Here is a 144,179-nt window from a genome sequence, read left to right on the forward strand (position 1 = left end):
AAAGGTTTGAAACAAGAATAATGGGTGGAATTTTAGTGACCAGGAAAAAGGACAAGGATTTATGGCTCAGCTGGTTTTTCTTGGTGATCCAATGGAGGTCTTCTCATCTTTCAGCAGGAGACTGGCAAGACTGACATGATTTCAACATGGACAGGAGACAGGCACCCAGGAGTAATGGGGAAGAGCAAAGAAATATTAGAAATCCTGCCCTTGAAGAATCCGATGTATGCAAACCCAGATTTTTACAAAAATAAAAAATGGAAGAGTGTATCTTCAAAAAGTATTTTATTTTGCCTCATTTTAAATTCATGATACTTTTATTTGTAATCCTTGTGGGGCTCTTTTTCTATTTTAAAAGTAACACATGACTGATAAAAAATGAAAATACAAAACTCTATAATATTTATGGTAAAAAAAAAAGAGAGAGAGAGAGACATAAAGCTCTTTATCTAGTATGACCCTCATGCCCCTAACTCTGATGTCCTGGTGCATATTATTTGATGAGTGTCTTTGAACATCAAACTTCCCTAGGAAAACTAAAAAAGATTCCACTTACAAATTTTTGAACTCAGAGAACTTTTCCAACTATGGTGTGTGTGTGGGGTGGAAGGGTGCCAGCTGACCCTGTTTGCCTTGGACTTTCAGGACTAAACCCAGGAAAGTTCTAGGCAAAGTGAGACAGTTGGTCACCTAGTTTCACTTATCTTCTAAGTGAGTCTGTAGAACTGAAGTGTAATCCCTGGAAGCTGGGACTTACTGCTTTGTTCCAGTTCTGTGAGATATTATTGTTTTCCTGTTTCCTTCAGGGTGAAACAAGAACACGGGCCCTTTCTCTTTCAGTGAGTCCAGTGGAGGTGCAGGGTTTTGGAGCATGGGAGGATGGATGGAAGGCCCCTTGTCAGCCACGTGACACCTCTCTACTTGACCCCATTGAATGAAGAACACATCAAGGCCATAAAGCCCACATCTGGGAGGCCCTGCTTCCTGCCAGTTTGAACATGGGCACCATCTTCAGGAAATCCTCAGTTCCCACCAGCTCAGTCTCACAATGTCATGTGAACTTCAGGTGAAGCCACCATCCTCTTGGACATAAGCACACTGAAGCCATAGAAGTTACAGGCCATCTCTCCCAATATAATTGAAAAGGCGTTTGCCCTGTCTTTAGCTTAGTGAGCAGAATCTGTGTCCCTAAGGCTGTTACGTGGTTGGACAGACACAACTGAAAAATAGTGGGGATAAAAGAAGAATGTCTAAAGAGGGAAGCACAGCACAGAGAAATCCTTGCACCTGCTTCTATGGCAGTTTTTGCTGAGAATCAAATAATAGCAAGGCAACTCCTCACATACTAGCTGAACACACAGATACTCTGGGGATAAAGCTGGTCTGAGAATTAGGAGTGGGGTTCGAAATAAGAGACGGTGCTAGGTATACAGACGTTTATTCTTAAGTCATCCTCACATTACTACAACAAAGAGGCTTTCAATATTCTCCTTTTGTGGCACAGTGCAGTGGTTAAGGACACAGAGTTTGGATACCACCTCCCCTTCACTATTTAGTAGCTGTGTGACCATGGGCAAGTTCTGCATTGCTCTAAACTTCGGTTGTTTCTCTTTAGAGATAATATCAAATGTATAGGATTGTGGTGACAATTAAACATTATGTAAAACACATAGAATCCTGGCCTATTGCTCAGGGCTAATGTTAGCAATCCTAGTTGTAGATGAGATGATGCAGCTCTTAAAGTTTAAGTAATGTGTTAAAGACATTATCAAGATTTAAATTCAAGTCTGTTGAGTTCAAAGCACTAGTTATGTTTAAACTCAGTGTTGTTGCAAGGAGCAGGAACTTTGCTGATTGAAAACTGATCAGGTAGGAGGATTCTGGAATGGTTTGGTTACCATTTCAAAATAATAATTAAAAATTATTGTATATTAGTATTTGATAAGTATCTAAGGGCAGATACTATTCCAAGTATTTTCCTATAATAACTCTCATTGTGTGAATATTTTATTAATATTTCTATCTTACAAATGAGGAAACTGAGGCACAGGCCTATACAATCTTGGCAGAAGTCAGAGCTTATGTTGACAAGATCACTTCCAACCTGAACAGTCTTGGGGAGGGAGCTTTGGCAATGCTCCAGCACACACCCCATGCATGGTTCTACATTCAGGTCCCCGGGCTAAGCTCCCCGAAGAGCCAGGTGCCAGCTGGAGTTGGGGGCTCCTGGACTGTGATTGGCTGCCACCATTTGTGGTTAGCCCTCCACGGTGGGGGAGGCTGGAAAGGACAACAGAGGCTGATAAACAATGCAGCAGTCTGCTCTGAGGGACCAGAGAGCAAGGAGGGAGAGGAGAACATACTTAACCTTCTCTTTGGTATCAAGTAATACCAACCAAATTACAGACAAACCAACACTTTGGCCAGGCAGCCTGCTGAGCAAGGTAACACTTGTATTTTCATGCCTTGAGCCACAATATTTATTATATGTTTATGTTTCTAATCAGAAGTACTTGGGATTTTTTTCCTTGCAGGAGATGAAGCGAAGGAGCGAGGGAAGTTGACATCAATTTAGTTTTTCTTTCTAATGTATGAAAATAAGAAAAGAATAAGAAGCCAAGTTCAGGAAGACACTGTAGATTCATAAAGAAGATGCAAAATGCCTAAATTACTGTACATGAATGTTGTAGGTAGAGGAAAGGTAAGGAGGGCTTCTTGAGTGAATGAGCTACAAATTCGCAGACAAAAAGGGATGACTCTTGGAAAGAAACACTGTGTTGGTCCAGGCAAGAAAAATTATCAGGAGCAAACAAATTCTGGCAAGGAGGAAATATGTGGTTTTCCAGGTTTTGCCAAGTATTTCCAGGTATTTCCTGAACCAGAGTGGACTAAGTTGGAGACCAGTATTTCTCAAAGTGGATCACTCATGACAGAATCACTGGAATGCTTGTTAAAAAAACATACATTTGGACTCCATCCCAGAAAAACTGAATCAGACTTTCTGGGACCTGATGATCTGCATTATTTAAAAAACAAAAAACAAAAAACACAAGCTCCCTAGTTATGCAGATGAATAATCATTTTGAGAATCACCACTGTAGAGACCCTCAGCAGGGGTCACGTTCTTTAACTGGGATGCCTGACTAGGAGTTGTGTCAGTGCACTTGTGTTTTTAAAGTAGTTCAAGCAAGAAGTTGCCTAGAGGAAGGGCAAGAGGTTGTTTTGTGGATGTCTGAGATTCATAAAAAGGCTTTTTGATGATGGTGTTAGGCAAATAGTAGACCTAAATGGATGCATAAATGAGTAGGACAGGTATGATAATGGAGGATCACACTTGGGCACACAGGCACTTGTGTATAGATCAAATTGAGGGTGTTAAGATGGGAGGTTGAGAGCTAAGTACTAGGATGTAGGTGTGTAGGGTGAGGGGCTGGGCTGGGAGCGAGGGTGGCGCCGTTGTTCACAGGTGCTCAGCCTCTTGAAGTAACTAATGATGTACTCACCACAAACTATAGCTTCTGCCCTGCCCACCCCCTGCCCACTAGTTTGTGAAAATGAATCCATGCCCTGTGGAAAGAGGGACCCCTGTAGCTGTGATGGCAGGCGAAGGCAATGCTGAGATGGTAGTGCCCCTTGGGAACAGGGCTGTGCACACAACAGCACTCTGCCTTTTAGGTTCTGAGGCTGGTCTGCTGCTGAGGTCTTTTGTTAGAAGAAAGGAGATCAAGCATTTGCAGGATTCCTAAGTGTCAAAAAGTGACTACAGATGAACTGTTTCATAATACTCTCCTCATGTGTCTGAAGGACCATATTTGAATCCCCTTTCTGCATGTGACCAGAAAAGAAAGATAGGCTAAGGATGACAGTCTTAAAGTTTTCTGGTGGAAATTTAGGAAGAAAATGGGAAAAGTGACTGTGGATATATATAAAGCTGATCTCTAAAACATTTTTCCTTAAAGTGAATTGACCACAAAATTTAAAAAACAATGTATATCTGTTGGGAAAAATTCAAATGATATAAAAATGAGTAAAGAGAACATTAAAGAGACCTTCTTAACAAGGCCAACTCTATTTTCTAGAGAGTCAACATTGTTAAGATTTTAGCTGATATCTTTCCAGAATTTCTGCACTTTCACGTATACACAAATATGAACAAATATGCATAAATGGGGTCCTACTATTGTTCTGCTACTGTTCTGATATCTGCTTTGTCATATGGGTATCTTTCTGTATCATTGATACATACAAAAATTGCATATCAATGCATATAGAAATTTTAAATTTCTCTGTTGTTTTCCATTGTGTATCTGGAACATAGTTTATATAATACTCTGTTGGTGGTGATTATCACTGTAGGAATAAACTGTGGGACTGCTTCTATAAAATAACCTCCTAAAGGTAGATTTATTACACCGATGATAATATATATTTAAACTTTTTAAAGACATTGCTACATTGTCTACTAGCAATATTATACCAATTTACACTCCTCCCAAGAATGTATGAAAATATTTTCATTTCCTTATGCCTTCATTAAAGATAAATAATACCAATATTTTTAATCTTTGCTAATCAGATAGATAAAAAATATTAGATCTAGTTATCAAAAGTTTTGTCTTCTTCTAAAAGTAGTACATGTTTACTTAAGAAAAAGTAAAAATCATAGGTAAGGATAAAAAATATAAAATATCTATAGCTTCCACAAATACTATTGCATCTTGGTGTGTATTCCCTTAAGAACAAGAAGAATAGCACATTCTCCTACCTCCTTCTTTCTCCTAGTTTGGATAAACTTAGTTGAATTGAAAAACAATCTAATAAATAAATTTGGTTTGGATGTCAATGGCTAATAACTGGTTGGTCATGGTACTATTTTCATGGTTCTAGTTAAATAAATATAAGCTAAGGAAATTACACATTGATTTTGATAGGACATTCCAGGTCAACAGGCAGGGGAGATAGTTCTAAGGATCCTTTCCACATGCTTTGGGGTTGACTTACTTATTGTAGTTCAGTATTTTACTTGATTAGCTCCAGAGTTTGTCTTGCAGTTTTTAAAAAAATAACAACTCAAGATACTATCTTAGAATTCTAGCGATGGGAAAGATTAAAGGAGTGAAAAAGAGTTCAAGCCAAAGGCGCAGAGGAGATAGGGAAAGCCCTCACACCTGACACAGGGCAGAATTTAGGAGCATAATTGAGCCATAAGCAACCGTGAGGTGTTTGTTGGACTGCAGCTGAAAACATTTTGAGGTTAATGAGATCTTTGAAATGGTTTGGAATTGTTTAGTTTTCGCACAGTTTTGCATACAGAACAACTTAACAGGATTTCCTTTTTAATCAAGTCTTAGACATTGTCTTTCAGTTTTCATTGAAAAACATTGATCTCTGAAGCATAATGCAATGAAGTTAGAACAAACTTCAGTAATTTAAAGGGATGACTTATAAAGAAACTTTGTTAACAGTAGTCAGGATTAGTCCTTGTGTCCTCTCCCCAACCTTCGGCCAAAGTGTGTTTATCTGGGGATTAGTCTTCATGACCACATGACTATGAAAAAATACCATCAATTTGGTTAGTTAATTAATTGAGTTATGGGAAGTGTTGCTTGATATAACTGGTGTGTCAAGAGTGGTAACCCAGGCAAAGTTGGAAGATATAGACAATAGGTTGAAAAAACAGTTGCTGTTTCTCCAGTTATGTGTGCCAAAGAATTTTGATAATATTGGACTAATTGGGCCTAGAGAGGACTCAAATGGCATTTCATACTTTTTTCTATAGGACTATTGATGTCCACACCACAACCTAGGTTGATAGGAATTCCTGGCATATGTAATGGCTAATATTTTTTACCAGAAGAAAAATATTACTCCTACCTTTTCTTATTACAAACTATAGAGCTAATGACCATTGCCCAGTAATGATGTTCAGGATGCCTGTGTGTTTTTTCAGAAATACTTGAAGTTTTCATCTTAAAAGTCCTTCAGAAACTTAATATGCATACACTATGGTTTGCTGCAGGTTTAGAAAGTTCTGTGCTTTTCATTTCTGTTTTTGAAACAGACTTACAATTTACAGCAGTGCTCATTAATTAAAATTGTAAGCATAATTACCATCCATGATACTTATTATTAGTTTGCATTCATAAAGCTCAAAATTCACTTCATCCTTTCAAGTGGTGAGTAATTAGTTTCTTTGGGCTTGTAGCTTTATCATCCTTTTATGACCTGTTTGGAAGAAATAAACAACCAACTTCCCAGGAGACTGCTTTAAAAAGCTGGAAATATATTGTCCAGCTTTTGCAATGAGGCTAATACAATGCAGAAAATATGACTTTTCTTTGGTTTTAGCAGCCAATTTTTCCTTGCATTTACTCAGCAGATAACCATTGAGCATCTGATGTGTATGAGGAAACTTGTGGAGAAGAGATGAATCACTCAAAGATTCTGCCCTCAAAGACCTTAAGGTTTTGGTGGAAAGGAATTAAGATTGCACATATATATGTAAAACAAACCATGTGGCGCATGTACTCAGATACACGGTGTAAAAGACCATAAGCACTGTCAGAACAGGGGATGACTCTGTTTTCTGCTGTGTGACTAGCACCTAATGCAGTGTATATTAAAAAAAGAGATTTAATAAATAACTTTTTGAGTGAATTAGTGGATGAATAATTGAATGTATTAATTGGTATTCCTTTCAAGTTGCATCAGTGGGATTTTGAATTTTTTCATTATCTAATTTGTTTTCATTTTTCTCAGGTACTTCAGTCAGCATGGCTGTTTCTTGGCCACACACCCTGGGACTAAGTTCTGCCCCAGATGAAATCCAGCACCCACATATTAAATTTTCAGAATGGAAATTTAAGCTATTCAGGGTAAGATCCTTTGAAAAGGCACCCAAAGAAGCTCAAATGGAAAAGAAAGATTCCTCGGAGGGGAAACCCTCTCTAGAGCAATCTCCAGCTGTGCTGGACAAGGCTGGTGGTCAGAAGCCAACCCTAACTCAACCAGCACTAAAGGTCCACCCTCAGTTTTCAAAGAAATTCCATGAGGATGGAAAAGCGAGAGACAAAGCAATCCACCAGGCTAACCTTCGACATCTCTGCCGCATCTGTGGGAATTCTTTTACTACCGATGGGCACAATAGGAGATATCCAGTCCATGGGCCTGTGGATAGTAAAACTCAAGTCCTTTTACGAAAGAAGGAAAAGAGAGTCCCTTCCTGGCCAGACCTCATTGCCAAGGTTTTCCAGATCGATGTGAAGGCAGATGTTGACTGGATCCACCCCACTGAGTTCTGCCATTCCTGCTGGAACATCATGCACAGGAAGCTTAGCAGTGCCCCACATGAGGTTTACTTCCCAAGGAACGCAGCCATGGAGTGGCACCCCCACACTCCATCCTGTAACGTCTGCCACACCACCCTTCGGGGACTCAAGAGGAAGGGTCATCAGCCAAATGTGCAGCTCAGCAAGAAACTCAAAACTGTGGCTGACCAAGAAAGACGAGCTCATCAGTGCAAGAAGAGAGCTCGGAAAAGGATCAGCAGCAAGGGAGTGATGAAGAAGATCTCCAACTGCAGTAATATACATCTTAGCACCAAGCTTCTTGCAGTGGATTTCCCAAAACACTTTGTGAAATCTATATCCTGCCAGATTTGTGAACACATTCTGGCTGATCCTGTGGAGACTAGCTGTAAGCATGTATTTTGCAGGATCTGCATTCTCAGATGCCTCAAAGTCATGGGTAGCTATTGTCCCTCTTGCCGCTATCCTTGCTTCCCTACTGACCTGGAGAGTCCAGTGAAGTCCTTTCTGAGCATCTTGAATTCCCTGATGGTAAAATGTCCAGCTAAAGAGTGCAATGAGGAGGTCAGCTTGGAAAAATATAATCACCATGTCTCACAGCACAAGGAATCAAAAGAGACTTTTGTGCATATTAATAGAGGGGGCCGGCCCCGCCAGCATCTCCTGTCACTGACCCGGAGGGCTCAGAAGCACCGCCTGAGGGAGCTCAAGCTGCAAGTCAAGACTTTTGCTGACAGAGAAGAAGGTGGAGATGTGAAGTCTGTGTGCCTGACCTTGTTCCTGCTGGTGCTGCGGGCGAGGAATGAGCACAGACAAGCCGATGAGCTGGAGGCCATCATGCAGGGCCGGGGCTCTGGCCTGCAGCCAGCTGTGTGCTTGGCCATCCGTGTCAACACCTTCCTCAGCTGCAGTCAGTACCATAAGATGTACAGGACTGTGAAAGCCATCACCGGGAGGCAGATTTTTCAGCCTTTGCACGCCTTACGGAATGCCGAGAAAGTCCTTCTGCCAGGCTACCACCCCTTTGAGTGGCAGCCAGCTCTGAAGAATGTGTCTTCCAGCACTGACGTCGGCATTATTGATGGACTGTCTGGACTGTCCTCCTCTGTGGACGATTACCCAGTGGACACCATAGCCAAGCGGTTCCGCTACGATTCAGCTTTGGTGTCTGCTTTGATGGACATGGAAGAAGACATCCTGGAAGGCATGAAAGCCCAAGATCTTGATGACTACCTGAATGGCCCCTTCACTGTGGTGGTGAAGGAGTCTTGTGATGGAATGGGAGATGTGAGTGAGAAGCACGGGAGTGGACCAGTAGTTCCGGAAAAGGCAGTTCGGTTTTCATTCACAGTCATGCAAATTACCATAGCACGTGGCTCACAGAATGTGAAGGTGTTCGAAGAAGCCAAACCTAACTCTGAACTGTGTTGCAAGCCCCTGTGCCTCATGCTGGCAGATGAATCTGACCACGAGACCCTGACGGCCATCCTGAGCCCTCTCATTGCCGAGAGGGAGGCCATGAAGAGCAGTGAATTAATGCTGGAGATGGGAGGCATCCTCCGGACTTTCAAGTTCATCTTCAGGGGCACCGGATATGATGAGAAACTGGTCCGGGAAGTGGAAGGCCTGGAGGCTTCTGGCTCAGTCTACATCTGTACTCTATGCGACGCCACCCGCCTGGAAGCCTCTCAAAATCTTGTTTTCCACTCCATCACCAGAAGCCACGCGGAGAACCTGGAGCGTTATGAGGTCTGGCGTTCCAACCCGTACCATGAGTCTGCCGAAGCACTGCGGGATAGGGTGAAAGGGGTCTCTGCCAAACCCTTCATTGAGACAGTCCCTTCCATCGACGCTCTCCACTGTGACATCGGCAATGCTGCTGAGTTCTACAAGATTTTCCAGCTAGAAATAGGGGAGGTGTATAAGAATCCCAATGCCTCCAAGGAGGAAAGGAAAAGATGGCAGGCTACCTTGGACAAGCATCTCCGGAAGAAGATGAACCTGAAACCAATCATGAGGATGAATGGCAACTTTGCCAGGAAGCTCATGACCAAAGAGACGGTTGAAGCAGTCTGTGAACTAATTCCCGCTGAGGAGAGGCACGAAGCCCTGAGGGAGCTGATGGACCTTTACCTGAAGATGAAACCCGTATGGAGATCATCATGCCCTGCTAAAGAGTGCCCAGAATTCCTCTGCCAGTATAGTTTCAATTCACAGCGCTTTGCTGAGCTCCTTTCTACTAAGTTCAAGTACAGATATGAGGGCAAAATCACCAATTATTTTCACAAAACCTTGGCACACGTCCCAGAACTTATTGAGAGGGATGGCTCTATTGGGGCATGGGCAAGTGAGGGAAATGAGTCTGGCAACAAACTGTTCAGGCGCTTCCGGAAAATGAATGCCAGGCAGTCCAAGTGCTATGAAATGGAAGATGTCTTGAAACATCACTGGCTATATACCTCCAAATACCTGCAGAAGTTTATGAATGCTCATGATGCATTAAAAAACTCTGGGCTTAACGTAAACTCACAGGCAAGCTTAGGGGATCCATTAGACCTAGAGGACTCTCTGGAAACTCAAGATGCAATGGAATTTTGAATAGGGCAGCAGCTTATGGGGTGGTTTTGCAAACGAGTTTTCCTTTGGGTTGCATTGAGACCTTCTCATAGCATCCTCCCCCTGTCTGTGGGGTTTCACCACCCAAGCGGTGGTAGTCTGGAGAAGTCACAGATGCTGAATCCATGTCAGGGATGGATAACTGGTGAGCTGATTGCTTGAGCTGTTTAGGGAGTTCAGAAAAGCAACAGGAGAAATCAGTTATTTGAAAGCTCAATAGCTCAGAACAGGAGTTACTGCAGGGGACCATAGATGAACAAAGATATGTGTGTGTGACTGAGTGATGTGGAAATCAAAGCTAAGGTTGTCAAAGAAGAACAGCCTGTAAAGCCAGGAAAGGAATTTGTCTTGTGGTTTCTATACCTGCCACATACACATCAATTTATTGTAGTTTGAATTGAGATATAAGTGTTTTCTATAGCATTTTTGTAGAATTGTTTATTTTATAAATTTCACATATTTTGACTTATTTTACAAGATTCTAAAAGACTTTTCAGATTTCTCTAATAAAGTATCTTGTGATTGTAAGGCATGATGGACTTCATAAAGCACCCTCAATGTGTTTTCTCATTGGTACATTTATGCAGAAATACTGTATGTCCAGAAAACTTTCAGAAAATCATCCTTTTCTGGGTTTATCTGATATTTCTATTGTAACCTTAAGAATTTAGGAGGTCATTTGCTACCAAGGATTTTTCAGTAATGAAATTAGAATAATAAAACTGTTAGCCTCAGTTAGTTTATAATCTTCAGATAACACATGTTTACTTAGCTATTAATAACCAAGTATGATTTTTATTTCTACTTTTAATTTCAATTAGTTTTGAGTCTCCAAGTGCTTTTCTATTCAATCTCAAAGTCACAGAGGCTTTTAAACTCTCAGTCGGCTTACTGTGTAAAAACAGATTTAATGTCTTGCTGAAAATTTCTGCCAGATTTTCTCCATTTGAAATCTGGGTCAAATTTTACCAAAGCTAGATTTCCTGAAGTCTTTCCTCTGCAATTTATTATTCTTTCTCTTATGATCAGTTTACTGTCAGTGTATTCAGATTTTTGTAGCAGGATATCTTTGTATTTATTCCACCAGTTAAGCTTAGATGGAGCCTGCTCATAGTACCATGGAAAAGTTAACATTTGTACCATGGGTTTTTTTTCCCACTTTTGAAATATTTTCACATTGATGCTGTTTTACTTTTTCTCACAACAGCTCTGTGGGATAGTCACTCTTGTTATCCTCCTTTGATGGAGGGTTAAATGATTTATTCAGATTTATAGGGTAATAAACACTTATCTGGAATTTGAACTCAGGCCTTTTGTCTCCAAATTCCATGTTCTTTCTATAACATATATTAAGAAGGTTTTTATTTTTTTATAAAGCAGTATCATAATTTTTTAGGATCCACAGCTAATCACTGCAGGTTATAATCTTGGGATTATGTTTCTTGGGGGCAGGTGTGGCTGGGTTGTTAAGTCATTGGTGTGCTTTGGTCCTTTTGATGTAGAAGAAAGAAGTGCTAAGGCTCCAAAGAGCCCCCCAAACTTCTGGTGATTCTAGTTATTTGGAAACTATTGTCTATATCCTTAGGAATTTGGAAATTGCCAATTGCTGGCAATTTAGAGTAGGCATAGGATTTTGTATGTTAGTGAATCATAATGATATGTTAGTGTTAATTAGTTTTTTTCTTCCTTTGATTTTTATTGGCCATAATTGCCGCTCTTTATACACAGTATATCAAAAAGCTTTGTAATTTAGTTGTCAACAAAGTATCAGTGACATTATCCTAAGAGGTATGCATTTGGTGTTTTTGTAGGGATTGAATCCAGTATTTTTCATTAAAAAATACAGCAGTTTTCCTTGCTTTTTTATATATAGAATATATATAAATTACAAAGGCAATTTAGTTGTCAAGAACATATGCATATTTTGATTTTATTTTTTCTTGGAAACCTAAGTTTTGCATTTTGTAAACAAATGGGCTTCTAAGTTACCCCTTCCCTTCATCCCATTTAATCCTTTTAGCATGTCTGCACTAATACACAGCTAAATTCCTGTAATCATCCTATTCCCTGAAGCATGCTGTTGCTGATTTGTAGATTTTTTCCCCCCATTTCCACACTGTTATTCAATTGATGGCACTGTAAATATTTTCCAATATTGAATTTCCCTTTTCTAGCATTGTAGGGACTATTTTGAATGCATGTGACTAACAGCATGATTTATAGCACAACCTTCCTAATAATCCCTTAATCAGGTCACATTTTAATATACCCCAGGAAAATCTGGCTGCAGGAATTTCAGTATGTAGAAATGCTGCCTATGGTTGTTTTTGCCCTCTTTGTGAAGACCACAATAATCTAGACCCTGGTTTTATACTCAAGTTTTATTTTTGACAATGCCCATTGCAAATGCAGTCACATACTCCAGGGAAATTCACCACACTGAATGGAACATTTTTTTTGAGAGAGACTGGAACTTCAGAAGCACAATGCATTTTTCTCCAGTGAAACATGATTCTACAAGTTTTCCTGCAACGCACAGAGGTGCACTGCAGGGACCAGTGATAATGGCTCAGGAAAGATGATGAATGGTCGATGTGAGGTCAAAAGGCACTTTGGGATTAATAAACATGTACCAAGAAGCAAGATCAGGAGGAAAAGATGTCTTTTCCTTCCAGGTGAACTGGAATTTAGTTTTGCCTCAATTTGTTTTCACAAAATATAGATGAAGATAAAGATTTTTTTAGTTTAACATGTGGGTTTCACATTACATCAAACAGAATTCAAATTCCACACAGCTAGGAGGCAGGATTTTATATAAGCACCAGTGGTGGTTAGGAGAAATGAATCATCATTTGGATGCAGGTGATTTTTGATTGCAGATATGTACATGTCTTCACTTATTATATAAGAGATGGTCTATTCTTCCAATGTTAAGATATTTCAAATAAGAGTGGGCATTTTGTCCATATTTTATTTCTTCCCTTAAACTAAGGTAATTTACATAAATATACCTCAGATATTATTTTTGGTGATATTTTTCTTTTTATGAAATTGCTCTTCACTTAATTTTCTTAACAAATAATCATAAAGTTTGTCGAATGGCTTCCAAGAGCCTTCTTTTTCCTGTTTTAGAGAAAGTTCAGGTCCTAGGATGCAATGATTGATTTGATGGAGGGGACCTGTATTTCCACATCAAATGTTTTCAAATTAAACAAATTTTGTGTTTTGATATTTTCACATTTCTACTCTTTATTAATATTATAGTTTTATTAACAGTTTTATGTTTAAATTTTTGAAATAAAAGTTTAATATTTAGAAATAATGGTATTGTGACTATTGTGACTTTTATTCAGATAACATGAGTGCAACATTTAGAAAATGAAGTAACACATTTTTTCTTGAGGGAAATACAAAATAAATGTGATGATCTTTAGGATAAAGAGCAACAGAATAGTGGTAATGAGTATAATTTATCCTAAAATAGGATAAGACAATTTGGTTCTGGGTGCTTGAGATAAATATTCTTTTTGAAACTCTTAAGATTTAAAAATCAGTGGTTTTTAATTCTTTTGAGAGTTGAACAAAATTTGGGCCTGTTTCCCAGAAAATTCACATATTCATATACTGAAGACTTTGGTAGAGTAAGCCTGTGTCCTAGAACCTTTTTATTCTGGCAGCATGCCCCATCCTCCAAGAATTCATCATTAAGCAAGTAACAGGTTGGTGCTCCAGGAGGAGGGGGTTCCCCACTCCGGAAAAGTTCAGTTTGAATTAATAAAACCCAGATAAAGGCAAAAGCAAGCTAGGGGTGTTAAAAAGGGTTCTTACCACGTTTATTTTCACAGCAGTCACCCAGCTATGTACAAGCAGCAAAGACAGCTCAGTCTCTCCTGGCTCCAGGGCTGCTTCCTCCTGCTGCTTCCCAGCTCAGGGCTCAGTCCTCTTCCTTCCTAGCTCTCTGGGCTCTGTGGCTTCCCTCCTGCTGCTTCCTCTCTCTCCACCCCCACCACTAAGCTCTCTGCTCCTCCACTTGCACTGTTTTCTCCTCCAGATTTTGTTTGAATTCCTGCTAGCCTTGCCTTGTTTTATTTTTTTCTGGCCTTCCTGAGGTATATTGACAAATAAAATTGTATATACTTAAAGTGTTTAACATGATGATTCTGTTGGGGAGAAAGAAATTTCCTCTCCCTGTTGAGGTTCTTCTGGCTGGTCTAAGAATCATATTGACAGGAGACAGATTAACAGGAAGAAAAAAAACCAAGTTTAATTGTGTGGGGAATCCACAGACATGGTTCCAAAGACAGTCAGTGAGAAGAAGGTATATGTATTATCCTGAACCAAGGAGAAAGGGGTAGGACTCTTGAGCCTTCAAAGGAAAAAGGAAGCAAATCATAAGAATATGAAAAGAGTTAATGTTTGGTAAACAAAATCCTTGATGGGCTACATGGAAGCAATGGGGCACAGAGAAATTTTAACAGACTTTGTCACATTCCTTCCTGTTTATCATACCCAGTTCACATTACAATACAGCTCTCTATGGTGATAACTCTCCTCCTGGAGCAGTTCCTCTATGTAATTCTTTTTATGTTGTTGGAGGGATGGGGAAAGGTTGGCCAAAGTGTCTTCCTGAGTCTTTTGGGCTTTGATGGTTTTTCAACTCAAAATAATCAAGTCATAATGGCACATCTTGGGGCAGACTACTCTTGGTCCCTTCAAATCGATATATGCACATATCGCAAAATATTTGCCACAATCTGTTAATTGACATACTGATGGCTTCACATAGTTATGTTTCTTTCTTTTTTTTTTGGTGTGGTGTGAATGCTCCATGCTTAAGAGATCTACTCTTAGAAAATTTCAAAATACAGTGTTATTAACTGCATTTCACCATCCTCTACATCAGATCCTCAGAGCCTTCTTATCTTATAACTGAAAGTTTATACCCTTTGACTGAGAATTTGATTATTACCTCTGCATTTTAGAATGAAGCAGCTCCTTATCCTTTAAGGCCCAGCTAAGTTTTATATTATTCTGATACCTTTTCTAACTATTTCAGCCTATATTTTAAACAAACATTTATGGGATACCTTCTGTGAGCAGGTAACGTGTGCTTTGCACTGGAGATAAAGTGGTGAACAATACAGTTTCCGCTTACAGAGCTAGGTGGAGGGAGGTATTAAGATAAGAATGCACACTGTAGTTTTGGTAAGACATGAAAGTACTAGGTGCAGTTAGATTGCCATAGGATAATTGGATTTAAACTGGGGAATCGTGACTGGGAAGAAGGAACCTTTAAGCAGAGATGGGTAGAATGAATGGGCTGGGGGAGGCAGAGGGGTGATAGACCTGGAGCTGACTTAGCCTGTGGAAAACTCGAAATGGAAGAGCACGTGGTGGTGTTTAGAAACAGAAGAAAGGATCCTTTGGAAGGAACAGGCTGAGTGAAGGTGAAGAAGGGACAGCATGAATCTGGAGAATCTGTCAGAAGTCTCTATCTTGCTAGACTGGTAGATTGGGTAAACTTGGGGTCTGGGGTTAGGGCTGACAGTTCCAAGCTTCTAATCTAAATTTAGTCTTTCTGGTGACCAGCCCCACCCTGAAGCTACCTAGGAGCCATTCAAAGTTGCCTCTTTAGAACAAAAGACACTCCTGCTGTTATGGATGGATTGTCATTTGCCTTGGTCCTGGTCCTCGCAGCAACAAAGAACTGAAAAGGCAGAGACACAATAGCAAAGCAGAGTGAAAGTTTTCTTTAAAAACACTACAAGGGAGGAGGGGGCCCAGTCAAAGTAGAAAAAGGCACTGAACCTTTAGTGGAGAATCTGTTTATTGTGGCCTACCAGACAATTGTGATTGACAGGGTGAGATTATTTGATTGACAGCTCTAGTTATACACCCATTCCTCTTGGTACACCTGTCTTTTCTCAAAATGCACACAGAAAAGCCCATGGGGTTGGGGGATGCAAAACCAGTTTTATTTTAATGAGATTATGAGGAGGTGTGGTTTGGGCAGTTCTTAGTTCTGTTTGATTACACCCACGTTGGGACCTGGTTGGGACTGGTTTGGCCTGGTCCCGATAGGCAATAAATTATTTCCCTGCAAAGCTTTTGCTGTCTTCATGTGAGAACCCCTACCTGGGCAGAGTTTGGGTGTTTTTTTTTTTTTACCTTAGCCTTATCATTCCCTTCCCCAGTTGCTCACATCTATCTTTCCACCTAACACTATAACCCTTGACACTCAGGAAATTCCCAAGAAATTTAGGAGCTCTATGCCAGCAATCAGAGACAAATACCAAAGATCTTTCTATGCTTGCACATTCATACATTTTCATGGCTCAAAACTAATGATTTAGTAACTTTTTACATATACATACAAATCCTCCTTTTTTGCATTATCACTGTTGCAGGTCTAAGTTTGTTCTTGGTTCTTGTCCCTGCCAAAACAAAGAATTGAAAGGCAGAGTGAAAGTTTTATTTGAATACACTGCAAGGGAGGAGTGGGCCACAGTCAAGGTAGACAAAGGCCTCGTCGATCCACTAGGCAGTAGACCTTTATATTACATTCTTAGATTGACAAGGTGAGGCCATTAGATTGACACATCCATTTATATAGCCATCCCCCTCAATGCACATGTTCTTCCCTAGAATGCACACAGAAAAATCCATGGTGGGGGACAAAACTGTAATTTTATTTTAATGAGATTATGATGAAGTGTGGTTTGGGCAGTTCTTAGGTTTGTTCAATTGTGCCCACACTAGGACCTGGCTGCGACCAGTTTGACCTGGTCCTAACAGGTAAAGAAGTTACTTCCTTGCAAAGCCTTTGTTGTCTTCCTGTGGGACCCCCTACCTGGGCAGGGTTTGGGTGGTTTTTTCCTTGAATCTTATCTTCCCATTCCCTGGCTGCTCATGTCTATCTTTCTACCTAACAAACCTGTACATTTTGCATGACACTTCAGTCTTTTCTACATTTTATAGTTATCTTTGGACACAACATCTCTTTAGCAAAAGGTCAATATAACAAAGGAAACAAGGATATTTTAGCTCAATTTATTAATTTTACCAATATATCCCAGGTTAGAAAGAGTGAACTGTTATTTCAGGGATAGTTTGCACAACACAATTTCAAACTTGTCACCAATTGCTTAGAGTGTATTATTTTATTTTCTATAACTCTCCTGTCTTGTCCCCTTTTCCCATTCTGCAGTGAGATAAGTTTCTTCAAGATGGGGCACATATCTTGTTTCTTTTTCAGGTCCCATTTACTGTGGATCTTGGATTTTTCGATAAATGATTTCTGACGGATATCCAAAAGAGGCCTACTAAAAGAGGAAGTAAGCAATCGATTAAAAGGATCTTTATCCTTAAGATATACATATTAATTAGCCTTTAAAAAGGAGTGCTACTGATAACTTTTCCTTTCTATTCTCATTACAACTTAAATCAATATACACTTACTAGTTGATATCTGGAGACAGAATGAAGTGTTAGCTCTCTTAGAAATAAATGTGCTATGTTATTAGATATTTCCTGACAGAATAAGGTTTGAGAAGATGTGAAATCATAAATGGTAAGTCAAAAAGCAATATTCTATGATAGTATGGAATTTGGTGGCATATATATAATAATTTGAAATTCTTGTTACTGTGGATTAAAATGGCTGCCTATTCCATCTAAGTTAACCAAGATATCTATTCTGATCTGTGCAAACTCTGTCTGCTTAAATAGTCTAAGCACAAGGTAATACAGGCAGTGTGACAATGAGTATACAGAGCATGTAGTTTTGTTTCTAGTTTAATCGGACTATGTTAGTACCCTTTGTTATTATTTCAAGGTAGATGAGGCAATTTTATCTGGATGTTTGAATACGAACTATTGTAGATATTGGCTTGATACTCACCATATTCATTTTCCTTTTCTGGACACACAGCTAAATTATATTTCCCAGCTCCTTTGCATCTAGGTGAGGACCATATGACTCATTTTTGCCAATGGAATATCAGAGGAAATGATGTATCTGATTGAAGGGTGAACCATTTACAAGTGTGTGTGCCTTCTTGTGCACTTTCTTTTCCTTTTATCTAAACTCCTAAAGATGCATGATAAAAATAAAAATGGTGGAGTTGTGGAATAGAAAAAGCTTGATTCTCTGCAATGCATCTTGTAGGAGAATCACTCAGGTGACTAACCTAATAAAGAAACACCTGCATTGGATTCTGTGTGAGTGAGAAATACACTTTAATTTTGGTAAGTTATTGGTATTTGTCATTTTTTGTTACAGCAGCCAATGTGAATTATCCTGACTAATACTTATTTCATTATTCTCATCTATGTAGTCATAGAGGTTTGTTGGTTCTATAGATCTTAAAAAAGTAAAAGATTCAGTTATTTTACTAGCAAAATGGGTTTATTTGTGAATAGGAGAGGAATTGCAATTTGAGACATGCAAGTTATGATGAAACACAGATGAGTCTGGAGAACAAACAAGAGGAACTGCTCTGTTATAGGGGAAAGGCGGGAGTTGGAAGGGCTTTTATAAACAAAAGTCCATTGGAGTACACTGGGAATTTAAAGTATAGTGACTTTTCATTGACTGAGTTGTGACAGTCTCTCATTAGCTGGGCTGTTTCCAGGCAAAGAGAAAATCCTTCTGCAGGACAATAAAGTAGGCTTCTTCCTGCTGCGTTTGCAAAGGGCTGCAAAGAGTGGTACAGCATGAGATCTCCCACTTCTGGCCTCCTGAGTCCACTTAAAATTAAGTTTCCTTTATTCATTTTCAGTTCTACTTATTCTCCTACCTCTTGCTTATTCAGTTAATTTATTATCTGTCTTTCTCTCTACCTCTGTCTTTCTCTCTCTCTGATATGCATGTATTGTTATGCTAGACAAAGAATATGTCACTTTAGCTGCTCATGCTGGAATACAGACGCTACTTGCCAAAGATTTTAATTCAATCAGTTTAAGAACACTTTAAATGCCTAAAAAATGCCATCTATTATGCTAAGTTCTAGGTATATAGAAATTACAAAGTCATTGTTTGTCTTCCAGTCCATAGCTGGTTGGACACATCAGACACTTAGCTTACTTATCCGCCAGTATTTCACTGACTTGGGTGTAAAAGTAGAAATCATTAGAAGGTGCTAAACACCACTGAGGAGGGAGGATTGACAATGTGACAGTAGTTTAAGATAGTACTCATTATTTTTTTTAGAAACAAATTTAGTTAAAATGCTATTCTATAATTCTGAACATATCTGAAAATGACATTGTTCTCTTAAATAACATTCTCTAGAAGCAATCTGCTTAAAGATCTCACTAATTTGGAACAACAAAAATTATTTTTCTTGTATTTAAATTATGGCAGTTAACAAAAATGACTTTAGTATGTGGCTGGTTTTTAATTCTATTAACACTGTATTATCAGATATGTATTTTACGTTTTGATTCCTCCACAAAGAACTAATGGATTAAATGATAATTTAATTTTTTTCTTAATTCTAATATTTATTTTTTCAGTTTTACTGAGATGTAATTGACATACAACATTGTTTAAGTTTAAGGTATACAATGTGATGATTTGATATACATATATATTGGGACATGTTACCACAATAAGGCTAGTTAACATATTCATCACTTCACATAGTTACTTTTTGTGTGTGGTGAGAACATTTAAAATCTACTTTATTAGCAACTTTCAAGTTTTAAATGTAGAAAAAAAATTCTTATTTTTTTACTGTTTTACTGTCAACAACAACAAAAGTCCCTGTATGAAGGTATTGGCCTACCTGCAAATCAGATAGCAGTAGAATTCTTTCCAAAATATGTTTGCAAATTTTTGTTTGTTTTGCAGTAAATTAATTTTTGGGGACATTAGCAATAGTCTGAAATGATGTGGAACCAGGGCTGGTAGATAAAGTAGGTTATCAAACTTTGGAATAACTTTTACGGTGATTTGTGATAAGATAGTATTGACTTGTTTTCCTCCTAGGTTTTCCTTTTTTTCTGACTTTGGGCTTCAAACATCTATGCCTCATGGGGAAATGGAAGAACTGCAATTATTAGCATTAGGCTTTGATGATTATCTGATCAGTAAAAGCAAGTCTATCATGCCCTCATTCATTCATTCATTCATTCATTCATTCAATAAGTGTTTATTGGTGCTTACTGACCAGAAACTGTTTCTGTGACTAGATAAAGATTTCTCAGGGTAGAGTAAGAGAAAAAGCTGCCATAAAAGACTGAATTCCAGAGAAAAGATGTCCTGTATTTTATAACTTATGTTGAGCTGTGAAGGTGGGAAGAACAACAGAATCCAACTCCCCCAGATAAGTTTTGGGAAGTCAGGAGCAGGAGGATGTACTTCTTAACTTCCTGATAGAGCCAGAAAAAGCCAGTGACATACAGAAGTGAAATTGTGATGAGGTAAATTTACAGAGACAGCTGGGAAGAGGTTGTGCAACTCAGTGAGGTGCAAGAGCAGCAGGATGTGCCCAAGAGTGGTACAGAAATAGACAAGCCCTGGATGATTTTGCAGAGAGAACAGTGACTATGCTGGGAGAGGAAGGGGCAGAATGATCTCTTACTCATGATTTGAGCACACTAGGGACCTGAAAGCAGCTGAGAGAGAGCTGGACCTAATGGCGTCTTGTGGTTAAGGCTGAGGTGCAACTGAGGAGTCATCTTCAAAGCTGATAACCTCAGGCCAGAAGGGAGGGTGGATGTTGTGGCAGAAGCTAGAGAGGAGGGATGATGACCCTAAGGATGAGATGCTTTACCCCTAAGTCATTCCCATTCCTGACAACTCAGCAGTATATTTCTCCCTGGAACTTGGATAAAAAATTGGGTGAAGAGGGAAAACCCTAGATTTATTAAATTTCCAACACATAGGAAAAGGTATGCATAATATAATTTGAGTTATAGAGAAATACAGACAGCTTAATTTTTTGTACTACTGAGAATATAAATGGAGATTTATAAGCACTACAGCTATCAAGGAGGTGATGGAGTCCAGAGAAGCCTTCCTGGCAGGGCAGGTGTCTGAACTGGGATGTGAAAAGTAGATAGGAATGGGCCAGATGGATGAGGGTATTAGCAGGAGTTATAAAGTCCAAGAGGGGAGTTACGCCCTGCCGAAGGAATAGGTTGCTCAAAACCCTGAGTACTGAAACAACTAGGGTGCTCACTAGAAATGTTATCAGTTCAGCGTTTTTGGAGATTGACCACAAAATATGAAGGAAGTAGTGAAACAAAGAGGTAAACAGGAAGGCACAGGTCGAATAATATGAATAAAGTTGTATGTGATTTTATTTTACTAATGAAAAACTGGGGGCCCTAGCCCCTCCTTATCTCTCCAGACGCAGGCCACTCCACACTCCTCTTGTTTACTATGTTTTACCCAGACTGATCTTTTCCTCAAGTGTCACAAGCTTCATCTTGCCCTAGGGCTTTTAGATGAACTATCTTTTTTCATTATGCTTTCCCTTCTCCTACCACATTAAACTCCTATTTACTTGTAGATGTGCATTGTCCTTTAAAATGGTCACCTTGGAAAGCCATATACTTATTTATTGGTATTATTCTTGCATAAACAATTTTGAGACTTACCTTTAAAACCTATTTATGAGCCATTTCAGAAAACCCATTTTGTTAGCTTGTCTAAGACTTCCTTTTGGACCTCTTTAGGTAATATAATCCTGAGAGTTATACCTCCTAGGCTTTGGATGACATTTGTCTGTTTCCAAACACCAATTCCATTGCTAATGGAGGAAGAGGGACAACTGTTAAATATCTTCAAAGCAATGAACCATGGGCTCTGAAGATTACTGAAAGATGGATCCTAGAAATGTCTTAGGCAAAAACAGTTTATCATTGAGATAAGTGAGTACTCTTCTAATGTGGTTCATTTGAGTGTTTGTGTATGCTCATTATCTTAAACTCACATCTGAGGAACTCATTGGTGAGATGACTTAAAAAGGCCTATTTTTACTCAAATATGTGGTAAACAAAACCAAAGTACTTGTTCTTGAAACACCCCCTATCCCTTACTTCATATCCCCAAAGTAGCTCTAGTGGTGAGATTTGAGTTTAACTATAGAACCCATTGTTGAGTTCAGAATTAAATCACTTAGATCATCATTTCTTGATCTCACTGGCTACAGAATAAATACAGTGATATATTTAGCCAATTACTGTAGATAAATCAAGACAAGGGTCTCTATCTATCTCTTGAGGAAATAACTCCTTTGAACTCTGTGAAAGACATTTTAGTTCTAACTTATGCTGCTTTCCATTAACATATATAAAAGAAATCACAGTAGAGTGATCCTAAGAAAATTAAATGGTATAATTTTGCTCTTAATTGGGTAATTGTGGAGGTTAATAATTGGAGTAAATCAATATAAATTCAAGACATTTTAATATATTGGTTTTATATAGGAGAGAGAAACATAAAAAAAATCAAAACAGATTATTCAAAAGCAACAGCAAATTGTTTAAAAGGAATATTCATCAAATAACATTACTGAAACAAAGTGAACATGATTTAATTGATTCAAGTCAATTTTAGTATTTGATACATAGAAGTGTTAGCAGAAGACCTTGTGTCCCAAGGTTTCATCTCCTGTATGGCTCATGTTTCCCATAAATTTGGCAGTTGTACTTTACATTCTGTGGACTCTCAGTGAAGACTAATGAATAAGAGGCTATGGCTTAAGCCCTTAGGATAAGGTGAAATGCTTTTCCAGAAAAATACTCCAGGAGGGAGTTTCTAAGGTCATCTTATCAACTCAGGTCTCAAAGCCCCAAAATTAACAGTCCTTTTAACTTTCATTCTAGCAAGTATCTAATTGAGTTAGCAAGCTCAATGAATTTTCACTGGCAGCAAACTCCACATATTAACTAGACACATTGCCAAATTAATTTTTCCCCATTTAAAATATTCTACTCATTAACTTTAGGAAATTTTTTAGACTTTTATTATTTGGGGAAATAAAATATTATTCTTCTCCATAAGGTTTATTTGGTGTACTTTTTTAGTGTACTCTCATTTACCTCTCTCTTCTGGAATGCTAAGAAACAGTGGACTTCAGTTTTCATTAAATCTGAATTTAATGAAATCTGAAGTCCACTGTTAGTTTTAGAATTAGTCAAATAATTAGTTCAAGTGACTGGCCTTGGTTCATCACCTGTGCACCATATTATAGGGGGACCCTTTGATGAAAATGCATAAAAATAATTTGATCAAATGTAACAAACTTCTTGTAGATTCCTTTTCTCTTCCTTCATGTCAGTGGAGAGTATCTGTCTGCCTATCATCTATCTCTTCCTATCTATCTCCTATAGCTTGCACAAGTTTTAAGGACTTTTTTCTCTTCAAGGGCATAATCCAGGCACCAGTTTAGAGATGTATAAGGAGCAATAGTGTGGGATACAGGTGATCTTGGTTTTAATGTCTGGTCAACCACCAAGTCTTCACATTACACAAAATAATTCATTAATTACTTTGGATGTTAGTTTCTTTGCTGGTTTAATTTCACCTCAATTACCCTGTAGCTCATTTGCTATGAAAAATAATATAAGGGATATAAGCATATCTTGATTATTATTACTGACAGCTTCTGTATTTAAGATTCTTTGAGTAAAAAAATTCAGATCAGAATTCTCATTTAAGATATCTTTCAGTAAACTATTTTCAAGTATTTAGCACTGCATTATAAGCATGTTTTCCTGACACTTAATGCATATAATAAAAAATGATAAATGAAAATAAGAATATAATTTTATCATTGATCTGTTTCTTTAAGTTTAAAAATTTGACACATTAAGTGTCTGAACAGCTTTTGTGAAACTAGTCAAACAACCTTCTAAGAAAGGATTTTTTGGCAGGAGTAAAAATTTTCCCAGAGCCTTTCTTGTGGAGGGATTTCAATGGGGGTTTTTTCAAGGGTAGGACTCTTTTGGGGGTTTGCAGTGCTCTTGCTATCTCCACATGCTCATTGCAGTAATACTTGTTGCTTCCTTCTGACAGATGGATGAGTGTACGTTCTGCCAGATCCATGCACTGGGCATGGACCCAGTGCCCATCTCCATGAGAGCAATAGATCATGGCAGGTTTGTTGAGTTCAGTTGAATAAAATGGTACCCAAGTGTTGATATCCACATCACAAGTATGGCAGCATGTAATCCAGTAGCCTGTTTCAGACTCATCTTCCTCATCATCTTCATTATAGGTGTCAAATTCATCATCACCGTTGAAACTATATGCTTCTGCACTGAAACAAAATTCTTCTGAGTCTTCAAAGGGAGTAGAGTCCCCTGGGTCTTCTGTTGGTGTCTGACTAGTTGTGAGTGCTTTCTGATCTTCATTTACATCATCTTCAGCACATTTCAGTATATAGAAATAGAATGCTTCTGAAGCAGCCTGTTTATTGTCTCCTGGTATGCCAAGGAAAACAGTTCCATTTCCCATGTTGTTCCCAAACCATATCTTGCTGTGCTTAATATCAGGGGTCCAATCTGGGGTCTCCATCTGACGAATTTCTAGCTTGCTGTCGTCAAAAGAGACAATATTACAGACCATTCTTTTTTGATTTTCAAGTTGATAGCCACCAACAATAACAAATTCATCCTTGTTTGTTTGAGTCAAGATTGCACTGGAGACAGAGATTCCTCCTGGCAAAACTGTGCAATTCACAGCTGGGCTACCCAGGAGGAGATCAACCCTTATTCTGTATAGGTTGGCAGGGCGGATGTTATTGGCAAGTGAATGTCCTCCTAAAATATAAATGGTATCATTTCTGGCAATGGAGACATGAAAAGATAGCCCATCCTGAAGTTCTGGAAGAATGTATGACACAGAGCACCCAAATTCAAAATCTACCAAGAAAACATGGGGCAGGCAGTCAGCTACGCTATTCCATTTTTCTGTGGTTCTTTGGGCAGAAGGCATGTATGACCGTCCTCCAAAGAGAACACCCATGCTTTTCCCTCGACTATATACCACATCAATGGTATGACCATATCTGGCTTCAGGAACATCTCCTACCAAGTCTTTCTCTATGCAGCGAAAAGTAACTTTTTTGTTGTTCTTGCAAACAACAGACATGACATAAATCTTATCTGAAAGTTCATTGTTTGGTGTTTTCCCTCCATGGATGATGTACTGATGTTTTTCCGACTCTAAGCTGCCTTTGAATGTGCACGTGGCTGGGTAGCGAAGAGGAGGAAGATAGCAGGAATCCTTAGAGAAAACTGTAGGCTTCAGTTTGAGATGGTTATGCTGTATATCAAAATGGAAAACTCCAGTGGGGCAGGACCTCTTGGGCCAGCCTTTTTGGCCAAAGAAGAAAATTTGCCCATCAAAATTCATGAGTGAGAAGCCTGGTTGAATTAAGGCTATGTTGTTACTGACTGTTACCATCTGTAGCGACATATTTTCAAGATCGTTTACAGCTCTTTTATCTGAAAAATTTCAAAAAACCAGAATTGCTTTATTGTATTTCTTTTTATAAATCACTGTGTTTAGATCTTCTCACATATAAAAAGCATGTTTAAATAAAAAGTAGTGGAAATGAGCAAAGAGCAACAGAACCTTCTTAATACGATCCAGCAGCTGGGACATGTTATAAACATGGCCTAGTCTCCCTTAGATTTCCGGGAATTGTAGTCCTCTTTCCTGAGGAGTCCCCCACTTATCAGCAGGGAGAACTACATTTCCCAGGAATCTGTTCTCTATGGGATGTGTGACTAGTTTGTCTGTTCCAGGACTGGAGACTTCTAGTTCGTCTCTCGGAATAAGACTCCAAAAGTGCGAAGTGACTAGATGGGAGACCAGGCGGAAAGCTAGGAAATGGGAGGTGAGAGTGGCATCCGGGGGCCGGGAAGGCGTCGGCTCGGAAAGGGGCGCCCGGCAGCCCTTCGTCCCCGTACGTCTCCCCGGGACTATTAAACGGGTGACCAGTAGGAAGCACACCTGCTTCTGGTTTGAGTAGGGTTGCGTGTAAACCGAAGCCTAAAGGCACAACCCTGTCTAGATGTCGTTGCAGACCTCGGCTTCACGCTCTGGGGGAGTCGACCCAGAATTTCACCCCTGAGCATCCTAAGGTTGCTTGGGCGGGGGGGTGAGGGGGGCCCCGAGATTACAAAATCTGTGACTATTTTACAGAACCGAAAGTCACTCTCCGAATACCTGGAGTGCAGGGGAGAAATTACCTGATAGATTTTTTTACCCACTGCTGTATTTAGTAATGGAAACACACTAATGAGACTTTAGCGAGTACGTCAAAGGGCCTTTGTTTTCTCAACGGCTCTTGCAGTCTTCAGGGCCCTTTTAGAGAAGCAAAGAATATTCCTAAAACACCTCTGTCCCCGCTTCCTCCCCCTTCCTCCTTCTTCTCCCCCTCTCCCTCTAGGAAAATAGATTTGGTGGTTATTATTTCATATCTCTTTGCACCGCAAGAAATTTGAAGTAACTCTGTAGTAAGCAGGCATTAAGCAGAGAGGTGCCGGAATTATTAAGGATTTAATATTTGTAGTGTAATATTGTTTAAAAAAATGTATTTACTAGGTGAAGTAAGCTTGATAAATTTTTATTTTATTATTATCACCTACCTTACGGAGATGTCAACAGCCTTAATAAGAAATACACTTTGCAGAGTGAAGTTCTAGGCACCACGTGCTAAAGGAAACAATAGCACAGATTCCTTGACTTTTAAGAGTGAATTGTAATATGCTTTAAAAACAGTATAAAACAGTTTAGGAGTATATCCAGCTAGGAGTAGACTCTGAAGGATGACTAGTTATATTTAAATCCTGGCTTTGTTACTTATTAACTACAGGAACCCAGGCAAGTAATTTAACCTCCCTCTGTCTGTATCCTCATCTATAAAATGAGGTAATAATTTTGCCTACCTCATATGTTAAGGTATAATTAGTAAATTAATACATATAAGCACTTAGAAAAGGGCCTTGCACACTGTCATAGTTATGATTATGCTTGAACTTATAAAAAGTAAGGTTGTTAGTGCACAATTACCAGCCAGTCATGTCAGATGATATTTATAATGTTGGAAATGGTTAGAAGGGCTTTAGGACCTGAAATATATCTGGTCAGTGGGTATAGACGGATAACTTTCTAGACTAATGAGAATTGGATAAGCATATACAATGAAGGAGCTGGTGGCGAGTTCAATTTAAATAACAGGAAATACTTCATTATTCTTGCACTTTCTCTAACCACTTATTAAATATGCAGACTCTGAAGTTGGATCATCTGGGTCCATCCTGGGCTCTAAAACTTAGGAGCTGTGTAACTATCTCGGGCAAGTTACATTCTCTGTTCTTTCTTATCTGTAAAATAGGGATAATATTAGTACCTATTCATTGGGTTGTCTTGAAGAATAAATGGGATAACACTTGTAAATCACAGAGCATAGTGTAAGTATTCAACAAATGTTAGTTGATACTATATTTTTATTTCCTCTGAAAAATTCCTTGGACTACTTAGAATGTATGGTTTGTTTAATGAGATGTTGGTGGGGATTTTTACTTTGAAACACTTCTGTAGTTAAATTGTTAAATATTCTCCTCTACTTATTTTTAGTTTACTTGGGAAATTCTCAAGGTGTGGTATTTTAGTAGGCATTCTGTGGGTTGCTAAACCAAGTGAGGAAATGGTGAGTGAGAGAGATTTTTACAAAAGTTATGAAAGCAATTCTCTGTTTCTCAGACCACGTTGAGTGGTAGGTCCAGCAACTGGCCCTGCTTGTGAAATAACATGGGCAACTGTTCCTTATTCATGGCCTACCCAAGAATACAAAAGAGAAGGCATCTGTGCAGCTACGGTAATGCTCTCCATAGGAACTAAAAGAAAATATTGTTGGCCCTCAATTCAGTAAATGAAAACCATAAGTGATTGCACTCAGCATGATGTGTGACGACTGTTGGCGTTGCCCACGTTTGGGTGGAGGGAGTGCTGAAGCTAATGCCTGCTAGTTTTAAACCTATGAAGAATGTTATTGGGATATTAAGCAAGTCATACAGGGGTAATTCCAGATCCCAGGGGGTGAACATACACCATGAACATATGCTTTTAAACAGCAAGCTTTTAAAAAAATGTTTTCACTATAGCCTGTAGGCTTCATTTGAAGGTTGTCATAGGGATTTTGGTTTCTCTTAAGTGAAAATATGATTATTGCAGATTAAATGGAGACATTTTCTTGGGTAAAACATGAAAAATTCTACCCATTTTTTGTAGCTTAGTTTTGGTCCCTTATGATTACTGCTGTGCTTCCTTTGATGCCCTGCTATTGGTGCACCTCAAAATGTAAGGGCCCTAAAAACAGTGTTAAAGTTAGTTATTGTTAAGATTAGTTACCTCCTCTTATACCACAGGCCAAGTATTTGTGTATTTAATTTTTAGATTACCCATTTTAAACCATGACTGATTGAGTTACATATTTAAAGAATAAACAAGAGCATTGAAAGAGTTTTACATTTTTTTTGCCATATTTATTTAGTTTTTGAAATTTTGCTTTATTAACTTAATTGTGTTTTCACTGGAGGAGCTATTGTATATTTTCCTTAGTCTTAATATGACTCTATTAGTCACATCTTGGTTTTTAAGAGTTTTTAAAAGGTTATACTAGAACTAAAATAGTCTACTTTCTTTAAATAGGCTAGATAAAACTGGTAGATTTTGCAAAAGACACTGTTCTTCAACTGAAGGAAGTTTCAAAGTCAACACATTAAAGCTTCTTTTTAAAAGACAGAAATATAGGACCAATAAATTTATACAATCTTCCCAACCCCATGCTAACATTCCTCAGCAGGGAGATTTTCATTTATTTGCTGTAAAGCTAGGGCATAGTTGAAAATCAAAAGAGGACTAATGGTATGAGGTCTGGGTTTGTAGTTTCCTATGTCTGAACTGACTCTTTTTTCCTTCCAAAGAAAGGTACTGTACTCTGAAGCATTAAATCTTAATGATCAGTGTTACCCATGTTTTCTTGATTGCTCCAAAATAGCAGGTACCTTCATGTCACTGCAGTCATTTAGTGCATGAATTAACTCTCTCTACACAGTTAATCAGTTTTGAGGAATAGATTGTTTGATTTTTTTTGCTGGCAGTAAAGCCAGGGTTTGATCTTTTTCCTGACCCTTATGCCAGAGAAGCACTTATACACTAAGATTAATACATGGGCTCTGAAGCCACAGGAATTAAGTCCTTGCAGCAACCTGAGACCAAAAGCCCCATATTTTCCAAATTGTCCATCATCCCTTCCCCTTCTGGATAACCAATCCACCTGTAACTAACACACTGCTGAATGGGGACATCATCTTTCACTTAAAATTGGTAAATGTAGGCACCCATCTTTTAGCTTTGGTAGAAATGAAGGTATTGGACCTACCTGAAGGCCAGAGGGGCTGCTCACCCCTCTCTGAATCTTTGCCGCTAAACCAGGTATTAAGTGTCAGCACTTGGGAAGATTCACTGACTGCCCACTCTGACTGGCAAGTAGAACTGACGATGAAGAGTGTGTGCGTGCCTACAGATGTTCCTGTGAGCTCTGATCTAACGGGAGTAACTGACTGTGACCTTTTTTTTCTTCAGATGGTTGAGGAAGATATATACCACAGTGTACCATTAAGATTTAACCATTTCCTTACTGGCAGACAGTGGAAACATGGAAACACAATCCACTATTTGTAAAGACAACATCTGGTTGAAACCTAGTTTATATTTTTATTAAAAACATTTTAGAAGAACACAGATGAAATGAACATAATGACTGTGATTTAAATGAATACCACTATGAACCAAATGGTAAGTTATTTTTCTTAAAACAGAGAACACTAACACCAATGTCAGTTTAAAACAAAATTTTTTTACTACGGTATGATTGATATACACTCTTATGAAGGTTTCACATGAAAAAACAATGTGGTTATGACATTTACCCATATTATCAAGTCCCCACCCATACCCCAATGCAGTCACTGTCCATCAGTGCAGCAAACCAATATCATTTTGACATTGAATTGCTCTTCAACAGTCTCATTTTCTTTAATACAAGGTTCAGAAGGAGTTCTAATTTATTGGAGGCCTACTGCCAACTTTATGTCAGGGAGCTGCTGTGTAATACTATACAGTGGAATGATTAAGAAAGCGGACCTTAGAGTCAAGCTGACATGATTTTCTCCGCCTACTCTGCCATTGTCCAGGTGGAGTCATCTTAATGCTAAGCCTCTGTTTCCCCATCTCTGAAATGGGGGTCTAGAAATATTTATCTCAAAAGATTGTTGTAAAAGATTAAATGAGGTAATGTTTTTAAGTGCTCACCAAGGAAGATATTTTCTAGTGGTCTTTTTTTTTTTAAGCATTGCTTTACAATTTTTATATTTTTCCAAAGGTTTCTAGTGGTCTTAATAATGAAAACTACGTTGGTAGCCTCTCCCATTCCCACCCCAAAATTTCACAGAAGACAAAAAAACGAAGTTGGCAAGAGTTGACTAAATTTTTTAAATAGACTATTTTTCAGAGAAGTTTTAGGTTCACAACAAAATTGAGTGGAAGGTACAGAGTGGAAGGCTATCCACTCATGCATATCCTCCCCCAATCAACATCCCCACTAGAGGTATAATAATTAGAAATGTACCTAAATTGACACATCATTATCACCCAATGATAATATTGCTCTTGGTGTTATATATTCTATTACTTTGGACAAATGTATTATGACATGTATCTGCAATTGTAGTACCTTCCAGAATAGTTTCATTGCTTTAAAAATACTCCGTTCCACTAATTCAACCCTTCCTCTCCACTAACTCCTGTCAACCAATGATTTTTTTTACTGTTTCCATAGTTTTGCCTTTTCCAGAATGTCACACAGTTGGAATCACACAGGATGTGGCCTTTTCAGATTGGCTTCTCTCACTTAGTTTCACCGCGGCTTATTTATCGTTCTCCTCCAAAAGGGCATGTTGGGTGCTTCCAGGTTTGGGCATTTACAAATAGAGCTGCTATAAACATCCATGTGCAGATATTTGTGTGGACATGTTTTCAACTCCTTTGGGTATATACCAAGGAGTATGACTGGTGGATCATATGTAAGAGTATTTTTCATTTTGTAAGAAACCACCAAAGTCTTCCAAAGTGGCTGTACAATTTTACATACCCACTAGTGATGAATAGAGTTCGAATAGAGTTCCTATGGCTCCACATTCTTGCCAGCACCGGTGTTGTCATTGTTCTGGATTTTGGCTATTCTAATAGGTGTGTAGTGGTTTCTCATTTTAGTTTGCATTTCCCTGATGACATAGGATGTGGAGCATCTTTTCCATCTGTGTATCTTTTTTGGTGAGGTTTCCTGTTAAGGCCTTTAGCCCATTTTTTAAATTGGGTTGTTATTTTTGAATTTATGTTTTTTAGATAACAGTCCTTTATCAGATACATCTCTTGCAAATGTTTTCTCTAAGTCTGTGACTCTTCTTTTTATTTTCTTGTCAGGGCCTTTCACAGAGCAGAAGATTTTAATTTTAATGAAGTCCATCTTATCAATTATTTTTTTCATGGGTCATGCCTTTTGTTGTATCTAAAAGGTGTTGCCATACCCATGGTTACCTAGGTTTTCTTCTGTTATCTTATAGGAGCTTTATGATTTTGCATTTTACCTTTAGGTCCATTTTGAGTTAATTCTTGTGAAGGGAGTAATGTCTGTGTCTAGATTGACTTTCTGCATGTGGTTTCAGAATTGCTGGTGGAAACCATTGTGCTCTATTGTATTACTTTTGTTCTTTGTTAAACTTCAGTTAACTATATTTATGTGGGTCCATTTCTGCTGTCTCTATTCTGTTCTATTGATCAATTTGTTATTTCACCAATACTACACTGTCTTGATTATAGTAGCTCAGTTAATTTTAAACCAATTCATTAAAAACAGGTACATCAAGAAACAAATATATAAAAATACATATATACCATCTATTAAGCTCATCACCTAACCACTGAGGTTTTTATTTCTTTGTGCTCTATTCTAATGTTTATCCAAACATATATACATATTTTTACCTAATTATAAGAATGTGTTTAAACTTTATCTTTTTAATACAACATTTCATACACACTAAGAAATTTGTATTTTATTTCCACCTTTACAATTTTTAATAGATTTCATTAAGTAATTGTAACATAATTTATCTGACCATCTGCTATTGTTGGTCTTTTAACCAGTTTTCATGTGGCGTAGATGATAGAATGCAGTGATCAGAGGTAAACAGTTACACATTGAAGTCTCAGTTCTGTCACTTAATAACTGAATGACCGTTTTGAGCTTCAGTTTCCTTATCTCTAAAACAGGGATGATACCTGCCTTATTGTGAGGATTAATGAATATAAAGTGTCTGGTTTAAAGAGTCTACTCAATAAATCTTGCCCAGTGATGATGATGCTTATAGGTGTATTAGTATAAGTGACTGTTTTTGTTTTTTGCAAAATGTTAGGATGTATTTTCAGAGTCGACGTTTTAAGAACTGATGAGTAGTTCAGTTGTTTGACTGTTTCTCATCATTTGAAATGCTGGCCAATCCTTTAAAAAAGCAGCATCATCCCTTCTAGTTATTTCCATGATGATATTTTTTCTTTGACTGCAAGAAAGTATTGGGTTATTTTGCTAACCTGTTTTTGGTGTTTTATGATGAGCATGGTATGTGAAATTCCAGCATCAATGACAGCTTCATGAAGTTGACATATTAGATATCTCCACAGTAAGTACAAAATAAGAAACACAAATAGAAACCATGGGTAAGTTTAGGCAAGTATTTTAGCCTTTGCATTTTACCAGCACCAAAACCAGGAATTTTGTTGTTGAATGGGTTGTCTTCTGAATAAACTGGAAATTAGCAACACATTTAAAAATGGTTTTTAAAACTCTGAGTCTTTGTCATACCATTAGGAAAGCATTTGACTTGCAGTGATCTTGGTCAAGATCCATTGACTGACATGCTCAGTATAGAAACTAAATGTTAAGTAGTAAAAGATATTTATTGAGCAACTGCTGTCTACAGAATCATGTGGGAAATTAGAAAAACAATCACGGCCCCAAGTCTTGCCCTTAAGGTATGTATATTATTGTAGAATGAAGGAACTTTGCAGGTAAACATGCTTCACATTCTTCCCACACTCACCCTTAAAAATTCTTAAAAGTTCACCAAGAAATCACAATTAGGCCACTTAGCCATTCTTAGACTTTGAGGCAGAATCAAATTAAAACTCCTAGTGAAATATATTGATTTTTCCTAGCTTAAATCCAAAAACAGACGACTATTAAAGAATACAAGTCAGTGTGATTACAGAATAAAATATTTGTTATTCCACAGGGGAGATAAAAGTAACAGGATATACTGACATAGTAATTGAACAAAAGGAAGCTTAACTGGAGAAAAGTAGTCCAGTCCCTTTATTTTTCCATTCGAACTACTTAAGGCCAGACAAGTTGTGTAAGTTGATCAGGGTAACACAGCTACAGGGATGTGTGTACGTGGTGGGCAGAGGGGAGCAGCAGAGAAACACTCTTCTGCGAACTCATGACTGTGTTTTTCAAGAAGTATAGTCCAACTCTCTAGCATTTCCATTCCCATGTTGTAAGTGGAAAAACAACTCAGTTATGCTGCTGCTCAGTGAGTTAATTAGTGTTTGAAATAAGGCCAGTGGCAACTTTTCATAGTGTTCAGATAGGCATAGACAATTTTGCTTTATAAAAAAATGGCTGATTTTTAAGGAAATACTTTAAATAGTATAGGAAAGGGAAAGGTTTGGCTTGTTGAATGAATCTTACAATATGAACCACAACTCAAACTGGCAAAAAGGAGAAAAGAGGAAGGAAGGGGAAATGTATAGAAGGAAACAATCTACAGTTAGTTATGATGGATTGTCAAGAGAAGAACATGACAAGTGGCTTGTCATTTTTATTTAAAGCAATTAATTAAATATGGCCACCTGGCCGGGATGGTTGGTATTTTCCGGTGTTCCATGTCCTCTGATTTAAGTTAGACTCTTTGCTGTAAAATAAAATAGAAAAAAGGTTTAGAGGTTGTTTTTGCATGTTGTACTAGAAAAAAATTCATTTAAAAACTTTATTTTTAAATAAGGGAATTTGTATTTATTAATTTCTATTTTTAGTATAGAAACAGTGTTGGTAAAAAGAAATTGTTTTTTTTTTTTTTTGTGTGTGTGTGTGTACCTTGAAGCAAAATTACAAATAAAATGCTGAGAGTAATTGGAAGCTAGGGAGCCACTGTATCACCTCTTAAGGCCCATTTATTATTCCACAGTCATATGAATTTTGAATAAAATGTAGTTGGGAAATACATCTTTAAAATCTTAGTTTTTAAAAGGGAATGTCAAAAGAAAAGGTGAATTTTATTTGTAAGATCTGGCATTTTGAAACACTTAAGACATGAATTCCTGTAAACGGAGTTGATTTACTTGGGTTGTTCTACACCTGCTCCTAAGTAGCTGTGCCGGTTTTGTTTTGAAGTAGGCTTTCTAGTGTTGTGAAAGTGCTGTGCACTGTGTGAGTTGCTGACAGGCTCAGGAAGCTGGATAGAAGGGGGATAACTTTAATTAAGAGTGAATGCCTTTGTTACAGTTTTATGCAATACAGATAAAATAAGTCTTAATGGGATATTGCATCCCTTGTAGAGGAGGGATTACCATTGAGCTAATAAATCTTTTGTGATTGAAATGTTATTGGATGATTATAGAGCTATAAAGTTGACTCAGGAACTCTACTGCCTTTTGGATACACAGCCTATCAGGGGCCTTGAAAAATGTCCACTGAAACACTTATTGTATCATCCTTTGATCACATTTCTGAGGATAAATCAGTTTTGAATGTGGTTGAAATATGTGTAATTTTTTTTTTCTTGGTAAATATACTAGTTAGTGTACTTGTAGCAGTTTTATTAGAGGGTGAAGGTAGGGTACTTTTGATTACCCACAATTCTAAATTTTTCAAAACAAAGTAAAAATGGTAGGAATAGGTAATCTTCTAATTTCAAAAACAGTGGATTTTATGAAATTTGTCTTATGGGTATATCCTTCAGATTCTATGTCCACAGATAATCTGCTTTTTAAAAAAGCGATAGAGAGTGAACAGGGAGAGGAAGTTCAAATGCATAACTGTTTGCATTCTTCTTTAAAGGAATTAATAACTGTGTAATTGAAAACAGTCTAATACTCACTTGACCTGCCTCACTGAGTCAATGCAGATATTTCTGGATTGACTTAAACAGCTTGGAGGAAGAGTATATTTTGGAGAATAAAATTAATTTTGTACAGTCTGCTGATGAGCAGCAAGGCTTAATGAATGATAGCCTCAAGAAATCTCATTACAGTAGCTTGGATGGCTAAGCAGGAAAAGGAAGCAAATTTTTCAAGAGGAAAGTTTCTGCTTAAACATGTAATTTTATAGATTAGTATTATTCCCAACCCCCACAGCTTCCAGCAGAGGGAAAATAGTCAACAAGCCTCAGTTCCAGTATTCTTGGTAAACTGCAAAGAAATGTACAGGGAGATTCCATGAATCCTTGGTCCAGCATTTTGCAATGTTAACATCTGTGTAAATGTAGTATAATATAAAAAATTGTGAAAGTGATATTAGTAGAATCCACAGAGCATATTTGGACTGCATCAGTTATATACACCGTAATTTGTATGGGTGTGTAGTTCAACTATATCACATGTGTAGCCTTGCATAACCATCACCGCCATCAAGATACTCAACTATATCACCACTACAAGACTCATGTTACCCTGTTTTTATCCACATCCATTCCTCCCTCATCCCTAACCCCAGCAATCATTAATCTGTTTTCCATCTCTGTAGCTATGTTGTTTCATGAATATTTTATACAATCATTCAGTACATATGTAGCCTTTTTAGATTGGCTTTTTTTCATTTAGCGTAATTTCTCTGAGATTCATCAAAATTATTTTTGAATCAAGAGTTCATTCCTTTATGCTGCTGAGTAATATTCCATGCTGTGGATTTACCACAGTTTGTTCAACCATTCATTCATTAAAGGATATTTGGGTAGTTTCCTGTTTTTGGCTATTATGGATAAAGCTGCTATGAACATCTGTGTATAAGTTCTTGCATGGGATTGTTTTTCTGGAATAAATACCCCAGGAGTATAATTGCTAGTTCATTTTGTATATCATTTTAGTTTTGAAAGTAAACACCAAACTATTTTCCAGTGTTGCTGAGTCATTTTGTATGGCTACCAGTAATGTATGAGTTATTCAGTTTTTCTGCATCCTTTCCAGCATTTGGTATTACCACAATTTTCCTTTTAGCCCTTCTGATAAATATGTAGTGGTATCTCATTTTGGCTTTAATTTGTATTTTTCTAATGACTAATGATATTGAATATCTTTTCATGAGATTTATTTGCCATTTATATATCTTCTTTGCTGAAATGTATGTGTATGTTTTATGTCCTTTTTAAATTGGATTTTTCTTTAGTGTTAAGTTTTGGGAGTTCTTTATGTATTATATATGCTAGTAGTCCTTTGTTGGATATGTGATTTATAAATATTTTCTTTATATCTTAATTTTCAACACCTGTAATATTTCTTTTCATATTTTTAATAGGATCTTTCATAGAGTAAGTTTTTAATTTTGTTGAGGTTTAATTGATCAATATTTCCTTGTATGGACCATTCTTTTTGGTGTCAAGTGTAAGAACTCTCTCCCTATTCCTATGTCTTAAAGACTGTCTATTATTTTCCCTGCTTCCTTTATAAAATCCACTATTTTACCTGGCTATGTATTTATTCTTATTCTTGTTACATACTTCATTTTAAAATACTTTCACTCCATTCCATATTGCTCTAACTTAACAATAATCATGAATTGGGTCATTGGAGTTATCCCTGTTACAAATATGGAGTCCTGAATACATAGATTATAATCCTCTTTAGGAAAGGAACTAGATCTGTTTCTGTTAAGACAACCTTTGTGATATATATGTTCATGGTAAGCAGGTACTGAGCCCACATTTTTTTTCTAGATGTAGTTTTTAGTATGAGTATCTTCTTTTTTTCTTTGCCTTACTGTGAGATTTTGTCAAGGAAATAAATATAGCTAAGACATGCCTACTATAAAGACCTCTGCAGGGATGACAATGCAACTCTTTCTTCTAAAGCTTTGTAGTTAACAGTAATCCCCAAACCTTTGCTACCTTCTTCTAAATGCTTCCTTTAATATTCACTGCAGAGGTAAATACCTAGGGGAACTTACATAGAAGTCTGGATGCTTATTCCATCAACTTTTTTGGTGATAATAAAGAATTCCATGCCTTGGGAATTCCATCCCAAAAGCTTGTTGGGGGAAGCTTATAACTTGAGGTACAGTATATTCTTTGATGCTAGAGTTGTATGTTTTTATTTCATCCTGATGAAAAACAGTAAGGAACTTTAGGTCCTTTCCTATTTAGTAAGATTTATTTTGTGTTTATGCTTTCCTCTTTATTCCTTTTATCTTTTCCTTTGTTTTATTGTTTGTATCAGTAAGTGTCTGAAACAATGGCATCTCTATCTATCTATCTATCTATCTATCTATCTATCTATCTATCTATCTATCTATATCTATCTATATCTATACTTATATCTATATCTATATCTCTATATCTATATCTGTATCTCTATATATCTATATCTATATATCTATATCTATATTTCTGTTTTGTCTACAGATGTTTTCTATGTTAGTGGGATACAGAATGTAGTTGGAGACATAGATATAACCATCCAGGGAGAGATCGAAGCTTTTTGCTTAATTTCCTGCTGACTTTATATATGGCTTGAAATTCATAATCATGAGCATGTCATTATTGTTTATGAACATGAGAGTCACACAGTACTGCTCATCAGTAGTCATTTTGACAAAAGCCACACCTAAGATTTCTTCCCCAGATTTATTAATTTATTATCTCTGATTGGACTAGATGACCTTCAGGTTTCTCTCAACTCTGAAAATCTTTGGCAATTTCTGCCACTGGATTTTTTTCTCTCTTCTTCATACAACCAAAAGACATAAAAAGTATTGGAGGAAGCAAAATAGAGGTAATTCAGTCAAGGAAGAAGAAATCCATTCATCTTGGGTCTCTTTTATCAGATAAGTAAATCTGTACAGTTAGAATGTGATTTGGTCTTTTTGAGATTTGTCCATTTTCCAAAATAAGAAAGGAGACCCATCCTATGAAGTACCAAGGTTGATGGTTTCATTGGTTTCATTCCCTTAGGCAAGGTGAATTATTTTGATAGTATCCCATCATACCTTTCAGCATAGCAGGAGGTTCTTGTTGAATTGAAGAGAACTATGAAAATTTGAGAAAGTAGTCTTTGATAGCCCCTTCATAGCTCCTTAAAAGTATGTTACTATTTAGTATTTTTAAATATCAGTTTGAAGCCTCATAGTTAAAAAAAATCTTTTTGTGGACATATAACTCTCTGTACTGTTAAAAAGCAGGTTATGCACTTTGGGGGAAGACTAGCTCATGGCAACTTGCTTCTTAAGGCTTAACACTCTTGTCTTGGAAAGTTTTATTTTGTTTAGGTATGTTGCATTGATGAAGGATCTAAAGATAAACATAAAAGATGTGTTTAATCAATGGTGGTAATTCCACATACCGTATTTCACAGTAATGTCCCTTCAGAGAGCACACGACACTAACAGGCTTGCATGGTTGTTAATTTCATTATTTGATAGGAGACAACAGAACTCCAGGAAGGTTCAGGATTTTCTTGCTCTCTCTCAGTGACTTGATAAGAAGAAAACCCTGTTCCTAACCAAGCCTGTGGTCTTTGTGAGAAGTTTAGGAGTCCAAGAGGAGCACTACATCCTCCCTGGATTTCCCACTGGAGGCTGTGATTGTGAAAGTGTTACATATGATTTACCAGTAGATATTTATATACATTTTTACTTTTCACCACATGTGTTCCAGATCTTGCATGTGGAGCTCTGAGCCTTAAAACGTAAAAAACCAAAACAAAGAATCCTTTACCTAGGCTAGTGTCGCTCTCTCTCTTTTTCTTTTAGAAAAATAGTTCATGGTAAAAACACAAACATATGTGAGTGGTAAGTGAAAAAGCATTGCTTCCTTCTAGAAAACCACTAGGATTTGCATAAACCACTTAACTGTCTGGTAAATGATTATCTGCTCTGTCAGTCCCTGGGGACGTTTAACATTAGGTTATTTGTATTTTTTATAGGTAAAGAAAGTTAAAAATTTGGAGGTGGATATTTGTTAAACTCTTCAAATAATAAGTTTGTGAAACTGGATTTCCCAAAAGTCTTTTAAAAAGTAAATGAAAACACAACCTCTTCTGTATTGTGATAGCTACATGAATAAAATTAAAGGCCTTGAAGGATTTTGAATTTGTGGTGTGCTCATCCTGTTATTTGCTCTTAGTGCAGCTGAGATGTTTTAAGGTTAAGTACTCAAAATATACCAATTTGAGAATTGGAAAGGAAGTTTAAAGGAATTTCTGTTATCACTCTTAAAGCACCCACGAAGAGACATTTACAGCGATATAAAACATAGTCTGTCTGTTTCTGTTTGGTATTTGCTTTTGCTGAGATGGTTTGAGGAGGAAATTGATACAGTACAGTGTTGGAATTTTGATGGGGGCCAATTCTGGAAAAGCAGATCAACATGGACTTACAGTTAAGTACATGTCCTATGGACAGTGAAATACTAGCCACCTTTCAATTTACTCATTATTATTTTTTATCTAGTAACTGCAAGAATGACTTATTAAACTTTGAATTGCTGAAACCTGGCAGTGTTATAGATAAATTTGCATAAACCATAACTGATGCTTTCTCCTATATCTAATTTTCAGGTGCAAATATCCTGGAACAGTTTCTTTCAATTTGAGTTAGCCTATGCTCTCTATTTTCACTGGATCTTTTAAACACCGTGTTTTATCTAGGGTTGTAATGCTCAAGAAATTATCTTGACTTATCTTTAGCTAACATCAGTGTCTTCAAAGTCAGAGGGGTCACAGTCAAAGCAGGTCATTGTGCAGGCAGAGGGCAGAATACTAAGGCTGATTCATTGTCATCATCATGATCCTCATGGACAGCAGTTCTTAGGGTGCTGTGTATAGTCATTTAATCCTCATAGCAATCCTGTGAAGTATGGGTAGCTTTACAGTTTCTTATTTAAAATCTTTGGGGTCAGATGTGTTTCAGAATTCAGAATTTTTTGGAGTTTAGGAAGGCAATCAGGGAAAGTGCCACATATTACACAAAATCTCCAGTGGGGTCTGGGAAAACACCTCAAAGTAAGCTCATTACTATTTCTGCAGGGAAACATGAATAGTCACACTGGGTAGAATAAATAACAGCCATAAATACTTTCATGTTACTTCAGGTCAGGTCTTGCTACCAAATGAGGCTGGGCATTGTCTTGTGAAAATATGTTTATTTTTTTTCTGAGGTTTTGGGGAAATACCAAATAAAATTAATAACAGATAACAGATTTTTTATCTTGTTTTAGGAAAATAGAAGCTCAGTGCTTTCTCTTCCTGCTATAGAATACTGAGAACCCTTTTTATTATCCCCCATGAATTACACTGGCTACTTAGGCTGTAATTATTCTTTTGCTTTTTGTAGATAGTAAATTTTCTCAAAGCTATGTAAGAATATTTCATACAGAGTGAATGGAATTTAACAAGATGAATTATCACAAATAAAAACAAAGTTCAAACTGCAAGGATTGAGGCCTTGGGTCATAGCTGACAGGTATTTAGTTAGCAATATGTTAAAGGAACTGGCAATGTGAAGAGGCCACTAACAACGTGAATGTGATCTTCAGTTATATAGTAGCAGTGCAATGTTTAGATGTGAAGGTTAGTCAAATTTCACAGACCATACTGTAATCCTGTCTTCATTTCTGGATGGTGTGTTTTAAAGGGATACAGGCAGTGTGAAACCTTTTCCAGGCAGACTGATCAGGAGCGTAGAAGGCCATGTAAGACACAGGTGAAGTAACTAGGCAAGTTTATTTGAGTGTTTTGCCAGCTTTTAGCGATATTGGACTATGATACCTGCTCAAAAGAGTAATTTTAGCATTCTATTGATTGACTGCCAGCCCTATGCCGCATCCTGAACTGTTAAACATTTGGGATCCAAAGATGAAAAGACGTGGACCCTGCCTTTCATGGTCTCCGAGTCTAATAGAGGACACAGAAATGTACACAGCTATTTTTAATACAATGTGATCAGTGTAACAGTAGATACAGTACAGAGGCAGCACTGAGAAATTATGATTAGCTCTTCCTGCAATGATGGCAGCTGGAAGGCTAAAAGCCTTCAGAGGGAAACTGAATTCTGAGCTGGGTTTTGAAAAATAAATTTTTTTAAGTGAATGGAGTGAAAAGTTTGAAAAAGGACTTTATAGGCTTATTCAAAAATTTGGAAGAATGTGATGTACAAGAAGGAATAAAGTTATCCACTGTGACCCCGGGGGCTCAGAGACAAGTTGGGGTTGTGTACAGGGAGACAGATTTAGAAGGTGTCTCTAATAGAGCTGTCCAGAAACTTCCTGGAATGTTCAGAGTTCCAAGTCCCTGGGTGTGTTACCAAAAGTACAGACAAGTCAGTTTTTGGCAGTAATAGTACAGTAGCATAGGGTGGGGAAAGGGGTGTCGTGCAGTGGGTAGAGTGAAGTGCAGTGGAGGGCTTAACGGCATGGCGTCTAGGATCAGACTCCTAGAACTAGTACTCGTACCTCCTGGCTCTGTGACCTGAGCTAGGGTTGTTATGAAGTTAACATTAAAGTGCTTAGAACTTTAGCCCCTGGTAAATAGTAAGTGTTAAATAAGTAGCTAATAAATATTATTATTATTGTTGTCCTCACTGGATGGGTGGTTGATTGACATAGTCTTAGAAATTTATCTCACCTTGAAAAAGACTTTGAATTTCTAATTGTGTAAATTTAAGTGTGTAATGATATTCTTGCAAATTAAGAAGGAAATGAGGAAACTGAATTAAAAATAAAATTGATAGTTCAGCAGCCATGATATGAATAAACTGTTGTCTCTTGAATTAGAGTTTACTGCTCTAGTAACTTTGTTGATCTGAGTGGAACTCTTCCACCCACTCATACAGAGTATTTCCAGAGTGGCTGCATGACTCTCCCGAGTTCTGTTTTCCTTTGTCTCATAGGTAACGTGGCCTCGTGAATAGGAATGACTGCTCAGGCATCAGAATTGGAGATCATGGATGAAGATCGATTAGTTGAGGAGGTCTTGGATAAATTTGTTAATTGTCATGAGCAAACATATGAAGAATTTCTGAGCACTTTTACTCATCTTTCAAAAGGTAAAATGGAGAGGTAAATTTTCTATAGCAGTAAAAATCAAGAATTTTATTATAATTTTATGTCTTTACTGTCTTTTCAGAAAGACTATTTAATGAGCATTCATTCATTCCATTCCTCTAATCAGGTAATTCTTAACACGCATTCAGGACTGTTGCATGTAAATACCAAAATGTTTATACAACCAGAAGTTGTATTATGGAGTCAGAATTGTTACTAAAAAGTCCCTGAGAAAACAATTCAGATAGTCCTTTTATTTTATTTCTGAAGAAGCACAAGTGCAAGGAATGGAGGTTCTTAAATGCGTGTTTAAAACTTTTAAGAAATACTGCATAGTGTAGGCTGTTACCACGCTCACATTTGGATCCTGGCATCCCCACTTTCTGGCTATGTGACCTTGGAGGGTTACTGAGTAAAGGGGGAATAACAGTACCTTGAAGGTTGTTGAACGTTAATCGAGATAATCCATGTGTGGAGGCTAACACCTAAATACTGAATGAATGTTAGGTATTCTTCTTTTGTTGTGATGATGATGATGGTGCTGTGGTTTCTGTAGAATGGAAACAGCTCTGTTTGAGTCTAAAGGCCAAACCTATGTTGTGTGTTTCATTATGTGTTTTGCTTGCCTCATATAGTGTTGTTGTGTTTTTTAAAATTAAGCCAACATTTAAAAGTTGGGAAATTTTACATAAAAATCTTCATTTGTATTTTTTTCTGATGAAGTGAGGAGATCTGATATCCCTTATTTCCCTGATGCCATTATCAGCTAGACCTCAGGAGCCCCTGCCCTGTGAGCTCCCTGCCTTGTCACACTCTCCGACACTCACACATTCCAAAGATGTGTGTACACCTTGCCTGCTCATGCACTTAAGTGGCTCCTGGAGACAGTGCAGCCTTTAAGCTTTGTTCTAGGTTGAGCTTCAGATCGCCATTGGCTTGCTCTCCACCTTGGTCCTTTCTGGGTCAATTGATCCACAGTTGTGAGACTGTTCATTCTCGACCTAGTTGCACATTGTACTCACATGAGGAGCTTTTAGAGCATATTGATACCAGGCCCCGCTCTAAAATTTAGATGGGGCCTAGACATCAGTATTTTGTAAAAATGCCTCTGGAGATCCTAAGATTGAGAACAGGGAGTTTCATAATCTCTGAGGTCATGACATGCTCAAGATACTTGACTTCATGATTTTCAGTTGTGATGCATGTGTCATTAACAAACATAGATGAAGAGTAGTTATAATGAAGAAAAGAAAACTGATTCTAACTTGTTTCTTTTACTGTGCAAGATAGTTGGAATATCAGTATCTGTTTACTCTTAAAAACTGTGGACTGTGGGTTTATTTACACTGAAGGAAAATGTAGAATTAAGGAAAGTCTAGCTAACTTTGGGGCTGGTAATGATCTATTTGACATGACATGTGTATCAAGTTAATCTTGATAATAGCCAAATCATCTTTTGGTCTATGAACTTGGAAGAAGATCTTAACTTTCTCTAAACCTAATAATTTAGTTCCATGTTTTCTGGACCCAAACATGGCAGTATGAATGGCTGGGTTGGGGATGTGGAAATAAAGGTAAAACCAGCAGAATAAGTGCATTTTGGCATGCCAATGGCATTTTGATAATCAAATTATTTTGGAAGTGATTTGTAAAGCTGACTTAATTTTTATACTCTGAAAGAGAAAGAACTTCCTTCCTGCAAGGGCTTGAATCAAAGAGGTTATGATGTTTGGTTTTTGGGGTAAGGCTCTGCTCTGTTTTCAGATTTCTATATGCTCATCACATGCTGAGAGGGAAAGTGTTGCAGATGTGGTAACTTCATTTTGAGTTCAGTTTTGGACACCAAATTGAGCTGAAATAAATGATGACACAAGTCACATAAACTGCATCTCCAAGCACACTATTTTTTTTCCTTTCAAAATATCCCTAGGCACTACTTCACATTATCAACTAATGGCCTGAAAAATTCCTCTTAAAGCACAAAGAATTGTGAGTGCAAAACTGTGCCTTAAATCAGTAAGCATATTTTTTTTTTGCCCCCTGAAACATTTAAATACCTTCTGAAAAACCAAACAGGACTTAGGCACAGGCCTGAGAGTTGAGTGATAGCCAGCAGAATTGATCAAAGTGAATGTGGTTAGTTTTGTTTTAAGGAAGATATGAAAGTTATTTCTGCAAAGTTTTCCCATTCTTTCCAGCCCTTCACCTGTCTTGCTGTGTTTGTTTGTTTTGCTGATGTGTAGTGGATCTTTTCTCTGTACAAGTAGTTATCACCACTCATACTTACATGCATTTCTTTAGTTTCTCAAGTCCATTACCATGTTCCATGATTGACTATTCTATTTATTTTTATAATAGTTATATGCTAGAATGCTTAAGGGATTCATTTTCTTTCCAAGAGTGTTGAAAGGGTCAGTAATCCTATTAAATATATTTCCCTGGAAAAAAATTAAACTATAGTCTTATTGAAAGAAATTCACATTACTGCTCCAGACTCTTGGAAAACAGTTGGAAACTGTTAATATTGTAGCATAATTCTCACTATAGTACATTTATCTTGATCATGTTTTGCAGGGTCTTTTTAAAACAGCTATGTTTTTTTAAAACTATGGTACATGGTAATAAATTCAATGTTCTATCAAAATGTTTAAAGAGATATTAATTATAAGTTTAAAAGTTACTATTGAATTCTTAATGGTGTCTTTAGTTCAAGACAGTAAGACCAAGTTGTAAGATTTGTATCAGAAAATCAGAATGCAGAGTTTGGTTTTATTCATTATTGTTGAAGACATTATTTTGTTGATACTATTGTAGATAAGAGTCTAAGTTTCAGTCTATGGTATCTCAGTTTCTTTGTGAATATGATCAGATTATAGGCCTTTCTAAAATATCCGTTTAAAGGAAAAAAATGGTTCTTCCTACTTTCTGTCATATTTCTATCACTTTTTTGTATTATAAAAACACAGGTGTGAAAACTTGTATTTGATTTTCTGGTAGTGCATTCATTCACTTATTCATTCATGAATTCTCTGTCTTCTTATGGTAGGTATTATCTTAGGTGCTGAGGACTCAAAAATAAGTAAGATAGAGTTTGTGTTTTCCAGTATGCACAGTCCAGTGAGAGAGATAAATAAGCAAACAAAAAATTATACCAAAATATGATAAGTACCATAATGGGAAGAAGCACAGAGTTCTGTGATAGCTCATAGGAGGGCCATCCAGTTTGTTGCTGGGGGAGGGCAGTACAGATGATGCCTGAGGTAAGTCATGACACCCAGTGGACCAAAACTTGCCTTAGCTTCTGACATTAGAGTGCAGGAAGGTTTGAGAGATGAGAGCCAAATTGGAAAGTTGTCAAAACGCCTCCATTGGTGATGGTCCTTCTGCATCACGTTTCATTTGTTCGTGTTTGTGTGTTTGTGTGTTTGTCTGTGTGTGTGTGTGTGTGTGTGTGTGTGTGTATGTATAATTTTTTTTAACTTTAAATGATGTTTTCAAGATGGAGATGTAGCCTTGCTTTAGAAGGTTACAATTATTTCTAAACTGCTGGGTAAAAAAATGCAGGTTCTTTTAATTTCTAAGATAACCACATAATCTTATTTGGGAAGCATTTGCTCCCACATTTTAGAGTGATAGTTACCACTTGCTTTGCTGTCACACAGAAATTATATATTTAAGAAGCCAGTGACTTAGAAATTTTGGCATTCAGTCTTTTAACTCCATTTTGTCACATATAGTAGTAACCTTGCAGGGTTACAGGAGTTACGTCCAATTCTCATTATCTCTCTTTTCTGTCTTTCTCCCTCTCTCGCCCCCTTACACACACACACATTGTTCTGATTCTGATTTTGGTGCTTCAGGCTAAGTGATTTATTTCCATTAAAGTTGCCCAGTTTACCAAATTATTCAGCTGAAAATAATTTGAAATTGAAATGAATCCACTGTGATTTTGTGATTTTTTAAACAGGTGTTTCTTTTCATTCTCTCACTTCATTCTTAAAATGCATAAGATCCAGTTTGCCAAGAGATTCTCCCAGTTTTTACATTACCATGTAATAACAGCTTTCTATTCAGTGTCATATTTATCTACTCATTTTCTTATGTCTAAATCAAAGACTTTTGTTTCCAATTTCAATGTGTAATTTTGTTTCTAGTATTGTTATTCTTTGCAATATTTTGTGCTTTTAATAGTTTATTGTTCTTTCAAAGTATCTTTGAAAAAAATCCTATCAACTCCATCTCCCTTTTCCTTTTATACTTGTTACTATTTGAATTTAATTTCCTCTTAGGTAGAATATGGTGTTTCAATGTTTAGGACAAATGGCCATGCCTGTGGCCTTATAAACTGGTGGTGGTCTGGCCTTAAATTGTTCCAAACTCTTAGAGCTTCAAAATATCTATATAGGTTTCAGTTTTTCTTAGATTTTAATAACCTTATGTAATCATAAGGGAGTTTAATCTATGTTTTTAAATTTATTCACAGTTAGTTCTTTAAAAAGCTATGCCAATGACCTACTATCATTGCAATTTAAGAATGTAGAATTACCATATGATTTGTGACCACTGGGCCTGCACTCCAGTATAGAAGCCACTAGGCACATGTAACATTTGAACATTGAAATGTGGTAGTGCTACCCAGGAACTGAATTTGAAATTTCTTTTCATTTTAATTAATATAACTTTGAATTAAAAATGCTGATACTCAGTTCAGTTATTAGAAAACATTTAATTGTGTTTGTGACAACTTGGGTGCATGAAGCAAATTTTCAAATGTAAATTTTAAGAAATAAGTAGTACCTGCCTCCCCCCAGAGACCCACCATCCATGGTTTCACTTTCTGAGGTTTCAGTTATCTACTGTCAGTCATAGTCCAGAAACAGATGATCCTCCTGATGTATCATCAGAAGGTCAATAATTACCAGTGCCTCTGTCATCCATCTCACTTCCTGTATCATTCAGGTATTTTATCATCTCACAGTATCACAAGAGGAAGGGTGAGTACAGTGAATTAAGACACTTTGAGAGAGAAAGACCATATACACATAACTTTTTTTATAGTGTATTTTTATAATTGTCCTATGTTATTATTAGTTATTGTTGTTAATCTCCTACTGTGCCTAATTTGTAAATTAAACTTTATCATAAGTGGGCATATATAGGAACAGAGTATATCTAGGGCCCAGTACTGACCATGTTTTTAGGCATCCACTGGAGGTCTTGGAATGTATATCCCTGTGGATAAGGGGGTCTGCTATAAATACAGATCAAGCATTTCTGATGACAATTTTGTACCTAAATTGAGATAGGCTCTAAGTGTAAAATATGCATGGGATTTTGAAGACTTAGTATAAAAATAGAATAAAATAGCTCAGTATTTTTATGTTGACTACATTTACAATGACAATATTTTGGAAAATTGACTTAAATATATTATTAAAATTAGCTTCACTTTTTTTTAAAGTTTTTAAAATGTGATTGCTTGAAAATTTAAAATCACATATATGGCTTATATTTTATTTTTATGGGCAGCTAGACCAGTAGTTCTCAAACTTGGCTGACTATCAGGAAGACTTTTATAATGGCAAGCTTTTATAAAAATACAGATTTCCACACAGGGTTATTAAACGAGAAGCCCCTTAGCGAGGGGGTCTAGGAATTTTTATATTCATAGGGCTCCCTGGGTAATTGTGCTGTACCACTAGTTTTGAGAACTAGTTTGGATTATAAATTAAAATCACCAGTTTGGATTATAAATTCTGATAATGCAGTTCCTTAAAAAGCAGGACCATTTATATTCCTTTAAGATATCAGATAATTACTCAAAGTATGTTTCTGTTTAAATTGTAAAGTTGGGAGAGACAGTCCAGTGCTTCTTATTCTAGTTCATTCATTGATATATTCACTAAGCATTTATTTATTTATCTATTCATTCATTCATTCATTTATTTATATTAAGGTATGATTGATATACATTCTTATGAAGGTTTCACATGAAAAACCAATGTGGTTACTACATTTACCCATATTATCAAGTCCCCATCCATACCCCGATGCAGTCATTGTCCATCAGTGTAGTAAGATGCCACAGATTCACTATTTGCCTTCTCTGTGCTACACTGTTCTCCACTTGATCCCCCACACCATGTGTACTAAACATAATACCCCTCAATCTCCTTCTCCCTCTTTCCAGACCTACCCTCCCACACCCCTTTCCTTTGGTAACCACTAGTTCATTTTTGGAGTCTGTGAGTCTGCTGCCATTTTGTTCCTTCAGTTTTGCTTCATTGTTATACTCCCCGAATGAGGGAAATCATTTGGCATTTGTCTTTATCCACCTGGCTTATTTCACTGAGCGTAATGTCCTCCAGCTCCATCCATGTTGTTGGAAATGGTAGGATTTGTCTCTTTCTATGGCCAAATAATATTCCATTGCGTATATGTACCACCTCTTCTTTATCCATTCATCTACTGATGAACACTTAGGTTGCTTCCATATCTTGGCTATTGTAAAAAAAAAACATAGGGGTGCATATGTCATTTTGAATCTGAGAAGTTGTATTCTTTGGGTAAATTCCAAGGAGTGGGATTCCTGGGTCAAATGGTATTTCTATTTTTAGTTTTTTGAGGAACCTCCATATTGCTTTCCACAATGCTTACATTCCCACCAGCAGTATAGGAGGGTTCCCCTTTCTCCGTATCCTCGCCAGCATTTCTTGTTCTTAGTCTTTTCGATGCTGGCCATCTTTGCTGGTGTGAGGTGATATCTCATTGTGGTTTCAATTTGCATTACCCTTATGATTAGTGATGTGGAGCATCTTTTCATGTGTCTGTTCGCCATCTGAATTTCCTCTTTGGAGAACTTTCTCTTCCTATTTTCTGCCCATTTGTTAATCAGGTTATTTGCTCTTTTGGTGTTGAGGTGTGTAAGTTCTTTATATATTTTGGATGTTAACCCCTTGTCGGATATGTCATTTACAAATATATTCTTTCATACTGTAGGATGCCTTTTTGTTCTGTTGATGGTGTCCTTTACTGTACAGAAACTTTTTAGTTTGATGTAGTCCCATGAGTTCATTTCTGCTTTTATTTCCCTTGTTCGAGGTAATGCATCCAGGAAGAAGTTGCTCAAGCTTATATTCAGGAGATGTTTGCCTATGTTGTCTTCTAAGAGTTTTATGGTTTCATGACTTACATTCAAGTTTTTAATCCATTTTGAGTTAACTTTTGTGTATGGGGTTAAACAATAATCCAGTTTCATTCTCTCGCATGTGGCTGTCCAGTTTTGCCAACATCAGTTGTTGAAGAGGGTGTCATTTCCCCATTGTTTATCTATGGCACCTTTATCATATATTAATTGATCATATATGGTTGGGTTTATATCAGGGCTCTCTAGTCTGTTCCATTGGTCTATGGGTCTGTTCTTGTGCCAGTACCAAATTGTCTTGATTACTATGGCTTTGTAGTAGAGCTTGAAGTTGGGGAGCATAATGCCCCCATCTTTATTCTTTCTTCTCAGAATTGCTTTGGCTATTTGAGGTCTTTTGTGGTTCAATATGAATGTTAGGATAATTTTCTCTAGTTCGTTGAAGAATGCTGTTGGTATTTTGATAGGAATTGCATTGAATCTATAGATTGCTTTAGGCAGGATGGCCATTTTGACAATATTAATTCTTCCTATTCATGAGCATGGGATGAGTTTCCATTTATTGGTATCTTCTTTAATTTCTCTTAAGAGTGTCTTGTAGTTTTCAGGGTGTAGGTCTTTCACTTCCTTGGTTAGGTTTATTCCTAGGTATTTTATTATTTTTGATGCAACTGTGAATGGAATTGTTTTCCTGATTTCTCTCTGCTAGTTCATTGTTAGTGTATAGGAATGCCACACATTTCTATGTATTAATTTTGTATCCTGGAACGTTGCTGAATTCAGATATTAGATCTAGTAGTTTTGGAGTGGATTCTATAGGGTTTTTTATGTATGATAAAAAATGTTGTTTGCAAACAGGGACAGTTTAACTTCTTTCTTGCCAATCTGGATGCCTTTTATTTCTTTGTGTTGTCTGATTACTGTGGCTAGTACCTCCAGTACTATGTTGAGTAGAAGTGGGGAGAGTGGGCATCCTTGTGTTGTTCCTAATCTTAAAGGAAAATCTTTCAGCTTCTCACTGTTAAGTATGATGTTGGCTGTTGGCTTGTCATATATGGCCTTTATTATGTTGAGGTACTTGCCCTCTGTACCCATTTTGTTGAGAGTTTTTATCATGAATGGATGTTGAATTTTGTCAAATGCTTTTTCAGCATCTATGGAGATGATCAAGTGGTTTTTGTCCTTCTTTTTGTTGTTGTGGTAGACGATGTTGATGGATTTTCGAATGTTGTACCATCCTTGTATCCCTGAAATAAATCCTACTTGATCATGATGGATGATCTTTTTGATGTATTTTCGAATTCGGTTTGCTAATATTTTGTTGAGTATTTTTGCATCTGTGTTCATCAGGGATATTGGTCTGTAATTTTCTTTTTTTGTGGTGTCTTTGCCTGATTTTGGCATTAGAGTGATGCTGGCCTCATAGAATGAGTTTGGAACTATTCCCTCTTCTTCTACTCTTTGGAAAACTTTAAGGAGGATGGGTATTAGGTCTTCACTAAATGTTTGATATAATTCAGTGGTGATGCCATCTCTTCCAGGGGTTTTGTTCTTAGGTAGTTTTTTGGTTACCAGTTCAATTTTGTTGCTGGTAATTGGTCTGTTCAGATTTTCTGTTTCTTCCTTGGTTAGCCTTGGAAGGTTGTATTTTTCTAGAAAGTTGTCTATTTCTTCTAGGTTATCCAGTTTGTTAGCATATAATTTTTTCATAGTATTCTCCAATAACTCTTTGTATTTCTGTGGTGTCCGTAGTGATTTTTCCTTTCTCATTTCTTATTCTGTTTATGTGTGTAAACTCTCTTTTTTTTCTTGAAAAGTCTGGCTAGGGGTTTATCTATTTTGTTCATTTTCTCGAAGAACCAGCTCCTTGTTGCCTTGATTCTTTCTATTGTTTTATTCTTCCCGATTTTATTTATTTTTGCTCTAATCTTTATTATGTTCCTCCTTCTACTGACTTTGGGCCTCATTTGTTGTTCTTTTTCCAGTTTCATTAATTGTGAGTTTAGACTGCTTATATGGGATTGTCCTTCTTTCCTGAGGTAGGCCTGTATTGCAGTATACTTTCCTCTTAGCACGGCCTTGGCTGCATCCCACAGATTTTTTGTGGTGTTGAATTATTGTTGTCATTTGTCTCCATATATTGCTTGATTTCTGTTTTTATTTGGTCATTGATCCATCAGTTATTTAGGAGCATGTTGTGAAGCGTCCATGTGTTTGTGGGATTTTTCATTTTCTTTACGTAATTTATTTCTCGTTTCATACCTTTGTGGTCTGAGAAACTGGTTGGCACAATTTCAATCTTTTTGAATTTACTGAGGCTCTTTTTGTGGCCTAGTATATGATCTATTCTTGAAAATGTTCCATGTGCACCTGAGAAGAATGTGTATTCTTCTGTTTTTGGGCGTAGAGTTCTGTAGATGTCTGTTAGGTTCATCTGTTTCAGTGCCTCTGTGTCCTTACTGATTTTCTGTCCAGTTGATCTATCCTTCAGAGTGAGTGGAGTGTAGAAGTTTCTTAGAATGAATGCATTGCATTCTATTTCCCCTTTTAATTCAGTTAGTATTTGTTTCACATATGTAGGTGCTCCTGTGTTGGGAGCATAGATATTTATAATGGTTATATCTTGTTGGATTGATCCCTTTATCATTATGTAATGTCCTTCTTTGTCTCTTGTGACTTTGTTTTGAAGTCTATTTTGTCTGATACAAGTACTGCAACACCTGCTTTTTTCTCTGTAATAGTTGCATGAAATATCTTTTTCCATCCCTTCACTTTTAGTCTGTGTATGTCTTTGGGTTTAAAGTGAGTCTCTTTTAGGCAGCATATAGATGGGTCTTTTTTTTTATCCATTCAGTGACTTTGCATCTTTTGATTGGTGCATTCAGTCCACTTACATTTAGGGTGATTATCGATAGGTATGTACTTATTGCCATTTTAGTCTTTAGATTCGTGGTTACCAAAGGTTCCAGGTTACTTTCCTTACTATCTAAGAGTCTAACTTAACTCACTTACTATGCTGTTACAAACACAATCTAAAGGTTCTTTTCTTTTTCTCCTCCTCCATTCTTTATATATTAGGTATCATTCTGTATTCTTTGTCTATCTCTTGATTGACTTTGGGGATAGTTAATTTAATTTTGCATTTGCTTAGTAATTAGGTGTTCTACTTCCTTTACTGTTGTTTTATTACCTTTGGTGACAGCTATTCAACCTTAGGAACACTTCCATCTATAGCAGTCCCTCCAAAATAGACTGTAGAGATGGTTTGTGGGAGGTAAATTCTCTCAGCTTTTACTTATCTGGAAACTGTTTAATCCCTCCTTCAAATTTAAATGATAATCTTGCCAGATAAAGTAATCTTGGTTCCAGGCCCTTCTTCTTCATTGCATTAATTACATCATGCCACTCCCTTCTGGCCTGTATGGTTTCTGCTGAGAAGTCTGATGTTAGCCTGATGGGCTTTCCTTTGTATGTGATCTTATTTCTCTGTCTGGCTCCTTTTAATAGTATGTCCTTATCGTTGATCTTTGCCAGTTTTATTACTATATGTCTTGGTGTTGTCTTCCTTGGTTCCCTTGTTTTGGGAGATCTGTGGATCTCCATGTCCTGAGAGACTATCTCCTTCCCCAGATTGGGGAAGTTTTCAGCAATTACCTCGTCAAAGACACTTTCTATCCCTTTCTTTCTCTCTCTTCTTCTGGTATCCCTATAATGTGAATATTGTTCCATTTGGGTTGGTCACACAGTTCTCTGAATAATCTTTTATTCTTAGAGCTACTTTTTTCTCTCTGTGCCTCAGCTTCTTTGTATTCCTCTTCTCTAGTTTCTATTTCATTTATTGTCTCCTCCACCATGTCTGATCTGCTTTTAATACCCTCCATTTGTGCTCTTCAATGATTGGATCTCCGACTGAAATTCATTCCTGAGTTCTTGAATATCTTTTTGTACCTTCATTAGCATGTTAATTATTTTTATTTTGAACTCCCTTTCAGGAAGAGTCATGAGGTCCATGTCATCTTTCTCAGGGGTTCTATTAATTTTACTCTGTACCAGGTTCCTTTGGTGTTTCATATTTGTGTATGGTGCCCTCTCATGTCCAGAAGCTCTACTCACTGGAGCTGCTCAGCCCCTTAAGCAATGTTGGGGGTCGTAGGGGAGCGGTATTGGTGCCTGGGGGGAGGAAAAAGCGGTTTCCTGTTTCCCGGCTTCTATGCCTTTCTGCACTGCCTAAACCAGTGGTCTGAGCACACAGGTATAAGTTTTTGTCCCAGAGCAGCCGGATATGGACCCCTGCTTTCCACAAGTGGCCAGAATCCCATCTTCCCAGGAACTCCGCCTATCCCAGGTTTCCAACCCCGTAATCACAAGAATATGATGAAAGCACCATGAAATGTAGGTTTGTGCTCCCAGAGCAGATTTCCAGAGCTAGGTATTCATCAGTCCCAGGCTTCCACTCCCTCCCTGCTCAGTTTCTCTTCCTCTGCCAGTGAGCTGGGGTGAGGGAAGGGCTCGGGTCCCACTGGGCCACAGCTTTGGTACATTACCTTGTTCCATGAGGTCTGCTCTTTTCTCCAGGTGTGTGCCATCTGGTGCCATCCTCTTTCCTGTTGCTCTCTCAGGGTTAGTTGTATTAATGATATTTTTGTATTATATGCAGTTTTAGGTGGAAGCCTCTGTCTCACTTCTCACGCAGCCATCTTTTATCCTCTGCTCCTCTTTCCACTATTGTGGTTTTTTTTCATAACTTAGTAAATATTATTTATTCTTATAAACTTCATTGACTGTTTTTATCTACTTAAGGCTTTTGAGAAACAGCATCTGAAGTCATGGTCTAAAGACAAATGTAAAAGAGCTTCACAGAAGAGCATTCAGAACCAATGGCAAAAATAGATTTTGGTTTTAGGAGGAAGCCTCTGTCTCACCTCTCATGCCACCATCTTTAATCCTCACTTTGTCCCTCAACTACCCTTTCTCCCGTTCTTTCTCGGTGAGAAGGGGTAAGTGGTTACTTTGTGCCCTTGCCCAATTTGGCCAAAACCCCACCATGCCGCTTAGCCAGGGGCCATCCCACTAAGCATTTATTTTGAGTAACTTATGTAATGTCACAATGATGCAAAGGAATAGTTGTAACTATTCCTTTTTATAGCTCAGAGAACTGAAAGTCATTGTAGATTAACAAGTTGCCTTAGATCTCGTCAAGGATTCAAACTCCAGACATCTGACCCTCCTCTGTACCACTAGACCTCTTCCACAGAAATATCTGGAACTGTGGGATTATAAGAAAACTGCTCTAATATTATAACTGATAAGCAGCCAACATTTATTAAGGACTAGGAATTATGCTTAACACTTTACCTGGATCATCTCAATTAATTCTTATAATAACCTAGTGAATATTTTTTGTTTGCATTTTAGTTTTTATTATTTTTATTATTCACAACTTAAATAGATGAGGAAACCAAGGTTTAAGGTCAAGTATCACTGCTGTGGACTGAATTGTGCCTTCTCAAAATTTATCTGGGGAAGCCCTAACTGCCAGTGACTGTATTTGGAGATAGAGCCTTTAAAGAGGTAATTAAGGTTAAGCTAGGTCATGAGGGTGGGGTCCTAATCCAGTATGACTGCTGTATTTGTAAGAAGAGAGAGGAATGCCACGCGTGTGCACACACAGAGAAAAGGCATTGGGAAGATGCACCTGAAGGTGGCCATCTGCCAGGGAAGCAGAGAGGCCTCAGGGAAGCCAGCCCAGCCAACACCCTGACTTGGACTTCTAGCCTCCAGACCTGTGAGAAAATAAATTTGTGTTATTTAAGCCACCTGGTCTGTGGTGTTTTGTTATGGCAGCCCTAATAGACTTGCTAATTAGTGGTGGAATTGGTTATGGGCCTATTCAGTGTGGCTCTAAAGTCCATATTCTGAGCCAATTTCCTTTTCTGCCTTCCTTACAGAATTGGGCAGTTCTTTGCACGATTTTGGAGTGATTGGCATATAGATAATAGGAGCCATAAGAATGGATGCATCACCTCAAAACATAATTATTCTGTCTTTTCCAGAGTGTGAGCTCCATGATGGCTGGTTTTTGTTAACTGTTACTACTCTAGTACTTAAAGCAATGAGTGGGAATGTAGAATGAGTAGATGCTTAATAAATTCTTGTTGAAAAAATGAAATAAAAAGAAAATAAAAGATACTACAGAGAAACAGGAGGGCCTCAGACGAAACCCTAAAGAACATCCACATTTAATGGATAGGCACAAAAAGAAGAGCTCTCATGTTTGGGTTGATGTACTAGCCAATGCAGAGCCATAATAGAGTTTGTAAACACACACACACACACACACACACACACACACACACACACACACACACACGACATTCAACACCTGGCTTTGCAAGTGATCCTGACACACACACACACACACACACACACACACACACACACACACACACACGACATTACACACACCTGGCTTTGCAAGTGATCCTGACACACACACACACACACACACACACACACGACATTACACACACCTGGCTTTGCAAGTGATCCTGAAAGGTAGAGGCAAAGAAGAAGAGGAACAACTGGTGTCAGGAAGACTAGCTAGGAGCCCGAGCAGAAATAAGTATGTGGAGGTAGGGCAGTGGAGAAGAAAATGGAAGGCATGAGGGCTGATGAGACCTGCAAGTGGAGGGATGACAGCACTTTGGTAACAGGGAGTGACAGGGGATTAGGCAGAAGAAAGTCAAAGATGAGTCTTAAGTATCTTGCCTTGCCTGGGAGACAAGGGGCCAAGTGACATGTTCAGAGTTACACAGTTTTCATTTCAGGAGCCTTTTATTTTTTTCTTATTGAGGGTATATTCTGTCACGAGCTTAGACTCTTGGCCTGGGATTTGGTTTACACTTCTGGAGTGATAAATTTTGAGTTGTCAGTTCAGCCAAAGGAATATCACTACTCACACTTGACAACTTCTAAAAAATGTAATTAAAAATGAAAGTGCTGACAGCACATAAAACAACACATTTCCAAAGCCGACATATCGTTTTGGTCCCCAAAGCTATTTTGAATTTGGATGTTAGAAATGCATCTTTAAACTTCCATAGGGGTACAAGAGTCTTTTCCCAATCTGAAGAATGAATTTAAAATCTGCTGTAGAAAAATACCACACAGAAAAGTATAAAAAGCAGCTGGTCCTCTTTCCAATTTCAGAGCAAGAAAGACATTTCGGTAGAGCATGTAAAAGAAAACACAACAACAACAAAAAATAATCTTTGCTGTGTCGCCTTTTACAGTTGTTTTCTGTTGAGTATTAGATAGACACCAGCAGGTTTAACATTGTTTTGATACCCTTGCAACTGGCAGATTACCCTCCAGAGGAAGTTGGAAACGAACTGACCAGCTTTGTGTTTCCAGGTGGCACTTAAGCCACATTTTCTGCACTGTTGTTATCAGTCATTTAATTCCCTACTGAATATTGTGTGGTGTTTTTAGTTCACAGGCCATTTGCAGTGTCTTTCTGTTTTCTTTTTTTAGTTGGCCACAGTAAGAAAAAAAGGCAACTCGGGAAGGACTTCTGCAAGTGTGAGTTTAACAGCAAAGCACACATTTGAAAATAACATAGCAAAAAGCAATAATCTTACTTTAACTTAAGATTTAGAGATGTTAACCTGAAGAGAAATTTGTAGAAGGCATCATATGAAAACTTGCTTCTAAAAGCAACTTGGCAATTAAAAAAAAACCTAATTAATCTGGCATCCCAAGGGAGAGAATAAAGAAGCAGTATTATTTTAAAGCTTTTTATTGATTTTTTTTTTTTGGTATTGCTGAAAAGAATAAAAAGAGAAGAAAAAAAGTTTATGGTTTTATGTTGATCATAATAAATTCAGTAGCTATCTGTGGCTTCCTTATCAAAACAATATCAAATATCACATAGAACACTGAAGGAGGAAAAAGTATTGAAGGAAGTAAATTAATTTATATGGTGGAGTCCTATGGTAGAATCTCCAGCAGCAGCATTAACCTGTTCTTTGTCTTTGGGGAACATCTGTAAACCGTAATTAAGCAATTTTCATTTATTTCCTCTGTTTCTTTTGTGATGACTAAATCACTGCAGTTAGGGAACAAATTGACAAATTATAAAACAGAAAACTGCTGGTTCAGTTGCAGACAGAAATTTCCTTCTTCAAATTATGACAGATTTTGAGTTGATTGAGCCATTTTGTCTTAGATATATTAGCATAAATCCTTAGCTACAATTGTTATAATTCATATTCCACACAGAAATATTTGGTCCATAGATAAAATAATTTGTTTTCTGTGTCTGTTTTAGTTTAGGTGTAATTGGATCAGGAAAGCAAAGTATTTAAGTATTTACAACATTTTGGATTGTAATCATTAAATTAATTTTTGGTGGTGTTTCTAATGCATAGTATTTTGTCACAATAAATATCTTTTCTAGCGTGCTTTCTCAGTGAAGTAAGATTAAGAAGTGTTAAAACTTGGTTTGTGTACAAATAAAAATAATTTTCCTTGATTCTCTAAATCTTTTGAATTTATGTATATGTGAGAGAGAATGTACCTATTCTATGTAGTATAATTTTGTGTACATTTAAGTTAAAGAGATGAACTTGTATTGGCAAATGGAATCTTGAACTTGTACAAAACACAGAACTGCTAGTGGCCAGATCAACTTTTAAGATAGTCACTCTCAGCCTTTAATTAGCACATTTAAACAGTATTAAGTGGATGCTCATTTGTTTTATATGTACTTCTGTGTAACTTGAGACATTCTTTTTACTCGTTGTTAAATGTGTTGTTATACTTGAAGGAAAAGAGTAAATGACTTGACTTGAAACTGAGGTGGTCATAAGTTTGCGTCCTTTGATTCAATTAAATGAGCACCTATTCAAATCTGAATGGTTTTAGTGAAATGTTCTTTCAGCCATAGAACAATAATATTTTCTTTGAAATGGTCAGCTAAACCCAAAAGGGATACAAACAGGAAACTTGATCTTACCCAAATTCATATCTTTCTTATATGCAAATCAAACCACAATCTGTCTAGTTTGAAAATTTTTTTTAGTGTTTTTTAAATTTCTACTTGGATTCATTCCAGATGAGATAGATTTAAGTGACACCAGTTAGCTCACTTTTCTTGCAGCACTGGGAAGAATCACTATGTCATTTTCATGTGTTTTCTGAACTTATCCTGTTTTTGCATTAGTTTTTATAGTGTATGAATTGCTGGTTAGGAAAAAGCAACTGGGAATCAAGTACCATATTTTCTTTTTTCCACCCTTCTCCGTAACTTAGGATTTGTGTGACTTGTAGCCAGTCGTTTAATTTTTGGGTATTGGGTTTAGTCCCTAAGTATAATGTCAGTCCAGTTCTTGCTAATGTTGAGGTCATTTCGATATTGACTGGGTTCCTGGTATGTTCTAAGCATTGAGCTAGAATCTGGGAATACAAGATGAATGAGACAGGGTCCCCGCTCTGGTATGTCCTTCTTATTTATTTCTGTGTTCTGGGCATTCCAAATGCTCTAGATGTGTGAAGTCACTGTAGCAATCTATACATTTACAGACAGTATAGTTAAAGGTTGATTGGTAAGGCAATGTTAACTGCTCAACATAGTGCTGGTAAAACTATTCATAATATGGCTTTTGGTTTGGGGGTCTTGATTTTAGATTGAATAAACACCCTTGCATGAGTTAAGAAAAGAGTGATGAGAATGATTAGAACAGTGGATTTTCAGACTGCATTTTTTTTTTAATTTTATGAAAGATTTCCTGGAATGCCAAAATGAGGGAATGTGGAAGACATGTACAACTTAAGTCTGCTATTGCATTGCCATACTGTTGTATGCCAATGTACGAGTCCTAGATTATTACAGATTTGTGCAGAAGATGTTATTTTACCTCATAAAGTTTGAAAACTCTTAAGGAGCACTTACTTGTAAGAGAGATGGAAAAATTACTCCCTCTAACTTTCTCCAACCTTTTGGAATAAAAAGGTTGTCTTAAGTCAATGCATCTTTGTGCAGGCAGGCAGAAGGGCAAGATGTGAGGATGAAGGAAAATTTTTTAGGTTGGTGGGATTTCATTTTATGAAGAGTTTGGTATACTACCCTTATATTTCTCATTTTGCTGTGGCAGAGCCAGGGTAATGGAATGGGTTCCATTCAAGCTTAGGATTCAGAGGACCTAGTCCAAGCGTTTATTAATTCTTTGAGACTACAGGCCTGCCACTCTCTGAATCTGTAAATCGGGGATAATTCTGCCTGCTCAGTATGTCCCATATGGTTGTGGTGAGAATCAGATGAAATATATGTGAGGGTACTTGGTAAGTTTTAAACATTTACTCAAGTGTAAAGCTTTATGTTTATGGAGACTATTTATGATTTAAAAGAGGAACATCAAGGTTAAATATTAAAGAAATCTTGAACATACAATATAAAAAATTTAAAATATTTTCCTACAGTATTAGTTGTCTACTTGCTATTCCACAAAGTACTTAAAACTAATTGTGTGTAGTATATATTGCATAGTGTCTGTGTACAGTGTGTTTGTATAATGTGATGCCACAGTTCAGGGAATTATCCTACACTGGCCTCTGGTGGATGGACTAAATAATATGTTTACACATAACCTTTAGGCAAAGGTATTTAATTTGACAATGATAAGATACCAGATACCACTTCTTTTTCATTCTCAATTTTTAGATTCTACTCCATGAAGTCTTTATTTGGGACTCTTACTTTAAGTATATATAAAGATCACCTGGGAAATGCTTATTAAAATGCAGATTCTTGGGGATTAATCCCCAAATTATGATTCAGTGGTGCTATTATACAGCCCAGAAATTCAGATCAGTTTTGAGAAATATGCCCTACATGAGATCAAGGAGGGGGTATAGTGAGATACATGAATTCCCCCGAATTCTGTACATACTGCATTTTTCTAGGAATAGGGTTTCATGCATTTGTCCACACCCTCTACCCAAAGGGTAAGAATAATTATTTTACTTAAAACATAACTTTCTGTTTAATGTCACCATTTTATATTATTTAAAAGGCACTTTGACAATGAGAAGTGTGATGTAAAGTTACAGGAATAATTTTACTGTGATCTTTCTGATCTCTGATACAGAGGCTAGGATATAATAGCTTACAGAATTTAAGGGTGGACTTTGGTTCAGACCTGTTTGTAAGTCTGAAGGATTATAGTGCTTGTGTGTATAGCCAGTCATTCCATCACAAGGAAATCTCATGGTTACCTCTATTGTTACTTTAAGAACTGTGTTCTTTATGAGCATTTTGCTTTGTGCAAGTTATAGGCAAGAGACTTGGGAGACCTGGCAATGAGACAGACAAGAGACTTGGACTAGGGACACATCTTGTTGCATGTATTTCTAGGAATTGGTCCTCTAATATTTTGATGCTTTTGGTGCCTTTTCTGCTATATATTTTACACATGAAGGTACTTTTAATGGCTTTTTCAAGAGTAAAATTTTATGATTAGGGTAACTATGATTTAAAAGAGGGACTTCAAAATTAAACATTGAAGGAATCTTGAGTCTATAATATAAAACGTGTAAATGTAAAATATTATACATGCATACATAGTTTTTCTTCTTACTATATCCAGGAAAGACCTTTTTAAGAAAGAAAGGAGATACATGTAGGTATTCTCTCTAGATTGAGGATTAGAAGAGGAAAAAGGATTAGAAATTAGAAAAAATACTTTTTACCCCTTCAAATAAAAATTTGTTTTTTTGTGCATAGTAGGAAAACTAGAAAATACAGAGAGGCACCAACACGCACACAGGAAAACAAAACATACTTTTTCTATAGCAGTAAATTTTCAGCTACTCTGTGGCCACTCAGAATAGACTGCATTTCCCAGTCTTCTTGTAGTTTGGTGTAGCCATTTGTGGTATCCTTAGACAAAGAGATGGAAATGTGCTAAGGATGCCAGAACACCACTCCTGCCTGAATCCCTGGGTCATCTCATGGAATGGAGCCTGCCTACTTGTCCTAAACTGTTATATGACAGAGAAAGAAAATTCTTGTTTGAGTTGCTCTATTTTGGTACCTCCTTGAAGCCTTCACTAATAGCAGAGGGGAATAAAAGTACACCCATTCTTCTCTTTCTTTATCCTCTGGCACGGAGCAAGAGTCACAGTCGTGCACCATTCTGGACTATGTGGAGAAGGGTGGTGGCCTAGGGATGGCAGAGCTGAAATATAGAAAGAGCCTGGATTCACAGAATGACTCTGTGGTGCAGAACGACAATATTGTCCTGAATAATTGACATCTGTACTATTGGATGAGAGAGAAACTTCCATCTTGTTTAAGCTATGGTTACTTTGTTTTCATGTAGGCAAAGCTACATCCAATTACCTAACTAATAAAATCATAATCCTGTCTTAGAGATAAACCATGGATATATACATTCTTCTTGAATTTTTGTTTTATAAATTTTATATATTTATAAAATTATTATTTAAGAACATGGAACTTGGAGACAACCAGGATTTGGCTCTTGAGTTCTGCTACTTTCTCACTAGGTGGTCTTGGAGAAGTTATTTAAAATCTCTTAGCTTCAGTTTTATGATCTGTAAAATGGATATAATAACTTCTACCTCATAGAATTATTATTAAATAATAATATATACAAAACACACACATACATATAAATATATACTTTTTATATTAACAGTGCCTGAATTATAGTACAGGCTCAACCTAACCTAGTATTTTCATTCATTTATATGTTCAGAAAATTTATTATAGTTACTTCAAAAAGTGTGATCATACTATATACTTTTTGTAATTTGCTTTTTTCATACTATATTATGAGTGTCTCCCCAATCAATAAATATGATTATTTTACAGTATTTTTGATGACTGCTTAGTATTCAGTTGTGTGACTATGCAATAATTTATTTAACCATCTTTTTTTTTGTTGGACACTTAGTTCCAATGTTTGGTGTTATAGATGATGCTACATTGCACCTCCTCATTCATTCAATAAGTGTTTACTGAACATCTACTATGTGCCAAGCTCTGCTCATATAAGGGAACAAAAGAGACAAAGATGATTACCTTCAGGAAATTTGCATCCTAGAATGGGAGATAGACAACAAACAATAAACTTAATAAATAAGAGAAACATCTGTGTTAGAAGATAGTAAGTACTCTGGAAAAGAAAGATAACACAGAGCAGGGTGTGGGGATCGTGATTGTTGGTATGGGGCTCTGGATTTTTTTTATGTGGGTGATCTGCTTTCTTGGGGAGGTAAACTTTAATGACTGTTGAAAGGAAGTAAGGCAGTTAGGCCTGTGGATACTCAAGAGAAACACTTTTGAGGTGAAGAGAACAACCAGTGCCTGGCCTGGTTGAGGAACAGTGAGGAGACCAGTGTGGCAGGAGTGGCATGAGCAACAGTGAGGGGAGTGGGAGCTGAGGTCAGAGGGCATGGAGGTGGTACAGACCTCCACCTACAGATAGCATTCTTGGTCCTTGTGAGGCCTTTGGCCCTTAAACATTTTTTTCTGGTTGCCACCCTTCTTATTTATTATCTTTGCATCCTTCTTATTTACCATCTTTAGATAAATTTTTACACATGGAGATGCTGGTTCAAAGATATGCAAAAATTTAAGGCCTTGATTAAGTAAAAGTTTTCAAGGGAAGAGATTAGACATTTTTGGCTTTGTAGTGAAATCTTTGCCCAAATACATAACTATTTCTTTTGGATAAATTCTAAGACATGGAAGCTGGCTCAAAGACATGCAGAATGTTATGCCTTTGGGTGAGTAAAATTTTAAGGGAGTAAATTATGTTTCTCATAGCAGAGGGCATGTCTTACAGCTTCCTCAACTCCTCCTCTAGTCTTCTGGTCTAGCATAGGGTTAAGCCCACAGCTCACTGGCTGAATGAAGTGTTGAGTAGGAATCTAGGTTCTGCATGAGTCTTAATTGTCACCTTTTCTTTGGAGTGCAGAATGAATATTTTCCCTTTCAGGAACTGTGAATAAGCTCCTGATAATGAGGTCCCTATCCTCCTTAGGCTTACATTTTAGTGAGAAGAGATAGACAATGGATGAGCATATTGCCTTGTGACTCTGGATTGGGCTCAAGAACTAGGAGAGTCCTGTTTGTCTGTAAATGTTTCCTAGTAAGAAAATACATCATTGTGCGTAGACGTGAAAGTTTTAAGTAGTTAAGGGTGGTGATTCAAAAAGAAAGGAACTTCTTGGATGCAACAAGAACCTGCCTTGTGTAAACAATGTCACCGGCAGCTGTTACCCTGTAAGGATTCTGGGAGCTAAGGGAAGTTGGGCTCAAATATGCTGTACTGCTCCCATGTTGGGCCACCTCCTTTTTGTGGCCTTGACCCAATCAGTTGGGAAAGTGATCTTATCTTATGGGGTTGATATGTGTGTCCTCTTTGCTCCAAAGTGTAATCCATTGACAGGTTGCAAGCATCCTATTTTATCTACTTTCACCATCACGGAGAATGTTAAAAAGAAAGTTACCTAGGGCCTGCCAAATTAAAAGAATAATACAGATTGCAGTGCAAAAACAAGGTGAATATTCTGAGATGTCCAGAGGGAGGAAACAGTACTTGGAGATAGTGTCTTTATTTCTGTTTTAGAAATGTGCAAAAAAACCTCAGTTTTTGAGCTCCTTTTGCCTTCCTTAAATTCATTGCTGAGGCTCCCTTTACTTTTCACTTGGATTACTACACTAGCTCTACTTTCTACCTCTGGTACCTGACTCTGCTCTGTTCTACCCATGTCATCTTCTTGACTTCCAAGGGCCTAGATGAACTATAGTTTTTGTCAGGCCCTCCAAACATCAACCCTTCCACGTATCACTAAATGTGTGCTTCTTGGAACACTTTGTGAGGCTTCCTCAGGCCCCAGACTTTCCCATCTTGGGGCCTCAGCTCACACATTTTCCCTTTATGGGATAATCTCCTCACAATAACCACCCACTGACACTGTAGCTGTCTTTCAAGCCCAGGTCAGACACCCCATTCCTATATGAAGCCTTTGGTGATCCTCTCAAACCAATTGTGATTTTACATCCTCTAACTTTGTACCCCCTTCTGCTGTCTGCTGTCGTTCTGTTCTGTTTTGCTGGTGTGCATACCTGGCTCAACACCTTAGTCTGTAAACTCTTGTAAGGGCTGGCTTTTACCCATCTTTGTGATCTTGCACTGGTTGATACCCAGAATATAACTTTTGAGTTGAATGTGTTGTATAACTCAACCACCTTTCAGGTTTTCTTTCTGAAAATAAACTTCAGCAACTTTACACTCACTTCATATTTTTCTCTCTGTAAGTGCCTAATACTGGATATTTCAAAAATTTCAACTTACTGCTATTGAGTCCCTCATCTTGAGCTTTTGACACACATTTTTCTGGTCCAGGGTTGTACATTTGTGTCTTGGCAGCTTGAGAGCTATGACTGTGAATAATGAGTCAATTATCATTCAGCCTTGGGGAAAGCACAATTATTCCTGACTGGTGAGGCTGAGGTAATCCTCTCCTCCCTGTGCCCTTTCAGAAGAAGAACATAAGACAGTTGGAATTCAGAGCACTGCAAAGGGAATTTAGACAAAACATTTATCTGCTGAATTTAGCTTCTTTGGATTTATTCTGATTTATGATTGATTGGTTTTTAAATTGCTTATTTAATCCTAACGACTATTGCTCCAGGGGAGGCCAGATACCAAGGAGCATGTGATCAGAAGCAGTGGAATGAAGTAGTTTGGCTGGACAAATCAAGAGCATCTATAATTGTCCAGAGAAACATTGCTCCAGGCTAGGAGTATAATGGGAAAATCACCGCCTGACTTTCAAAGTACCCAACCTTGTTATAAGCATGATTGCTTATCCCGTTTTCTTGCAGAAGGCTTTTTGCAACTATCCAGGGTTGCGCAAGATTCCCCCCACCCCCCACCGTGAATTTTCTTTCCTTCTAGCAAATAGTCAATATCTCTTGCAACTGGAAACTTGCTCTTGATTTATGTTGCCATTGACCATGGTGCAGAAGAACAGACACTCAGAGGTCGCTGTCAAGATTTGGTGGTGAATTCTGATTTTGGTTGTATGGATCTGTGAAAACTCTCCCATAAGTCTGCTGGTGTGTCTCAGCATGTGAAATCTAGTCTAGTCTGGCTTTTGTATGGATGAATTTGAATTTTTAAGAAGTTTTGAAATCCAGTTTTCCCACAGTGATCGCTTTCATCTGGAAGACACATAATCCTGTAATTAGTGTTTAATTTATCAAGGCATCAGTAGTTTCACCCTTTTTGAGAAGTGTAACGCTTTTCTTTGGCCTGAAATTAGACACTATAGGTATAGTTGGTGGCCTTGTAAGGGAGATAGATCTGTTGGAAGCTTGTCTGTTTGGTATCAAAAGAAAATTGAAATTCCATTGCTTCAGAATAATGAAACCTCTAAAAACCTTTAGGAAAAAAACCTTTGTTTCATCTGTATTGAAGTTTTGACTCAGAAATGCCCAAAGAAGCACTCTTTCAGGTCTCAATAACCTACTTGTTCTCTGAAATATTGCTGTTAGATTTCTAAAGTGTATTATGTCTGACACTTATTTCAAAGCAAGAAACATTAGGGATAAGATGAAAGGGTGGCAAAGGACTCTGATGAAAAACAGAAACAGAAGAAGATGAGACGAACACTTGGGTGGCACGTATGGATTGCCACCAGGGTAACTCTGGGAAGTAGCATCTGGCTCTCTAATCAGGTTTTAGGCCACTTCGGAGTCTGGGCTGTGCCAGCATCTGCCATTTTGACATTATCATATTGAAAAAGAACTTTTCCTATCTCATTCTGCCAAGAGGCTTATTATTTGCTTTTTTTTTTTTTTTTTAAAGATGGAAACCTTTATAAGAGGCCCTTCTGGGTCTTTGGTGTGATATAATATGCATTTTTTGTGAAACTACTTTCAAGGTTTATGAAGGAGGCTTAAACTGTAGATTCAGTCAGAGAGAGAACAATTTCTTTTTCTGAAGATACCAGTGTTTTAAAAATGAAAAATTTATGTTTATGAAAGGAGGAAGATATAAAAGAACGAACAAGGAATTTTGCAGATCTGAGACCCCAGCAAGAGTTCAACGTCAGCATCAAAGGCTGGGACTTCATTGTGTTTTGTTAGTTTGAAGCAGTTTCATCTAGTTATCTGTCAAATAACCTGGGTGTTTATTGGGAATGGCAGAGGAGTACACTGAGTGATTATGAAGACAAATAAAACTTGTCCTTATGGAATGTCCATTCTTCCCAGACATCACTGTGCTTTTCTTCAAGTAATTAAGTTAATAGATTATTACAGTGGTGGTGTGCTGGCTGCATAGTAGTATTTTCCTAGTAAATAATAGATTTAGGTCATGCTAGACTTAAAGGATAAGCAGGGAGAACTGAAACTATTCCACCTCTGAATAAGACAGTGTACCACGGAGGGGCATGTAGCTGCAGGAATTCTTCCTGGTTTAATTTTGTTGAGGATCCAAAGTTTGAGGAACCCTTTCATGGCTCGGATAACTCCTGTCTCCAAGCACTACCATGCCTATCTTGTTACCCTGCTACCATTGCTTATCTTTGCCCTTGGACTGATTTTGGACATCTCTGTGGTTATAAAAGAGGAAGAAGTTGGAGAGGATGAAGTCTTAAGGACATTTCTTACTCACTTATCTCATCTTCTGTAGTGCTGGTTACTCCCGCAGTATTCTTAGGAACATTCCCATTACCTTACTCAGTCCCCCTGCCGCCAAGGTTGGTGTTTCACATCAGAGTTCCTAGGGATTTGTAGAGGCAGAAGGCACAGGTCACCTCCTAGTAGTAACTATTTAGGAGTACATGGGTGTTGGGGAAGGAGTCGGTAGAGAGAGTTGCCTAAGCTTGTGTTATTTACTGATATGCCCCTTCTAAAGAGAAAGTGATGCCTTCAGTATTTGTGTTTCCCCCACTGGCTTATTGAGTTAATAGTGTATTATAGACTAGGGTACCTTTCCTTTGCTCTCCAACAGTATTTCTCTGTCAGTGTCCTATATACATCCTGCCAATGATGAAGTATTCAGAAACAAACAAAGGATTCTGACTGGGCTTCCACCAGGCTTTGATCCGCAGAAACTAGAATCTCACTGATTTTTATGCCATGCAAATAACAGCTGAAGAGAAACAAACATGGCCACTTTGCTGGGGTAGCTGTCTTGTAACCACTTGGATTAAACACCTGCCTAAGGAGCTCCTAAATGAATCATTGTGTCTCTGGAACCTCTCCTGGGTAGAGTACTGGAAGGGAATGGAACAGGATTCTCCAACCTGACAATAGATTGATTTCTGCTGCTTGGACTCTTGTGAATCCCTTTATCATTCTTCTAATGATCACTGACATAGATTCCTGTATTTCTATTTTTTTTAGATTCCTGTATTTCTATTGGCATTTGCAGCAGATGAGTTCTAGTTTTGGAATGCATCATGCACCCTTGGTTCTTGTACTATTGCAAACTTTTCTTCTTTGTCTTCTGGGATTCTTTTCTTTTCTTTTTTAGTTTTTTTTCTGCTTCATTCTTCTATTCTCTAAGGACTTTTTCCCTTCATTTGGTATATTAATATAAGTGGCTTAGCACTGTGGCTAGGAGTGTGGTTCATAGTTAAAACACCGGGGTTCAGATCCACACTGGGCTACTTACCAGCTGTGTAACTTTGAACAGTTACTTAATCTCTCTGTAGGCCTAGGTTTCCTCACCTGTAAGATAGGATACTAACAGTACCTACCTCCAGGGTTGTTGTGAGGCTTAAATGAGATTTATTAGATGCACGTAGAAGAGTGACATTCAATAAATGTTAACACTTTTAATTAATTTTAATATTACTAATAATATAAAAAATAATTTCAGGCTTAAAACATGATCCCAGTGTAATTGACTACCAGATATTTACCTACAGCTGCATTTTAGTCTCCAGTTGTAATTGCCACTGAGACATTTCCCTCGCAATTTCCATGAGTATCTCAAATGCAACATGGCCAAAGCTTCATTCAGATTTATCCTACACATTTCTGTTAATGGCATCATGTTATCATAGTTTTATCAGTCTCTTAATTTAGGATTAACCTTAGACTCTCTTTATCATAAGGAGGTAATCATGAATGAGCACAGATTTAGTAGAAAAGAATAGGAATTAGTTAAATAAACTATGTTACATATGTACAATGCAATTCTCTAGAACCATTAAAATTATACAGAAGAATATTCATAGTATGGAAAGAGATATTGTCAAGTTGAATTATATGTACAGTATAATTCCATTTGATTCTTAGAAGTATATGGATGCATAGATAAAAGATGAGAAAAATAACTAGTGAAAAAATTTGTTGCAGCTTTTCTTTCTACTTACTAGGATTATAGCTGATTTTCTGATTTTAACTTTTTTCTCTTAACAATTTTCCAAAATCATCCACACACTGCTTCTGTATGAAAAACCCTCAAATTTAGAAAAAATTGAGAAGGGTAATGTCTAAGAGTTTTGCAAATACTGTACTTTATTGATTTTTTTTGAGAATGGATGAGAATAGTGCTGACTACATAGTAAGCTCTTATTAAATATTAGTTGGATATTTATAAATATTTAGTGAATGGATAAATTTGTTGGATATTTAGTGACTTTTACTTTGTAAAGTTACTTACTTATAAACTTAATGCTTAAAGCAATTAGTTTGTAGATATCTTTCAAAAGCACTTTTTGTTTGGAAGAAAAATTCTCAAACACAAACTAGACTGGGTGTTGTGGATATTTTCTAATATTATGTAACTTACCATTTCAGAGGATAATGGGACCAACAGAAGAGCATTTGGAACTGATTATTCTGAGAACATATTTACTTCAGTAAAACCTATTTGTGAAAATGAACCAAAGGATCAAAATCTTAGAAAGAGAGACATCTTTCTTTGTACTTCATTGCAGTGGTCAGAAGAGGAACAGGTAATACCATAGCACATTTATTGAAACAGCCTGAGAAAAAAAAGCAATATTCATAAATTAAAAATAAAGAGACTGTAAGAATATAAGAAACCATGGACAGTTATTGGATCAGTAAGCCTGAGTCCTAATTCTAGAAAGAGTGCCATTGGGATACTTTATTGAAAACCATCATTACATTTCATGATTGCAATAGCCAACAGCCAAGTTTATGATGGTTACTTAGTTATTCTCAGTTTTTGTTAAAAACCTCTTAAGAGACTGCCATCTACATATTCTTCTTGGAATTGCCTATGTATTTTAGTTTGTCTTCTATTTGGGACAAAAGAGTTCCTTTTTATTACTCTCTGTGTAAAATGAGAGTTTCTTTTACTTGTTTTGAATTCATCTCTTTCAACTTAAAAGTAGAATCTATTATCTTGGTTTTTGGAAGATTTGGTCAATAAATGTTGGGTGCACTTTCCCAAACCTCTAAAACTGAATAGAGTATATTCATGCTCTCCTTACCTCTGGTTTTTAACTATCCTTGTGGAAACTGTTCTACTTGTTAAGCCATTTGAATTTCTGCTTTCTACCTCATCATGTCTTCCCTGTGATAACTATGTATCAGATTGTGGTATATAAAATCTCAGCATTAGAAATGTGTTTATGTACAGCAGAGGCCTACAACTCTTTTTTTTATTAATGTATCATTGCTGTACAATCTTATGAAGGTTTCACATGTGCAACATTGTGGTTTCAGCATTCATCCATACTATCAAGTTACCCCCCAATGCATTGCAGTCACTGTCTATCAGTGTAGTCAGAGGTTATAAAGTCATTACTTGTCTTCTCCATGCTGTACTGCCTTCCCCGTGGCCTACCTGTATTGTGAGTGCTAATTATAATGCCCCTTAATTCCTTTCTCTCTCCTTCCCCACCCACACTACCCAAACCCTTCCCTTTGGTAACCTCTAGTCCCTTCTTGGAGTCTGTGAGTCTGCTGCTGTTTTATCCCTTCAGTTTTGCTTAGTTGTTATACTCTACAAATGAGTGAAATCATTCGGTTCTTGTCTTTCTCTGCCTGGCTTATTTTAGTAAGCATAATACCCTCTAGCTCCATCCATATTGTTACAAATGGTAGGATTTGTTTTCTTTTTATGGCTGAATAATATTCCATAGTGTATATGTACAACCTCTTCTTTATCCATTCATCTACTGATAGACACTTAGGTTGCTTCCACATCTTGGCTATTGTAAATAGTGCTGCAATAAACATAGGGGTGCATATGTGTTTTTGAATCTGGGATCTTGTTTTTTTTGGGTACATTCCTACAAGTGGAATTACTGGGTCAAATGGTATTTCTATTTTTAGCTAATTTAACTAATTTACATTCCCACCAACAGTGTAGGAGGGTTCCCCTTTCTCTGCATCTTCACCAGTATTTGTTGTTTCCTGTCTTTTGGATGTTGGCCATCCTAACTGGTGTGAAGTGATATCTCATTGTGGTTTTAATGTGCATTTCCCTGATGATTAGCAATGTGGAGCATCTTTTCATGTGCCTGTTGGCCATCTGAATTTCTTCTTTGGAGAGGGGTCTGTTCAGATCCTCCACCCATTTTTTAATCAGTTTATTTGTTTCTTGGGTGTTGAGGCAAGTGAACTCCTTATATATCTTGGATGTTAAACCCTTATTAGATAAGTCATTTATGAATATATTCTCCCATACTGTAGAGTGCCTTTTTGTTCTGCTGATGGTGTCCTTTTCTGAACAGAAGCTTTTTAGTTTGATGTAGTTCTACTTGTTCATTTTTTATTTTGTTTCCCTTGCCCAAGAAGATGTGTTCAGGAAAAAATTGCTTGTGCTTATATTCAAGAGATTTCTGCCTATGTTTTCTTCCAGGAGTTATGATTTCATGACTTACAATCAGGGCTTTGATCCATTTTGAGTTTACTTTTGTGTATGGAGTTAAATAATAATCCAGTGTTGTTCTATTACAGGTAGCTGGCCTGTTTTGCCTACACCAGTTGTTGAAGAGGCTGTCAATTCCCCATTGTATATCCATAGCTCCTTTATCATATATTAATTGGCCATATATGTGTGGGTTTATATCTGGGCTCTCTATTCTGTTCCATTGATCTATGGGTCTGTTCCTATGCCAGTACCAAATTGTTTTGTTACTGTGCCTTTGTAGTCAAGTTTAAGTCAGGGGTGTAATCCTCCCAGCTTTGTTCTTCCTTCTCAGGATTGCTTTGGCTATTCGGGGTCTTTTGTGGTTCCATATGAATTTTAGAACTATTGGCCCTAGTTCGTTGAAGAATGCTGTTGATATTTGGATAGGAATTGCATTGAATCTGTAGATTGCTTTAGGGAAGATGGCCATTTTGACAATATTCTTCCTATCGATGAGAATGGGATGCATTTCCATTTATTGGTGTCTTCTTCAATTTCTCTCATGAGTGTCTTGTAGTTTCAGGGTATAGGTCTTTCACTTCCTTGCTTAGGTTTATTTCTAGATATTTTATTCTTTTTGATGCAATTGTAAATGGAGTTGTTTTCCTAGTTTCTCTTTCTGTTAGTTTATTCTAAATATATAAGAATGCAGCAGATTTCTGGGTATTAATCTTGTATCCTGCAACTTTGCTGAATCTAGTTATTCGTTCTGGTGGTTTTGGGGTGGATTCGTTAGGATTTCATCTGTACAATATCATGTTGTCTGCAAACAGTGACAGTTTAACTTCTTCCTTACCAAAAATATGGATGCCTTTTATTTCTTTGTGTTGACTGATTGCTGTGGCTAGGACCTACAGTTCTATGTTGAATAAAAGTCGGAAGTGGGCATCCTTGTCTTCTTCCCAATCTTAGAGGAAAAGTTTTTAGCTTTTCACTTTACAGTGGTATATGGCCTTTATTATGTTGAGGTACTTGCCCTCTATACCCATTTTGTTGAGAGTTTTTATCATGAATGGATGTTGAATTTTGTCAAATGCTTTTTTAGTATCTATTGAGATGATTGTGTGATTTTTGTTCTTCTTTTGTTACCAACAATTTAATTGTTGGTAAGTTTTTTGTTCAGGTTTTCTGTGTCTTCCTGGGTTAGTCTTGGAAGGTTGTATTTTTCTAGAAAGTTGTCTATTTCTTCTAGGTCTGTAAAGGTTATTTGTTCTGCTTTTAGTCTTTGAAGTGATTTTCAGTTTTGTTTGCTTGAAAGAGAGGACACTTGATTTTTTGCCCTGCTCACCTCTCTTTTGATCTACCTGGGGCAGGATGATTCTGTTTTAAATGAACCTTTCTCTGCTGCTTTCTTTAGTTTCTTCTCTCTGACTCTTTAGAGTAAAACGTATGCTGTTATGATAATAGGCAGATCCAACACCATCATTTGCTTGAGAAGTAAATGCAACAAAACCAAACCAAAAATAAGAGACACTGTTTTGGACTGCCTTCTTGGTGGCATATATTCTGGGATAGAATCTGGAACAAAGCCCCTTTTCATTGATTTGGTGTATGATGTTGCTGGATTTTTGAATGTTGTACCATCCTTGCATCCCTGGAGTAAATCCTACTTGATCATGATGGGTGATCTTTTTGATGTATTTTTGAATTTGGTTTGCTAATATTTTGTTGAGTATTTTTGCATCTATGTTTATCAGGGATATTGGTCTGCCATTTAATTTTTTTGTAGTGTCTTTGTCTAATTTTGGTATTAGAGTGATGCTGGTCTCACAGAATGAGTTTGGAAGTATTCCCTCCTCTCTCTTTTTTGGAAAACTTTAAGGATGGGTATTAGGTCTTTTCTAAATGTTTGATGAAATTCAGTGGTGAAGCCATCTGGTACAGGAATTTTGTTCTTAGGCAGTTTTTTTTATTACCAATTCAATTTAATTGTTGGTAAGTTTTTTGTTCAGGTTTTCTGTGTCTTCCTGGGTTAGTCTTGGAAGGTTGTATTTTTCTAGAAAGTTGTCTATTTCTTCTAGGTTATCCAATTTGTTAATATATAATTATTGATGGTATTCTCTAATAATTCTTTTTATTTCTGTGGTATCTGTAGTGATTTCTCCTTTCACATTTCAGATTCTATTTATGTGAAATCACTTTATTTTTTTCTTGATAAGTCTGGGTAGAGGTTCATCTATTTTATTTATTTTCTTGAAGAACCAGCTCCTTGTTGCATTGATTCTTTCTATTTTATTCTTCTCAGTTTTATTTATTTCTGTTCTGATCTTTATTATGTCCCCCCTTCTGCTGACTTTGGGCCTCATTTGTTCTTCTTTTTCTAGTTTCATTAATTGTGAGTTTAGACTGTTCATTTGGGATTGTTTTTCTTTCTTGAGGTAAGCCTGTATTGCAATATACTTTCTTTTTAGAACTGCCTTTGCTGTGTCCCACAGGTTTTGCAGTGTTGAGTTGTTGTTTTCATTTGTCTCCATATATTGCTTGATCTCTGTTTTAATCTGGTCATTGATCCATTGATTATTTAGGAGCATGTTGTTAGCCCTCCATGTGCTTGTGGTCTTTTTTTTTTTTTTTACATAATTTATTTCTAGTTTCATTGCTTTGTGTTCTGAGAAGCTGGTTGGCACATTTTCAATCTTTTTGAATTTACTGAGGCTCTTTTTATGACCTTATGTGATCTATTCTGGAAAATATTCTATGTGCACTTGAGAAGATATGTGTCCTGCTGCTTTGGGTGAAGTGTTCTGTAAATGTCTGTTAGGTCCATCTGCTCTAATGTGTTCTTCAGTGCCTCTGTTTCCTTATTTATTTTCTGCCTAGTTGATCTGTCTTTTGGAGTGAGTGATGTGTTGAAGTCTCCTAAAATGAATGCATTACATTCTATTTCTTCCTTTAATTCTGTTAGTATTTTTTTCACATGTTTAGGTGCTCCTATATTGGATGCATAGATATTTATAATGGTTATATTCTCTTAATGGACTGACCCCTTTGTCATTATGTAATGTCCTTCTTTGTCTCTTGTTCCTTTCTTTGTTTTGAAATCTATTTTGTATGATATAAGTACTATTACTCCTGCTTTTCTTCTCCCTATTATTTGCATGAAATTTCTTTTTCCATCCCTTCATTTTTAAGTCTCTGTATGTCTTTGTGTTGGAAGTGAGTCTCTTGTAGTCAGCATATAGCTGGGTCTTACTTTTTATTCATTCTGTAACTCTATGTCTTTTGATTGGTGCATTCAGTCCATCTACATTTAGGATGATTATTGATAGATATATACTTATTGCCATTGCATGGTTTAGATTTGTGGTTACCAGAGGTTCAAGGGCAGCTTCTTTACTATCTAAGAGTCTAAGTTAACTCACTTATACTCTTTCAAACATATTCTAAAGGTTGTTTTTTTTCTCTCTTCTTCTTCCTCCTCCTCCACTCTTTATATATTAGTTGTCATATTCTGTACCTTTTGTGTATCCCTTGACTGACTTTGTGGGTAGTTTATTTAATTTTTCTTTTGCTTAGTAATGAATTGGTCTACTTCTTTTACTGTTTTATTTTCTCTAATGAGAGCCATTTAGCCTTAGTAGCACTTCCATCTACAGCAGTCTCTGTAAAGACACTGTAGAGATGGTCCGTAGGGGCTAAAATCCCTCAACTTTTGCTTATCTCTGAAGTGTTTAATCCCTGCTTCAAATTTAAATGATAATCTTGCTGGGTAGAGTATTCTTGGTTGGAGGCCCTTATGTTTCATTGCATTAAATATGTCATGCCACTCCCTCTGCCCTGTAAGGTTTTTGCTGAGAAGTTTGCTATAGCCTGATGGGCTTTCCCTTATACATGATCTTTTTTCTCTCTCTGGCTGCTTTCAATACTCTCTCTTGTCCTTGTTCTTTGCCATTTTAATTATTATATGTCTTGGTGTTGTTTTCCTGGGGTCCCTTGTGTTGGGAGATATCTGCATTTCCATGACCTGTGAGACTGTTTTCTTACCCAGAGTGGGGAAGTTTTCAGCAATTACTTCATCAACAGGACTTTCTATCCCTTTTTCACTCTCTTCTTCTGGTACTCCTATAGTGTGAATATTATTCTTTTGGTTGTACAGTTCTCTTAATATTCTTTCATTCCTAGAGATCATTTTTTTCTCTCTGTGCCTCAGGTTCTTTGTTTTCCTGTTTTCTAATTTCTATTTTATTTACCATCTCCTTTACCTCATCTTATCTACTTTTAAATCCCTTCACTGTATTTCATTTCAGATACTACATCAAAGTTTCTATCTCCTTCTTGAACTCCTCCTGAGATCTTGAATATTTTTCTATAGCTCCATGAGCATGTTTATGATTTTTATTTTGAAGTCTTTATGGAGAACATTGATGATTTCAGTTTCACTTAGCCTTCTTTTTGGAGTCTTCTGCTGTATCTTTGTACAAATTTTTCTTTGCTCTTTAATTTTTTTAGTAATTCTTCTGGAATAATAACTTTGTGTAGGCAGTGCCCTCTCATGCCCAGAGCTCTACTTTCTCTAGCTGCTAAGCACCTGTAGCTATAGTGGGGGACAGGCAAGTGGAAACAGTGCCTGCCAGAGGGAAAGAGCTCTTTCCTGCTTCCTGGCTGTAATGCCTGCCTCCACTGCCAGGGAGGAGCCTCTTTGTTATGGTATGATGGCACTGGCAGCAGGTGTGTGGGACCAATGCCTGCCAGGAGGAAGGAGCAGCAGACTGTGTATCACTGTGGCAGGCCTTGGGGCTGCTTTGCCAGCCAGGGTGATGGAGTGTTTGAAGTTCCTGAGAGTTCCCAACCTTCCAGGCTGAGCGTGTTGGGACAATTTTTTCCACTTGCTCTTTCTCCTGAGCAACAAGCTCTGTGTAATATTTGCCCCTTTAATGCCTAGCTGTTTGGAAGTCTTTCAAAGTGCTCACTTTTCCTTTGTCCCAGAGGGGCCAGTTGTGTATACCTGTTCTTCATAAGCAGCTGGAATCTCAGTCTCTATGAGTATCCTCCCTGTCTTTGCTTTCCAACCCCACTAATCTCCAGAGCACCATGTAATGTGGGTTTGTGCTTCTGGAGCAAATCTCCAGGAGTTGGTATTTAGCAGTCCTGGGCTTCTACTCTCTCCCTGCTCTGTTTCTCTTCCTTCCACCTGTGAGCTGGGTCAGGGGAGGGTTGGGTTCCCCTGGATCGCAGCTTTGCTACTTTTGCCTTTTCTGTAAGGTCTTCTCTTTTTCCCTGATGTAGGCAGTCTGTTCTGCAGTGTTTGGGTCTCTGTTTCTGGATTAATTGTTTTTGCTATATTTTCATGTTATGTATGGTTTTTGGAGGAGGTTTCTGCCTCACTTTTCATGCTGCCATCTTTTTCCTGTGGGTCTGCAATTCTTTAATTCCAGAGCTTGCTTTTGGTGAGATGATTATGGGATAAGACCTTTTTTTCCCTAGAGCATTCACTTTCTACTGGTAATCACTGGCAATTAGAATTATGTTTTCTCTTAGTTCTTTAACCAGCATGTGAGAGGCAGGAATTGTTCAATGGTATTTTTTCCTAATAACTGGAAAATGTTGTAGTAGCATTCTCTTGTTTGTCCTTCAGAGGCTCATTTGGGATGGGCTGGGAGGTGGGGAATAAGGTGGGAAGTGTTCCTGTTTTACACATGAGAAAACTGTGGTTAAGTAATTTACTCTAGGTTATACTGTGGATGAATCTAGAGGACAGAAGTAGAAGTCAGACCTCCTAAAACCTATTCCCTGACCACTGCTATGACTTAGTGAATCTGATCTGTCATGCATAGCTAATTAACAAAATCTGGAAGGGGAGTTTTATTGCTTGAAGGGCTACAAGATCAGTGCCTTTATTTTCTGTTGTTTCATATTCCCATCAATATGTCCTCACTGTTTTTTTAAGATAGTGATAGATGAAGGCCAAAAAGTTGGCAGTTTCTTTCAAGGTGATCTGAATCGGGCAGGAAAGGTGAAGGTAAGGCATGATTCAGTTTTCCTCCATGGCAAAAAATACCTACAGAAAAGTACATACAAAAGAAACATACAAAAAAAAATGCAGGACTCACTTGCTATCTCTCACATAATATTGGAGATATTTGTCTTTATACTTTTGTCCTTATTCTTTTTTGTAATTGGTATTTGAATGTCTTAAGTTACATTTGGTTGAGTTCTGGATCTTTTCTTCTCAAAGTTTACCAAATGGAAGGGGTGCTTTCAAAGAGAAACAACTCTAGTCTCTCTAAATGTAGACAGCTAAAAGAAACGACCATACAAAAGATCCTCAAGTTTTAGTACTAGTATCATATGGAGGATAACTTTTTACTGTCACTTGGATGCCAAGAAACTGCAGTTATGTACTTACAATGGAAGCTACAATTTTTAATTGCTGTGTCAGAGCTCTGGTCTCCCAAGTAGAGCTGGGGGAAGAAAGACCCAGGGTGTGTTTTAAATTCCAATTATGAGATCTAAATTGTATTTTAATGGCATTTTGTTATGCATATGTTTTCATCATGAGTATAAAAAGTATTTTGACATTATGCCTTTACTAGCTCTCCTTCATGACAGTGGTGAAATCATTTTCTTATTTACACTTTTTGATATTCACAGGAGATGAATTAGTCTCCATCTAAAATGTTACCATTTTGTTAATCTAGAATGTCTCATTGTCAGCTTGCTTTGGAAAGCAGTATTATACGTGGAATAGTTTTTCATTGAAATGCAGCTATTGTGTCTGTAAAGGTTATTTGTTCTGCTTTTAGTCTTTGAAGTGATTTTCAGTTTTGTTTGCTTGAAAGAGAGGACACTTGATTTTTTGCCCTGCTCACCTCTCTTTTGATCTACCTGGGGCAGGATGATTCTGTTTTAAATGAACCTTTCTCTGCTGCTTTCTTTAGTTTCTTCTCTCTGACTCTTTAGAGTAAAACGTATGCTGTTATGATAATAGGCAGATCCAACACCATCATTTGCTTGAGAAGTAAATGCAACAAAACCAAACCAAAAATAAGAGACACTGTTTTGGACTGCCTTCTTGGTGGCATATATTCTGGGATAGAATCTGGAACAAAGCCCCTTTTCAAAAACTCCCTAGATTGTTTTTTTCGCTTTCTGTATAGAGACCCTACTATGGTGCCTACAAAATCAGGCCAACTTTCAAATTTACTGCTTCTTTCAGAAGTCTCTGGGAAAGCACAGTGAACACAGAGATCTCTAACTGGGACTCAAAAGTTAATGAGAAAAGTGAATTCAGTTGCTCACTTGAGTGTTGTGGGAATGGATTCACTGATTCTTAACTATATTTTTTTGTTTGGTCTAATATGCATAAAAATGATGTTAATACTTTTCTAGGTAGACAATTTCCTAGATGTAGAAGATCTGGACCTGGATGAACAGATTAAGCCTCAAATGAACGAGGGTATGCTTTCTGTTTCCTTTCTATACTGCTTGACCTCTTTCTAGAAACAACAAATAAGATTTTAGACAGCTTTTTTTTTTTCAATCCCTACCTCTGTGTTCCCAGAGATAGGAAAACTCATGTCCTGCAATTTCTTTTGTAATAACAAAGATTTCAACTGAAAGGTCAAAGCCTGTTGAAGGTTGTAAAGTCTTTTTGTCTTAAATAAAGTTTCCTACCTCCTTCCTTTTACCATATGATTGATTTTTGGATAATTATCTCAAGAAGAGCCATTTAAGTCAAACCCTTATTTCTTAGAAACAATATGTTATAAACTGAGATTATTTTTGAGTGATACAAAAAATATCAATTGATATTAAACATCAAATATCCAGTTGATCATAAAATAAAGGAAAATAAAATCAAAATCTTTGTTTTTATAAATGTTTTTTAAATATATAAATGAAATGCTTCAGACTAGAGATATATTGTAAATGTTTCTTATGGGGCATTTTCCCCACATAGGCTGAGCTGGGAGAGGATTAATGATAGTCCATTGATGTTTATGTAGATGAGAGCTTTTTCCTTTCCTGCTTAACATTTCTGTGTAAGCATAGGTATCCTTTGTTGTATGAAGATCCTTTGAAATATGTACAAAATTAGAGTTGTTTTCAAAACTCTTATTCCTAATTTAATATGTAAGAATATCTCAAAGTCAATATTGAATGTTTGGGAAGGGGCAGTTTCCATGGGGGGTTTGTTTGTTGGTGTTTAATTGTTGTTAATATTCTTCAGGTAGTCATAAACATGACTAAACAGTTATTGTTGTTGGGGAGGGTGGGTTTTATGATCACAGAGGAGTTACAGTGCTGGTTGTAGTTGTTTTGGGGATGAAAATGAGTTGTATAAGTCCATGCATGCTCTGGCTTCTCTAGTTACCTGACTTTGAGAATAATTGGAAGCAATTATTTTTATATTTTTTCCAAGCTTCACACCTCTCCATTGAAGGGATTGTTTTTCAAGCACTCTATTAACCAGAAGACTTCACAGAATTTTTCCTTACTTGGTTCAAATGAGATTAGGGGTCTAAAAGAATCACATACTCCGGGGATAGGTTCTCTTAACTTTAATACCCTAAGCAGCTCTGGATTTCTATGTTAGAGCAGTTTAGGGACTCTGATTGGTTTAGAAAGGATAGCTAAAGACTTACCAGGAAGCTGAGTTTGTAGAGCAAGCACACTGTTTTAGGGTTTTGGGTGAATTGGGGATGGGGAAGCTTTTTAAAAATGCAGATTTCTGGGTCCTCTTCCACAGAGGGGGTCTAATTCAGAAGACCTTTAGTGGATCTAGTGATCTGCATTTTAAACCACTACCCCAGAGGATTCTGCCAGAGTTCATCTGTGGATGGCACTAGGCACAAATGATTCTATTCTGCATGTAGTTAGTACACTTATAAAATTAATTTTACAGAAGGACACAAAAGTGCATGGGTTGGGCATTTTTGTAATGGTTTAAATTTCTTGCTTCCTGCCAGTAATGAGTAGGTGTGTGTCCCGACATAAGCCTGCAAAGCCAACAAACTGATTTTGGTTTTACCAATCTTTTAAATTAGCTTTTTAGTCTGTTTCCATTATTTTCACATTGTTTTCTTTAAACATTTTTGCAGGTCTTTTTTTTTTATTGGCAGATCTATTTCTTTAGTTTAAAAAATTGCATAAAAAGTCTCACTTGTATGATTTTCCCAGAAATCAGATAATAGGCAGTCTTGCATTTGTGTATAGAATGTTACTGAGGCTGAACCAAGTCTCTGGACTTGAATGAGCTAGTCTAGATCTTCCCATGCCTAAAGTAATCTGAGAAGCCTGGGCTGTGTCAACCCAGGCTTCAGTGATCTATTCCAATTACAGAAAAGACCCGCAGGGTTTCACAGTTTTCATAATGCACAATCTGGGTCATTGGAAAGGGAAAAAAAAATCAAATAGTTTGTGCCAAGGTGAATTTTAGTTTGGGTCTAATTTGTATTACACTTCTGGAATGTGAGCAGAAGGCAAATATTTATATCAGATGGGAAATGTGACATTTGAAATAGGCAAGTAGCTTGTATAATTTTGGCAGCTGAGAAGTTTACTGATTAGATTCTGTTGTTTTTGTTTAAGCAACAGATTTGCCTGGGGCAACAAGGAAGTGAGTTGGGTATTGTTTTTCCATCACTAACTTTTTTTGTTCACCTTATTTGCTTTCATAAATATTCTCCAAGATTCAGAAGCATGATTTTTTTCCCCCAGTATTTGGCTTATCATTTGGTATTTGGCTACCTCAGCCCAGGCAGAGGTAGTTGTGCAGAGGCGCCAGCTCAGTGCAGGGTATTGAGCGATTGTCTGAGGGTGACGTTTGCCACAGATTTGGCACCCTCTGTTTATTTGACCTCGAATTTAACCACTTTTCCTCCTTTGAATTTGAGATAAGATAGTTACCCTGATGGGTACTGTCATGCCCCAGTCTGTCACCTAGAAAAAGTGTTATTTGGAATAGGTATTAGTTATTATTCTGAGGCCATTAGAGTAGGAAGAATCTTCTGGTTGCCTTTATTCCCCTCCCCACCCACCACCAACCCAGTACCCATCAGTTAGTCCCATCTGTTCTTTGGCTGAGTGCAATTGGCTGAAACTTTTCTGAGGTCTAGTTCTTGGAATTATACTGTCTTATCCAGGTCTCTTGACAAGTGGGTGTACTTATGTTGTGGTTGATTGTGTTGGGTGAGAGTGGGCAACTGATTCCTGTTCAAGGACAGACAGCCTTATTTGATTTTCATTTTCAAACTCTCCAGTACTCCCAGTACTCCCAGTTCTAATGAAGGCATCAGCACCTCTTTTTTTTTAAGCCTTTCCTTATTTTCAACTTTAAGCAGCTTTATGCAGCCTAGAAATGACCTAGGACTCTTATTCAACAGATATTTAAAAACTGCCTGAAGCCTCGAATATAATGAAGAATAAAACAAATTTGTTTTCTGTCCTCACTGAATTTATGTTTTATTGGAGGAATCAGGTTTTAAACAAATAATCACAAATGTATGATTATAGATTGTCCTAGATCTCATGAGAGCATATGGTAGGGGAACTTAAATTTGTGGGATCAGAGAAAGCTGTCTGAGAGCCTGAGGTCTAGAGGATGAGTAACCATTAACTATATGGAGAAGGTGGGGTGAGGGGAAGGGTAGAGTAAGACAGTATAGGAGCAGCATAAAGAATAGCATGTGTAAAAGTCCTGAGCCAGGAGGAGATGACATATTTCAGCCAATTTATAGCTTAGGCAATTCATTTATTTTATACTTAGACTGTGAAAAATTACTCTTTCATCACCTAGAAGATGACTAAAGACATTGAGAGGGGAAAACCTTTGCTTCAAAATGCTCTTCTAAGACTGTTTTTCGATTTTTATATGTGCAGACTTATCAACCTATTAAAGTCCAGCTTGGAAGCTATGTCACCCACAAGGGCAGAGCTGCTGCCCAGTCCTCATGATTGCATGAGGAAACTTCCATTCTATTTCTGAGAAGAGAACAGAGGTGGGAAGATAATTCTGCTCTTTCAATAATTCCTCCATCTATGTCTGCCCAAGGGGAAAGGAAGGCTTTATTTATCTAATTGGAGATATTGGGAAAAGAAACTATGTATATATGGATCAGCCCCTTTGTCTCCTCTTTTGGATGCTTGCTGTTTGGAAGGTCTATGCCCTCTCTTCTGTGTCTGTGCCACCGTTTTTATAGTAGACACGCTTTAGCCCAGACTTGCCTTATACAGTGGTTTTCAACCTTATAGACACACTGGAATTACTTGAAGAGCTTTAAAAAAATATTAACACCTGGTGCCTTTAGAGATTCTTTCTTAGTGGTCTGATGTGTGTCTGTTTTAAAGCTTTCCAGGTAATTTTAATGTGCAGTTGAGGCTGAGAATCATCTCTAGACAGATGTCTTGAGGGATTACTCTCTGAGACCCCACTCTAAGGGCTCTAAGGATGTGAAGCAGGATGTGGACTCACTCCTCAGTACTTTTCCTTCTCACTGAGAACTTGGCCTCTCAAGTCCTGGGCTGCCTTGGTAGCTCACTAATGCCTTTAAATAGTTGATTTTTTTTGGTAATCTATCCAGCTTTGCTAGTGTTTATGGTTGGAGAGTTGGGCTGATTTTAGCTAGACCAGCAGACCCCAGAGGATGTGGTCTGGGAACTCCTTGGGAAACCCCAAGATCTGAAGGTTAGATGTATTGATGTTTGCACTGATGTAGCAAAAGCAATGTAGGTAAAGATACTGGTCATTTAGTGTGAATCAAAGTAATGGCACCAAACCATATTAGTAATCAGTGTCATTTTCACTTTCATGAATTTATAGTTAAAACAAAGGCTAGTTTCTATTGAAAATGTCCTTGATGAGGTGGTAAAAATTAATATTATTAATTATTGGTCCTTGATGGCACCTTTTAAAATGTTTTGTGTGCTGAAATAATAAGTATGCATAGAGCTTTTCTGCTACATCCTGAAATACAGTAGTTGTGTCATAGAAAAACATTTGTGTGACCGAGTGTATGCTGAACTAGTTTTTTTCTTTCTTTCTCTCATGGAGTAACAGTTTTACTTGAAAGAATGACTGACAGACAAACTATAATTTTCAAAAATGCATGAAGTGAGCCTGTCTCTTCCAGGCAAACAACTAATAGTTGATTCATTGCCAATGATAAAATTGGCAATGGATCATGTGCAAATTGGGTTTTTGGAAAACTTGTATCCAGTACTGTGAGCTTGACAGCTTCCCAATATTTAAAGGCTTTTCTGATAAAATTGGTGGTGTTAGCTAATGTTATTTTTATACTGCGTAATGAAATATGTCAACATTTGGAAGATCTACATAAAACAGTGAACTAATATTTTCCAAATGACCAATTTATGATGTTACAAAATCATGCATAGGAGGAAGGTCCATTCAGGGTGTAAGATAAACCAATTAATTTTAATATAACAGTATGAAAAATTCACTTAAATGGTTTCAGATTGTACATTGAAACTATTTTTAAACCTATCATTTTGTCAAATCTGGCATAGTATCAAAGAACAACTACAATTATATAAAATGACTATTAATGTACTCTTGGCTTTGCAACCACATATCTGTGTGAGACTAGATTTTCTTCATTTACTTCAGTTGAAACAACAGATTCCAAAGATTGAATGCAGAAGCTAATATGGAATCAAGCTTTCTTAAGGCAGACATTAAACTTTAAAAAAAATGTAAAACAGTGCTTCTCTCCTCACTATTTGTTTTTGGAAATAGATTTTTTTTCATTAAAATATTTATTTTACTATAGTGGTATTACTTTTTAATGATTTAATAAACATTATTTGAAGATTTGTCAGTTTTAATTCTACTGGGGTAAATATTGGTAGATATAACCAACATAAACAAAAGCTCTTTGGAATCTTCAAAAATTTTTAAGAGCAAAAATCATTGAGATGGACTACCACAACTGGAAGTTATAGGAAGAAGAGGTCTGGATTACTAAAGCATTTATTATCTATATATATTTTTAGTCTTGGAGGGTTGCCCAAAATTTCAGGAAGTTTTGGCCATTTCTACATGGCAACAAAGGAACAGATAGGTTAGTTTTATAAATATGCCAGAAAGATGAAATATTATTGTTGTTTAAATTACCAAATGTCAGGTAGATCACTTTTTAATGCAGCATTCGATTATAGGATTATAGCTTTTGACTTGCTGATAAATGACTAAATACAGAAAGACAAATGTCATTAACACATAGTTTATAAATATTAGAAATTCTTATATAGTTGAGAAAGAAGAGAATGGAATATTTTCAGCTGGTCTTGCTGGAAGGTGAGTTATAAGAAATACATATTTGATTATTAAGATGACCAAATATATATTTCCCAGGTATATCCGTTTTTCATCCACAGTTCCTGAAAACACTTAAGAGCCTTAAAGGTGAAATGTATGTCTTGTCATGTTAATGAGAGACTTTTTGGATCCCACCCAAGCACAGGGGCTGGGGGTTATATCAGCCAATGGCCAGTGATTTAGTCAATCATGACTACTCTGTGAAGCCCTCACAAAAACCCATGAGAGTAGCATATTTCTCTCTTGCATCCTGCTTCTCTAAGAGAGCTTCCATGCTTGGGGAGCTAGAACACATCCACATGCCACCGAACCAGTCCCCAAGCTTTGCAGATAGAAGCTCCTTTATTTGGTACTTTGCCCTATGTTTCTTTTCATCTGGCTGTTAACTTGCGTCCTTTATGGATCCCTTACTAAACTGGTAAAAAAAAAACACTAAAAGTGTTTTCCTGAGTTCTGTGAGCTACTGTAGTAAACTAATCGAACCTAAGGGAGAGATCACTGGAACCTTCAATCTGTAACCTGTTGGTCAGAAGCCCAGGTAACTGCCTGGGGCTTGCGACTGGCATTTAAAGTGGGGGTGGAGGTCAGTCTTGTAGGACGGAGTCCTTAACCTGGGGAATCTGGTGCTGTCTCCTGGCAGATAGCGTCAGAATTGAGCTGAGTTCCGGATGCCCTGCTGGTGTTTGAGAATTCCTTGGTTGTGCATGGGAAGACCCCTTCCCTGCCACACGCACTGGAATTAGGTCTGGGAACCTGGAAAGAGTTATGCTGCTGTGTGTAAAAAAAACACACTGGCCCTTCAACCTCAAAATTCATTTTTGAGAGTTGCCTTGACTCTGTAGAACACATCAACCAATATGGTGATATTTAGTTAAGATGAAAACAAGGCCTTTGGTCATTTCAGAAACTACAATTAATGATCAGATTAAGTGTCTTAAAGCATTTCTGTTTTAGAAAGTTTTACAGAGGACTTCAGAAATTCCAATTCTCACCATCATAAATACAATAATTTTCCCCAGAGGGGATATGAGGACATAAAAAACTAACCCAAGACTGTAAAATGGCTGAAAGAGAAGGTAACTTTCTTCATGAAATGTCTTATTAGTCTATTCCTGTATATACTGGTTTCACTTTTATATAAATCTGTCCTCTTTAGAATTAAAGCTATTCAGTTTTGTTCTTGATCATTCTATGATTGATTTTATGTGTGAGAATCTTATCCCTGTAACAAAATTCAGTTTTTGGGGATAAGGACTATACATTTACACCATCCACAATGTCTTGTTGGTAGATACATTCTTGATACTTCCTATTCAGTTTAAAAGTTGTGATGTAGGAAATTCATTTCTTATCTGAAAGTATTTGTTGAGAATTTATGTGTAAGGTGCTGTGTTGGCCAATAGATAATGCGTGTGTGCGTTTTGCTTTTACACTGAAGAAATAAATGACAAGAATTTAAAGACTTACCCTAAGTCTTACTGTTTTGAAGGAATTGTTCTGATGGCAGTAGAGTTTGTTTTTATGAAACCATTTTTGTTGAAAAATGTTACGTTCATTGCAAATATATAAAAGAGGTGAAGAATTTCAGCAAGAGAATTGCAGAGTTGTCCTCAGTGCATAGTACTGTCAATCAGATTTTAAATAGCTTTGAAAGCGGAATTGATTTTGATTTCACATTTGAACTGATGTTTGCACTGGCAGCCAATGGGTTGCTAGATATTGGTTTTCACATTAAGAAGCCTGAGCCTTTTTCTCTTCTTGTCTTCCTTATTGGCAGACCCCTAAATAGGCTGATACCAGTCTGAGGCAGTTACAGCAGGGAGCCCAGTGAGGGAATCTGGCTTTGAATTCATAGATGAATTAGAAAGCCAGTGTTTCCAACAACCTTACTGAGTTCAAAAATATTATTTCTCTGGGTATAAAATGTTTTAGTGTACAGGACAATGACTAACTAAACTAATGTGCTGCAGTAGTGACATTTCTTGGCCGTGAGTTTGGATGTGTAATCTGATAGATTTAAATAATATATGTATATATATAATGAAAATGCTTATTTAAAAGAAGTTCATAATGTGACATCATGGGCTAAGAGCATGGGCTGTGTAGACAGACTGCCCAGCTGTGCCACATTTTAGCTGTAGCACGTTGAATGAGGTTACTCTCAGCGCTTAGAGCTCACTGTCTATAAAACAGGAAGTAATAGAGCTGTTGGGAGGATTAGCTGAATTAATGCATATAAGCTGTCCGCTTGTAAATGTTTTCTATTATTATTGTTTTTATTTCTGCTAATTAATTAGGTCATATTTTAAGGTTTCAATAAGTAATCAAGGTAGAACTACTTTCTTCACCTCCCCTCACCACCCACACTTAGTTTCTAGGCTGTGTATGTTCTCTTTTGCTGGAGTCTTAAGAATTTCATAATTATGTTTTTGTGAAGGTGATATTTGCAATGGTGAGAGATGTATTTCAAATGTTTCAGTTTTTGAATATATATCAATACCCGCTTAATTATCTCCCTATATAAGCTGCCACTAGTAACAGCCAAGGCATGCCTGTTAATTAATCACTTCCACTGAGAACTTAATTAGTGTCTTCATTAGGATCCTCACTGAGGAGCAGGCAGCATCATCCTGAGCCAGCTGCAGGTTATTGGCTAGCTGAAGCAGCCTGTCTGGTCTTGTGAAAACCGAGACTGAGGAGGAAACCTGCTGTGCTTCTTTGTTCATTTGTTTGTTTTTTGTTCCCCTTAAAGCTATGGAAGATCATTGGTTGTCTGTGACGCGTCCACGTTCTGCCACACATGCATAAATAAGGAAACATATCCACTTATAATAGATTGATCAGAAAACCAAGACTAGCTGTTAAATTTCTGTAGTTGTGCTTAATAAGCCAGAAACATGTTGTTTGAATGTGTTGAAAATTAGACCATGCATTCTGAATATGACAGAGTATTTAATTTTTCTGTTGAAAGTTAAAATGCTTTCCTTATGACATCATTATTTAATACAAATTTTTTTGAAATATTGCCATGTTGTTACAGAATGAAATCAGCATTCCGTTTCCTTTCTCTCCACTCCTCAGGAAAATATAAGAAAATGAGTCAAAAGTAGAATCTTCTTGCCTTATTTTCCTATAGAAGTAGAAATTTGGCTGGGAGTGAGGGGTGATCAAGACATTCCCCAGAAAACACTTCTCTCACACCTTTGGATGGAATGTAACTTTGCAACAGTAACATAAAAATGAATGTGAGAATGGCTGCTATTTTATAGAAGGGGGAACCCCTGGAGTCAAGCTCCCGAATGAGACAAGCATTATGAAATGGACTTACTTTACTCAAGTATATTTGCTTCATTATTTTGACTATTACAGGCTTTTAGATGATGTAGGTCATTTGTGAACTTGGTGAAAAGATCAAGTGAAGTATTTCGTATCCAGCAGGTTGGTTGCTGCTTCCGGGAGAAGTGGAACAGCAAGTAAGTGCCCGTGTGCCTTCCTACGTTCCTTCCGTGGCCCAGCCTGTTACGCCTGGAGTCAAGCCAAGGCATGCTGCAAACGGAGCAGGCAAACAAATGGACAAGGTACTCCCCACGAAACAGTCTGTCTTGAAATGCCTTGATTTTGTAACTTGTCCTTTTGCAGACATGTTGCTATACCTGTGTGCTTTTGTGTTTTTCTCAGATTTGGGAAAATTCAGAATTCAAGTTGTTTTATTTGGTCTCTCTCACTGCCATCTATCTCTACTGTGTATATTTCATCTAAACACAGAGAGCACATCTGTTTTTTATGTGGAAGCTATTTTGGTTTCATGATACACGCCATGCTACAGGACAGCGCCGCCTGGGCACTATGCGATTGAAAGGACAGGCAATTTCTTCTCTTTCAGTTTGAACTGGCCATTTTTCTCTTTATTATTGCTTCCAAGGTCCTGTAAACATCTTATTAGTTAAGGCAAGGACAGGCTGCTATAGTAGAGAATTCCAACAATAATTCAGTGGCTGAAAGGAGATAGAAGTTTATTTCTCTCAGTTAAGAATCTGTGAGAGCCTTTAAAGTAAGCAAGTGGCTCTGTTTTGGGGCCTATCAGGGACCTAGGTTCCTTCTCTCTGGATCTGTGCTATGCTTTAGGATATTGTCCTCATGTGCATGTTCCAAGTGAGGCCACCGTCCTAGCTGAAGAGGCGGGATGAGAGCATGGGTGCAGCATGCTCCACAGGCTCAGGACTCAGGACTCCTCGTTTCTACTACCATTCCACTGGCAACCACTCGGTCACATGCTCCTATCCAGCCATAAGGGGGGCTGGGAAATGTCATGGAGCCATGTGCTTCATAAGCTGGGGAGAGTAGAATCTCTGCCACATGTTTACCCCTGAATATACAACTTGAAAGTCCTCTTTTGACATCATTTGAAACTCTTCCATGCATCAGCTACTCTGTACTAACCAAGGCTGCTGAGGGTGCTGGGTAGTGATCTTCATTGCCCTCTTTACTATGACATAAAAGGGAAGACATAAGAAGTTGTAGAGGACTTTATTACTGCTTCCTATTAAAACTCCTATGGCGTTTCTTGATTATTTAATCATTCAGGTACTAACTAGTCTTGTCACTTGAAGATACTCTGTTAGGGAAGCAGTAGTTCAATCTGAAATAATCCACACATTTCAGTTTTAAATTGCCCCTTTCTCATAGGACTTTTGCTCATCAACATCACAAAAGAATATAGGATGCCTGCAGGCTTAAACCAAACTGGTTACTAGATAAACTGGTAGGGACAGCCACTTTTCCAGGTGCTTTTTGAATTATAGATTGCTTTCTCTAAGTAGTAAGAAACTAAAATTGCAAGGTTATTTCTAGGAGGAATCAGTTTCTTTTAAAGACTTGTTCGTGTTCTTGACTTCAGTTGTGACCATACACATTACCAGACCAGCCAGTGGTCATGGCACTTAGTGCCATTATAGAAATTGTTATAAAATGGTTTCAGTTGATCGGTTAGAAAAAAAACTGAGTGGTTTCTGGAATCTGTCATATAGTCAGTAAAATGCAAGTTAAAACCCTGTATATGATTGTATCTTTAAAATTAATATAAATTTATTCCCAGAAAATGTGAACATTTTTAAAATGTTGAAATCAAAGTGATATGACAAATTTTGTGTTGGCAAACTCATGAGACATAGATAAATAACTTTTGCTGTTTTCTGAATATCCATACTAGTATCTTTGTTGGGATTTTTATCTCTAACCACTATTTGTTTATAGAACTGTTTTAGAACTGTTAGAATCACAACACTGTACCAACTCTGCCTTGTTTAATAGCATTAATCTCATTTTACAGTATACAGTGCCAGTGAAAGAACATGATCATCCATTTCTAGAAAATATGTCCTGTAAGGACCTACCAAAGGGCTCTTTGTGGCCAGAGATGGTAATTTCTTTCTGTGACTTCAATATCAAAAGATGAAAATGTATCCTGGATGTACTGATTCACTCTTAATTGCCTAATAAGAATCTTTAACTTCCTGGTATGGACGGACCAATTTAATTTTTTCCCCTAATTTTATTATAGTTTCATACATGTACATTTCTTCCTTAGAGTTAAACGTTTTTCAGAAACCTTCTACTCTCCATTTGTGAATAATTTCTTGCCACATTTTAGAATTTTTGAACAGCTTTCTACAGCAAAAAGAATTCATATTAGGAATATGGGAAAGTTGTGAGTTCCTCCCCCAACCCAACCATAGAAAAGGTCATAAAAGAAACTTCTGTAGTATTTTAATGGGAGATCTCCTGTTTTTCCTATTTTCCATAATGGGACTCTAAAAATGTTCACCTATAAAGATAGTTTATTTACCATATTGTTAAAATAGCCTACAGCTAAACACTGCTATTGATTTGAGCATTAGTTCTGTTTTCTTTAATTTGCCTGTGTGGTACTATGAATGAAAATGATTCCTCCTGTACAATGAGAGAGTAACATTCTTTTAGAATAAGTCACATGAGCAATTTTAAGGAAACTAGCTGTTTTCTAGTAGTATACATATTCTATTCCCTGAGAGACTACAAAAAGATTTCAATTAGATTTGAAATTAGACACCTGAAATGTACGTATTTCTCTCAGCTCCTTAGGCAAAAATAACAAGTTAATAACTTAATTCACAGTTGTTTTCTGTTTAGTAGCAGGGGATTTGGTGTTTCATTGCACAAATTCTTCTCTTTGAAATAAATCAGAATTTCAGTTTGTAATCTAAAAACCTTGGAGTCTTATACCTTAGAACCCTAAAATGAATTTTACTTGAAGGAAGAAAATTCCCAGTGTGTGCCACAGTAGCCAACAGCTGAAATACATAAATAGAATCGCAACTTCACTATATTTTAAAAGCTGTCATTTCAAAGCTCACAGTGATGTCTTCTGATCTGCAGTGTACATCTAGTTTCACTTTGAATTATTACATATGTGCCCCTTGTCTAGGAAGACTCTAAATTCACTGATGTGTCTTCATTAGCTTACTATAATTAAAATGCGAAGAAGTCAGAACTAGTGCCAAGTTCAGTGCTTTGCATATAGGAGACATGCGATAAATATGGAATGAACAAATAAATCAACAAAAAAAACCTCCCTAATACTGGGGGTGATTTTCTGGTATAATAACATTGTTAGAGTCATTCTTTTCTTCTCTGTTAATGAATTTTAGAACTTTTGAACAGCTTTCTACAGCAAAAAGAATTCATATTAGGAGTATGGGAAAGTTATGAGTTCCTCCCCCAATCCAACCATAGAAAAGGTCATAAAAGAAACTTCGGTAGTATTTTAATGGGAGATCTCCTGTTTTTCCTACTTTCCATAATGGGACTCTAAAATTTTTCATCTATAAAGATAGTTTATTTACCATATTATTTTGTAAGATAGCCTACAGCTAAACACTGCTATTGATTTGAGCATTAGTTCTATTTTCTTTAATTTGCCTGTGTGGTACTTTGAATGAAAATGATTCCTCCTGTAACAATGAGAGAGTAACATTCCCTTAGAATAAGTCACATGAGCAATTTTAAGGATACTAGCAGTTTCCTGAGTCCTCTCAACATGTATTTATGCGCAAGCCTCTCCCATTCTTAAGAAATAAAACAAAAGAGAAAACAACCGCTCCTTCACCTTGGGCCTTCTCTGGCTACTGCCTGTTCTTTTCTCTCTTTTCAGCTAGATTTCAGAAACTATTAGACTTGACGCTACCAGTTGACTCTGCTTCCTTTCTCCTTATTCCTCATTCAGTATACTGCAGAATGTCCTTGGCTTCAGATACCTGCTTGGACATATTCAGACAAAAGGTACTGATTCCTTTATGATTACCAAATCCTAATGGATACTTCTCAGTCTTTATTTTAATGCTTCTCCCTACTGTGTTTCTCACCACTGATCTTCCCTGACACTGTAGTCCCCTGGTTCACACTTTGCTGCTCTCCTCAGTCTTTGTATATTTCTCTGATTGTTCTTTGCCTGCCTCCCTCCATCTGCTCCTATAAGCTTGTATCCCTTAGGGTTCCATGCTAAACCTATGGCTCTTCCCATGCACATCCTTGGATGTGTTTCCGTCTATAGGTTACTCCTTTTTAAGCTTATCTCCAAATCTGTAAATCTTGCTTCAGACCTTTTTCTGAACTTCAGGTTTGTGTGTTCAATTGCCTGTTGACATCTCTGTCTGGATTCCTTTAGGTACCTTCAAATCAACATGTTAAATGCTGAGCTTATCTTTACCTGCTTCCCTTCCTGCATTCTTGCCCTTCTTCCTTTTCCATATCCCAGGCAGTCATCAAGTGCAATTAAAACTCTGTGCTCAGTGTCCTGTTCTCATTTTTTCTTTCCTGGATTGCTTCAGCAGGCTCCAGACTAGTCTCCTGACTCCAAATCTGCCTCTTTTTAATCTTCAAAGAGACCTCTCTAGATGTAGGGCTTCTTTCTGTTTTGTACACACCTGTATCTTCAGCCCCTGTCATATTGTAGGTGCTTAGTTACGATTTGAAAGACTGAGGAATTTATCTGAAATGCACAGATAACCAAGTATCTACCAAGCTTCTGAATAATCTTTCAGTGACTTTTCATCATCTCTAGGATAAACAGCATATAAGACCTGTCATGATTTGGCACCATTTCTGTCTCTTGACACTCTTATTTATTATGCTCTGACAGCACCAAACCACTTACAACTCGACACACATGAAATTCTGAATCTTATTTCCTTGGCTTGCTCATGAGAACTGTCTTTGTCTGCAAAGCTCTTCTTCCCTTAACCTTGTTAATTAATATTATCCTTTAAGATTCTGCTTAGGTAGTACCTCTTCCAAGGAGCCTTCTCTGATTCCTTCCTAATGCCTTCCAAACTGGGCTGGGTTACATGTCTCTTCTCTATTACCATCACCCCCTAACTCTACTTACTATTTGTATGTACTACATTTTGCTATAATGATTTGTTTTGTGTCTCTCTCATTTCTCTGTGATTTCATACAAGTCTTTATCTTTGTATCCTTGGCACCTTAGCACAATACCTGCACACCTAAATTAACTGCAGAGTTAATAGTGTCTGTGGAAAGAATGGAAAATATATGAATGATTGCAAGAGGCTGTTCCTCTGAGTTTTTGAGTCACAGATGTACTGGCCACATTGCAATGATACCTCCAATGGTTTAGTGTCTTTAAGTATCATATTAAGGCATTGCAAAAGTGAAATTATTACTATTCTTGGGTTCTTGCTTTTATGTTTCAGCATTTAACTTACTGCCTAGGGAATTAATCTAACAAAAGCTGCTATTAATAACTCAGTTTCTAAGTGAAGAAATTTCCATTTAAAGTATATTTTTATGCCTTTAAGTGTATTATAATGAATAATTCTCATGTTGGCGTCTATTTATTGACTAGCTAAAAACTTTATTCCTTTCTGTTGTTTTGGTTAACACCAAATGACTGATGAAGGAAGTCATGCTCCATAACAGAGCAGAATTTAAGTATATGAATAAAACAACTTAAAGGAAACTAAGATTTTTCCACTTAAGGATAACTTTCCATGTCTCTAGTACCACAGTGTTCGATTTTATGACTGCAAGTTATATTGAGACCTTGGGGAAAGGATAGGTCTAAGATGCTGATGGGCTAAGTCATATCTAGGAGAACTAAGTTGGCTGTGGGAGTAAGCCCTTATCAGAGAGCCTAGAAGTCCAATGTACAAGCTTCACTCGATCTGTTCACTAAGACAAGGTGGGTGATAAGTGGGATGGTGACGGGAAGGCGAGTAGGATTTTCTGTAGCGTGGCAGTACTTGGCTGAGTGAGTTAAGTTTCAGTACATCCCCCTCTGTGCTTCTCTAACCCTTCTGCCTTCCTCTGTGGGAGAGCATGGCACATGATGTTGAATTCATTCATTGACTTCTGTCTTCTCCATGAAGTTATGAAACCTGTGGACACAGATTTTGCTTTTCTCGTCCATCTGTTTCCAGGATCTAACACATATTAAACACTCAGTAAGTGTTTATGGGGTGTACATGTAAAGGTAGGGAGGTGAGACTGTGGGGTTTGTTTGTGTTGTGTGGAGGGAGAGTGAGAAGGATAGTGTGGTATCAATGGGAGTTTTGCACAGCAACGGGATTTATCTAATTTGAACTGCATTCCTGTATTAGAGGAAGGCAGGTGAAGGCAGTGACTGCATCTGGTGAGAGTGGCCAGCCAGGTTGAGGCAGGTTTTAGAGGCCTCAAGGTGTGGTTCAAAGTCCTAGGGCAGCGGGCACAGATAGCTACGGACTGACTGAAACCTGGTAGTCATGTGCATGCCAGGCCTTTCACCTGGTGTTAAAGGCCAGCAAGAACCCCATCAGACTGAATGCATCGTCTGAGAGGTGGGTTCCTCCCTGTCTCTGCCAGGGTGTGTTAGAATCAGTTCAGGATGGGGTTGTGGCTGGGCCTGCAAGCCTCCATGCTTACCACTGGGTGGATTTGGAGACGACAGGATGCTTATATTCAGGAAATGAACATATTGGTTCATTGTGAATGTGTCTCTTCATTTGAGCTGGTCTTAAGATTACCCCACTATCACTTTGACTGTGGTGATGATAAACTTAATCTCAGAAAGTAACTAAACAAACGGACAGATCACTCACTCTCCAGATTGATTGTCTTCCTCTGTACAGCTGCTGTTTTAAAGATAGCCAGGATATTACATGGAGCCTTGAGTACGGTTTTATGATTAAAGGCGATTGGAATTGTTTAGCTTATTTAGAAAAGATTTTTTCTCCCAAAGAGCTATGACTTGGCTAAGTGAAAACTTCAAGTTTGATTTTTACCGGTGTTTTTGAGAAGGTGAAGCTTTAGCTGAAGTATTCAAATTTTGTCCGTCTCCCTTACTAATCATGTAGCTTTGGGCAAATTACTTAACCTTTCAGAGACTTAGAAGAGGGGTTGTTTGAAAATTATTGCTAATGCCCATATGCTTCCTAGTACTGGGGCTGGCATGGTGGGAAACTTGCTCAGTAGCAGCTGCCTTCGTTACCTTTATTAGGACAGCACACAGACACTGTCTAATAAAGGGAAAAAGAGCAAGTCTCTGACATGTGTTCTCTTCCTGGTTGTACTAAGAAAGGATGTTAGGTGGCTGTGTGTTTGCTATTAGCACTGCTCACCTAAAAAGTTGCTGCTTGCCAGAGAGACTGATAGATCGGAGATACCTCCTTTTCACGTGGTTTGCTTTTTTTTTTTTTGCACCTTTAATAACAGCACATTGTTTCTGTGTTACCTGCTCCATTTTCAAGAACATTACAAAAGTCACTCAATGAGTAATTCTCTGTGCAAAAATATTTGAAGTTGATTATAGCTTCAGGGCATTTTTATTTTCATCCTTGCATAAACCATAGTTTTCCCATATTTCAGCATCACCATACATAGGGTAGAGCTACAAAGAGGTGCTGGATGATTTCCTTGTATCACACATCATTTGCTTTTAGAGAGACTTTTGAAGGGGTGATACAATGAGATTAAAGACATTCTCTTTTTGTGTATTGTAAAATATGCTTTTCTTAAATCTACCTTCCTTTAGCAAGTCTCTTAAACTCACAGACTGTGAATAAAAAGATACAAAATTACTATATCTTTGTGGTTATTCCAACTTATAGATACATTCTGTAATATTTTAAAAATTCTTGGTAAGAAAATGGATCTGGACTTTTCAATGTAAGCTGATACTGTATGTTTTAATTCCTACTGGTATTGGCCCAGAAATTATATGTATTATCTGAGGAAGTAGGTATATTAAGTGCAGAGTATTTTTATGTTTGAAAATTATGTTTTATTGATACAAGTCTTTTTTAGTAAATGGTGAACATGTATTTAAGGTTAATAAAAATCTTGAATTTTATTTTCCCACATCTTGGTATAACTCTTAGTTTTTCCATATGCCTCTAGCCCTAACACTACAAGTGGTAAAAATGTAATGATTGTGTGCAAGAGAGACTTTCTGATTCTTGCTGTGGGCGGAATTAGTTAATGATATTCATTCTGATGCAGGATGGTATGAATGGGGCATATTAAGAGGCTTAAATTAGGTCATATTGAGTAATTGAATTTATTCTTTTACTTAAAATCAGCTATTCAGCTGAGAGTGCTGAAGTCTAAAAATAGTTTAATTAATATTAATAGGGAGTTTATGTTTCCAACTTTATCATTATTTACAATGATTGTATGACTTTTCTCCTTTGTTGCTTTTACAGATACTTGGAGATGAAGTTCAGCCCTTCTCCCTTGATGAAGAATTTGATTACGACACTGTGCTGCTCACACCCAAGTTCACTCCTGCAGAGACAGATGCCATCAAAGAGCTATCCAAACAAAAGAGGAAGAACACTGACGCAGGCGTAGAGGAACCCTGTGACTGATTCTCCAAGGCATCTTTGTGTTTATTTTTATTTTGTTTTTATTCAAGCAACACTTGAATAAAAGATAAACCTGCTATGATCCCTCTTGTGGAAATTGATGTGCACACTGATTTATCAGTTATTTGTCAATGGAGAGACGTGACTCACAAGACGAGACATCTCTGTCTTTCCAGAGTTCTCTTCTCATCGTCGCTGCATCCCGTTGCTGGTCGGGGGGCTGCTGTAGGGGGCAGTGGGGACAGGAAGCAGTGCCTACACAAGGGCCTGCAACTAGGAAATGTGGGGTGTTGTAGCAACTATTGGGAACATCATCCCCCCCTTGGGTGTGAGGGACAATTGCACATGCAAAACACATGTGGGGGCAGGTCCCGGTCCGGGCCGTCTGGAGTGGTATGGTATGAATGTGCGTGCTGAGAGTCTGGCTTCTAAGATCAGTAGGGGAAGGTATCTCTGCAAAAGAAGGCACCTGAGGATTGATTATGTGTCACATATTAAATTATTGTATTTTGTTATTGCCATTAAGCCATGTGTAATGATAGTTACAAAGGACAAGGAATGATCTCTATCGCCAGAAGCTTAGAATATAATGGGAGAGAGTCAGAGAGAAAACAACTAGAGAATATAAAAACACATTATGAAGTGCTAATTGTATAGAATACCCACACATAAGTTAAGGAGAGGAGAAGAAAGGGGTGAGGGCACAGAAGTAGGGAGAATATTGTGTATAAAGTAATGTTTATCATTGAAGGAATCAGTAAAAAATCAAATGTATTTAGTCTTAATTAGTTTTCATACAGGCCCATGCACATGATCATGTGTATTCATAAAAATTACCATTTATATTCCTTATAAAAGATGTGCTTGAGAGTCAAGGGATTTCCACACCCATTTTTCTTTAGTCAACAAACTTCCGTAAAACAGCATTTATGTGCCAACTCTTATGCTAGTCAAGGGGAATATACAAGTAAATTTAGTGGAGAAGACAGATGAAACAGAAATAACCGCCTGAGAGTCACACTGTCTAATATAATAGCCACTAGTTTCATGCGTCTATTGAGCACTTGAAATATCACTAGTGTGACTGAGGAATGGATTCTTAAGTGTTTATTTTTATTTAGAATAACATTGATACAGTATACAGCAAGGGGAATATAGTCAATAACATTAACTTTACAAGGCGACAAATGGTAACTAGGCTTATTGTGGTAACCATCTCACAATGTATAAAAGTGTGAAATCACTATATCATACACTTGAAACTAATACAGTATTGTATGTCAATTATACCTTGGTAAATAAAAATAAATACTAAAAGGGCAAAAAAAATTTTTTTAATTGATATTTGATACATTTATTATAAAACATTAATGTACATTTGGAACAACTTGGGTATGTAAACCTTTTTCTGTAAATTTTATGACATCTAGATACAGATCAATTATTTTTTATGACAACTTAGTGTCTAAAATTAAAACATGCTATAAATATAAAATACACATTGAATCTCAAAGAATATGAAACTAGAACATCTTGTATTTTTTGTGTTGATTACATGTTGAAATGATTTAAGCTGCTTTGGCTATATCTGGTTAAATAAAATATTATTAAAATTCTCCAATTTCTTTTTACCTTTTTAATGAGTCTACTAGAATATTAAAGATGACTCATGTGGCTTGCATATTTTTATTTAACAGTACTGCAGGAGAGGGTAACCTGCTTTGTAAGAGGCGTGTGTACAAACAGCTACTGGGGCAAAGCAAGGTGGGATTCTTTAATTATGCCTTGGAGAGCTGGGGAGCAGTCCCAGTGGAGGTGACATCTGAGCTTGGTCAGGAAGAGTCGGTAGGAGTTTTTGACAGGAGGCTGCTAGAATAGTTTGGGAGATAAGAGCCTGAATTAAGGCAGTGTTGGTGGAAGTGGAGGGCCTGGATTTGATTGGAGATTGGGAGGTAGAACAAGCAAAGATTATTGATGGATGCAGTATAGGAATGAGAGAGCAATTGCTAGGTCAAGACAAAGTTTTAGCATGCAATCCATACCCAGGTAGACTTGAGAAGACAACCACATTGTGGTGTCATTATTAGAAGACCATAGACAATTTTTGCTCTACATGTAAACAGTATTTTGGTATTTTAAAGACATCTCAAATTTATGGACTGGAGTTTTATAATAGAAGAAACAAAACCATAATAAGTACATTTTAGTGGAGTATTAAATAGGCAGGTAGATGGCAGGTGAATGTCACTGCAGAATGTTCTATCTCTAGAGGTGGTTGTACTATGTTTTGGCTGCATTCCTTTTGGCAATTTTTGATTCCTGCATTATTTGGGGGCAATTGTGTATTACAGCAAAAGTGACCCTGGAAAATGGGCCCCTTAAATCCTTTGAATAAAGTACTTTCGTATCAATTGTACTGTTTGTCTTGCTCTAACTAGCACATACTACTCCGCAAGTTTCCACTTAATGGATCCCTTGACTCCATGTAAATGGTTTGTTTTATGTCAGTTGGCAAACCCTAACCAATTGCCTGTAGAAAAGCCTGTGCTTACATGGGTGGCTAATGCAGCCCTGGATTAGGAGGGGGCACCAGAGGTAAGACTAACAGAGTAGAAGATAAGGAGGAGCACTTGCATGTGTGCACCAAAATGGGAGGGAAGAACGTGAAACATTTTAAAATATCTTGAAATAATATGCCAGTTGCAGCACATACTAGCTTGACTGGAGAAAATCTTGCTTCTAGGACCCCTGACAGGGAGAGGGATGAGATGTTTTAGGGTGCTGGGCTTCTGGCTGGGCTGCCCTTGGTATGTACAGGGCAACCCTGTGTCAGACTCTCCATCCTCTCAAGCAGCTCCTTTCCCTCTCCTGATGTTCTTGCTTCTGTTAATGGTACCACGTTGGTTGCCAGAGTCTGTTATTTTGGCCTCTGCACTACCTTCTGATTGTAAAGCCTCGTCTGTATCCCCTTTGCCATTATTCAGGCCTTTATTTTTGCTTATTTCCTCCTGGAAGCCTTGTTCCTTTCCAATTAGTGTCTAAATGCCTGTATGCAACTTTAGCTTGTTTTACACCTTGCTTTCATACCAATCTTCATGTTACTATCTTGTTTCAGAACTGCCACTAGCTGCTTATTGTCTACTGATTTATTAAAAACTTCTCAGTTTAGCATTCAAGGCCCTATTCCCATGTATTATATGACAAATGTGACTATATGACAAAACTGACTACACGTGGCCCAGAACATTTCCCTCTACCTTCACACTTTTCTTATTCTTCCTTTCTGGATGGTCACACTTCAATTCTGCCCAGTGAATTTCTGCTCATCTTTTAAGGTGTGCCCCAGAGGTCACCTTGTCTTTCTGATTCTCCTAACCAGGGATAATACATCTTCCCCAGAACCTTGATATCATTTTGAAACACGCTAGGTACTTGTCACATTCTGCCTTGTATTATTGTGTATCCATTTCCCGCTCTCCTCCCACCCCAGTTCTGAGAGCAAACACCAAATCTTTCATTCTTGCATCTTTAGTAAGCACTATCTCTTGCATATTATGGTTCTTATGAATGGCTTTTTTATAAAATCCTGGTTAAATGCCACCAAAATGGTTTATGTTAAGATGTATTCATTCAACTAGTATTTATCTAGTGCCTGGTTTCCACGTTACATTTTGTTATAAAAACAAATTATTAATGTCATGATTATGTCAATTTATGGTAAAGAAACTAAAGCAAAATGTGTGCACAAGCTGTGCCAGAATGTTGATGTGGTGAGTTAACAATTGGAAAAGATTCTATCCAGCACAAAAGCTGGAGGGAAGAAAGACCTCACAATATAATTCCAATGTAATTTTGCATGAAGGAATATGGGAAGACATTTTAGTATCAAAATAATGGCAAGTCAATTATAAAAGCTATGGTAAATGATACATAATTATAATACTTTTCATGTATATAAAAATATGCTATCTTTCTAAGGAGATTGTTCAGTTGTTGGTTCCACTTCAGATGGTTAGTAGATTATCTCTATTTTGTGCACTTAGAATACTGACATCCCTGTTAAGATTAAAAGGTAAATCCAATAACTCTCCAAATTGTGTTAATATTGGCTATATTCTCAGAAAAAATTAGCATCAATTTTAGTTTATATTGAAAAATGTTTTCAAAGGATGGCTTATGTGCAAGTGTTGGTAATGGTGCTTGAAGTAATTAGGGTGTTTAACAATCAGGCAGAAAAAGCCACTAATTATCCTCATCTTCCCCTTCCCCTCCCGTGCCATACACACACATGCATGCACGTGCATGTGCACACAGAGACACACACACACACACACACACACACGGATGGTAAAGCTGGAGGAGTATTTGAATCATACATGGATTAGATCTTTTTTTTTTAACCACAGTATCAGATGTCTTCACAAAAATGATTTCCTAAGTTCTTTGGGTTTGAGAAGGTCTTCAACTTGTAGAGGACATAGCTTTGGAGAGTAAAGGCCAATTTATTCCTGAATTGGCTTTAGTTCCTGAAGAATAGTTTATGCCTTTCTCAAAATGTTTTGATTATAGTTTCATCTTATTATTGATGCATTGACTCTAAGGACTTCTGATGACTCAGTGTTTACATATATTTCATATATATGTGTCTAAATATTTACATCATTTTGCAGTGAATCCAGTTTATTTTCAAATGTCAATAAAATCCATAGAGCAGTCAGCCCCTGTTGCCTTTTTGTTTGCTGAAATGGAGTTTGCTAACCTTTTCAGGGAAAAAGAACTTGCAGCATTTGTCTTTATTCATCGCTATTCTTTTTTATTGTTCTGGGCTGTGGGCTTTGCCTACGGCATGTGTATCTGCTTCCCTCAATCCACAGAGTGTGAGTATAACACAGAGACAAACAAGTCGGTTGTTGTTTAAACACGGAACACCTGGCTGCTCGTGTGCAGGTGCACAGAACTGTGGAGAAGGGGTTTTAATTTAAGACAAACAAAATAGAAGAATATATGCAAGTTACAGATGACGGTCTGGGTGTTGGACTTGAGGTGCTTCTGTGTTTAAGAGCAGTAAGGACGTGTGAGTCCCTTACATGTCAGGGACTGCATGAAACTCTTGTCATAGTATTTCTGGAAAGTTTCTTCATTTATGTATTGGTGTCTGTATTTGTCAACCTGAATAAGTCTATTCTATCTTATTTAGTTATTGTCCTTCATTTGCAAGGATCATGAAGAGTTTAACACAGATGGTATCCAAAGTGATTACTTCTCATTGTGCTGAAATTAAGCTCTAATATACTATGTAGCAAATAACCAGTCCAATGCCATCACAATAGTTTAGAATGAGAAATGAGATACATTTTTCAAAAAGTGTGTTCACATGTTCATTTCCCCCAAATCTGACAGTCATTATATTTTAAGCAGCAATTGATCAAAATAGAAAGTATTAAGAAAATACTAAGTATCAATTGAGTGTCTACCACATGTTCAGCATCTTTTAAGGTGAGATGTGAGAGAAGAAAAAAAAGAATGAATAAATATTTTATAAATCAGAGAAAAATTTGACACAGGAAAGAAGTCAGTGAACTACCCCAGGGAATCCAGTGGTAAACTTCTACTATACTAGCTAGGCTTGTTCCTTCAAATACTGACTTTTAATAGCTAAGAAGAGAAATAAAGAGCCTTTATAATTTTCTAGAAGTTGAGCTCAATGATCTTTTGGGGAGAGATGGCTCATCTAGATTATGTTGTGTCAATGGCAAATATCATTTGGATTCTGTAATGTGTATGTATTATGTATGTATTTCTTTAGCCTGTCCTGCTCCCCTGTTAGACACTTTGCTGCACCACAGATGGCATGTGTTCATTTTGTGGTAGTGAAAGGTTGACATCAAAGGCAAAGAACCCTTGAAATTCATCCCTCTGAGCCCACAAGAGCAGCTTCTGTCTACCCAGCGATGAAAACTGGAGATCACAGGGGCATTCCCACCACTGTGCTCTCTCTTGTGGGCAGCTGACAGTTAACACAGGTGGGCGTAAGGTGCTGCCCGCCTTTTGAAGGTTGCCTGTTGAAGGGGATTGCTGCCTCTCTGAGATCGGTGCCCTGCTTTGGCCCATGGAGCTGCTGCTGAGAAGTAACCAGATGGTGAATACCAACCCAGCTTTTCAGAAATCACAGGTGGCTGTGAAAAGACCCACTATCATTCAAAGGCTGTCAGGCAAGTGGTGAGTGTCTGTGATGAGTGGCCGTTTGAGGGGCCACCTTGATTCTCATTTTTTTCAAAGGTCAAATTACATTGCTGAGCAGCTGGCTCATCTACCTCCTCCCATAAGCTAGATGGGAGGGAGGCTGTGTCTACTCAACTTGTGTGTGCAGCTAACGTGCATACAAGGAGAAGCAAGTGTTAAATGAGTCTGCCATTCACCAACCAAACATCATTTTGTTTAAATTACACTGTGCTAGTTTATCTTGACCCACAACCAAATGGAACTCATTGTAATACATTATCACACACAAGATAGTCAGCTCATTAATAAAATCCTAGGAAGGAGATGGGGTAAACAATGAAAACTCCCACACATTAGCACTATTATATACTATAATATTTTTCTTTCTTTTCATCAAAATCCTCCATGTAATTAGATCCCAGGTAAGTCAGCAAAGTGGCTTCTTTTATTGCACTTTTTTTTTTGAAGTGAATTTGTTATTTTTTTTACTAAGTAGCAACCAAGTACAAACTCCTGGATGGTGCCACAAGTTTTCCTACAACAATGAATATTTACTGAGTGTTTGATATGCAGGGCACTGGCACCCTGGAGTTACAGCAGTGAACAAGACAGAACACTTATTACTGACAAATGCTGTGGTACACATCAATCTAGGTGGAGTGAAAGAGCGCATTTAGGTGGTTAACCTCATGGAAGTTACAGGTAAGCTGAGACAGGAACGGAAAAATGAAGCTCACAGTGGCTTGGAGAAAATGTGTTCCTGGTTGGGCCAATTGCTGGGTTAAAACCCTAAAATATAAACAAAGTTGGTGACCAAGGAATGTGAGAAAGAAAACCTGTCTGGCTGGTGTGTCATGGGAGAAAGCAAATTCTGTTGCAGATGAGGTCAGACAGGTAGGGAGATCCAGAGACTGAATGACATTGTAGGTCACGGCAGGAACTTGGATTCTCATCCCAATGCGGAAACCCCTGGGTTGTTTTTTAAGCCTTTCATGTGCTTTATATTTTAAGAGATCTACCGTGCTTGATGGGGTGGAGAAGAAGCAGGGAGTCCAGTGAGGTGGCTAATACCTCGGTAATTTGGGTGGGAAGTGATGGTTGTTCGGGTGTTCATGGTGGAGGTGGAGAGAAGTGGGTATGTTCAGAACATGTTCTGGAAATAGAGTTGATGGGACTTAGTGAGGGGTTAGAGATGGGGAAGGTGAGTGGATGAGAGGAGTTGAGGTGGAATCTTAGGTTTTTTTCTTTATAGGTTTTTGTTTCAACCTCTGAATGTTAAAGCCAGGATAAAGAGAATCAAGTTGATAGGAGAGTGAAGTTTGTATGGAACTTCCCAATAATCCTCTGTGTGTTGTAAGAGGTTCATTCTCTATTGCACGTCATCATCTCCAACTTGGATTATGTATTTGTCAAGTCACATGCTATCTACCCTCTTTTCAAGTGAAAACCTATGGATTATTAAATAAAACTATTACTTTGCAATTACTTAGCCCCATTCTCATTCATCTCAGCATCTGAAAGAGGTTTTAAGCCAGTCACCTAAGTATCCTCGGTGCCCACAGCACCGAGAATAAGACAGAGAAATTGCCTAATAAATGACTGGAATTGAACTGAAAGGGACTTAGGGCAACAGCACTCGGTGCCAGTTGCTGCCCTGTGTGGTTCTGTGAACTGTTGGTCATGAGCTCTCTGTTGCACGTCTGTGGCAAGGTGAATTTGGAAATGAAGAGTAAACATTTAGAAACTTTTATAGCAATTTGAAGTTGCTGGGATATCCTAGCAGAGTTTCATTTTTCCAGTAAATTACTTTTATTCTATTTTGTAACATATCCATCTGAGATGGATTGGAAATTAAAACAAGAAAAGAAAAAAACCTGTTCTTTCACACCAAACTTTTGAGAAGTACTAGCGGAGAACATAGACAATGTCACTGCCTTTCCAAGTGAAAGACGTGTATGTGGCGACATCCCACAACAGGTCAAAAGCACAGGGCGGGGACAGCTGCTTCTGTTCCTTCCTTCTTTGGCTTCTTCCAATCACAGGTGGGCTATGGGGAGTCCAGGACTCTTGACCCACGGGACCTTTTGGGGGTGGTATCTGAAAAGCAGAAACAAATAGCCGCTGGAGGAATTTCGAGAGTCTGCATTACCGGGAAGCATGAAATGGTGCTTGAATAGATGATTGAAAACCTATGTGTAAGAGGACCAATTTCATTTGTGTCTCTTTCCAAAGAATGTACTATAAGCCAATCCCAATGGGTGATTTGAAATTGCTTTTGCCATTTCAGAAAGCCATAAAATTTGGAGGTGGAAGGCACTTCCAAGACTGTTTAGTTCCATTCCCTCATTTTACAGATGATGTAACTGATATCCCAAGGGTATCTTTTGAGAGTAGAAAGTCCTATAGGTTCCAGAAGCCAAGATAAAGGACACTTGCTGATCTTTTTCACCACAAAGCAAGCCGAGGTTGTGGGTGGTTTTTCACAATGCTCATTTTTCAGTGTGGTGATGTTGATGAACCTTCTTCACAAATTCACATCTCTGTGAAATTGGAGCTTGTGAACCCATTTTTAGCCTTTTGTTTTGACAGAAACCGAAGTTCTGTTTCGTTGTAAATTTGGGCTAGAATTGAGGCTATAACATCTTTCCTCAGTTTGCACATCTGTCATTGGAAATATTTGCCAAGAAAACTTCATGAGGTGCCTTTCATGAGGAAACCAAGCAACATGCACAATTTGTCTGCACCCCCTCATTATCCACTTTCAATAGGGCTTTATGAGCAATTAATTGTTTAATTAAGAGTCTTCAGGGCTTAGTGGGTGTGGATAAAGTGGGTTCCTATGGCCAGGATTCTCACCTGACCATTTTCATCTAGCTCACTACACATGTGTGGGCCATACATTGCTATTGACTCCATATAGAGAGCTCCACCCAGTGCTCAAGGTGACACAGTGGCACAGCTGCAAGGCTGCACAGCTGCAGGAGAGCAGAGACTGGAATGGTGGCAGCACTGAGGACAGAGACTGGGATGGCTGTGCGGGCAGAGAGGCCCAGAGGCAGAGACCGTCTTGCTGCACGCAGACTTGCTCTGAGTGGATGGGATTTTAGTGATTGACCTGCCACCGTGGGAATAAAGTTGGGTATAACCCTTTCACCCCAAGAATGTTCTACTGTCATTTCTTTGGTCTCATTGCATCCATAGTGAACTTGTCCAGGGCTGACACCCATTGGCAAGACAGTGGGTAAGGCTGAGGTTAAGGGTCAGGAAGAGCAGGATTTGAATTCAGCACATATTAGTTGGGTTATTGTGTAAATAATATACCCTTTACTTGCCTTCAAGTGGGAATACTATTCCTTAATTCACAGTTTTGTGGAATGGGAAGATGTAGGTAAGTTGGGGTTCCTATGTCCAGGATCCTCACTGAACTTAAACCATCTGATGATGTAACTGGCCTGTTGCTGGGCTACTGCTTCCACACCTTTAGGCAATAAGGTATTATTGCGCTAGAGAGCTCGGCCCAGTGCTCTGGGCAGAGGCAGAGACGCCAGTGCTCGACCTACCGCTAGAAGAACAAGTCGGGTAATGAACCCTTTCACCCCAAAGAAACATTGTACTGTTGTTTCTTTGGTCACCCTGAATCCATAGTGAACTTGCTGGGGCTGAAATCCATTGACACGACAGAAGGGATGATTTTTTAAGCACTTAGCATGGTGCCTGGCACAGAATACTCAGTGGTGGTTGCTGTGTGCACATGTTTATCTGATGAGGGTAATGATGTGACAAGCAGGCTGCCCAGCCAAGGCCAGTGTGAGGACTGCCTGTTACTTGGACATGACCACAGAAGCCAAATCCCCAGAGTTTAGTAGGTACAGAATGGGACAAGGGATCCTCTAGCGCCTCTATCTGCTGGGTGAGCTGCCTCCCAAGCAGGGAATTCAAAGTGGTGATGTGATGCATTGGGGAAATCTGAGCCTGAGCTCCATGGCTGTGGGTCTTCATTCCAGGATTCATTTGTGGGAAAGAGGGAGGTGGGCTCACTGGTGAAAGCTGATTGCAGCAGACAATGCTGGACAAGGTGGAACTTTTAAAGGCAAGCAAGTAAGGGTGATGGAGGTGGAGGTGTGGCTTAGAAAACAAGAAAGAGGCCAGGCCATTTACTAGCAAAGAGGAAGTCAGGGCTTCAAGGAGCATAGATGTCTACAGCCAGGATTTGAATCAGGTGGGAGGCTCTTGGTTTCCTACCCTGGTGCTGAGGAATACAATGTCCCAGCAAATGCTGGGTGAGCAACTCAGGCTTCTCTAAGATGCTTGGTTTGGGGCAAGTTCCTCAACTTCACCATGGCTCATTTTCCTAAAGTGTAACTTGAGTTAATTCTTACCTTATGAGGACCAGTTATCAAGTACCTAACATGGTGTCTGGTATGTACTCATGGTAAAAATAATAGCTGCTATTTTTATTAGTGCCTTGTCTCTTTCCCAAGGGATACAAAGTTCCTAGAGGTTAAGTGTCTGGAAAGATGTATGCAAGACAGTTCTTTCAGAGCTCCAGTCTCCAACAGAGTGGTTTACCTAGACCAACATTTCCAAAGGTGGGTTCTTTAGAACATCAAGGTCTTAAGATGCTCTATAATAAAAAGCTTTCATGGTCAAATGTTTAAAATATCTCCTTTTGGAATTTCAAATTGCACATCAGAACATAAAGGCTCTGAGAAGTCCTGTGGTCTTTCTTTTCCTCCTCCCTTCCCTCTCCTTCTTTCCTTCATTTCCTCCTTCCTCCCTCTCTCCTCATTTCCCAGAACACCTCTAAGATTCGGAGAGCTTTGACTAAGGAACACTAAGTAGTAGACATTTACCTACTTTAAATGTCTGAATAATCCAACATAAGGACTCATCTAAATGAAATCCCTGCAGTTCTCCATCATTTTTAAATGAAAAAAAAAAATGCCTAGAGAATAGTGCCCAGTCTTAGTCTGTGAATACATGAAAAATATCTGTCTCTTTTGTGGATCAGTGTGAATCTGGTGGATTTTCTAGAGCTACCTTTCTCAAACTCTAATGTGCATGTAAATCCCCCAAGGAACTTGTTAAAATACAGATTCCGATCCAACAGGATTGGGGTGGGGTCTGAGATTATTCTAACAAGCTCCCTGGTGAAGTTTCTTAGAAAAGCAGATTCTCAAGCCTCATCCTAGATCTACTGAGTTAAAATAGGCACTTTAACAAAAGGTGATTCCTATGCACATAAAAGTTTGAGAAGCTCTGGTCCAGATCAGCGTTTCTCAGCTGTATTGACATTTGGGCCTGATAATTCTTTGTTGTGGGATTGTGGGATGTTTAGCAGCATCTCTGGCTTCTACTCATTAGATGCCAGGGGTATTCTGCTTCTAATTGTAACAAGCAAAATTTCTCCAGAAATCGACAAGTGTGCAGTGGGGAACAAAACTGACCCAGGTTGAGAACTGCTGGTTGAGATTCCTCAAACTATCTCACATTCTTGTTCTTGGGCCATTGGAGATACATATTTTTCTTCTTCCTGTTAAGTGCCTTGTTTCATTTCTTGAGTTATAATTGACATATAACAACAACATATAACATGATCACCACAATAAGTCTAATTAACATCCATCATAGTAACAATTTTTTTTCTGGTTTTGCAAACTTTCAAATATGCAATACAGTATTATTTACTCTAGTCACCAAGCTGTACATTGTATCCCCAGGGCTTATTTATTTTATAGCTGGAAGTTTTCACCTTGTGACTCATTTGGAGATATTTTAAGTGAGATAACCAAAGGATAATCTAATTTAAAATAATAAAGTTGCCCATCTGTGGCTCCCAAAGCTGCTGCACATCAGAATCACCTGGAGGAGATTTGCAGATTCTGACTCAGTAGGGTTGGGGAGAAGCTTAGGAACCTGTATTTCTTTTTAAGTGAAGACAAGAGTTTAGACTTATGTAACACTCTGTGTCAGGCGCTGTTTTAAGAGCTTTACATACATTAACTCATTTAATCCTTATGAAATCCTGTAAGGTAAGTACAGGCATTATCTTTATTTTACAAATGAGGTCATAAAGCCACAGAATAATTTCTTAAGATTCCAGAGCCAGTGGTGGAAACTGATGAGGGTGGGGGTGTGTCTGTTATCAAAGTCAGAACTTGGGAACAGTGTCCAAGAAGAGCTGTGGTCCTTAGCTCTGAGGATGGCAGGAATGGGGATTATATAACCCAACTATCACCTTCATGATAGTTTATCCATTTCAGCACTTGGAAAGATTGTGCCACTGCCATTTTCAGAATTGTTTCCTTATGCCAAGATTACAGCATTCTGCATTTGTTCTGGACATAGTAATAAAGTTTGATATTTAGGGCATTTTGACCAATTTCTTTCAGAAATATGGGAGAACCAGTGGACTTCTATTACTGTTCCACACCCTCCTCAAAGTGCTTGGCTTCTATCAGACAAAAGACCGTATCTTCAGTTTCCAAAAAAATGGGGGAAATGGAAACAATATGTACATCTGCGGGGAAAATGGAAGTTCCTATGGCCAGTATCCTCACCTGACCCTAAATTACTTGATGATGTAACTGGCCTGCTGCTAGGCTATAGCTTTCCTACCCATAGGCAATGAGCTTTTATGGACTGAGTTAGTATATAAAAAGCTCTGTCCAGTGCTCTGGGTGGAGGTAGAGATGGAGGCAGATTACAGACCTGCAGACTGCTCGATGAAGATGGATTCTAGTGTTCAACCTACTGCTGTGAGAATAAAGCCAGGTATAAAGCCAGGTATAAACCCTTTTACCCCAAGAATGTTCTTTTATCATTTCACGCTCTCACTGAATCCATAGTGAACTTGCCTGTGGCTGAAACCTTCAGACTACACATCATCCTAGTGACACTTTATGAAAATAGTTATTTTAAAAGATCTAGAGTTTAAATGGCTAACATTAGTACTACTGCCACACTTAGTCTATTACAGATAATTTTTATTTATTTTTACCTCACCTGGTGTAGAATGGTGGTGTTAAAGCTTTGAGTAATTATATGGTGAGAGCTGAATTGTGAGCCACATGAAAACGGGATGAAAGTTTAGAAGACCCTAATATAAAGCCCTTCATTTAGGTCCAAACATCCACAGGTATGAGTTTCTAGGATTATTTCCTGGAGATAGTTCTAGAAATAAAGCTGTTAAAACAATCAGAGCTAGCATAAATTAGCATTTGCTATATTTCAGTCACTGCTTTAAATTCTTCAAATATATTAATTTAGTTTCTCCAACAACCCAATAGGTAGGAAATATTATTACTAACTACTTACAGTTGAGAAAATTGTGGCACAGAGAGGTAGTATAACTTGCCCAAAGTCACACGGCTGGTAAGTTTCAGAGCCAGGATTTTAACCCAGGGGCTCTGGCTCCAGTTTGGGCTCTGAAACTACTCTTACTGGATTTGGGTTGGGATTATGTCAACTGACTGTGGCAATGTCAGTAAACCTATACTGACCAGAACTCAAATTATCATTTTCTATGTACTTCATTAATTCAAAAAAAATGGGGAATAAAGCATTGTTAATAAATGTCTGTAGTTTGATTGGAAAGATAGTTCAATAGATGGCCTCCATAGAGGTGTGGAAAGGGTATGATAAAAAAAAAGATCCTTAATTGTAAAGATATTGGGCAAATGTGGGTGATGACTTCTCATGGTCCCATAATTTGCCCTCTTGCAATATTTCTGTGTCAGGGGGCTTCACTGGAGTAACTCAGCAGTAAATTCAATGGGCTATGGCAATGCTAGTGTAGAGATTTGGGACCAGGGAAACCTTTTAGAATCCCCATTTGCAGTGGAGGCAGCTGTGTCTACTGTCTAAATAAGGCTTTTATCTGGATCTCAGTAGAGGGTACCAATCCTATTTATGAAGGGAATATTGCAGGTGAGTAGTTTTCCCCAGAGAATCAGAGATGAGCAAGCATGGCTAGCAGTTCTTCCTTCCCACTGCTCTCCCATCCTGATAACTGCTAAGGATTTCATCTCTACCTGGACTGTTGAAATACACAGCTCCAAGCTTTACTGAAAGAACATGTTTTCATCATTCTTTTTTGCCCTGTTCTGGGTATTTCAGCATGGATTCTGGCCAAGAGTTCCAGGAACTCTGAGTATAGCTTCTGCTCAAAATAAATTCACTAAGTACCCCCAACATCCCCCATATTCTGGGAGCTCCTTTTGGTGGAAAGTGTGATCTCTTTTCAAGAACCATTTCAACACTCTGCTGACTTAAGATATTTTGGAAAACTTTAGTCTTTTAGAATCCTTATTTGAAACATTACAAAAATATATGAAAATCAATTAACTTCACACATGGAAAAGTTCTTCATGAGGTTAATCTTCCTTTATATAATTTCTTGATTATGTTTGGAAGTAAATTGCCTTGATTATACCTTAAATGGAAAGGAATGTCTTTTAATTAGTTTGAAACATGCTATAGTGGTGATGATTTGTACCATAGAATGATAAATGGGTTTGAAAGCAATAAGTCTCTCTGACAGGAGTGAGCTACAGTTTTGTGTTTTTATTTTATTCTTGTCTACAGGGTAGAGTCAGAATCCTACTTTCTTAAGGTGACAAACTGGAGAATTCATCCCTTATTTGGCAGCCAGGCTGAGTTATATTGGCTTTTGGTTGCATGATAATGTGTGAGAGAATTTTGCCAGTTTCTCCTGTTTTCTCCCTTAAAACAAAAACCTCAAACAGGAACAGAAACAAATTACCAAGGTCATAAACTGGAACAGTGACAACTACAAAGCTAAGAGCTCCGATACCTTTGAATGACAGAGCTGGATAGAACAATTATAAAACAATATGTCCTAGCTACTCTTTGTTAAAAATCTTATCTTTTTAAATTTTAACTCACTTTTGGCCGAGGAAACTTTGCAGCCAGGTTAAGTAACCTGACCACAGTCATACTGTTAGTTAATAGCTCAGTCTGGTTTTAAAGCCAAATCTGTTTGATTCCAAATCTATGCCATTCGTTGTTCAGGTTTTAGGATCTTAAGAATTTGACGGTTTCCTGTGTGACTAGAGGTAGACACTAAATTATTAAAATTGATCTCAATTTAAGTGGTATAAATAACAAAATATACCTTGCAAGGTCTATGTCATGTTTAGTCTAATAGGCCTACCTGTGTATTTTCATGTACTGCCAAGCACCAGATAGTTTGCTTCTTTTGCTCATAGTTATCTTAGCATGACTGTATTTGAATTTAGGGTTGATAAAAGATTAAATGCAATAGAAAGGTTTACTGATCTTTGTTATGAGGCCATTGCTCATTGTTGTGGCATTTCTTTATATGTAAATAAAGTAGAAGAAGTATTTATTTCTAGGATTTAAAACAGTTTCTGTAATAAAAAAATAAAGTGAATACTCCTAATGAGCAAATGTCTGAATATTTTCCTTTACAGAAGAGCAATAGTTTTAAAAGAAGACTTACTCTCTCAAAAAAGCTTTAGAGATGACAGGAGGGCCTGGAGTTACAGGTGTGATCAAGCCAGGTGTTTACTGTACTTTGGGACATATTGAAAAGATGTTTAAACATCTTCCAAAACCTGTAACTGATTAATGTGTAAATTACATAATTCTCATTTTTCACATGGAGAAATCAAGGCCTATAATAGCTAATGAATAGTTAAAGATATTCCAGAATATTCCAGAATTATCCCTCCTTCCTGATAATGTAATTCCTGTGTGTTTTTTAAATACAAGATTACCAAATAGCATTCAGATGGATTTAATTCTGTTAATTCCATGGCCTGATATTAAAGTATTTTTAAAATCACGAACAGAATTAAGTATTCAATACAGAAAGTTTGGAGCATAAAAAGCCAACCCAGAAAATCTCTCCACAAAATCAGAAGAGAAAGAAAACAGCCTATTATTAAATAAGTATTCAAACAGTCTAGATACAATCAGAGGCAATCTGCTAAGAGATTACAAAGTGAGAAAGAAATCCCACCCTTTCATATAGCCAAGTAGCTTCAACCATTTTATACATACTCTCAAGAAAAAGATAATTAGTTCTCAAGAGGACCTAACAGCACTATTTGCTACACCTTCTTCATCTTAAATTAACCTGGTAATTGGGCTGACCATCTGTATTTGCTAGTTGTCTTTATCCAAAGGAAAAGTAAATTTCTAGTATATTCATGACGGGACGTAGGTTTGCAATGTGGATTCACGAAGTTAGACTTCTACCCTCACAGGAAACTGAGATGGAGCCCTATTTTTCTTGATGATAACATTTCAAAGAAAAGATTCCCTGGCCCTTGAAGGAAACATTCCTGCATTATGAAATTGGCAAGAGGCTTATTTAGCTTTAAAAAGAGATCTACACTGTGGATAAAATGAAGGTTCCTGTGGCCAGGATTCTCATCTGGCCCTGGCTGGCTAGCTCACTACACAGGTGTGGGCAATATGTTGCTATTGACTCTATATAAAGAGCTCTGCCCAGTGCTCTGGACAACACAGTGGCATGGCTGCAAGGCTGCAGGAGAGCAGAGCAGAGGCTGGAGTGGTGGCAGCGCTGAGAACAGAAGCCCAGAGGCAGAGACCTGTTTGCTGCATGCAGACTTGTTCTGAGTGAACGGGATTCTAGTGGTTGACCTGCCACCATGGAAGTAAAGTTGGGTGTAACCCTTTCACCCCAAGAACATTCTACTGTCATTTCTTTGGTGACATTGAATACATAGTGATATATTGAAAAGATGTTTAAACTTACATGGGGCTTGTATGGAACTTGTATGGGGCTGAAACCCATTGGCAAGATGTACATATGTTTCAAAGAGGCAGAGAAAGAACATACAATGACTGCTTTGTTAAATCCTCAAGGAACAAGGAAGTGGGGAGCAGGTCTTTTTATATTTTCTTGACTCCAGAAAAGAATTAATTTTTCTCCCTATTTGTCTTTATGTTTATTCTTATACCAAGGTGTGGATAAAATGAGAGTTCTTGTGGCCAGGATTCTCACCTGGCCCTGGTTGACTAGCTCACTGCACACCTGTGGGCAATACATGGCTGTTGACTCTTTAAAAAGAGCTCTGCCCAGTACTCTGGGCACGACATGGTGGCACGGCTGCAAAGCTGCAGGAGAGCAGAGCAGAGGCTGGAGTGGTGGCAGCACCGAGGACAGAGGCCCAGAGGATGGCGGTGTGGGACAACTGTGCAGAGAGGCCTGGAGGATGGCTGTGCAGGATGACTGTGCAGACAGAGGGGCCCAGAGGCAGAGACCGGCTTGCTGCATGCAGACTCACTCTGAGTGAACAGGATTTTAGTGACTGACCTGCTACCTGGAAATAAACGTCACCCCAAGAACGTTTTGCTGCCATTTTCTTTGTTCACACTGAATCCATAGTGAACTTGCCCAGGGCTGAAACCCATTGGCAAGACACAAGGGTATAGGGTGACTTATTTAGGAACTTTATGTAGAGATGCAAATTACCAGACCCCAAAGCAGATCTACTGAACCAGAAACCCTGGATGGGCCCAGCACTCTGTGTTCGGTAAATTCCTTGGGTGACACTGATGTTTTCTAAGCTGGAGAAACTTTGTGAACAACTGTTGACAGCAGGCCATGTGGAAAGAATCTGGGGGAAGGCGAATTGTTTTATTTTATTTGAATTGATAATGATCTGCAATTTGCATTAGTCTCCTGGTCTGCTAGCAAGTGTTACCCTCAATTAATTGGCAAGAAATTGTTATCTGACATAAAGAGATGAATTTTAGTTTAGCCAAGATAGTCAAACCTTAACAACTTGCATGATAGAGAGGAACAAAAGTAAAAGATTATTAAAAAAAATAAAAACCCAAAACTAACGTTTATGTTCTTCTGTCTCTTGAGCATATTCCCTAATATATGAAGAGTTGCCTGGTTTTCTGGCAAACCATAAAACACCTAAATTAAGTGAAGCCATAAAAGCTCTATTCAAGAGAAACGTGACAGTTGTGTAATTTTCTCATGTGCACTTCTTAAATTTACCTGGCTCTCTGCTTGGGACCAAATCTATTCTTTATCATTGCTTCTCAATTTTGGATGCAAATTGGAATCACCTTAGGATATATTTAAAGCCAAACTATCAGCAGAGACCAAGAGCAGCCAGTTAAGTAGGACCACTGAACTCCTGGGGTTCATGAGTTCATGCAAGCAGCCTGGCCAGTGACCTGGCCCTCCCCCTTCTCAGCAGGACCCTGAGCTTGGCATGGACCTCAAAGAGGAGAACGTCAGGGACCTCGCTGACCTCCTCAGCAAAGGGACTGAGGTGGGTTATTTGGAGCACTTTGGAACTTTCTCATTTAAGGAGTCTGCCCTGAGCAGACAGTTTTGATACCTCTAGTTTGACTCATTCCTGATACACAGTCCTGACAAATTGGCTTCTGTGGCCGCTGAGACCAACAGCAGTCATGCAAACCAGGCTGTGTTGAATTCGGCCTGAGGTGAAGCTGGTGGGATTTGATTTCTCAGGAGCTTTAATTGTTCCTGGCAGACCCTCCCCGAGGGTCCTGAGGCCCAGCACTGCCCTTTGGCCCACCACAGGATGAGCTGCAGTACAGCCAGAGCACCTGGATGTGCTGGTGAAAGTCCCACAAAAGGAGAACCTGGAATGGAAAAGCAAGTCCAAGCAGTTCTGGGAGAAAGGCCTCCTGGTGGGAAGATCACGGCCGGGTTGAAGGGGTCATAACCCAGTTGATGGAGGCACAGAAACAGAAGGAGCTTAACAAAGTCAAAATTCAGAGGCTGTGAAAGAAAGAGATGGATTTATATCTCCAGGATAATTTGGCTGATCTTTTAAGGGAATTGGAGCAACAGAAGGAGGTGATGGAAGGCTGTCCTGTGAGTGAAGAATCCCCAAAGCAGTGTGTTGAGGATTATATGTTAAGAACTGAAAAAGGAGGGCCAGAAATCCCAAGTGCTGAGGTTGCATAGAAGAGAAGCCCAATATGGCATGGGAGGAAATCACGCATCTGCAGATGGGCCCAAGTGGAAGTGGAGGCCTCCCAGGTGGGCCTGATAAGGTTGTGCTGTGGACCTGTCTTAGTTCAGGCTGCTGTTGATACCAGGGTTCTTGTTCATGGAGCTGAAGAATGAACTTCACAGACACTCAAGGTAGGAAAGCAAGGTAGAGGCTTTTATTTAGAGGTAAAGTGAGAGGACAGAGCTCCTGGCTCACGCCAAGAGGGGAGAAGAGAGTCATGGTGATATGTTGTCTAGGGGGTTTTTATGCACTCTTGAGGATTTTCAGGAATGGGGGTAAAGGGCTAGGGGTGCAGACTTATTGAATGGTCCTAGAATGCTCATTTTTGATGAGTAACAGAAGAAATCTGCTGCTCTGATTCTTAGGATAGCAGCTTCCCTCTGGCAGCATATCAGTTAAGACTGCCTGTCCTGACCCCAAGGTGGGCTTGGCTGTTACCTGCTTGCTTGGGTGTGTTAAGAATCTTACTTCTTGACTCTTTGGGCTGTTTATAGTTGGCCTTGCTTACCAAATTAAACTTTTGCCCAGGTTGCAGATTACTTGATTAGGATTAGAGAAGGAAACACAGTGTACAGGTACAGTTAAAAATAAGCTGGGCTTTTTAGCAGGCTAGGGTGAATTTTACAGTGTCATGATCTAATTGATACAGTGAAGTCATGAGTTATACTGGGATACTTTTCTTTGGGGAAAAGTCATACATTCCAGGCCAAGTTGCTTCTGGCCTTTTGAGCTTAAACTGATTTCACTGAAGAATGTCTCTATTCCTAGTCTGATATCTTTAACCTAGAGAATTAATGTGACTCTGACTTTGCGTAATGCTTAACACAGAGTTTTGATAGGGACTTCTTTGCACATTGTTACATTGTTATGACTGTAATTATCTTGTGTTGCCTTTTTTTCTGGAGGCCCTACCTTACTCTGCCTGAACGCACTGTCTGTGTCTCACTGTGATGCAGCACATAGACTGGGTGGCTTATAAACAACAGAAACTTACATCTCACAGTTCTGGAGACTGGAAATACAAGATCAGGGTGCCAGAATATTTGGGTCTTGTGAGAGCCCGCTTTTTGGTGGCAGACTGCTGACCTCTCACTGTATCCTTGTTGAGGGGGAGGGGAAGCAAGCTCTCTCATGACTCCTATAAGGGCACTAACTCCATTCTGAGGTCTCCACCCTCATGACCTCATCTCATTCCAATTCCCTCCCAGACACCCCATCTCCTAATGACATCACATTGTGGAGGAAGGTTTTAGCATATAACTTTGGAGGAGAACAGAGACATTCAGTTCATAACAGGATCCACTTGCTGGAGAAGGTCCTCAAGCAGGAGACTAAAGAAAACTCTGAGACTCTGTGACAACCTGATTTCTAAGGTGGAAGACATGATGTAGAAGTCACTGCCCAGCAACCTTCTCTCGGCCTTTGTCCATCTGTTTATATGACCTTGTCTGTAAGCATGTCTCCTGTATTTTATTCTTTTCTTTTAGTGGAAATCAAAGTGATTCTCAAAAAAGAAAAAAAAACCTTAGAAAATTCAACATAAGATATTTTAATTTCTGAATGTCACACTTTTCATGCTGTATTTGGCTTATTAAATGCTGATGCTCCTCTTAAAGGCACGAAGAAAAAAACCACATGCAATCCAGAGTAACTACTGGCAATATTTAGTTCTGTCCTTTTAAATCTTGAAAGTTGACTTTTTAAAAAATCAACACTACCATTCTCTTAAGAGGTCTTAATGAAATGAAAGCAGACAGCTAAAAATCACTTGATGGAAGGTTTATTTTTCAGTCAATGATATTGCACATGAAGACTGCACAGGAATAAGACATTTTGCATAATAATTAGTGGCTGTTTGCTTGGTAAAGCCTTATGTCACCCATGAAGTAATCAAAATAATTATGGGCACAAATTGCATATGCAAAATTGAGACCCAGTAGGTGTCCTCATCCACTCTGCTTGTACCCCAGGGAATTGCTGGTTCCTGACAATGGGGTTGTCTGCAGACAAGAGTGTGCCATGGTTGCTTGCTTTCTCTTTGCTCTACTGCTCTTCTTTCAAGCAGCAGAGAGATTAAAAAAAAATAAAAACCTCACAATAGCAGAGGAGGAAAAATCAGGGGTCAAGAGAGTGACTTTAGAACCGCCATCTAGCTCATTTATTGCCTTCATTACTCATTTGTGCAAGTCAGGTTTTGCCTCTTATTATTATTCAAGAGTCTTTACCACCAACCTTTAGAGTGAAGGTTCCCTGAATTGTGACTATGTCTTCGTCCTGCTGTATTTCCTGTATAACTCTCTCAAGTTGAGGTTGCAACAGGGACTCAGTAAGGATTTGGACAACCAAACTGAAGAGCTGGGGTAGCCCAATAGGGTGATATTTTGAAATGCTTCTTTTTATTTTGCATTTCTCTACACCTATTCTTCTCCCTAGTTAAAATGAGGCATCTTCCCACCCATTTGAGTGATTCAAGAGAGATGTGAAGAGAAAGAGTTGATATTCCAGCTTTGATATTCAAAGTAGTATTTTGGATTCTGCAGTAAGATAAGAGAGGAGATTTCCTGAACTGTTTACTGCGGGGCTCCCAGCACATTAAGAGCAGGCCTCCACGGATTAAAACATAAAGATTTTCCCAGTGTAGAGGCCCCTCCCTCTGCAGAAGGACAGGTAGGGCACAAGACTCGATGTCCTGAAGGAGGAGGATTTGTAGAGGACATGGGAAATCCTCATGCATGGGAGGAGGGGGAGAAGGGAAGGGAGGAAGGGAATCACAGTTTTATCTTTTTTTTCTGGGCCTGAGTCCTGGAGACAGGAAGGGTATATGTATAACCCCCACGGTAAGTTTGGGATGCCAATGTACACTTGTTTCATGGGTTGCCCTTGCAGCAGCCTGAGGACAGCTTCCCCAGAGGACACTGGTCAGCACAGCCTGGTTAGTTCAAGGTAGGCCTGGCTTTTTTGGACCAGCCCAAATTCTCAAGTGACTAAAAGGAACTTAGGAGTCTCTCCTGTCCCCTGGCCCAGACACAGCATTTTACAGAGCCTAACTGGGGGCCTTGGCAGAGAGGGTTTGCTTCAGTGGGCCAAGGATCCAGAGTTGCTGAGGACAACAGGTTAGGGATTCCTGGCCAGGTCTTAGGGGTGTGTGCACCTTGCCATCAAGAAGAGAGGTGCCAGGTCTGGAGTTATGCCAGCCGCAGGCTTCAGAGGCACCAGCAGAATGTTCAGGCGCACAGGCAGACCTCAGCAGTCTTCAGTCCAGTGGTCAGTCCAGCCTGCGCCCTCTGCCACAGATGCCAGCCCAAATCTCAAGGACTCCAGCCATCTCCCCTGCTGCCTACCTACATGAGGCCACATAAGCCACATCCTTGTTCCCATCCTCTAAGGTGCCGTTTTAGGAGGAGCAGGGCATCAGACTTAGAGAATTTAATCCAAGCCATCCAAGAAGAGCTGCGATACTAACAAAGACTAAATTACTAGCTGGGCAAATGTTTCATTTTTCTCTTCTGCCGTCAACAGGGTGAAGGCCTGTGAGGGAAACCAGATCAATTACAGAGGAATAAAAAGCCTATTTGTTTTTGTACATCTGAGTAGAGTGTAAGTGAATATTGATCCTGCTACAGTGTGTGTGTTTGATGTTTTTTAAAAGTTCCATAGGGATGAATGTTTCCCAGCTTTCTCCATAAGCTCCAAAGTAAGACCTCGGTTCCTAAAGGCATCAGCAGGAGACAGTGCCTCCCAGGGTGGAGGGAATGTGGGTGAAAGCTTCCCAGCTGAGGCAGATGAGCTGAGAGTGAGCATGGGAGAACCAGCTTGATGGTCTGACCAGAGCTGCTAGCAAGCGGATTTGAGCAAACCGATGTGCCTGTTCTCATAGAAAAATGCCCGACTCTGCCTCCACATGGTCAGCCCAAATGTCTCACTCTACATTAAATGCCAATTCATCTCCAGGGTTGAGGATAAAAGCCACTGTCAATTAACTTTTTAAATTAGGAAATGCCAAAGCTATCAGCCATACTCTGGGGGTGAAAGAGATTTTCCATCTCCCTCTGTACATAGTAAGCTTTTTCAGATTCTAAGTGTGCATGTGTGTATGTGTTTAGCTTTGAAAGCAGCATTTTAAGAAAAGCCAAGCTTTTTGAGAATTAGAAATAACATAGACCTGGAGGATCTAGCCAGGATCTGGCATGCAGCAGGATTATTAATATGGGACACCTGTAAAAGTATGGGACCAGATTTTTCCTTGGTTGTTATTAAATCCAGTCTTCAGGCTTTAAGCACACCAGCTACAAGGTGCAGCTGCGTGAGAAGAGCTAACAAGCTACTCTTGTCACTAGGAGTATGTGGGTTGAAGGGGGGTGACTGGGAGCCACCATTATTTTGTGTCAAGAATTTGAACATGTTTTCAGCAATATCACATTTAATACTCTTCATATCTCCATGAAATAGAGATTTATGTATTGATTCTACTGATAGGCAAAACAAAGCCTCAAGAGTTTAAATGACGGGCCCAGGTCCCCAGCTGAAGGGGTAGGAAGGTTTGAATTCCTAGCTCTGATTCAAGACCTATGCTCTCTCTGCTACTCTATACTGCCTCCTGTTGGGAGAGGTGAGAAAATTTCCCAGAGGGATGCAACCTTCACACTTTGTATTCCTTTGTGGAACTGGTCTATAATGTTTAAAAATTAAATATCTGTTTTCCCTCCTGGGTGGTGAGCTGAGACCATGTCTGTTGTCTATAACGCATGACACATGCTTCACACAAGGTACACGCTCAGGTCTTTCACTGGCTGATGGTAACTAATCTTGATTTGGAAGACTGAAGGTCCACTAACAAGAGTGTGGGGATTGTTCTTCACAGATAAATAAGCTTACTGATTTATGTCTTTGATTTATTTGGAAATATAATTCTTTATTCCTAAAATTTTAGATCGTTTGTGAAATTCTTTGACAGTCATGCTAAGTCAAAATTCCTACAATATAATAAAGAGGGAAGAAATGTTAAAGAAGTGATCACTCTTAAAGTTTTCTGAATTCCTCTTTTCCCTCTTACAGAGTACAGTTTGGTTCCTAATTGTTGGAATTGTTTTGTGAAACCTGGAGGATCAGAATGGGGGTTGGGCCTATGAATTGAGCTGGAGATACCCTTAAATGGCCAGCAGCCGAGATTCAGGAATGACATGGGGTTGACTACTCTGGAGTCATATAATATTGTATGTTATACAACAGCTACTAACAAGAAAGGAACAGGGTATACTGAGTGAGGGGTAGAAAGGGGAGTTCATAAGGGTTACCTGATTGCCCAGTTGCTATTGAGATGATTAATGCTGTGTGTCCGTGTCTTGCCAATGGGTTTCAGCTCCAGGCAAGTTAGCTATGGATTCAATGTGACCAAAGAAAATGACAGTAAAATGTTCTTGGGGTGAAAGGGTTATACCCAACTTTATTTCCACCGTGGCAGGTCAACCTAAAATTCCTTCCACTCAGAGCAAGTCTGCACGCAGCAAGCCGGTCTCTGCCTCTGAGCCTTTGTCCTCTGCTGTGCTCTCCTGCAGCCTTGCAGCCCTGCCACTGTGCTGCCCAGAGCACTGGGTGGAGCTCTTTATATAGAGTCAATAGCAACGTATTGCCCACAGGTGTGTAGTGAGCCAGCTAACCAGGGCCAGATGAGAATCCTGCCCACAGGAACTTTCATTTTATCCACAGTCGGTCTGGAAATGGGCCTCATCTCTCCTGGTCCAGCTGGCTTCTAATCTGGAAACTCAAAGTTGCAGCATGTAGGGAGGCCCAGGAAGCAGTACATCTATTTCAGTGGGGGTGGAACTATTTCTGCCTTAGACATTTTCAGTCAGGAACCACATGGTGGCAACATTGCATCATTCCTGTGAAACCTTAACCCGCAGCCCAACTCCAGGTAAATTCAATTGCTAAGCAATAAATTGGGAGATGCAGGATGGTGCTGGTTTAACCAGTAAACATTATACTTGTATTTGGTACCACTGATGGTGTTTTCCATGATAAAATATAGCATACTACAGGAAGTAATACATTATCACCCCTTGTTAGAACATTCATGTAATTCAAGCAAATAAAAAATGCCGGTACAACCTGAATTCCATGCTTACAGGCTCGGTTTTCCCCAGGATGAAATTAATTAGTTTCATTCCATCCAGGCAACACCTGCTTGAGAAGAACATTTAGGGTCATAAACCACCCACCGAGAAATAAGGAAACTGAAAGGCTCACACACCAACATCATGTTGCCAAGCTCAGGTCTAAAACAAAATCTTACAACCTAGCCTAGTGGGATCTCTTGGGATATTTTTTCTAATATAAGTGTCTCCATAAAAAAATTAAGAGTCGTGAAATGTTCCTAAGCAAATGACATTGCTGGGAATCTCTTTCCTTTTCATTAGAAAATCATCTCTGAGGACATGTTCAAGGTTGAATTCTTTGAGCAAATTCTTGACTCCTCTGATTTCTGACTGTGTTTGGGGAAAAAAGACTGAAGTGAAATTATTTGGGGAGATCAAATGCCACAGCATTTGGCACCTTGCAAAGTAGGGTGGGCTTAGATCAAATACTGAATACCTTTCAGTGATTTTTTAAGGCCAAGTTACAGGGGTTAGAACTGCTTTATCTAGAAAAGGTTTGGGTATAAATGAGTTGCTTTTATGGGGCGGAGGGGAGGGGCGGGGTTTAAGGGAAAGCATGCCAGATTCCTCATTCTCAAAATCACCTGGCAGACTTGTTAAAACAAAGTGCTGGGTTCCACCCCGTTTCTGATCCAGTGGGTTGGTCTGGGTTGGGGCCTGGGGACTTGTATTTCTGATATGTTCCCAGGTGTAAAGAATGCTGTTGGTCCAAGGACCTCCCTTTGAGAACCCCTTCTAAAGATCTATTTTTCTGAAAGAATAGGCCACTGGGTTTTGGTGAGGTGAGGTCACAATGTGCCAACATCATTGATTATGTTTCAGAAAAGAAGCCTCTAGACATTTTGCTTTCCCTTATTTGGTGTTTGGTTTGCTTGTCAGTGGGCACCCTTCTTTCCAAGTTCCCCTTGGGGGAATGCTTCTGTTTAAACTCCTGCTCCCAGGGGACTGCCTAAAAATGCCAGTTATTTTGGCTATTGAAAATAATGTTAAGAATTGTGTGACCATTGTTAAGGATCAACATCTCATCAGTTAAGTTGATGAGCTATGGGGCCTGCTTTTCTATTTACAGCATTCCTTAGATTGTTGACCCAAGCTGGAAGCAACTTGAGCGTCTAACCTCATATAAAACAATGAGGCACATCATTATTCTGGAGTTTTATTAACTACTTTAAATGAAAGTGAGGATTTGTTCAGTTACACTTTCTATTAGTTGTTCTTACTACAAGAGCCTGTAGCTGTTAAGAAGTCTCCTATCTAGTTCCTCATGTCCCCCATATTTCCTAAGAAAGGAAGGAGACTGACCTTTCTTCTGTTAAGTTGTCTGATAAGCAAATCCCTTACCAACTGGAGGATGATGATATGATATTTACTCTCTGAGTCCCAGATAGGCATACCGAGATCTTCAGGTGCTCCTGCAGAATCTTGCCCACCTGAGCAGTCATTTTGTAAATTAAATTAGTTGTCACAGAGTCCTAAACATCCTGCCTCCTGGAGCTACACCCCCCACCCCTGTAAGTGTGCCTCGGCAAGCTGGATGTAAAAAGCATGCATTTGTACAAGGTAGTCAGGACATTTTCACTGTTCAAGATGATCTCTTCACCGAATTTTTCCTGGAATACCTATATAATGATTTGACGTATGAAAAATTTAGCCAGAGCTTGTCAGGAACTTATACACTGTATAAAGTGAAATGCTGAGCTGGAATTCACACATTCTTGGGATATCAGTGATGCAAAATTAGAGGCAGAAAATTTCAGTAGCTCAGTACTGCAGAATAGGATGCCAGTTATAGTCAGACTCCTCAACCTCTTATTTCCATGCAATCATCCACAGTTTCATCAATGTCAAGCAGGAAGTAGAGGCATGGAGCAGGTGAGGCTAGCTTTCTCAGACCCTTACTCTTCTTTTGCCTTGTTTTCCACCCCGGATGGTTGGCCTGCCCCAACTATTCAGGTCATTGCTTCCAGGTACTCTTTCTCAATTCCTTTTAAACACCAGTATCCTAGAAAAGTGGCTAAATTTATTTAACTTAGGCGTAAATAATTGACCATGGTTTGATATGTTATCTATCCTATTTGGTATTTGCATTTTAGTAGAAAAAACCCCCAAAGAAATACATTTCTGGTTCTAGAATTTCAGAGCATGGCAAAATGGTAGGTCTAGCTTTGGAGAGTGGTAGTGGGGACTGGGGACATGTTTCCCCCAAGAAAGCACATCCCATTAAGTCAGACTTTGTATCGTATTTCTGGGCTTAAATTCTCTGTACTTATTTCTCACTGTGCAATTGATATAAATAACATGGTTACTGCCACTCCTTTGAGATCAAGCATGCATTAACCTGTGGGGTTGTTTTATAATAATTAAGTGATAAAACCTTTCTGAGGTCGGTGTGTGTATTGGAGTCTTTTGTAGTTGATTAGCAGGGGAGTGGAACTGAAGAGTTTAATCAACCCCCAAAGTTGCTAGGTTCAAGTTTACACCAGCATATTTGCTATGCTGTATTACAGGAAGGAGGGAAGGAGGGAAGCAGGAGGGAAGGAAGGGAGGAAGGGAAGGAGGAAGGAAAGAAGGAAGGGAGGGAGGCTTCCATTCATTGACATGTAGCTCTTATGCTTTTTCAATTTCATTGCAGGTTGGAGACGACCTATTCTTACATTTCTCGGTCCCTCTACAAGACAATGCTGCAAGCTGACTTCATGCAAGGGTCTGACCTGGGTGAGGAAGGAGTGATGCTGATGAGGAAGCCAAGTTCGGAATTTCCTTAAGGACAGAAAGCCAGTTGGCTTTCTCCCTAGTCAGAGGCTGCTGAATGTTGCCACTCAGTCATACTGTAATCACCTGTCCCAGGGTAAGTAGGATGGGAGAATATGGATTCATACATATAATCCATCCCAATATTGGGAAACATATACAAAAGCAAAAGGGTTGTAGTGCTATCATCTTTGTATATAAAGAATAGCACCTTCATCCTCCCTCCCTTGTCAAACGTTTATTAGAACTCATACTCTTTTCTGGGTTTGGTGCTGGGGAAGTAGTACAATTGATAAAACATGATTCCTGGCCTCACAGAACCTAGAAGTCGGGGAGAAGCTTCCATACTGCTTTCCATAGTAGCTGCACCAACAGGACTCTGGAGTTCCCTTTCCCCACATCCTTGCCAACACTTGTTATCTTCTGCTGTTTTTGATGATGGCCATTCTAACAGATGTGAAGTGACATCTCATTGTGGTTTTGATTTGCATTTCTCTGATGGCTAGTGATATTAAGCATCTTTTCATGTTTGTTGGGCATTTTTATGTCTTCTTTGAAAGATATAAAAGGAGAAATGTCTATTCAGGTCCTTTGACCACTTTTTAGTAGGGTTATTTGTTTTGCTATTGAATCGTGAGAATTCCTTATACTTTTTACATGTAAATCATATCTTGATACAGTGGTTTAAAGAAAAGGGGAGGATAGTCTAGAAAACTAATGTTTAGAGTACTTCATCATATATGTTGTCTTAAGTGACTAGGGAGGAGGGTGTCATTGATTATTTCTGGGGGGAACCATAGACAGTTTTAAAGGAGACATTCACTGAGTTGGATCTTGAAAAATTGGTAAGGGTTAGTTAGGAGGAAGGATGAAAGTCTGGGATATTCCTACTGGAAGAAACATAGAATACATAGAAACATTTGGGGAAGAATGGCAATGTCTCATGGTTTTCTGTGGCCAGAGTGTAGGGTAATGGGGTAAGTGGAATGGTAAGAGATTAGACTGAAAAAGTAGGTAGGTGTTTCTGGGCCATGCAAAGGACTTTGGAGTATAACGTTTAGGCAATAGAGATCCTTTAAATACTTTTTATCTGGAAAAATATTTAATTTGTGATCAAGTTAAATGTTTAGAAAGAGCATTAGGTCAGACCTATGGACAGGGGATTGGAGGAAATACTGATAGCGTGCCAAATAGGAAGGCTGATGTCATGGTCCCAGTGAGAGATGAGGGGGTCCAGACTCAGACAGATGCAGTGAGCATGGACGGCAGGGGCAGCTTCAGGAGATAATTAGTACAATGGGCATAACTCAGTTGGCTATAGATGTGCAGATGTTATGAGAGTAAAAGAAAATAATTTCTAAATAACAAACAGAAGGTATTGAGAGTTTTTTCCCTGAGAGGAACTACATCTTTCTCAGAGCCAGCTCTCTCAGAGAGTGCTGCTACCCTGAGAGTGAGTCCTGCTTGGGTGCTCAAGGGGAAGTTTGCGTGAGGCTTCCAGATGCCTGGGTGCTGGGGAGGATGCAAGAAAAGGAAGTAAGCGAACCAAGTGTTCTGACTGTGGAATGGGAGGAAGGTCTCCTGGGTAGCCCTCTTCAGGCCAGATCTTATAATAGTAGTAAAAATAATAGCAATACATTACATAGCTCCAAACACTTTAGGGGTATTAGCTCATTTAATGATCACAATAACTTTATGAGGAAACTGAACCTCAAAGAGGTTAATAACTTATCTGAAGTAGAGCTGATAAGTGGTAGAGCTGGGCTTCAAGCTAGGCAGCCTTGTTCCAGGATCCCAAACTGTTGGTAACTGAGGACACGATTCCCTCAAACCTAGATTATGTCTGTTTCTTTATCCCAGCATTTCTAAAGTGACTCACTCCAATTCTCTGCTCAGTTTAAAACAGAGAAATAGAGGGAAAGATATTGCCCTTGTGTCTGTGAATCCCAGGTGAGAGAGACTGAATGAGGAAGGTGGTCTTCAGGTGCTGAGGGGCTCCGGGATGCCTCAGGTGCTGGCCTGGAGGGTGAACTGACCACATTCCAGGGAATGCTGTCTTACCAGCTCTAAAGGTGATGTTTATCGAACCAGGGTCTTTCCTCAGCAGCCCGCTCCTAGAAATGGTGGGCGGCTGGACCCGAGATGACAAAGGAGAAGATTGCAGGCAACTGAGGCCTAACCGGGTCACAGACGTCGCAGATGAAGAGGTGAGTCTTGTTAGAAACTGCATCTCCTGGGCCTGCTTCAGTGCCTGAGCTCTCAGACAAAATTGTGGTACACACATTTTATTTTTAAAAGGTAAAACATTGATTGTTCTGGAGACAAGAAACTCACCTTAGTTATGAACTAATGCACCAGTTGAATGTAGGAATCAGTGTCTCCCTGGCTTTCTAACCCCTGGGCAGTGTTTTATACTAATTATCTGAACAACCAGTTGCTATAGTTACCTACTGTCTATGCTTTAAGAGGAGAAAAACCTGGCTAGGCTGGTTTAGTAGGAGAGAAGTATGTGCTGAGGTCTGACAAAAAAGGGTGGGATATGCAGTAAAATATCTTAATCCACACAAAGACAATGTTAGAGTCTCTGCCTTATTCACAGGCCTCTGTGCATCATGGATGTCTGCCCCTGTTTTTTGCAGGAATAGCTCCGGCTCATAAGTGTGAGCCCAGAGCAGTTATGTTTGCCATAGGGGGCCACAGCACTGTGTCTACCACTAACTGGACCGTGGTGAACACCCCCATACTGGGACCATTTGATTCTCTCCCCTAGACAGTTGGACTGAAGTGTTTCTAGCCCGTCTACCTAGATAAATGGCAGGACCCATTCTCTGTAGGCTTTCAGGGAGTGTTTTCTTTGTTGTGGAATGAGGAGAAGAGAAAGGAGGTATGTGGTGAGAAGAAGCCTATTTTCAGAGGCGGTGCGTTTGGAGTTTTTCAGTTCCTGGTTCCTGTACCTTCTTGAAACACGATTTTATTCCTGCCTTAAATTTCTTTCTTTCTTTTTTTTGAAATGTTATGATGATAATGATGATCGGTTCTGCCTGGCAAGAATTAGTTCCTATTACTTGTTACTGACTCTTTATTCTGTTCTAATATAGGTTCCCCAATACTTATGAGAAGAGGAGATTAGGGCACAGATACACCCAGAGGGAAGACCATGTAAAGATACAGGGAGAAAACACCCATCAAGCCAAAGAGAAAGGTCCTCAGGAGAAACCAAACCATTGGATACTTTGCTCTTGAACGTCTAGCCTCCAGAACTGTGAGAAAATAAGCTGCTCAGTCTGTGACAGTTGGTTATGGCAGCTTTAGCAAACTCACGCAACTGCTTTCCAAGGTATGAAACTCTAATTCCTTCCCCCTCTGCCCCAACAAAGAAAACTCAGTAATGGAGTAACTGCTGCTGCTTTTCTTAATGGTGATCCTTAAAGACAGTGGCAAAAAGATCTTTTACTTTGTCTAAAAGGTACGCCAATAACTGGCATGCAAGGACCCTGAAGGAGTACGGCTCTAGACGAATACATCTTCTTAATGCGCTTGTTTGGCTTAAATTGAAAGTGTTCAGCTTCATGTCTTCTACAGAAAGGTGTCTGCTAAGCTTTAGTTTTACACAGGAAAATGACTGCATTTTACTAATTGGAATGAATGGGAACTCTTTCTTCAATCCATTTACACACGGGTGAAAACAATGAAAACAAAGCGAGTCACTTTGCAGGAAGTATGAGGGTGTGTGCATTCTTCCCATTGCACTTGAGTTCTGAGGTCAGTTCTGAGGTCAGCGTATGAAAAGCCTTTTCCATCCGTTATCATCACATGGGAGAATTTTGTAGAGGCAAGTGTCCAGATTGTATTTTTAATCAGGATAAGGTGTTTAGGGAAATGCTGCAGAGATTAAAAAAAAAAAGTTTCAAGGAGAGGTGAGGGCTGAAAGTGAATGGAAAAAGAAAAGATGTTGATTTAACTGAGCTACAGCAGCATTTAAAAGGTCACCGAATAGAGACAGGGTGCAAAGAAAGTGGGAATAGTTTGTAGAATCAGGTAACACAATACATGCTAATAGAAACAGGCACTGAGAGAATTCTGCCATTTGTGTGTGTGCCTGAAGGCAGTTTCTCTTGGAAGAGAGGATAGGGACCCCCCGGGGACATTTTGTGATGTACCGTGCAGTAGCACTGGTTACCAGTATTACCGGCAGAATGCATGTGGCAGATGACTTTCAACTCATATGCAGCTCTGAATACTTGGAACATTATCTCTTTGGATAATTGTGTTGAGATAGATTATGAGGATACAATCAGATTCAGATAGGGATAGTTAATGAACAAATACATAAATACATAAATGCTGTATGTGTCCCCTGTGAGTCCAGAAGTCATAATTGATGGCCCACAGGGCAAATGGGGTCTGTGAGAGGTTTTGTTTGGCTCAGATGGTCTTCTAAAAACAACTGAACTAAATATTTAAAAGTAGAGAGATTTCACTAAAAATAAAAAAAATCACATGTTCAGCTTCTCTTAAACAAATGGTATATTCCAGCAATACTGGTTATTCCCAGAGGGCAATAGGATAGCAATGGATAGTGGCTCAGTTTAAGCCTGGCCCTTGGGGACTTTGGAGTGTGTAACCCCAGCTAATAGGCCTACTCTGGGTTCAAGGATCATGTGGCTGCAGACTGAGGAAGTGGCCAGTAGATGGTGTCACAAGCCAGAAAGGACTGACACTAAGATCATCCCAGTCCAAGAAGCAGGGAAAAGGGCAGGCGAGAGTGGTAAAGACAAAGGTCCTTTGGCGGAGTCTGTGAGGACAAGATCGCGTTCCACAGCATTTCCAAAGCAAGCGGTGAATGCAGCCTTTTCTGAAAGGTTTCGCAGCCTGAAGTTCTGTGAGGATAACGCTGTGACCTGTAGAAGCTGAGTTCCGGAGAAGCCCTCCTCGCTCTACTTATGCACACATAGTACTTCTGGGCATTGCTTCTTATGTGTTGAAAAATGAGACATTTTATCACACTACTGGTGTATCTTACTTTCTTTTAATGGGATCAGTTTTATTGACTAAACCGCTCTTCTTAACTCCAGAGTCACATATCCTACCGTCTACTTGCCATCCTCACTGTGTCAAAGATATTTCAAACACAAGGGTCCAAAATGAAACTTATTTCCTCCTCCTCTTCCCACTAAATCCAGTCCTTCCTGGTGTCTGTCTCAGAGAACAGCACTTCCCACCACTCAGCTATGAAAACCAGGAAATTCTTGCTCATTCTCTGCCTCCTACTCACTCACTCCTTGTCCAATTTTTATCAAGCCCTGGTAATTTTGCCCCTAAATGTCTGTTGATTGTCTGTTGATTCTGCCCCCTTCTCTTTGGTTCTACTGCCCAGAATCCTCACTTTCATTGCTTTTTGCCAAAGCCATGGTAAAGGCCTCCAACTGGTCCCTCACAGCCCTCTTGCCCTGTTTATCTTTCTAACCCCAAGGCTGATCATGTTTCCTTCCTGCTCCCAATAGTCCAGAGGCTTCCCGCTGTTCTCAGGACACCACCCCACATTCCGTTTCACACTCTTGCCTCCTCACAAAGGCTTGGCACTTGCTCTTTACATGCCCTGCATAGCCTGTCACCTCCCTTCTTCCTTAGCAAATGGATCTTCATAGAAAAACAAATCACTCCAGTTCCCTGCCCAAAGCATATCTAGGGACATGTTTCTGTAAGGGACAAAGAGTGGAGAGAAATTATTCTGCTTTTCTTTGGGTGATACTGGATTTTTAATTTCTTATTTCACTATGTGCTATGAATCCTGAACTTTTCCTGCCACTTAAATACCCATTTTTACTTACAACTGATAGAAGAAGGATATTTGTTTCACACTTGAATTGAATAATGATAAAGTGGCCCAGGGCCAATTTGAAAGTCAGACTTCTAGTTCTTCTAAAAGCAAATGTTAGAAACATTTGGCGTGGGGCTGAGTTCTGTAGATCATCTTGCCTTCAGAGGACTGGCCTCCTCTGAGTCTACTTTTTTGGCTGTCTTACAAGGTCAGATCCTGAGCCCTGAGTAGCCACTCCACACTGATTAGTAGAAGTGGATTATAGTTTATGGAGGTTTTCTGTCCAATATGGTAGTCACTCCCTATATGTGGCTATTTAAGTTAATTAAAATTAAAGGAAATTAAAAATTTACTTCCTCAGTTGCAGTAGGCATATTTCAAAAGTCCAATATGTACTGTGGCTAGCAGCTGCCATATTGGACAATGAAGATAAAGAATATCATTACACAAAGTTCTGTTGGACAGCATGCTATAGCGCTTGCCACAGAAGGGGACTTTGCTTGACATCCATGATGTGTCTATGGCAACATATTTTCTTTCATTTAAAAATAATCAATCTGCTGCTTTAAGTGACAGTTGCTATTTTGTTTTCAGTAAAATCATAAGGGAAGTGGATTCATTTGAACTGGATGGGAGGAAATTGGTCAAACAGTAAAACATGGGAGACAGTTGAATTTGAAGAGGGAGACCCCTATAGGGGTCTGAGGGATAGAGTGATGGAGGCTGGGTTTGGGACGTTTTATTTCCTGTATCATGTTGGCTCCCATGCGAACACAGACAAGATTATCATGTGGTTTGTGTCCATAGGAAAATCTATCCTAGGGCCCTTTTCACTTTTTCAATGTATTGGACTGATTGCTAAGGAGAAAAATGAGAGGTACTTCTACTGGGACTAAGACAGTTAAATGCAAGTGATGTGGTGCTCTCCCCGAAATACCTGCCTCGTTCATACACCTACAATCATTTCTTGAAGTACCTTTTATGTGTAAGTTGTCTTTATATCTACACTCTCATTTTGTTGCTACTTTTCCTTCCTTTATTTTCCTGAGACTGTAGAAAAGCAAACAATTCTATTTTGCTTTGGTGTGGGCAGGTGATTCGATTACATTACAGCTCAGCAGAGTGAATGCTATCAACCTTCTAACAGTAAGGAGAATACTAAGAGCCAATGTTTATTAAGGATTTGCAATGTTCCCAGCTTTGTGCTGCAGGCTGCATATACTTGACTTCACTTAGTATTTAAGAACATCTCTGACGGAGTTTCAGTAGTTGTCTTGCCAATGGGTTTCAGCCCTCGGCAAGTTCACTATGGATTCTGTGTGACCAAAGAAATGACAGTAGAATGTTTCTTTGGGGTGAAAGGGTTTATTACCCAGCTTGTTCTCCTGGTGGTAGGTTGAGCACTAGCATCTCTGCCTCTGCTCAGAGAACTGGGCCGAGCTCTCTATATAGAGCAATAATAGCTTATTGCCTAAAGGTGTGGAAGCAGTAGCCTAGCAACAGGCCAGTAACATTATCAAGCGGTTTAAGTTTAGTGAGGATCCTGGCCAGAGGAACCCCAACTTCCACACAATAGTGGTTAAGACTACAGGTCCCCATCCTGGCCTTCCTAATTACTAGCCCTGCCTCAGTTTCCTAATGAAAGGCAGTTTGTGGTCTCCACTTCTTAACGGATGAAATGAATTATATGGAAACCACTTAGAAAAGCATTTGCATAACACTCAATAATTGTTCTTACTTAAAAAATTATTCCTGTTTTTACTGGTGGGGAAACATGGGTTTAAGGAAGCTTAAGTAAGTAAAGTTTCCAAGGCCGAATATTTAGCAAATGGAGGAGCTGGGGCTGGAACACTTGTCATTTTGATGCCAAAGTCCAAATAATCCATTGCTGATGCATTTGACTATTTCCACCTATGTCAATATGTTATCAAGTAAGATAATGTATATGGGAGTGGTTTAAAAATTATTTAGTTAAGATGAGATTATCAAAACCATCTTCAACAAAGGGATTATGAGCTAACTTTGCCTCAGATTGATAATACTATTTTTTTCTCCAAAGAAGTAAATTCACTGTCTTTAGCTGCTTAGAAAAGGAAATGATTATGTCTGTGACTTTGAGCAGAGGAGCTAGAGGGTTTCCAATCTGTACTAAAATAACACAGTTGGGGAGATGTCCTAAAGAGCAGGAATCCAGCCTTTATAGAAGTGAAGATCCCAATCAGTATCTCAGAATCCTAGTTACTGGTAGGCAACTATTCTTAACAAAGATTTGTTGATGCTGATGGTGTCTGAAACTGAACTGGGCACCAGGCATGCAATAATTTAGACATGGTCCCTACTTCTAAGGGGTACAAAATTTAGTGGATGGGGAGACTTACAAGTAAATGTTTAGAGAATTTGACTTCATGGAAGTGACATTTAATCTAGGTGTTGGGGGATGAGTAGGAGTTTTCTGAGGAAAGTAGAAAAGGGATTTTAAATGGAAGAAGAAAGAACAAATTACAGAGGCTTATAGGAGTACTTCTTGACTAAATGATCAGTTGTTTGGAATGGTTAGAGCTTAGGCCATAGGGGTGAGTTTCTGGAGATAAATTTGAGTAGGCAGGTTGTTTTAAGACTCATGTTAAGAAATGTGGACCCTATTCCAGACACTAGGAAACTGTTGAATGTATTAGACAAAATGATAAGATGTGTGTTTTTGAAAGGCATCTTGGCACCTGTATGGAGGAGATGAAGGAGGGGTGAGCCTGCAGTCAGAGAAAACAGTTAATGGAAGATTCTGGATAGTTCAAGTGAGAATGACAAGGATCTGGATGTTTAGGGGAAGGATGGATTCAACAGACATTTCAGAGGAAAAAATGGGCAGGACTTGGTGACCAAAAATAAAGAGCTAGGGAAGAGAAAGAGTTCAAAGCCATTTACTCAGGGCTTACTCTGCTGGTATTGCGCTAAGCATTAGAGGTAAAAAAACAATTAAGGAATGATTCCTGTGTTTAAGTAGCTGTATGGAGAGCCAATACAATAATAAACACACACAATGCAGTGTCATGTATGCAATGGTAGACTTGTGTATACAAATAGTACACAGGAGGCTGCCAAGAATGATTAAAAATTTTCTAGCTCCTGTGACTTGGTGGATGTTGATGTGTCTATGAATAAGAGAGGAAAAATGGAAGAGGAGTAGATTTCTGGACATATTTAATGCTTTGATTTTGATGTTCATGAGGTGTTTGGAACTTTAAGATATTCTAGCAATGATCAGTCACAGTCTAGTTCATCTTGGATTTGCAAAAGTTACAGAAAAAGAAAAAAGGTAGTAGTTGTCTTTAAAAAAACAAAACAAACAACCCACCTAGCATGATGCTTCTCCTTTTAATTGCTTTTGTTATGTATATATATATATATATATATATATATATATATATATATATATATATATATATATATATATATAGAGAGAGAGAGAGAGAGAGAGAGAGAGAGGACTATTTATTAATGGCTCTTTACCTCCCACAGTCCTGGCTTGGTTTTAAAAAATTCTTCCTGCACTACAAGGGTTCTATCTATTTACCCTGAAAACTTCTGGTTCAATTATATTTAAAAACTAGAAATAGCACTGAAGGCTAAACTTGTTTTTCATTTGCAAGCAAGAGGATGATATCCTAAGAGGTTTTCATAGTCAGCATTGCCTCCTAAAGGTCAGATGACTTACATGTTTATAGTGACTTTACCTAATATGGGTTCAGCAGTAACTTATGGGTAGATGAAGATTTATGCAAAACACTCCTTTGTTTGCAAAGATTAATATAAGAGCCAAGTGTGAATGAATTTTAAGTTACCCAACTATCTGGAAAGCAAGTTCAACAAAAGGTAGAAATGAATATAATATCAAAACTAAGAGACTGTCCTAAACTCTATTTTTTTTAATGGAAAATTTCTTCTGGGAGCTTGAAGAATTTGACCAATGCTATTCCAGCTTCAATGCTTATCTGGAATCTCTAACATTCTAGTTCAGTAGAGAACAGTCATAACCCTGATATTGCAATAAAGGATGACATGTGATTATAGATTTTCCCCTAACAATAGTGGAAGGAAAGTTTTACACGTCATTGTGTTGAGGAGGACAGAGAGTATAACTTGGAATATGCATAAACACATCCAGGACATCACTTTATGTGAACCTAAAGAAGGCATCTGAGGTCACGTGTGTGAGCACTGAGCTGCAGTTCTTTACCTTTTGGATTTCACTTACCTGCTGAGCGGTGGGGTTTTGAAAGCAAGTAACCTTTTATTTTGCCAATACAAAAACCTATCATCTACTATAACCCTATTAATTAAATTAATGAAAGGACGTTTTAATACCCAGTATGCTAGTTCACTAGAGAATACTTATAGGAAGGCTACTGCGGCAGTGATTGCCGCGTGAATAAGCCACAGGAGGACTACAGCTCCCAGCGTCCCTTGAAGCCACATGGACCCTGAGGATGTGGCGGAAGTGAATTTTACCGCTTGCTTCCTGGCCCCTTAAAACCTCCCACAATCCTCCCTGCTGTACTTCCCCATGTGTGGGACAGGTGCTAAGGATCCTGCAAAGGACCACAAGCCTCGTATTTCTGAGTCACGGGGTGACAGGAGCCCATGTGTCCAGTTGGCCCCTTACTACCTGGAACATTCTCACTGGATTCTGAGTGAGCAGGTGCAGAGCTGAAACTCAGACCTGCGAGGAGGTGACATTGCGAGCGGTGCAGTGCCCATATCCGTGGGAGCTTGATGAGGCTCATTCTGGGAAAGAGGAAAAAAAACCTTGGAAACTGAAACCAACTGCTCCTGGAACGAGCTATTGCCACCAGGTGAGGAAGTGGTGCTCGGATGAATTGATAGATAAAGCAAAGCAAAACAAAACAACACCTAAAAATACAAACAAACGTAAAACGAAAGCACGCCCATGTAGGAACAACCCCCTTACTTCTCTTCCAGCTTTGCAGTCTCCTCCTAACACCTCTACTGGCAGAACCTTTAGGAAACAGCCGTAAAAAGCAGAATGGGGTTTGCTGGGTTCCATCCCCAGCATCAGAAAGCTGAGTTTAGAAAGGTAGGTTTTGAGAAGAGAGAAGATAGCTGAATTACCAGCACAGTAAGATGTATACCTTGACTATATTTAAACCACCAAGATATTTGGTATTTGTTACAGCAGCTAATCAAAACAGATCCAAAAACTACATTTAAACCGAATAAATTAAATTTCATGAAAGCCAGCTACATTTTCCTCACCCTGACCCCCCTTATTTCATTAAGCATTTGGTGAAAATTCACCTCCTTGCACTGTTCATGGAGAGGTATGTGGAAACCACAGATAACTCCGTCTTTTCCTCCAGGTATTTGTATTCTCGATGTTCACAGAATTGTGGATGTGGGTGTGGAAAAGGGAGGAAGAGTTTTGGTTGAGGTCAGAAACAAGGGGAGAGTGGAAGATGAAGTGATGGTTTAGTACCAGTTTTCCTGTGCACTCCTTGGATTGGGTTAAAATTCCTCTGGTTAGTGCAGTAGGAGGGAAAACTGACATGTTTCTTATGAGAAATCTGGTCGAGGGAGTGTCATCAGTACCTGACAGAACTGCTTCAGAGAAACTTTGCATCTCAGAAGAGCTACTTTGGGGTCCAGGTGACAAAGTGTGCCATAGAGATGGGGAACAGTTTACATTCTGTACACTTCTTCATGGGTCTTGGCTGTGCTTTGGCAGCTACAGAATTGAGGGTATTGAATACTTCCTAAGAAGGCAGATGAGCTGGCTTTAGCTCTTCCTCTTTCTCTCACTGGTCCAACTCTGTTAGTGTCCCAGCTATTTCTGGACAGGCCTGTTACTACCTCAGGACCTTTGCACCTGACTATACCTCACATTCTATCACCTCATTACTCACTTTCTATAGGTTTCTGCTCAAAAGTCATTTTGTTAGCAAGTCCTTCTCTTACTGCTCTGTATAACCTCCCACCTCTACCCACCCACACTCATTTAGACTCTAATTGCATCTGATACATTATGTATTTATTTATTTATGGATTGTATCTCCATGCTGGAATATAGGTACTTTAAGAGTATGGTTTTTTTTCTTGATCTATTTTGTTCACTTCTATATCTCTGATCCCTATAACAATTCTTGGCCCATAATAAGTCCTTAATAAATATTAGTTGGATTAATATTGTTGTTATTGCTAAAGACATCACTGATATGGACATGCTGCTCATTCCCATGACCTTTCTAAAATGCACCCATGTTTAAATTCATTAGGTGTTTTCTCTGCTTTCAAAATAAATTTCAGTCTCTTTTACACATCCTGTAAGATAGTCTCAGCCTATCCCTGCAAATAGCTCCAGTCTCACCTCTGGCCACTGAGTTCTTGCCACTCTACCCTTCCACAGGTTAAAATACTTGCAATGCCCAGTAGAGCCATGGTCTCTTTTATTTTTTGAGGTTTGCACATGTTCACTTCTGTTCACTTCTCCTTTGACGATACTTGCTACTTCTCTCATCTTTTAGGATTCAGCTTTAGACATTATTAGTTCTGGGAAGATTTCCTACCCTCAAGCCTGGGTTAGTCCAATGCTGCCCACTGTTTACCTTCATCACAATACTAATTATGGTGTATTTCAATGGCCTAGTTAATTATAATTCAAAATAAGACAGTCTTAGTCAGTTTGGGCTACCATAACAAAATGCCATAGACACTGACTGGGTGACTTAAACCATAGAAATTTATTCCTACAGTTCTGGAGGCTGGAAGTCTGAGTTTAGGGTGCCAGCATGGTGGGTTCTGGTAGGAGCCCCCTTCCTGGCTTGCCGACAGTGTCTTCTCTTCCTCACTTGGCCTTTCCTTGTGCATGTGAGGGGAGAAAGAGAGAAAAAAAGGGAGAGGAGAGAGGGACTCTCTTTTTCCCTTTTTATAAGGCCACTGAACCGATTGGATTAGGATCCAACTCTTATGATGCCTTTAACCTTAATGACCTCCTAAAAGCCCTATCTGCAAATATAGTCACATCAGAGGTTAGAGCTTCAACATATGGATTTGGAGTGGGGGATACAACGCAGTCCATAGCAAAGACCCTCCTTTGAATTCTATTAGCTAAAATGTCAAAAATTCATCAAATATGGGCTAATGTAAATATTTAGTCAAAGGCATATGATAATAACATGGGAATGAAAGGAGTATGAAGCTGAGTTACCAGGAAGTGAGGGCAGAAAGAGGAGATTCTGTCCACGCATATCTGCTCACTGCAGTGCTGGAGTCCTGTGGGGCTCTCCAGCAAAGTCACACTGAGTGAGGATAAGGCTCAGGTGTGAAGGCTGTGGCTGTCTTTGGCATGTTTCAGACAGTGTGTGATACCAGGAAGACCAGACTAGAGCAGTGATATTCCAGGATGCCAGCAATTAAAGCATGAACAAATAAGACCAGGAAGTCCATCAGCACTGGAAATCTACAAGGAGGGGCACCAGCTCTCAGAGGCTGGAACAGCTAGGGGTGAGGACTGTGGAGCCAACCTTATACTAAGGTGTTTGGCAGGGAAACCAGGCCTCTGGTCTCTTGTACCAAGTATTTTGTCCCAAGGTACTTGGATTGGTAATGGGTAATCAGAGACGCTCAGCTAGGAAGGGCCCAGGGAGTGCTGTGTCCTGGCTTATGAGGACACTCCTGGGCATTTGGCAGTGGAGGACCTTTCAGCAGCTTGCAGCTATGGCTGGGCCCTGGGTCCCAGGATTGGAAACCTTTCTTAACTCCCCATGATTATTCCTATAGTCCCAAGAGTCTGCCTCCTCGCAGTCATGGCTTGCTGGAGTTTCCAGAGTAACCTTTAAAAATACATAGAAAAAGCCATTTCCTGATAACTGACAATTTTATTATCAGAATGTCAAGAGCCTCCAGGATGTCGAGAGTATAACGTGTCAAGCTTTGGACCCGGGCTTATAGCAATCTCAGAAGTTTCTTCTTCCCAGGATAGGAAGGAAGAATTCTTCCCTGATAGGAGGGAAGAATTTTGAGGTCAAAACTTGTGACAACCAAGGCAAATAGTGCCACCAGATTCCAACAACTTCAGGCCTTCTACAGCCCAAACGGGCATCATTCCTCTGAATATCAAGTTGTCCAACTTTTACATACCATAGGGGAACATAGGGGATTGTCAGGGTGTCTTAACAAGGCCCTCTCTCCTAACAGTAGGAATCAAGCATTTATCTGTTGATTTGTAGGGCAATGAAATAACTACAAAATTCCAAGTAGTGGAAGTGATATGGAAGTGATATGGGTAAGATTTCAAGATTATTCCCAGGGTGCTTTTTTGATTTAAATTGTTCCCACTCATTTTATGGTTTTTGCCATTCAATTTACTCTACAGCCCTCACACCCAAGACACCTATAAATCACAACCAGGTCACATTACTCTGTAGGAAACAGGGTGACACAGAGGTTAGGAGGCCTGGGTGGGTGACATTTGGGCATAAGCTCTTTAAACCTCAACTTTCTTGCCTGGAGAATGAGTTTAAAAAGAGTCTGTCTCTTATAGAGTTATTATATTTACATGATGCATATAAATGGCCACATAGGAAGCATCCAATGAATGTGAGCTGTTACTGTCACATTCCTCTCTCCCATACTGGAGTGTGCACTCCATGAGGACAGGAGAGCTCTTAATTTTCTCCAGGTCATCACCCAGTCATAAAAAATGTCCAATCATAATTCAGTGAATAAGGAAATAAACTATTGCACTCACTTGTACCACCTCAGGTTACACCTGTCCCTTATCTCTCCACTAAAAATTAGAGGTTTGGGAGCCTCTTTTCAATCATAATGGCATGCATTATAAAATATGTTGTAAAAATTCAACCTAAAATTTTAGTACAACATAATGTTTTTAGCATATACTACTACTACATGTACACTAAACTTTTTCCCAATGATTTAAAGCATTTTTAATTTTAGCAATAATATAACTGTCTTAATTTGTATGTGTTCAAGAGCCACTTGGCCTACTTATTAAAATGCAGAATCCTGGGTCACATTACTAGAGATTTTGGTATTTACTGATAGGAGGGAATTCCCTCCTATCAGCCCAGGAATTTTTATTTTTAAAAGCTCTTCAAATATTTCTTATTTATTTATTTTAAAGGAAGTATAGTTGACATAATATTTTATTAGCTTCAGGTTTACAAGATAGTGATTCAACATTTATATACATCATGAAATGCTAACCAACGTAAGTGTAGTTACTGTCTGCTACCCTGCAATGTTATTGCATTATTATTATCTGTATTCCCTATGCTGCACTTTTCATCCCCATAACTTTATTTTACAACTGGAAGTTTGTACCTGTTGATCCCCTTCACCTATTTCATCTATGCCCCTCTTTCCCCTCCAGCAACAACCAGTTTGTTCTCTGTATTTAGGGTTTTTTTTTGTGGTATTTTTTGGTTGTTTGACTTATTTTTTTTTAGATTCCACGTGTAAATGAAATCATATGGTATTTGTCTTTCTCTTTCTGACTTATTTCACGTAGCATAATACCTCTTGGTCATTCCATGTTGTTGCAAATGGCAAGATTTCATTCTTTTTTTATGGCTGAGCTTTATTCCACTGTGTAATACACCACATCTTCTTTATCCAGTCATCTTGGCTATTACAAATAATGCTGCAGTAAACATAGTGAATATCTTTTCAAATTAGTGTTTTTGTTTTCTTCAGGTAAATACACAGAAATGGAATTAATGGATCATATGGTATTTCTATTTTTTTTTTGAGGTACCTCCATACTGTTTTCCACAGTAGCTGCACCAATTTATAATCCCACCAACAGTATACAAGGGTTCTCTTTTCTCCACATCCTCACCAGCACTTGTTATTTCTTGTCCTGTTGATACTAACCATTCTGACTGGAATGATATTATATCTCTCTGTATTTTGATTTGTATTTCCCTGATGTTTAATGCTATTGAGCATCTTTACATGTGTCTGTTGGCCATCTGTATGTATTTGCAGAAGTGTTTATTCAGTTCCTCTGCCATTTTTAAAACTAGATTATTTTTTGGTGTTGCATAGTATGAGTTCTTTATGTATTTTGGATATTAACTCCTTATTGGATATGTCATTTGCAAATATTTTCTCCCTTTCAGTAGGTTGCCTTTCATATGTTGTGGTTTCATTGCTGTGTGTGCACAAGATTTTCAGCTGTAGTCCCAGTTGTTTATCTTTGCTTTTGTTTCTCTTACCTGGGGACACATATCTAGCAAAAAAATTACTAATGCTGATGTTCAATAGTTTATATCCTATGTTTTCTCTAGGAATTTTATGATTTCGGGTTTTATATTTAAGTCTTTAATCCATTTTGAGTTTATTTTTCTGTGTGGTATAAGAGAGTGTATGGTGTAAGCAGTCCAGTTTCATTCTTTGGATATAGCTGTCCAGTTACCCCAGATCCATTTATTGAAGAGACTGTCTTTTTCGCCTTTGTATATTCTTGCCTTCTTTGTCATATATTAATTGGCCATATATGCGTGGGTTTACTTCTGGGTCTCTACTGTCTTCCATTGATCTGTGTGTCTATTTTTGCCAGTACCACACTGTTTTGATTACTGTAGCTGTGTAGTATAGTTTGAAATTAGGGAACATGGTACCTCCAGCTTTGCTCTTCTTTCTCAAGATTGCTTTGACTATTTGGGGTCTTTATGGCTCTGTACAAATTTTAGGATTATCTTCTTTAGTTCTGTGAAAAATATCATTGGTATTTTGATAGGGATTGCACTGAATTTGTAGATTGCTTTGGGCAGTTTGGACATTTAAAAAATACTAATTCTTCCAATCCATGAGCATGGTATGTATTTCCATTTATATGTGTGAACTTCAGTTTCTTTCATCAGTGTTTATGGTTTTCAGAGTATAGGTCTTTGCCTTCTTGGTTAAATTTATTCTTAGGTGTTTTCTTCTTTTTGATGCAATTATAAATGGAATTTTGGTATTTCTGATGTAAGAGGGTCTCAGACTAAACGTTGAGGAATTTAATTTACATGCTCAATTGTGCATCTGCTCTATATTAGTTGGGCCACTAAAAAGATAGTGGGGACAAGTGGTTGACAATGACAGTTGCAACATACAATGTGTGGGTGGAGCTGAGGAAGTGAAAGTGGAGAAAGGGGTGTCAGAGAAACAGTTACTAAACATGATAGCCTGAGCACTGGTACAGGTGAGCAGGTCACAGCTTGTGCATGTTTGGCTGCTGAAGTAAACCTACAAAAGGAGAACAATAAATTCAGAGGAGCTGCTGTTCCTCGAGGTTGATTGGGGGCCACTCCTGTTTGGTGGGACCAGTGTAAGAAAGAGGAACTTGAAGCTAGCACTGTCCAGTCACATTTGCATCTCTCTGTCACCACATCTGCCCACTGTGACCTGAGAATAATAACTTCATTTTTCCTGCAGGTTCCTCTTTTGACAACGCTAATGCAGATCCTTACAGGGAAGACACTTCCAGGGAACATAGTTCTAGCTTTAGTCAAAAGGACATAGCACACCCTGGCACATCTTAATGCCCTAAAAATCACACATGTGGCACCTTCTCCATCCTGCTGCTGTTGCTCTCTGAGTGCTGGGTGTTCAGTCCTTCTCCTGAGTTTCTGTGTATTTCAAGAGTACTGTGGAGAGAATTCAACCATCTTTATTAGGGAGAAGTTGCAATTCTTTGCAAACCTGAATATATTAGTCATGCGGGAAGAACATGCACACCAAGCTGCATCCTTGAGGCAGCCTGCCAGTGGTAAATAATTACAAGATTTTAGATATAGATGTAACATGACTGAGAAATGTTTAGTCATATCATTAGGAAAACTAGCATTTTGGTGTTCAGCCAAACACACGTGCAAGCAGGGAAACATATATGTTAAATATATCTCAAGGCAGGCCTCCCAAGCAGCCTCAAAAATGGCCTTTCCAGAGTTGCTGGAATCCTCTTTGCCAGGCCAAAATGGAGGATGCCTCCAGTTAACTGAATAAAGTCCCCCTGAGATATCAGGTCCTAACTGCTGGGACCTTTAAATATTATGTTATGGTTTCAAATGGAATGTGCTATAAGATTTTGTATGTTTTTTTGTGTTTGTAAAATAGGTTACAAATGGAACAAGGGTCTTTGCAGATGTGATAAAAACTAAGGATTTTGAGATGGAGAGATTATCCTGGATTACTGGGTGGGCTCTAAATGCCATCATCAGTGTCCTTGTAAGAGAGGCAGAGGGAGATTTGATACAGAAACAGAAGGGGAGGAGGCAGGGTGACCACAGAGTCAGAGATTGGAGTGATACAGCCATAAGCAAGGATGCCTGCAGCCACCGTAGGCTGAAGAGGCAAGGACAGATTCTCCCCTCGAACCTCCAGCAGGAATACTGCCCCGCCAATAATTTGGTTTCAGCCCAGTGATACTGACTTCAGACTTCCAGCCTCCAGTACTGTGAGAGAATGCATTTCTGTTGTTTTAGGCCACCAGGTGTGTGGTAATTTGTTATAGCAGGCACAGGAATCTGATGCAGTATCCCTTTTCCATCAAGAGCTTTGGAGTGAATTCTCTGGTTGCTGCTATAATGGGGCTGATGGTGCCCAGGGGAGGTCAAAGCCCCCTGAGCCCATCAGAGGACACAGTCGACTCTGTAACTTTACACTCAATATGGAACTGTGAGCTTCTTTCTTTTTTGGAGCCAGTTTTATTGGCAATGTTCCCTACTATACTGGGCACAAAAAAAAAAATCTTTCTGTTTCATATTAAACCTAGTGTCCTCAAGACCGCCAATCCTAAGATGTTTTTTACTGGACAAATAAAATAACTGGAGTTTCTATCTTGCATAATTGCAGGGCTTGGTTCCCTGGGACATTTTGGGAGTGGTTTCTTGTCTTCTTAAACTCTGAATGGTTAGCCTACGTGGCTCTGTTAGTCTCCTTTTGCTGTTCAGTATCTCCTTCTGCAGACTGCAGTCTTCTCTTGTGTTTCTAGGTGAGAACCATGTCCTCCCTTCATTCCCCAGTCATCTGATGGAGAATGGTGTTATGTTCCATCCTCTTTGCTGCTCTTACTACCCATAGCCCCTGGGACCTTAGATTTGCTTGCTAGGGCTGCCATAACAAAGTACCATTGTCTGGGTAGCTTAAACAATGGAAATTAATTTTCTCACAGCGCTGGAGGCTGAAAGTCTGAGATGAAGGTGTTGGCAGGGGTGGTTTCTCCTGAGGCCTCTCTCCTTCCCTGTGGATGGCTGTCTTCACCCTGTGGATGGCTGTCTTCACCCTGTGTCCTCTCATGGTCTTCCCTCTGTATCTATGTCTTAATTTCCTTTTGCCCAGTCATACTGGATTAGGGTCCATTGTAATGACCTCATTGTAACTCAGTTACCTCTTTTAAGACCCTGTCTCCAGATACAGTCACATTCTAGGGTCCTGGCAGTTAGGGCTTCAACATATGAATTTAAGGGGGAGACAATTTGGGAGGAGACATAGCTTAATTCTTGTGCTTAAGTAATTCTTGAGTATGGCTTAGTATATAGTGTTGGGCACATAGCACTGCATCAAAAATAAGTTATTCAATTACAGCAGAATTATTCTGTTGTCTAATACA

At 38.5% G+C, this 144,179-nt stretch overlaps 3 protein-coding genes across 13 annotated transcripts; 2 read left to right on the forward strand and 1 right to left on the reverse strand.

The window, feature by feature from the left end:
* Window positions 1-6,773: 6,773 nt before the first annotated feature.
* On the forward strand, window positions 6,774-9,905 carry RAG1 (recombination activating 1). The gene has a single exon (XM_017646256.3). The coding sequence runs from the start codon at window positions 6,774-6,776 to the stop codon at window positions 9,903-9,905; it is 3,132 nt and encodes a 1,043-aa protein (XP_017501745.3).
* A 13,867-nt stretch (window positions 9,906-23,772) lies between these two features.
* On the reverse strand, window positions 23,773-25,356 carry RAG2 (recombination activating 2). The gene has a single exon (XM_017646257.2). It carries the CDS (start codon window positions 25,354-25,356, stop codon window positions 23,773-23,775), a length of 1,584 nt encoding a protein of 527 aa, XP_017501746.2.
* Window positions 25,357-25,648: 292 nt separating this feature from the next.
* Window positions 25,649-96,660, forward strand: IFTAP (intraflagellar transport associated protein). Of its 11 annotated transcripts, XM_073216419.1 has the most exons (9): window positions 25,653-25,780; window positions 29,536-29,748; window positions 39,202-39,293; window positions 42,164-42,319; window positions 69,314-69,471; window positions 78,732-78,798; window positions 88,117-88,259; window positions 91,943-91,998; window positions 96,417-96,660. In XM_073216419.1, the coding sequence occupies exons 4-9, from the start codon at window positions 42,187-42,189 to the stop codon at window positions 96,562-96,564; spliced, it is 705 nt and encodes a 234-aa protein (XP_073072520.1). In that variant the 5' UTR covers window positions 25,653-25,780; window positions 29,536-29,748; window positions 39,202-39,293; window positions 42,164-42,186; the 3' UTR covers window positions 96,565-96,660. The 11 variants fall into 11 exon arrangements, with proteins under 11 accessions (XP_073072516.1, XP_073072522.1, XP_073072523.1 ...); XM_073216416.1 differs by lacking the exon at window positions 39,202-39,293; XM_073216420.1 differs by lacking the exon at window positions 29,536-29,748 and having other exon boundaries at window positions 25,660-25,780.
* The last annotated feature ends 47,519 nt before the right edge of the window (window positions 96,661-144,179 follow it).

This window comes from Manis javanica, chromosome 11 (assembly GCF_040802235.1).
Source record: "Manis javanica isolate MJ-LG chromosome 11, MJ_LKY, whole genome shotgun sequence".
NCBI classification, from domain to species: domain Eukaryota; kingdom Metazoa; phylum Chordata; class Mammalia; order Pholidota; family Manidae; genus Manis; species Manis javanica.

Excerpts from the sequence above, each read along its gene's own strand:
- RAG1 (XM_017646256.3), top strand. The coding sequence starts at position 6,774 with ATGGCTGTTTCTTGGCCACACACCCTGGGACTAAGTTCTGCCCCAGAT.
- RAG2 (XM_017646257.2), bottom strand. The coding sequence starts at position 25,356 with ATGTCGCTACAGATGGTAACAGTCAGTAACAACATAGCCTTAATTCAA.
- IFTAP (XM_073216415.1), top strand. The coding sequence starts at position 42,187 with ATGACTGCTCAGGCATCAGAATTGGAGATCATGGATGAAGATCGATTA. Across the intron at positions 78,799-88,116 it reads TAAGCCTCAAATGAACGAGG|CAGGTTGGTTGCTGCTTCCG; the intron begins GTATGCTTTCTG and ends TTTCGTATCCAG. Across the intron at positions 91,999-96,416 it reads TGGACATATTCAGACAAAAG|ATACTTGGAGATGAAGTTCA; the intron begins GTACTGATTCCT and ends TTGCTTTTACAG.